Source organism: Melanotaenia boesemani, chromosome 16 (assembly GCF_017639745.1).
Source record: "Melanotaenia boesemani isolate fMelBoe1 chromosome 16, fMelBoe1.pri, whole genome shotgun sequence".
NCBI classification, from domain to species: Eukaryota; Metazoa; Chordata; class Actinopteri; order Atheriniformes; family Melanotaeniidae; genus Melanotaenia; species Melanotaenia boesemani.
In genome coordinates, this window is record NC_055697.1 from 24478770 (window position 1) to 24614610 (window position 135841).

The window sequence follows — 135841 nt, forward strand, 5'->3', positions numbered from 1 at the left end:
ATATGTGGCATGAAATGAAAAATTCTGCAAGGGGATTTAGTTCAGGAGTCAGTGAAACTAACCAGTTTATGTGCTATTAAACTGAATCTGTAATCAGATGAGATGAGGATGACAGTCATTGAATCTCATTTCTAACGTTAATGCCACCTAAAGTAGATTCTATCTTAAGGCAAATACAGTTTGAGTAATACTGTATAAGTTCTGCAAACTGAGGCAAGTTATGCTTCTGAGTGTGTGATTGTGTTAATATTTTCCTAATATCACAGTGTTGTCAAAAAAAAAATAAAAAGATTAATTTTTTCTAAACGAGCTATGCCACATTTTTTTGATGATCTTTGGACTATTTTAGTGGATTTTATCTGATCCATCACTCTTTTGTCCTTTTGTTCATATCTCAAGTGACTGTCCTCAAAACGAAGCAAACTGAGTCCAAACGGATGTTCATGGGCGGATACAGTCCACTTTGTTTAAACATTGTATAAACCCACTGGTTTATGGACACACAGAACAATCAAGCCTCGAGTGTATTGTTTTGTCTGTTGCTGTCTTGGTCTTTTGAAATCAGAAGTTACAAATGAGCGGTGGATGCAGGCTGTCGAAACTAAACACCCATTTTAGGTAAAAGCTCATCAGTCAAAACTTGGACTCAACCTACAATCTAACCTGCTAATCATATACGTTATACAAGTGAGACCATAAGCTAAACAGATTATTGAGTGCCATTACGACACATTTAGTCTTTTTGACAAGCTATTATATAACATTTTTTTGTACAAAGGACATTATACCCTGTGCCTTTACCCTAACCCTATGAGAGGTAATGTTTATGTTTCTCACAATTTACCATCTGGACTGCAGGCAAACTAGTTTAGCAGCCAGACTGTTTTAAAACAGTGCCATGCCATTGTTATACAAGCAAAATTTTATTTCTCATTGTCTCGCTAATATAAGCAAGGTCTTCACTGAATGCTGTCTGGTTGGTAGTATACAGTATTTTATGACAAAACATGCTGCACTTTGATTTCTATTAACATTTTAATTTGCTTGGTTTATACTGTTATTTGCTAAGGTTTCCTATTGATTTTATGTTCATACATAATTCCTATAATGCAGGCTTCCAAGGTTAGTATGGAAGTTAAAACAGCTCAAATTAAATGGACTTTTTGCATTAAAGCTGCACTACTAAACTTTGGCAGATTTTTACACTTTGACGCCCCCTAACAAAGGCTAATTTGGCATCTGTCTTGCATCCTGTCTCTTTGCTGAGCTCTCTCTAGCCAGTAAAAGTCAGTCCCATGTTAACATTTGCTCTGTCACTTTCTCTCTTTCTTTTTCTTACTTCTTCCGATGATGTCCACTTGTGTTTTCTTTGCTGAATCCGCCATTGTGGACGTTGAAAAACAGCTGATGTGTTAATATCTAGTTGCTGGTGCATGACCTGGTGCCATATGGAAAACAAGATTTCACATGATGTCCCAGACTGAAACACAAAGGTGTGCAGTGCAATTTCTCAGTCTCAGGATGGTGCAGGGCAACAGCGGCTTCACGAATGTGCATAGTGAATCTTAGTATGCCATCAGAACGAGTCAGAAGCAGAAGAGTTTTAAGGTCAGAAACTTATGTAGTGTTGCTTTAAGACCACACTTTGCTGAAAGTGACCTTTGTTGCTGTCAGAATGCTAATGAATAACCATTCAAATAATCATTCTTCAACTTGCTACATCCACAGAATGTAAGCATGCCTCCCAAATTTTATACACACACACACATATATATATATATATATATATATATATATGTATGTATATGTGTATATATACGTGTGTGTGTGTATATATATATATATATATATATATATATATATATACATGTATATATATATGTGTGTGTATATATGTGTGTGGGTGTGTATAGTTGGATTTTCTCAACTGTAAAATTCTTGAAGGATTATATTAAAGCAGGATGTGGGGTTGTGTAATAGTGTCTCGATTGGATGTGGTGTTTTTAACAACTCATGGTCTATTGAGCCTGTGGGAAAAGGATTGCTGGCTCTTGGAAAAAAAAAAAAAACTGTTGCGTTTGTTTCCACAATAAGCTAATGTTAAGTGTGTCACGAGGAACACACCCCTCTAACTCTGGCTTTTCTCACGTCTTAACTTTACACAGGAGTTTTGTGCATTTACTTTTAGCCGTTGTGTAAACAATTCTTTTAAAGACTGCAATCTCCTTTATAACATAACAGCCTGACTGTGGACCACCAAGGAGATAAAACATATGAATGAAAGAAGAAAGCAACTTAAAAAGAGTCCTGGACATTTACAAACACATTTTCTACTTTTAGCAGGAACAAACGTCTGGGAAATAAAGACTAAAAATAGATCATTATAAAAATGCACAAATGAATCAGTTAGATTAGAGCTTAGTAATTACTAAACCATGTTCAACTGAAGAAAAAGTCTGCATTTGGCAGTCAAAGGGTAAAAAGATACAATCAAAAGAACATCTTAAATGATCAGTTTCAGTTTTTAACAAACTAATGAATTTAGATTATTGAAAAGGACAAAGTACAATTTTTAAGTTAACTGACCACGACAAATAATAATGGATTTGATTCATATACTGCTTTTCTAGACACTCAGACCACTTTGCATTGACCCAATAGCTTATTCACAGACTATTGGTGGTAAGCTAAATGTGGAGCCAAAGCTGACTTGGAGTACACTGTCAGACACATGGTTGCCAATCCATTTCAATGGCCTCTCCAACCACTAAACATGAATACTTTGCCAACACTGGATTGAAGGTGGGTAAAGTGACTTGCCCAAGGACACAACAACAGATTCACTTGGATGAAGTGGGATTGGAATGTCCAACCTAACAGTTATTGGACAACCTGCTCTAGCGCATGTGCCCCTGTAGGCACAGCACCTCGTATCCGAAAACTAAATGAGAATCAAATTAATTTATAACACAAAACTATAACTGTCAACTTTAGGCTCTGTTTACATGACAACTTGACAAATCCAAAACATTTTACTGTGCGTATTTTTAAAAAAGTCGCGCTAACACTACAGCGGAATAAAAACTATCTTCGTGCTTATGGAAAATGCATATAGGACTGGAAATTATATGGTGTAAATGCCTGGCCTGTAATTGGCAGTGAGTTTTGTAATCCAGAGGTGTTTTGGTTACGCTCCACCTGTATAGAGATGCATCTTCTGGCCCATGCAATCAATGTGTCTGACAAAGGAACAGGTTTTGCTTTGAGGCCAAATAACTTGAAAAGAGTCATCAGCACAAACATGAAAAGAGGTCTGCAGCTGTTAATGGTGACATGCTGTTCTTAAACAGGGCCTGAATGCACAAGTGCAAAATTACCTAACATATGTCATCGTTTGCACGGACAGGATTCACATTGCATTTGAAGAAAATTTCTCTATTGAGCTCGTTCTCAAACCTTTGCAGTTTTGTCCACCCAAACTCAACACAAAAAAGTCAACAATACCTTTACATTTTACTGTCTCTGTGTCATCGTGTAAATGGGGCCTCATCCATTCAGTTATATCTTAAAATAACTTTGCTTTCACATGTAATTTCTCCATTTCAGTCACTGTTTCCTTCTGACTTTACTAATCTCACAATGGGGAAATTTGTATTACTACAGCTCAACTGCAGAAAAACAGTAATATAAAATGCAAATATTAAATACAAATTCAATAAAATAAAAAAAAAAACTTTATACCGCAGTAAATTGTGTTTCATGAGCTGTGGGTTGTGACCGAAAGAACAAGATCGTGAATACAAGCGGCCGAAATGAGTTTTCTCCGCAGGGTGGCCGGGCTCTCCCTTACAGATAGGGTGAGAAGCTCGGTGATCCGGGAGGGGCTCAGAGTAGAGCCGCTGAGGAGCCAGATGAGGTGGCTCGGGCATCTGGTCAGGATGCCTCCTGGATGTCTCATATTTTGCCATGAGGCCAAGTGTCTTCTCAGCACTTTGTAAAGATTTTAATCTTATTGATACAACCAGCCAATCAGCCAGTTGTGTGACAGTCTTCCAAAAATTACATTAGATTTAATGTTTGAATCAGACATTAGATAATACAGCCTGTGTTCTACACTCAGGTATCAGTCAGCAGCAGTGACAGAGGAATGGTCGGCTGCTTGCACTTTGCAGAGAAGCTATGATAACTCCCAACCAATCTTTGCTGAGCAGAAAAGCAGCTCAGACTCACAATCTGAGGCAGAGGGTCTTTATCAGTAGAGATTCTACTCCTGTTAGGAAGAACAGATATTCAAAACATTGATCTGATCTTCCTAACAGGAAGTTTAGTTTAGTAGTTTAGTTTAAATACATTCAGAATTTTGGCATCATTGTGTCTCCTCGGACCAAGCTGCTGGTGGTGGTATGTAAGGTAAGGTAAGGTAATTAAGTAAAGAATGTTTTCTTTGAAATTTCAGGCTCGTTAATACCAGCTAGTCACAGTTTCAGTGACACAGCATGTGATTAAACACATCTTTTTATGGTCCTGATCGTCTCATCTCTAGGTCACAAGGCACTTACAGTCTGAAGCTGCAAACTCCCCAGTCACCATATCTGATTCCAGTTGAAAACACAGTTGGGGTGGAGATGCTCCCAATATTTAAATTCCTGCCATCTAAAAGTAGGGGTGTTCTCAGAGCAAAAACAGTCCTTAACCTTGTGTGTGGGGTGATCCTAATAAAGAGTTTATAGGGTGTAAGCTAGCTATTTCTTATTGTTTCAAGTCCAGATGCAAAGCTTATCACTCGACGCCTCTTGCTTCAGGTCTAACAGGCAAATATGAGGGTTGGAAATGTATATTTTACAAAACAATTAGACTGAAAAAATCATTTCAGTGCAAAAGAAAAATAGAACCACAGAAATCTGATCTGTGGAACATATCACACCCTTTTTTTTCTTTTACTTACATTACCATTTCAGTTTAAAAACCAAACAGGAATCTGACATTTTTTAAAGTTATACTGAGAAATTTTATTTAAAAGTCTGTTGTGAGAGGACTTCCTGACACATCACCACATATGTACTTCTCTCTCCTCTAACGTTCATTTCTACAGGTCAAGACTCAATGAATAGCCAGCAGTTACATCACATGTGGTGCTTCTGCAGTTTGTCCTCACAGAGACGTTGTGTAAGCCCAAACAGGAAATTTCTCATTTAGCATTTATGCAGAAACTGGCTAAGAAATCATTGTGGGTTGTTTCTTTAAATAAGGATGTGTCCCAGCTGGAGAAAGTCATTATAATAATTTCTTTGAGTCTGGAGCGAGAACAATTACTGACAGAAGGCGCCACCTCCAAACATGTAGAGTAGTGAAAAGGACCCCCTTTTCCTATTAATAGTTTGTGTCTACTTTTGAGCAAGGCATCAAGAGCTAAACGAAACGAGCTGTGAGGAAGTTACCCCGCTTTTGCATCAACTTCTGCTTCTACTTCCTCTCTGTTCATGAAAATGTGCTGAATTTCCCTGACATTTTATGCATGACATCCTTTAATATATCTGCATTAAGTACCACAAGTAGGAAGATGTTACAATATGGGTCTTCTTCTTAGATGTAACTTCACCTTTATACTTTTTTATTGTGTGAATTGAAAATAGTTTTTTCTTGTTTCAGACTTACAGTAGCACAAGGGATAAAAACACAACAAACTATATCTTCATGTTATTAGCCTAGAATTAAGTAAATGATCATTTCTTTCAAATCAGGTGGTCAGTAACATCTGGAGGACCAGTTGTAGTGAAATCCCCAGTCATATTAGTCCACATGCCTTTAGGAGGTGGAAGTTTCTGTCAGTTTGGTTCTCCTGACTGAAACGAGTCAACAATAAAGAACTGGTTGTCAGATGAGTCAAAAAAATCCCATAGCCACATATAGGCCCACTAAACCCCAGTTAACAGTTAACCTGTTCCTTTTTGTTTCATTTTTAAAGGCTAACATTAAATACTATTGTTTATAGGGTCAATGTTGCACCAGTGTTTATAGAATTTTTTATCAGCAGGGTTTGGTACTGTGCCTGTGCCATCTGTGCCTGCCAAAAACCAGAATGGAGACTGGTTCGATGAGAGAAAAGCCTGATCTTAATATTTCTGTTTAAGTGGGGAATGAAAGTAAACATAAAAATTTATTTTTGAGACCATCTTTTTTTCCAGTCCATGTTGCCTACTGCATCGTTGTTTTTAAATTTCATTCTCATTCACTCTTTGAGTTTATTTATTTATTTTTATGTTTTTATTGTAAACACATTTCCTGAATCCTGGTTACAGGTATTTCACTTGAAGCAGAACTAAAGCTGCAGTTGCAATTTTGTGCTAAATAGTGACTCGGTTAAGTATTTTTAGCATGCTGATAACCTTTTTCCGCAACAGTGTATGTAAACACATGCTAGCAATGAGTCAGTCTTGGTAAAACTTTACAGGTAAAACTTGATAATTTAACTTAGACATTTCTCTTGATAACTCTTTCTTCTCCCTCCCTCTCTGTTGTGCTTCAGCTCTATCTCCAAAGCATGCATGCACAGGATTCTAATCATAGCAACTGTAGTTGTTATAAGTTAAGGTGGACTGAAACTGGCCTAAGCACTCTTTGCATGCTTGGGCCCAGAAATTACTAAAGAAGGTAATACACAAAAGCTGCAGCAGCACAGGATGACCAAAAGGGACAGCACAGATGTCATTTGTTAAAACAAACAAACAAACAAAAAAAAACCAACACCAGGAATACAGCATGTCTATCATGTACAGAGTTGTAAAGCTCCCCAATTTACCAATTAGCCCCCAGCTAAGCTGTCATTTACTTTGGTCTGTTTCACAGTAGGTCAGAAATACTAACAAGATAAAAGTGTGTGTATCACCACTTATTGTGGCCTAGAGGGACGTACACTCCTCCCAAAAAATTAAGGATATCCAACTTTTGGATGACATTTACAAAAAGTGTATAAAGTTTATGTTACATTGATATATCATGAATGTAGGGCTTTTAAGTAGAATCATGCAATGATAATTCCTTCATCTCAAACAATTTATTGAAACAAAACGTAACAACAGTGGTGGATAAACCACAACATAAAATGTAATGTCTCAATAACTTGTCACGTATTACGTATCGTCTTGGTCGGGTGATGTCTAAATATGAACAATATGATGAAGAGGGCTGTTTAGATACAAACTGTCATTGAACCAGAACATTTAGTGGTTGATTCATGGCTCAATCACTTCTTTTCTTTGCCAGTTAATGACCTTATTAGAGAACAGCATGTTATGTAATAAGTACTTAAACAGGTTTAGAATAGATCAAGTACACTGTAAAGGTGAATTTTAAGTAGCTACATTTTGACATCAAAGAAAAAGTTTTTTATCCCTAACATTTTGTGAGTAGTGTAGTGATTTCCTTACCATACTATGCTGGAACAATAATAGTGGGCCAAATATAAAAGGCCTAACTGAGCTACCTCACCTTAACTGCACATATGAACATTTGCAGATTGGAGAAATTTGCCTTTAAGCCTTTTTATTAGAAAGACATGTCTACTCATCTGCTCTTTGCGCTGAGCTTTTGGCACCAATTAAAAAGTCTTCTATGTTTTGAATATTTATTTTTACTCAAGCATTGTCCTTTCTTGCAAATCCCATCAGAAACACTGAGAAATGCTGAAGGGACCTGGTTATATTTTGTATAATCTGTGTCATGTAGGGCAAAAACTTTTTAAAACGGGTTTATATACACCCGTTGTTTAATAAAGTCAGTGAGAGGTGTGGAAAGGCATTTTAGCTCTACTAAACATGAGTTAAGTAAATCTGCAAGCTTCTTTTCGTGTGAGATGGTTCAAATGGTAACTAAAGAATTCCATTCATGGTGGAGTTTCCTCTGGTGCAACAGAGAGGGAGGACTTAGCCGGTGGGTGTGTCCAAAAATACGAAAATGTATTACCCGACAAGTCCTCCTGCAAACTCAGTATGAATGGTGGAGTCAGTCGGACCAGTCAGGTTCAGCAGTTAAGAAAGTTGGTGGAAGGGGAACTGAATGAAAGAACTGTTTGCTGTTTGTTCAGGATGAATTTTGTTCGGTGCTGCAGAAGTTTGAAAGTGAAAGAAAATATGTCAGGTCATACTGGTTCAAATGCGCGCCTCGCAAGTGATGGTTGAGTTTGAAAAGAAAGTGCAAGGACGTACAAAAGTTGCGCCTGACCGCCAGTGATGTGGGGTAAGTGTCTGTCAATTTTATTTTATGAATTAAAAGCATCAAACTCAGATAACTTCTCACTTTCACAGATGTGCGCTCTTTCAAAAGGCCAAATGAGGAAGAATCTTGTGCCTTTGAAAGCGCATCCACTGCAACTGAACTTTTGCAGCTTTGCATTTGTTTTTTTTTAAAACATTTCCATCAGAACTTGACACAGTAGTGATGATCGGTTTTTCAATTTAAAGAAGTTAGGGATGTTTAAGGGTGGCCGTGCAGCGCTCACTCATGCGTAATGGGCGGTTTGTGCAAAGATAAAAGGAAGTATGCGGTGTCAGACATAGATAGTAACCCGATCTTCCTCTTCCTTTTGAATCTCTTTTTTAAGTTATTGAATGACTTGACTTGAAACGGCTTTCTTTGACTTTCATGAACTCTGTTGTCTATGTTCTGCAGCCAAGCGTCACAAAATCTGCACCCATTTATAATGATCAGTAACCTGCAATATTCTTGTGACGTGTTGGTGAACTTTTCTGAACTTTCTGATCCGCTGAAGTTTGGGTGGCGAGCGTCACCTCCTGGAAGAGGTCTAACCAGAATGCAGAGAACGCCTCCTAAATTAGCAACTCAAAGTACTTTAATCAGGAGAGTCACAGAACATGCCGCATTCAAGGACTGTGGGAAGGATCTCATGCTTTCTAAATTCGCTTGTCCTTGAGAGTTAAACCTTAAATTAATAGTAACGACTTTGCTTTTCTTGAAGAGGTTAAATTTCTGTTGTTTATAATATACCCAACAATACTACAAGCAAAGTTTAACATATGAAAAATGGATGGAAAACTAAATGACTGAGCTATTTTTCAGAACAAATTTCACATTTCACATAAACATAGCGTTACAGTGAAGATGTTGCTCTACCTAACCATGTACAGTCTTTATTTTAACTGTAGAGCCATGACAATAGCTGATTATCTTCCCACGTGATACAACTTTACTTGACACTTAGCTGCTGTTTCTGGCACTTATAGGGCCACCATGAAAACTGTGAGATTAAAAAAAAGCTCTGCTAAAAAGAGGTATGGTTAAATGAAAGTAAAAACCATAAGACTGGATAAAAGAGCTAGTCTGATATCTTCCAGGGATGATTTAAATTTGATTTATATGGGATGCAGCAACAGATTACATGATGTGTTTTCTGAAATGCAGTAAAATCTCTTTACTTTAATATAAATCTCTTTTCTTTAATATATATATATATATATACACTACTGTTCAAAAGTTTGGGGTCACTTCCCTATTGAATCCCATGGCAAAGTGACCCCAAACTTTTGAACGGTTGTTAACAGTTCATTTCTCTGCTGTTTTGACTTATTAGAGTAAAAATGTACATTAACTTTGCACAGTGGTATGAAATGTACGTGAGTTTCATATTGAGTGAAATGGGGATTCCCTGTCCCTGTTCCTTCATTCATGTGGCTTGAGTCTGAGAGGTGTATGAGCCTTCAACCCGGATATGAGCTGAATATTGAAGTGTGTTTGAAGGAGAGAGGAAGAGAAAATGTGCATATGTGAGAATGAGCACAACGTGTGCGTGAATGTGTGTATGAGAAAGGGAAACAATAGATGGGAGTGTGTTTGCATATTTTATTTAAACAACCTTTTGTTTAAAGAGGATTGTTCTTACAGTTAATTTATTCTGATCCTGTGCTTACATGTTACAGCCAGCCAGTCATGTTTATTTTGGCATTGTGCTGCCTGTGATGATCTCTGCAGCACAAACTTCCTCTTGTCACATCCCCAGTAACTAAACTGGATGCAGAAGATAGTGGAAATGTATGTACTTGTACACTTTGATGCTTAGTATAACCATGTTGTATATTTGCTTTTGAGACTAGATGATACAATGGATGTAAAGTACTTTTCAAGAATAAAAGGAGTTATAGTCATGCTGATAGGAAGCACATTTGTAACTTATTTACTGATGTTCATTAAACACCAAGCAAATTTCATGCAAAACCTGACAACAAGCAAGGACATGCAGAGAGCAGTCCTCTATCAAAAGAAGTATTGTATCTTGATATTCATAAAAAGATCCCGTTCCATACAAAATCTTCCTTCAGTCATGCTTCACTTAACCAAATTTCATGAAATTCAGTGAAGTAGTTTTTGTATAATCCTGTCTAAAAAACAGACAGGAACAATATTGAAGGTGTAATTTAAGTTTTAGGGCCCTTTTTTCTGCCGGAGGTTGTTATCTGCCAGGGGCCAGAATCACTCCAAGGTAACATGCTGCCTAAATCAATATTTGATGTGCTCTCACATGATATTAATCACAATGGCTGTTGTTGTGGAGCTGTTATATAATTCATACAGCTGTGAGAAATTAACCTTTAAATATTTTTTAGGGAAACATTTAGGGCAATCTGTTGGTAGTGAGGTAATATAATATTCATTACTATTGTTTGTACACTATCTGCTTACGACCATGTGAAAATAAGAACTGCAGTTTTTATCACCGTAGAACAATCAGATTGTACCAAAGACTCTGCACATTTAGCTTCCTGCTCCCCTGCTGTGTTACTACAGCTGCCCAGAAGGGACAAAGAATTTAGTCTTTAATGTTTTGTTTTGGCCATTGTAATATTATTTTGAGGTAAGGATTGTTTAGTTGGTTGCAATATCCAATTTATGTCACTAGATGTCACTACATCCTACAAACCTAAACCCTTACTCGTAGATGCTTAACCTACTTTCACTTATTTTTCTTAACTGGAACCTTCATAGACTGCATACAACACACTAACTAGATCATAAAGTAGGACCTATGAAACTGAACTATTACTGACACTTTTGTGACCAGTACAAATGTCCTTCAGATGAATGCATTGATGAAGGTTTGCCATTTTGGTAGCCCATGTTGTTCATTTTGTCTCATTACGAACTTTACTCAAACTATGACGACATTTTTAGAAAATGTATCTCTAATATTCTAATTATACTTAAATCTATTGACTTATACTTAAATCAGATGTTTCTTAAAACTTACTGCAGTGGCCAATGTCATCACTGTATATTAAAATGATTATTGACTTGATCTTTTTTTTTTTTATCATGCAGTAAATAAATATCTTTTAATCATAGACTGAAGATTTGTTGGTGTATGGTTTCCACCTCACTATTTCCTTTCTTTTTATTTGGTAAATACCAATAATGGTCTTACTGTATATGTTTAAATGTGCGTATAAAATAAAGGCTGAGGCGCTGTAATTATTAACTTGACATGTTGAAGGCACATGCTTGTTTTAGCCATGGTAACGGTATATCGTGTCCTCTCCTGTGTTGATGTATTTCTTCAACCTTTGTGTTTTGAGTTGGTCAACATAGTAACACAGTCAAAGCCAGAACTGAATGATTATACATTGCTGTGTGTGTGTGCAGTGCCTCCATATAGACACATTAGAGGAAATGTAAATGCCAGTTGTTGCTATGGAAATGCAGGCGGAAGAAGAAAGAGGTGATTGTCAAAGTTGTGAAGGACATTCAAAGTTCAGCTTACTCTGTCCATTCAATATAAGATTGGCAATGGCAATTCCAGAACAGTGTATTAAAAAGTTGTATGAGACTTGTAAGTATTTAGTATGTTTCATAGTAAAACCCAATATCACACCAGAGAAAACCCAAATTGAAACAAACAAGATTTTCTTGAACAGCGACTTCCAGCCAGTTCAGTGGCTGCCAAAAATATACTTCAATGTACTTAGATCTACATATGATGAGAAAAAAAGATGACTGAGGTGAATATGAATAAATGAATATTAACAATAAGGTCTGATCTGCACCAACAACCTTGTCATTAAAGTGGAAATTGTCCAGCAGATGACAAACTATCTAAGTGCACTCTCATTGTATCAACACTCAGTTTAAATTTCTGTAAAATGAGTCTGTATTGGACAGCAACAAAAAGAGAAGAAAATATTCATATGAATTTATATGCATGAAGAAATCACGTTTTTTTTTCAGTATAAAAATGGATATGAATGATTTCATAGCTTGGAAATGATACACACTGGCTTACTTTACTCAGCTTGGTTGTCATCTGGGTTGCTGTGATATTCTGTTTAAACCAAACCATCAACATTAATTTAAACTGAATTATATTAAATTTAGCCTTTTTTTGTATAGCTCTACTTCACAACAGTCATCTCACAGCACTTTTGAAGCTACATTTCAATTCAATTCATTGTAATCCCTTTATAATCCAATTAAAACAACTTAATTATGTGATCCACATCAGTCCAATTTATGAATGAAAAAATGAAAGAAATGAAAAATACTTTATTAATCCCTTTGCAGGGAAATTCATGTTTTCAGTACAACCCATCCAAGACTAGACAAAACAACATATGATGACACAAACAGAACAGGCATACTGACGGAGCAGCCATTTCTACAGCGCTCCTTGTCTTAGATATAGGTGAAAGGTAACATTAGGGGGAGTAAGATGTAGCTAGAGAGGATAAAAAAGGCATCTCCACACTGGGCCTAAGGGCCCATTATTGAGATACAAAAACACTCCTCAGTACATACAGACATAACTCAGACAATCACAACATCAGAAACACATGGCGGGGAGGGGAGGGGGGGTCTCCCATCGCAGCAAGTGCAGACGCAGCTGCATTCTCAGAGCGCGTCCAATCACCCACTGCCCGGGAGTGGAAGGAGGTGGAAGGACAGCAAGGCAGTGAATAACGGGGAGGTGTATCTGTAGTGGTGTACTTGAGTGTGGTGCATGTATGTGTGTGCGTAGAAGAGAGCATATGAACTTTGCCCCAGTTCTCCCTCACAGTCTCTGCCACCTGATGATAGTGGGGCATCCTTGAGGGCTGATCCAGGTTGAAGTCCATCGCCCGTGAAGAGGGTGATGGGAGGGTGGGGGACTGAGCGTCCATCAACAAAACATTCCAGGGAGCTTTCAGCCAGCCATTCAAGGCCAGCACAGGGAGCCAAATTTGATAACAGCATTTGTTTTGGTTCAGGCCAGAGCTGTTTCGTCTGCCTTAAGTCTCTCAGTGGTCCCACTGGCGACTCCCAATGATCCGAATTTGGGTCAATTTCCATCCAGCCGAGCTGACAACTTCTCCAAGTTGGTGACCACCTCACGTACAAGCCCAGAAAGCGCAACCAGTTTGCCATCCAGAACTGGAATAGCCTCCAGTTTACGATTCAGCTCCTGTACCGCCACAGCCTGATTGTTCGTAGCTCGGCACACACCCGCACAGAAATCGGGCAGCTTGCCAGTGACTGCCGACAGTGTCCGAATTTTGCGATATGCCAGGAAACCGCCCGCTCCAAACAGCAGAAACCCAGTTATCATGAAACCGAATGTATAGATGTCCTCAGCGTCCTCAACAGAAAGAATCGACAGACACATGACTTTCCACGCTCCCCAGGAATCCATCACATATCCAGCCGAAAACGTTCCGCCAGGGCAAGCAGGCTCCCCCACGCCTGTTTTCCGGTTCGAATAAATTTGGTCGATTGCATTTAGGGACCAGCTGATCAAATCCATATCCAAGATTTAGTTTTGGAAGGAGATGCAGAGAGAGGCTCAGAGATGACAGGACAGTAGCAGCAGGGCAGAGTGAGAGGGAGGGAGAAGAAAAAGCGTCTGCCTCGGTTGAGAGCCGGAAGTGAAGATGATTATGATAACTCAGTTCATTTAATAATAATAATAATAAAACAAAAGCCAAGCTAAGGAAATGAACAGGAAGGAAAACTTCCAGCAGAAGACAGGGGAGAGGGGTCAGCAAGCACCAAAACTCAGAGACGCCTCCTGAGAAAGAAAAGGTGAAACACAAATTAATGACAATAAAAAGGCTCCTTTCTGGTTCCATAAGACAGGATCCTGATAGCTAAAGTCACTGCCTCCCTTTTACTTTTTGAGACTCAAGGAACCACAAGTAGACCTGGAGTCTGAGGGTGACATGTTCTGTTGGAAAATACTTAAAGATTCCTAATAGAGATATATTGATCAAATCCAATATAGATGTATGAATTTTAGGGGAAAACCTAGAAAACAGTATGGCTGGGATGGAGTCTAATATCACAAGGTGATGGTTAGGATGAAACTATAATTCTTGTTAGCTCAGAGAGCTCAACATGACAACCAGTCCAAACATAAATCAGGGTCTACAGACACCAGTAAAGCTGCTGTACTTGATGAGACTCCATCAATAGTGGGAAGAATGTCATGGATTTTCTTTCTAATAGAAACAATTTTATTTATGAAGAAACTGGTAAAGGCATCACAAATAAGAGTTAAAAGAATACAAGGCTCTGACTCTTTGGACTCTATAGTCAGCTTGGCTACAGTGGTGAGAAGAAACCTGGGGATGTTCTTTTCTTCTCTTTCAATGATAAATAAGAAGCAGTTAAATTTTTGTGAAGGGCTTTCTTATATACTAAACCTCTGGGCAATCTAACTCAAACTTGTGGTTCTTCTACTATGTTAACGAAACATTGAACTTTTCTTAACTTGGATTATGTTTTGGTACATTGTTTTTAGTAAATACAGGCATGGCTGTTGCTTCAGTGAAATATTAGTAAGTTGTGAAACAAAATTAGTTGTGTGTCAGTTTCTGATCTGTTTCTTTCCCTTCTTCACCACCCATGTCATCCAAACTATCTGACTGACAGGGCTGAATTCAAGGAAGGGAAAACCTTTGACAGTATAAGGGAACCCCCTATAAAAATATTTGTGAGTTATGACTGCCAGGGCTGAATTCAAGGAAGGGAAAACCTTTGACAGTATAAAGGGAACCCCCTATAAAAATATTTGTGAGTTACTTTATATTGTACACCTGCAATTAGTTTAGACTCGTGTTCTGAGTGGGTGAGTCAGGTTTCTGGGCTTGTTATAGAAAAGCTGATGGTCACTGAAATGTCATGAAAGTTTTGTGGTTCTGCATTCTTCTATTATACTGTAGTTACTCTGGATTCATTTTAATTATCCTCATGTTAGACTAGCTAAACACCCTTTTCTAAAGGGTTGCTGGCTTTATTGATGCAGGGTAAGAATAGTGCGATGCATTTATGGCAAAATAAAACAAAAAGATTTTCACAGAGAAATTACACCTGCTGTCACAGCTTATTTTACAAGAAGCTGGTTGATATGGATATAAGTGACTCCTGATGACACCGAGGAGTGGATGCATCTGAGTCCCGGATACACACAGCACAACGTGACCCCTGCATACTCCTTCAGGTAGGAAAGTGCTTATGTGGTGCGCGTGTGCAAGTGATTTGAGTGTTTATAGGTTACTGCTTCCTGGTTTGACTGAAAACAGCTTTTGAAGAGCTGTTAAGAATAAAACCAATCGATTAAATTGCAGCATTAAAACTTAAGCAATAAGCTGAAAGATGCTTATACATACTAAATATTAGAGATAAATTGCTGAGTCATCTGAAAATTCTCTATAAATGTATGTGCAACCATTTGATGAATTGTTCTGGTTAAATATCTTAGTAATGTCATAGCAGCAAATAAAAAAAAGAAAACAGTGAAAGTCAAGAAACGTCTTATAAAGGCAGCTGAACTTTCAGGATATTAGAAAGCTTAATTGTTGACTCTTATGACTCGGCTACAGTGGTTGCTTCATATACAGTAGGTGAGCATGCAGTCAGCAGATGTCTTCAGAGGCTACTTCTGCTCGTAGTGTTGCAGAGAGAAATGCAAACCACAATTGGCTCATTCAAATGAAAGTAAACCTTGTGTCTATTTGTGCACTGACAAAGCAAATGAGTAGGCAGCTTTTACGTCACACAAGCTAAAATTTCACTAGCCCTCCCAGTGTCAAAATTTTACTTATTTATTATACTTATATGGTTTAATTTCCTTCAGCTATGAGAAAAGTTTAGGGCTCATTCCATGGTCTAAGAACAGAAAATATTAGTGTCAAAGCCTTGCAGGTGCACTCTCATTTTTGTATTCTCACTTCACTTAGAGTAGTATCTTGTTCCCTTGTGTCTTCCTCTTCCTTTACTTCATTTAGTCTTTACACCTTTTCCTAACCTCGTGGATTTGGGCACAGATGCAAAGTGGCTTATTTTAATACTTTAACAGTGTTTTTTTTTTCCCCTAAGCAGCAAATTTCTGAACTTTAGTGAGATCCAAAATCGATAAGCAAAGCTAAACTAGTCTCATCTTAGACTTCTCAGTGCTTTTGACATGGTAAAGACATCCTATAATCTGTGATCTCCCTGTTGGGTATCTCAGGCTCAGTACACTTATTGTTGGAATTGTATTTCAATAGGTATTTTTTTTAATTAAAAGGACAAAAGTTAGCATCCCATTACCTTTCTACTGGAGTGGCCCAAAGTTTGGTATTGGGACCCTTATCTTTGCAACTTACAGTTTACCACATGGTTTTTTGTATACTGCTAAGCAGATGATTTATGATTGTCTCTCAGTCACAGTTTTTGAAAACTACACTATAAGGAAATTGGGTTCAATATCTCACCCATCTCTTGGTAATGACTGATCTCAACTACCTACTTGCCTCATCTACAGTAAGACTGTTCTAGCAAGTCTTACTGCTTACACAGTGAAACCCCTACAGGTGGTCCAGAACAGAGCATGGCTGGTGTTGGATAATCCAGACAAAGATGCATGTTACTCCATTACTCAGTGCACCTTCAGTATGTTCCTCTCAGGAACATCATTTGGTACCACCAAGCCTGTGTACAAGACTTTTTCAGCCCAGACTGCTGTCATTTGTGGTTCCCCTATGCTGAATTGATCTGCACTTCTTTACCTTCAAGAATATCTTTAAAGCATCTTCTCTTTTAAGAACACATTCTTTCCTAACACCCCAATTCTCCTAACCTGGAGTCACGTGCACTTCTGTATCTGTTCTACTTATACTCTGCCACTTAAGTAGATTTAGACTGAATTGGCCTTTAATTTAGAGACCAAGTTTTTTTTTTATGCTCTAAACCTTGATTGTGTTGTCCCTTTATAAAAATGTGTCTGCTAAATGTCTAAACACATACAAGTGTAGTATTAAATGATCAGTTATCTTTAAGGGAGAGGAAGCTACAGGGGCAGCTGTAGCTCAGGAGGAAGAGCAGTCGTCTTCCAACCGGAAGGTAGGTGGTTCTATTCTAGGCTTCCACTGACTACATGTTGAAGTGCCCTTGGGCAAGACACTTAACCCCACGTTGCCTCCCGATGTGCCTGTTGGGGTATGAGTATGTGTGTAAATAGGTGAATGTGATATGTAGTAAAGCACTTTGAGGGGTCAAACTGACTGGAAAAGTGCTATATAAGTAAAAGTCCATTTACCAAGATGGTGCCCCATTGTGACTAAGGGCTACCTGGGAGGCATTAGGCCTTTCATTTTATGTCAAATACATCTACTTTCAGTTGTCATTTTCATTTGTGAGATGAAATGAGTGTGGCTACTTTTTTCTGCAACGTTTCTTTCTTTTTGCCAGTTGCAACAACTTAGATGTGTGAGTTTGTCTTATTTTTTAAATGGGAAAAATGGAAATGGAATTAAAACTTGGGGCATCCCATTTGATCTCTGACGCTTCATGTCATTGAGTGCCTCTCCAACAGAAGTGTTGTAGATGTATGTCTACAATATACTCTGGTCCTCGGGAATGGCCTTGCTATATGATTAGTTTGCTGTAAAACACATGCCATACAGAAGAGTACAGCTTGTGTAGTGTTTGTGCATCACCTCTGTGCCTGTCAATGCAAACAAGTGCATCATTCACAGCACAGACACAATAACACTTCCTCTTCTGTCAAGACCAGTTCTCAGTTTTGACATAATGGCCCTGTCAGTAGAAAAAAAAAACTCTCCAGTAGCCTATCTAAACTTTTCAGGAACTAATGACACCTGTCTTGTTTGTACAACAGGTGTTATAACTTTCATATCACCCAATTTGTTTTGAGCCTGAAGGTTAGTGAGAGACCTGTTCTTTCTATTGAGGATAACACTAGAAAAAGCAATGTTTATTTAATGAGACTTTCACATGGGAAAATCATTGCTTCAGTGGGGACTTTGCATGATAAAGTGTAGAAGAACTATTATGTATCTATTCACTGACTTGTGTATAAAACTGTGCAGGCTTGTGTTTGTGCACAATATATGAGTGAGTGGGTGCAGTGAGTTTGTATGCATACCTGTTGCTAAGCTTCAATCATTTTTGTTCTGCAGCTCAAAGTGAAAGTGCAGTTGGCTGAGAGGCAGCTATTCTGTAGCAATTGATGCTTTTCAACTTTATCAGTTAATAACCTGCAGAACATGGCTTATTTGAGTGGTTGTCTAAGAACTGCTGCATGCTAAAAGCTGTTTCTATTCTCATCTTTTTCTCAAAGGGTTTCCCATTTGGCTGCACAGTGCTCCTTCAGTGCAAGAAACCACCTTGCAAGTTTCAGTGTGTGACATCAAGGAATTCAACCACTGGCTATTTGATCAGTTTAGTACTAGCATCCTGCATTTCTAGATACTATGTTTGTTAGCATATGAGGTGGTTCAGGCTGAACATTGACTTCCCACTCACTGAATGCAGAAAGCATCCTTGGTTTTTAAATCACATTGATGTGTTTTTGCAACCATGACTTTTGGATTCATGTATGTTATATTTTATATTTCAAATCGTATAATGTGCAGTGCATCGGTATTGCACATATTTCAGTGTGAAAGTGACTCAGAAATCTTAAAAGTGCCAAGACAGTAGTGCACACCTGTACAATAACTGGAGAGGTTTGATGTTCATGTCTCAGCAGAAAATACTCATGAATCTGATCAGTCCTTGAACTTTGACACAAATTATCTGCATAAACTGACAAAAATTACTTTTGTCAGATATGTAGTAAGAATGTTTCAGTCACACCCACCCCCACACCCAACATTTAGAGGCCACAATGGTTTACAGTTAAGTCACTGGTTTCCAGTAAGAAGCTTTAATGGGATGGAGGATGTGTGAGAGTTCTTGTATAAACACCACTGAGGGGTTAACTGTCTTACTCTGTAACTAACGGCTGCCACAAATGCACCGTACACTACTCCTGTGGTGTTTTTAGTCAGAGCTACTGGTTTCCAGTAAAGATCTGCACCCAGTGGCTTTACAACAGAGGAAGTGGTGGCGCCTGAAACTATGTTCAGAAAAAGCTTTTATGTGTAAATTGCATCCCTTTCATGCAAAAAGTTTTCTTTCTTAGCATGTTGCAATTAAGAGGACAAGCGTGACTGAGTTACTGCATCTCTAGCTTTAGCAGTTATAATTCAGTCCTAAAGACAGAACTCTCATATTTCTCAACTGAGAGACTTTAAAGACTGACAGAGGACAGGTCAACCCCTATGATCTAAAAGACATAAATTGAAATAAAAGTTTCCTAAAATAGTCTTAGTTTTTTTTATTTTGTCAAGGTTTTTTTGCACCACGATTTGCTTAATGGATGGAAGTGGACTGCTGTCACTAGCTGTGCTATACACAGATTTACACTGCCATCTAGTGGAAAAGTACATACATTACATCTAATTTAGACATTTTTTACCTGCTTACTGTTTGTTTCTGCAACAAAGCTCCCTGTCTTTACAAAAACCAAAAAGTTAATAAAATAATCTTGTAATATGTGTATAAAGTAGTATATTTATTTAGAGCTATATATTCACACATCAGAAATGCTGACAAGTGGCCTTTATCGAAGAAAGGAGATTAATCACTTCTTTAATATTTATCAATTTATCTGGTTTGATATTAATAATTTGAGTAACAAACAATATCAGTATATTACTGTTTTTCCGTTGTTGTTAATATGGCATCGGCAAAATTCATTAAAATATTTTAAGGGTGAAAAAAATTGTCGATGAAGGTGGTGAGTCTCATGATTTTCAGGATCAACATAACTTCCAGCCTTAGACCTGCAGCACCACTTTGTCTCCATCTGCTGTCTGAGTTGGAAAACTGATGAACTCGATTGATTTTACCCTTCTTTGAAGTTAAAACTCAGCTTTCAATCCACATTTTATGTTTTTTTTTTTTAATTTTATCCTATTATATCAACAGTAAAGCATTCAATCATTCAAGCTAAGTTTATCTCTGATTAGTCTTCTAAATCAAAGTGTTTGTATGGTCCTGTGCCCTCTTTCAGTTCTTGTGCGTTAGATTTTAGAAAATAATAAGAATTATTATTTTTTATTACCAGGTCTTGAAATGACTAGGTCTGAATACCACCACAAATGAACACAATCATATTACACTGTCAACATATTTATTCAACAAAAACTGATCTAAATTGCTAAAGCAGTGTGTGAAGTAAACTGAATCCCCCCTCACTGCTTCCATAGGATTTAAGAAAATAAGTAACCACCTAATCAAATACACTTAATTAGTCATCAGAAAATTGGAGTGCATCTACAAGAGCAGGAAATCTGGTAGTTTACTGGCATTCAGATGTGTGTTAACGCAATACCAAGAAGGAAAGACACCGGCATTTATAATAGAGAAGAAACTGTTGCTTCTCATCAATCTGATGTGAAGCAACATCAGACTGAATGTTTCTAAATGTTTCATCAATTTTAAAACACTTAGTTGAAAACATTCAAGTCAATCTTTTCTGGGTTGGATTTCCCAGCAGGTTCACCATGCAATGCTCAGAGAAACTGCAAAAACCCCAAGAGCTACATCTCAGACTGTATGTTAGACGGTAAAGTCTATAACTACATCTAGCATGTAAACAGCGTATGTATGGCTTGTTTCAAAGATTTGCCAGAAGAAACCGTCTTCTTGTTATAAACAATGTGGAGGCACAGTTTTGGGTTGCAAAGTTGCATCTGAAAAAACCCCAAGAGTTGTGGAACACTGTCCTATGGATAGATGAGACCAACGTGGAGGTGTTTGGTCATAACACACATCATTTTTAGTGAAATCTAAGCACAGCATATTACCACTAACATTTCATACCAGTTGTCAACCATGATAGTGGAGGGCTGATGATTTGGGCTTGTATTGCAGCTACAAGACCTAGAACTTTGAAGTAGTTGAGTGGACCATGAACTCCTTTGTATACCAAAGTATCTTAGGGTCACATGTGAGGTCATCTGCCTGAAAGCTATGCAGCAGTACAATTATCCTAAACAAAGCAGCAAATCTTCAATGAAATGGCAGAAATAGAAAAGAATCAAGATGTTGTAATGGTCAAGTTCAGACTTCAATCAGGTTAAAATGCTGTAACAGGATCTTAAGAGAGCTGTGCATAAAGAAATGTCACCAAACCTTCATGAACTGAAGCAACTGTTAAAGAGTCAACCACCATGATGTGAGATCCCAGTGGGATCATACAGAATATTATTTCTTAAAGTCATTGCTGTTAAAGCTGGTTCTACAAGTTGTTAAATCATGAAGTGTATTTTTACTTTCTCACACACGGCTTCTGGATTTTGGCTTTGAATGGTTAAATAATGACATGGTGAAATACATCATGTGTTGCTGGAAATTTGAAGTATTTATCCAATCTTAAGACCTGATAAGGTCCTGATATTCTGTTTTTTCCTTTTTTTCTTCTTTTCTTTTGTATCTATACACAAAAGCCTGCCTCACAGCAAGAAGGTCGCAGGTTCGAGCCTCGGCTGGGATGGAGGTTCTAACCTGGGGGGCCTTTCTGTGTGGAATTTGCATGTTCTTCTCGTGTATGCGTGGGTTCTCTCCTGGTACTCTGGCTTCCTCCAACCGTCCAAACACATGCATGTTAGGTTGACTGGTAACTCTAAATTCTCCCTTGGAGTGAGTGTGAGCGGGAATAGTTGTTTGTCTCTATCTGTGTTGGCCCTGCGGTGGACTGGTGAGCTGTCCAGGGTGTACCCTGCCTCTTACCTGCTAAAATGCTGGGATAGGCTCCAGCTTCCCCCGACCCGTAATAGACAAAGCAGTACAGATAATGAATGAATGACACAATAACCTAGATTTGAAAGAGGGTATACCTACTTTTTACCAGGACTGCATTTCAGTCTGGGTTTGTATTCTACATTGACAATAATTCTATGTGTGATTTATTGCCAGTGCAGGTTTGTGTTATACATGGTATAAATATGATAAGTTAATACTTCAGGTGGTGCATGCAACACCACAACTGAGGCTCAGCTGATGTTTTCTAATGTCATTGTAGAAGGTACATTTTCATAATGAACAAAAACAATAAAATCTGTTCTGAAATTGAGTGCAGCTGTGTTGTTTGGAACCATGAAGACAAAGAGTGGCCAGTACATGTAGGAAAGGCTCTCAGCCAGAATCAAACCATTATGGCATTTACTGTTATTACTCCAGATATGTCTTTTTAAGTGACCTACATGCCATGACTAAACTAAGAATAAAAAACATACAAGTCTGAGTTTTTAGGTTATTTTGTGGACATGAAAGTGTCAAGGAGCTAAATTTTTTTAACAGATGGAAAGTTGGACTGCACAGAGAAAAACTTACTAGCCCACAGACAAAAGGAACAGCTTTTTCAAATAAAAAAGAAAAGGAAAAAAGACAAAATCCTGCATTCAGATCTGGATCTGGATCCAGACATAAAGAAACGCCACTTTTAAAATGAGTCATGCTTTACTCCTGTCACCGCCATATTTCAGATGACCAAACCAAAACACAAAAAACAGAGCTGTCTTCATGGAGGCAAAAGTGACTGTCCTCAGTGCAAGTCTTCATAACTGGCAGAAGAGGGCATTGTTTTCCTACATCCTCTCATTCGCTGTGCATCTCTGAACTGGACTTCAGCGTTTGTGCCCTCCAGCACACAGTCAGTGGATTCTTTGAACCTCTGTCATTTCCAGAGGGCGAACAGTTGCAACTCTGCCCCCTGGGGAATGATGGGTATTGACTGGTTGGTGGGTGTCAGCTGGCTTTATTGATTGGTGTACTTAGAAACAACAATGGATGAGAGCAGTGAGAAGAAGTCAGGTTTTGGTTCACACAGCAAGTCAACCCAGTGAAGGCATCTGTGGCAATACATTAGGCTAATTCTGTGTGTGTGCATGTGTGTGCATTGCTTAGTGAATATTGATTGAGCTGAAGTTTTTCCACTGATGGGACATAAAGGGCAGCTGCAGGTATTTAGTTCTGTGCTAAAGTTTGGAATATACACTACAAAGGAATATTCCACCAAAAATCTATCCTTGAGGGTGTCAAACTCATATCCTCTGCAGGGTTTAGAGATGCATCTTGCATTCATGCCAGCTAGAAATTGATTCCAACAGCTTTTCACAATAAAAAAATCTGTTATCAAAGTTGTTGCAAAGCTTCACTAGTGAACCCCCACAGACAGAATCATTATCATGTCTATGGTGGAAGTCATTTGATGTAGAACCTCTAAGGGCAAATATTTGGGTTTGTAATGCATTTATTCAAATAAGAAAAATGAATTTGATTTGACTTTGTTTAGTTTTAATATGTCTGCTGTATTATTGTGCAAGCTATTACAATAAACAGAGAACAAGTTTTGATACATTCATTCTTTTCATTTGGACAATAACATTAAGATTAGTTTTTTATTTTTATTTTTTAAAATAAACGGTTGAGATAACAGTTAATATAAAAGTAACAATAGTAAAATCAAAAATTGAAATGGTAATGGCATATCAAACACTTACTTTTGGCATTACATACCCCCCAAAAGTGGCAAAGATAGCTCAGGCAGGTTTATTACCACAGATTTTTAATAAGGTTTATTAAAGTCACTGAAAATGTTGCTCTACCAAACAGTAGAGTTGGCAGTTAAAGGGTTAAAAACTACTTTAAGCTGACTGACCGAATGCAAAGTTGTAGTCATAACAATGATTTCAACAAATTTTGGTTTTGGCTGGCTGTGTTGTCCGGCTCTGCAGATTTTCTACCTAGAGTATAGCTTGCATTGTTTTCTCCCTGTACGTGTGTGTTGTGTGTTTTCTGAGTGTGTTTCATGGATCATCACTGTTATCCCTAAAATCCATTTCAATTTGCTCAGGCTGTCAACACATGTCACTAAAAATCAACTCAATGATCACACTAGTTGTAATGTTTTGCACAATGCTGACATCACTTGCTGCATATTTGCTCATTTGTTTATATTTGACATTATTATCAATGATTTTTCTTGCTTTTTTGCAGCATACTGAAATGTATCTCTTCAATTAAACTGTTTTTTAAAGTGACCTATTTAAAAGACATTCTCTCGAAATGAGTCCATGTTTGAAAGATGCAGTTTTTCTGTTTTTTCTTTTTTTTTTGAACCAGCAGCTGCTATTTCCATTTGACCTCCCACGCTGCAACGAAGTCTGTATTTGGTGTCTTTTGGTTTGTCTGGACTGTAATTGTGAGCCACTGCCTGAGTGAAAGTTTTACTTTTTGTGAGAGAAATGCGAAAGTCAGATACATTGACCTGGAAACTTTGGCTTTCAATTGTTTCCAACCAGAAAATGGAACTCATACGCCTCTTCCAGGCTGGTCTGGATGGTTGCGCTCATTAATATGCATGCGTGGATGGAACTTGTGAAATGCAGCTGCTTCGTGTTTGCAGAATAAGACTGAACCGACAGAAATCTGAACCGACTCAGGTTTTTTATGGTTCTAAATACTGAAATAAATCAGAACTAGACACCGAACAGAACTTTAAAGTTCTGTTGCAGGTGCAACACTCAGAAGAATCTTTCTGTTGAGATACAATTGTAAACTTGTGGAATTATTACTTTTGTTTAATTTGGAACAAATCATTTTCATGCAAAAATGACACACCTCATCTTCTATCAATCTGCCATGTTGCCGCACCATATGGAGGCCAGACAGGACAAAATGACTCTATAGGGCTGTTCACTTTATTTCACAGCTACCATAGATGATTTTTATCAGCTTTTTCCACTTTTTCTCACTAGTACAGTGCCAACACATATATAATAAGGCTTTGGTAAGTCTATAATATACATATTCCAACAAGTAATTATTCCTTTTCAGAAGTAAATCAATACACATTTGTTTTTGTGTCATATTAACTTGAAAAAATCCCAAAGATTAGTAAGTGCTGAAAGTGATCTGCTCAATTAAGTTTGATGAGGTCTGTGCTTGCTGCAGATCCAGTACTGTGCCCCTTTTAAAGTCTTTAAGAATGAATCAATAATGGACTCTTTGTGTGGACAAAGACTGCCTTGGTGGTCTTATTTAGGCATTATTCATTATAGGCATATCACACATGGTTTCCTTCTGCCACACAACCCACTGGACCACACACATACACACACAAATCTATAGATACACTCATTTCTTCCATGACTGATAAGCACAATTACAAGATGTGGACAGTGGGAACTACTTTTTCAAACTTCCTCCAGGAAACATACAGTGTTTGTATAGTACGTCTCACTGCCCCCCACTCTTCTGTTTGCTCATATGTCTGACTGATCAGAAGCACAATAGCATCTCAGTGTACCACCTGCATGGGAACTGTCATGGTTAAACTGCACAGGAGGTGACTCAGACCTCTCCTCTGACTCATAATCCGTCTGTCCCGACTCTCCCAGTCTGGGAGGGTTGCAGGAGAGCAAAGCAGTAACCAGGAGAGAATGTCTCCTCACACAAGGCGATTTATTGTACAAGGCAAAAAAAAACGAAGCCAAAATAGAACATAAGCTTGAACTAGTGATACATTTTTCTCCATTTTAAGGGTTTTAAGTGGTTTGTGTTTCTAAGAAAAATTCTGTTTTTTTTCCCCCACCAGATGCCAAGCGACCACAGTTTCAGTTTGATAAAGTGGCTTCCCCTCATACTGTTGGATCACTTTACATTTTTTTTTTGCTGAGTCTTGTCACTCAGCAGCTGTAGACTCATTTCCATTTGCAAAATAATGTAAATCACAAGTGACAATCACCAAAGCTGATATCCACATTTTCATCATGTGACTTGTTAAGATATATGCGTCATACCAAGAAGCTGCATAAAGTCTGAGTGAACATTACAAAAGGCTGATATAAATTAGAGATGCCATAAATGGATATGTGGGTGCTGGTCTATTCCCACTCGTAAACTCTCTGAGTGGCTGTGCTTACAAGTGTTTCCATAGTTAAACATCACCAGACAAATAATTCCACTTACGCCAACACAGCAACTGCAGCAGCCAATAATGGCTAATTCATAGTTGAGGTGGGTGATGATTTCATGGAAAGGTTTTTCCAATATGGAATGTCTGACCCAATCAAATAGGGTGTTGTTTAAGAAGAGGGCATGCTGCATTTGCTAAATTAGTAGCATATAAGTCATATCACACCCTCATGCCCTGAGTGAGCAGGAAGTGACAGGAAGATTTACTGAATCTTCCTGTCACCCTGAAAACTTTCCAGTCATAACATAGCAAGTGTGCCCAGGTTTGGCTGGCCTGTTGGGATCTTACATTTGGGCTACCTTTACTTTGCAGGTCTGAATGTTTCATTCCGACTTTTGCTGGAATCTGATTTTTTTTTGCTTGGTCATCTAAATGCAACTGCTATCAGACTCCAATGTGAACAGCTACAGCCCTGAAGTGAACTAAATGCACAGGAGACGATATGAAATTACATGTGTTTATGAAAGAAAAATACAGATGCGGCACATGCCAGTGTGTATATATTGATTATGTCCAGGATCTCACTGTCATGATTGTTTACATTCGATCTTGCCACGTTGCATCTCAGTCAGATAAAAAGTCATATAAAATGTGTCATGACTGTTTAGACTGAGGTTGCTTTGAAAAACATCAGATATGCGTCTGATTTAAAACTGCATATGAAAGTGGCCTGGCTTTGATGAGAAACAACTGAGTTTGTCGTAACAACATCAGATATGGATCACATATTTAGAAAACAGTGCTGTTGTCCTGCTATCATACACTGTAATCCAGCATACAGCAATGTATGGTTACAGTTCACTACAAAATACTGTAGATATTCTGAAAACAGTGAAAGGTGCTTCTTTGCTGTCTGAATGCTAAATTGAAATGTTGTCTACCAAACAGTAGAGTTGGCAGTTAAAGGGTTAAAGGGCTATATGAAGTAGCTTTTAACTGAAATTCTGTAGTGAAGAGTTGTCCTCTTGCAAGCTTTTAGCTCATTATTACATATATCATTTTCTTTTTGGAAAATATTTGTGCTAGCCTACTGTCTTTAGTCTTTTACTGTGTATATGTTGTATCATGACAGCAACTTAACTACGAGCTGACAATAGCAAACATGTAAACATGTAATGATAGTCACTATCTGCACTGCTTAGAACCACACTTCGTCACACAGTTATCAAAGAAGCTTTTAAAAATTGCATATGCATGTGGATTATGTTATAAAGGGGAAGAAGTACAGCATTAACCATGAACAACAGTTACAAAGCGTATTTGCTTACTTTTGAACTTAAGTAGATGGAGTATAACAGGACACTAAAATTTAAGCCTCTCAAAACAAAGTAACATTAGTTGACATCCAACAAGATGTGCAGCTGCTGACTTAACTGCACTGTTATCTGCTTAGAATTAGTCAAACATTCATCAAAAGGAGATTTATTAAGTTTGAGTAAAATTAAGCTTTAGGATGATATAATACTGGGTCATATTTAAAGATGCCTATTTGCAGCCAACAACAACTGCAACTTGCGTCTTCAAAATAATCAAGATTTAATCTGCAGCTCTGGTTTCATGTGCTGCAAGCTCACTCAACCACTGGCACCAGATAGTAAGTTAAAAATACTAAAGCAAACAGAAAAGAGTACCCACCGATGAAGCAGACTACTGACAAGAAAAGCTGAATGCTTTTTCTTTTTTAAGTTTATCATTTCTTTTATGTCATGGGGACACTTCAGGTGATCTAAAAAAATGATCATGTTAACAGCTGTTGTTTAAATCAACCTGTCGACTGGAAAATACAGTCCTGTTGCTTCATTTTGCAGCATTTCTTTTTACTGTATTTCTGTATTTCTTTCAGGAAACTTCTCTATATCACCTAAATGCCACTTGAACTGTTTTTTATAGATCCAAAAATCCTATTTATTAATGGATGATGAAGCTAAATATATTTATTGTTTTACATTCATTGATACATACAAACCAAATGCACAAAAACATTCTAGTATACTACAACACCAGATATCCCATAACAACAACTGAACAAGTGTTTCCCCCACGGACACTATAGATAGACTGCTGGGGTATTCATTCTGATATAAAGTGTGATGGGTTACTTTGACTCATCTGTAGACTCAATCTCCCACAATGCTCCCACAATGAGCACTCTGCTGAGCCAGCATTTTTCAAAGTCTTGCTTTCTCTCTGTGATCTAAGTTGCATTGCTGCATGTCGGCGAGATAGATGAGCTGTGCGGCATCTAAAAATAAATTTTCAAGTTGCCTGATGCAAATTCTTACCACAGAAATCTTCATGCTGCATAAGAAATTCATATTATGTGTCCCTGAATGTCAATGCTCTTGAGTTCAATTTTGCATTCTTTATACATGATTGAAGATGTTTTATTAGGACCTGCCAGATTTTTATTGTACCTTAGCTGCATTGAGGGCATTTTTCAAACTGTGTGAGTAGGGCTGTCAGTTTTTTTTTTTTTTTTTTTGATAAAGAAACTCTCTTCAAAAACCAGATAAAATTTCAGTTTCTGTTGAGTGTTGGGTTTTCTTTGCAGGCTGATCTATGATAGCTGCTTGTACCAACTACAGTTAATTCTTACTTAGTTATTCTAAAAGACAAAATGTATATATTACTGTGAATTTATCCCTGGAAAGAAGCACAAAAAAGTTGTTTTATAAGGTCAACTCAGTTAAGATGGACAAAATTTATGTGAATAGTAAAATGAGTAAAAGATCAAATGATTTGTAAAAGGAATTATCCTATGATAAACACTGAGCTTTTGTTACATACAATATATTGTAGACTTAAAAAAATAAAGTATCATGCAAAGGTAGTACTTTCACCAACACCTTTATCAGATTTTTAGAGCTATGGCTTGTTCACAACTAACTATATAAATTGCATAAGGTTGTTGCCTTGTTAGACTTTTCTGGAGCCAAAAAAATGGTCATATCTGTCATTTGTTCACACCCTAACTATAGCTTATAATAGTGAAGTACCTACATGCCCCTAAAAGCAGCTTGTTATAATAAGTATTTCCACAGTGGAGCAGCTGCCATGCAATTTAGTGGTCCACTTTTGAGCGGTGGACTCTTGAAACATGAGATTGAGACCAACATTCGTAACACAACAATTTACTAAAACACTTTCCTTACTTCCTGGTTGGGTTGATTAAAAGCATTACTTTGGTAGACTTGGGGAACAATCATGGTTAGAGCAAAAATATGCTATTTTTTATATCTTTATACCTTTATGGAAGCCATTTTTACAGGTTGAAATGGTTACATTGCAATACAGTATAATAAAACTTTCCCATTTCCTGATTGTCTTTAGGTTGAATCACTTGGCTAGAATTAGAAAATGACCAGAGTTAGAGCTGAAATGTTTTTTGTTGTGCAACCATCACCATCTAAGATTTGAGGAAGACAATGGAGGTGTATAGCCATTCTTGAACAATGGGCAGAAAGCTTTTTAAAGACTTATAAAATTATTTTAAGACCACCAGCACATTAATCAAAAATTGAATCAAACAAACAGGACTTGCGAGAAACACTTGGCTGACTTTGTAAGAAATGATTCTGAGCCTAATCATATTTGCATCAACTTCACACCTGACTCACAATCATCATCAGGAAAGAGCGGATGCAGGGCAGCAATGCAGTGTTTGTTTTGAAAGTGTATTTAGTATGCAATGTTTTCTCCTAATATATTAAATCTTTACAAAGCAAAAGATAACTGTATTTTGTACCTTGACTGATCTGTAGTAGCATTCGGTGTGATGATCAGTATGTGCTCTCCATTTTAGTTCCTGCCAGTATGACAACTCAAAATTCGTGTCTGTACTTGTACGTAACTATGCACATTTGTCTGCTTCTTACCATGTGAAAAGCGTGGGAACTGCAGAGGAAGATGTGCATACTCAAGACGTTGTCTGAGTTCTTGTGATTTTCTCCAGATATGAGAATCTGTTGGACAAGATGGGAGCTCATTTGTATCATCCAGTGGCTGTTCAATTTATAACTGTTACAGAGTGCACAGGGTTAAGGTTACATGTGACTGTATGAGAGCCATGAGTATCATAAGACTTATAACAAGATGATACACTCTCAGGATGATGCAAACATGTTGATTTCATTTTATCTGTCTCACTATTGCTGTGTCAGTATGTGTAACAGTGGGCAAGATGACGCGTTTGTAAATGTCACTGAAAGTGCTGGTCAGGGTACGGTTGCAGATGTTTTAAGGGCTCTGATTTCCCCCCAAAAAAGGCAAGAGGTGACTTAAAACGAAACCATTTCTACCAAAGCCAGGTGATTTATCAGAAATCACAGCCCCAGTGGCCCAAGTGTGAAGCCTTGTGAGGTTCAGATGAATAATTGAAGACATATTTATCATGATTAATTGCTCATTAGAGGCTGCCAAATTGTAGTCCCAGTGTCCCAGAAGTGTTGGCATGACACTTTCAACAATATCCATTTATTTCTAGTTTTGATCTTGGAGTTATACCGATCAAGCTTATGCTCCACACAACTTTAACACTGGTGCCACATACACCAAAAACCCCTATATCACATGACACATCAAGTCAGATGTGTCATGCTGCTGCCAGATGTGCAGGAAAAAACAGCTGGCTTGTTTTAGAGTGAAGATGTGCTAAAACCCAACTTAACATAAGAACTTTGATCTAGGGGAAATTTGGTCTGGCTCTCTCCAAAATGAAAGAAACTGGTCTAACAACTTAAACATTGCTTGTTGACTCAACTAAGTAATAAATTCTGTTGGTTTGACAAATACATACAAATGTGACAGACTGGTTTCTATGGGGTCTAAGCTGGCTCGTGTTATTTTGGCCACACAGCATCCCAACAAAGAAACACATCTTCTTGTCACATTGTAGTTAAGACATGCCAAGACTAGCTGTAGCCATTCATTTAGCAAAGCTATGGCAAAAATGTCACGAGTCTAGTTTTTTAGTTTAATCTAAGCTGTTTTGCTGAATAGGGCCAGTGTGGCTTTAAGTAACAATTAGAGAGCTGTGGGAAATGTTGAAAAATGCTAAATGTTATGTGGAACAGTGGGGGAGAAATGTAGAATCAGTCCTGTATCTCAGCAATGTTAGAAATTTGGAATCTGCAACATAATATAGCTGTAGCAGACTTCAGCACTTCAGCTGTAGAAGTCACATTAGGCTGTATTTAAAAGATAGATGTGGCCTCGTAGTCTAAAAACTGAGCTAAGAAGCAGAAGCAGTGCCTTAAAGCAGAACTTGGTAACTCAAGTAAAAATAACTTATTATAGCTGGGCAATAAAGCAGGAGACAGCCCATGCAAAAATATATATAAAATAAGTTTCCTCTGGTTCTGCCTAGTGTATCTTGAGTTGTGTTCTCATTGTGTACTGTTTATTCTATCAGAGGTTTCAGAGTAGCAGTGCCATTTTTACTGCTGTTTTACATCAACACAACTTTTTGTTTCTTCTGTGAGTTTATCGAGGTAAAGATGTTTCTCTTCATATTTAGATATGTTTTCAACAAAGTATACTAGTGAGAAACTGGAAAGTGTTTCCCTGGGTTCCCCCAAAATGGCTGATAGAGCCTGATTGATGTGGGCATTCTTTCTCTTTGTCCACATTTTTCCTAAGGTTATAAAGTTATGATTTTAAACCTGCATTTTTTTCTTATCGCCAACAGGGAAAAGCAGTCGTTACAAACTCAAGTCTCATTTATTCATTGGTGTGTGAGCAAAATTTACCTTAATTTCAGTAAACAATTTTCCAACAGGTCTGTAGCCTTAATAAGTGATAATAAAAGTGATAAGATGCCAATAGAAACATAGTTTTTAGTAATATAATGCAATTTCCTTTAATACACTGCTTGGCCAAAAAAAAAAAAAAAAAGTTACAAGCCTCCTATTGGATAATTACTGTATGGGCGATTATTTTTCACAGGTTATTTAACCCCAACTGATGCAATAAATACCTTCTCATTTCTTAAATAATTTAAATAATCACTGACATCAAGCAAAGACAACATCTAAGGAGATTTCAGAAACTACTAAAACTGGGTTAAGAACTATCCAGTGCATTATTATAAACTGGAAGGATAGTGTTGAACCATATTCTTCCAGGAAGAAATGTGGTCAGAAATAAATCCTGAACGATGGTGATTGGTGAACACTTAAACGTTTGGTGAAATCACCAAAGAGGGAAGAAAAACAACAGTAGAAATCAGGGCTATGTTTTAAAGTGAACCTAAGAGCCTTTCCACACTTACAATGTGAAGGGAACTCAAGGGATTGAGACTGAACAGCTGTGTAGTCATATGAAAACCGCTAATCAATGAGGCTAACTGGAGAAAAAGGATTTAATTTGCCAGGGAGTACAAAGATTAGACTGTGAAGCCTTAGAAGGACATGTGGTCTGATTGGATTAGTCCAGATTTATCCTGTTCCAGAGTGATGGGAGCATCAGGATAAAAACAGAGACAGATCGAGTGATTCAACCACCATAACTAGTGCTTACTGTACAAGCCTGTGGAGGCAGCCTATGATCTGGGGTTGCTGCAATTGGTCAGGTTCAGCAACATTGTGTACACGAAGAATGAATCAGCTGATACCTGAATATACTGAATGAGCAGGTTATTCCATCAATGGATTTTTTTCTTCCCTGATGGCACGGCTATATTTTAAGATGATAATGCCAGATTTTATTAGGTTCAAATAGTGAAAGAGTGGTTCAGGGAGCATGAGACATCATTTTTACACATGGACTGGCCACCACAGAATCCAGACCTGAACCCCATTGAGAATCTTTGGGATGTGCTGAAGAAGGCTTTACGCAGCGACTGTCCCCACCATCGTTACAAGATCTTGGTGAAAAATGAATGCAACACTGGATGAAAATAAATAATGTGACATTGCAGAATCTTATCAAACAATACCACAGCAAATGCTTCTGTAACCACAGCTAAAGGTGTTCCAGCGAAATATTGAGTGTATGACCTTTCTCTTTTTTTTTTTTTTTTTGGTGCCAACTTTTTATTTGGCCAGGCAGTGCATATCCTGTTCTTATATCATGTGGCCTTTCTGTGTAGAGTTTGCATGTTAGGCTAAATGGTAACTAAATTCTCTCTAGGAGTGTGTGTGAATGGTTGTTTGTCTCTTTCTGTGTTGGCCCTGCGATGGACAGGTGACCTGTCCAGGGTGTACCCTGCCTCTCACCTGATAAAATGCTGGGATAGGCTCCAGCTTCCCCTGCGATCCATAATGGACCAAGCGGTACAGAGAATGAATGAGTAGCAGAAAACAGTAAAATCAGTGTGTCATTGTCTCTGTGGATGGATATGTCCAAATAGTTTAGAAAAAGCCCCAACCCAAAAAATTATCTGGCTGTAAAACTAGTGACTTCAAACTTTAACTTTAATAGTCAGCAGGTTTTTTTTCTTTTTATTGCAAATAAAGTCAGTTTTTAATTTGTTAAAGACAAAATCTCCCTTTTCTTTTCTATGTCCAGCAAGGCTTTTAACCTAATTTTCCCATCCGTGGTTTTGATGTGAGCATCTGTATAAGTATAGAAGTAATGCCCATGGGAGTGGTGGGAAAACGGAAAACCATTTATTTCTGAGTAGCTGCAGTTTCTCATGACACATACACAGTGAGGTCAGTTCTCTGAGAGAGTCCTTCTCAGGCTTTCTCTAAAACATACATGTCCATATCGTGAGGACATCCTATTGTGAGTTCCTTATTGTAAACAACTAAATGCCTAACCCCAACTAAAATCTTCCTGTCAAGTTAGAAGCCTCTATCGGGATGGGTAAAATACTCTCCCTTTCCACATAAAACACTCACTTTCAAAGTCTATGATTCATAGACCTCACAAATAGAAGACACACAGATCTACTTTAAGGGAAAAGAGTTTGAGCAGTGTAAAACTGAAAGTAGGAGATTCTTTGTGTGTGTGTGTGTTGCTTCAGAAGTTGGCGAGTCATTAGTAGAGCTCTTAGAGCGCTGGAGGAAGTGGTTGTTACCGATGACTCAGCCAAGCCATACATTTCATTCTTGCTCTCTCCGGTTTCTGTGTGCTCACCTCCCCCTGTCAGTTACTGCTCTCTCTACATTCTATTCATTCCTCTTTTCTATTCTGGATCATTATTTTCTGTTTTACTGTCATTCTCTCATTCACCGCCCCCTTCCTTCCATCTTTTCAATATTCCTGTGATTCATTTTGACCTTCTGGAGGTATCTGTGAGTGTGTGTTTTGTAGTTTGTGTGGTGTGTGTGTATGTGATTTTGATACTGAGCAATGTGAGTGGGAAGATAGCTGGCTTCCTTCAGAGTGATTAAAACCTTTCTTTCCTCTTCTGTTTCCCCTCTCCTCTTTATTTTTGCCCTTCTTAGTGCTAAATGAAGACTTTCTGATGAAGAGGAGGATGAAAAGAGACAAAATGGTAAGTGGCAACAAACTGGACATCAGTTTTAATTCAGTGTTGACTCGTATTTATCAAGCAAAGAAGGAATGCAGTGCAAGGAAATCCTCGGTTTTGATATTTTAAAGACTCCAACATTCATAGTTTGCCCGTTTACTCTAAAAGGTTTATCAAGATGATAACAAGAAGGGTTTTAGGGTGTTTATTTGTACGACTTTGGAATTATATGGTTCAAGAAAAGTAAAAAGTCAAGCTCTAGATGGAAAATTTTAGATGTTTTCCAAAATATGAAGTGTAGCATGACTTTTTCAGTTCAGTTCTTTTAATTTATCTTTTAGTCTTAAAAAACCAGTCAATGACTCATCTTTTATTGTAAATCGATCGCACTGAATTTTCCAAAATAAATAATAAAACATCCAAAACACAAGCCTGACTTTAGCAGCAACGAGTTAAATATAGGAACTGCAATTTAAAATCTGACAAGATAGTTACAGATGCTGAATTTTACTGTGAGGACAACTGTTTTCAGCTGGTTGGCAGTCTGTCTATGTTGTGGCAAATATTGGCTATATTTGGCACTTGGCTCGCAACCTGCTACTCCAAACTTAGTCATGGTAATCATAGTGTGACGCACTGACCGCACCTCTGAAGGACTTAAGTGAAAGCGGCGGTGCCATATCTCCTGGAGATATTACAGCAGCTGTCCTCACATGGACCAAGGCGATTGAAGAGGTTGATCTGACGAGTATTTTAATTGCCTCACTCAGTCTGTGTACAGGAATTAATCTTTTGGTGACGTTAGTAATAGTTTCGCAATCTACACTGACGTGCGTCTTATCAGTGTATAAGGGATGAGGAACACATACTGCACATTATCAATCAAAAGAAAAGCCTATTTTGAGTGAGCTTGGTATTAATGATGACTGCACATTCACATATTGCATGCTATAGTGCAGTTTTGCAATAATGTGCCACATATGTGGCAATGAATAGATATTGAAGCATTTGTAATTGAAAGATAACTTATTTTTGTGAAATTACAAATTGTTATGCACATTTCTGTATAATTGAACTACTGGCTTAGCTGTACAATTGGTGGTTAAGACAGCCAGTGTCTGTTTCTATCCTTAGACTTGTCACCTCCCCAACATCCATTACATTAGTTTGACTACAAAGGCTTACCTTTTGTGGTATTTTGTCTTTATTTTGAGGTTGTTTTAAAGTTTGCTCTCAAAGCTGGTTGTTCAAATGGCTGAGCTAATGTTAGCTCGTGTTGTTAGCACCAACCTCACATTCTTTGGATTTTTGTGGAAGGGAAGCTGAGAAAAAGTCACTTTTTTCTTCTTTTAAGTTACACCGTTGTGGTATGTGGGAAAAAAGCTAGTTCACATAAGTGGATATACTTTGGGTTGCCATATTTAGTTGATCCAAAAGTGGGACAGAAATATTTTAATAGATATTATCTGCTGCTTGGCATAAGGATCGGTTTGAAATTAGTATCTTTTAACCTTATGCCTTAACCAAAACAAAACATACAATGCAGGCAAGCAAGTCATGTACTTACTTTTTTGGAAAAACTAATGTGATGCATCAGAGGAGTTTCATTAATGGATGTACTAACTGATCACTAAACTAAGTAGTGACATTCTGAATAAGCCCATTTTCAGACATGCACTGCATTCAGTTAATCCAGCATCATATCTAAATGTGGGTCCTGGTGTTATTTTGTAATATTTTGTGATGGCAATGTGGTTAACTATAACTCTGTTTGTTGTTTTTTATCAGTCTTACCTGATGCAGACCCATTTATGGGTAGTTTTCAGAAGAATCCAGCTGATTTTTTTTGCTGCACCTTCTGCTTTTTTACTATTTTGCAATATTTTTAACTACTTCCATACTCCTGTACTTTGTTTGACACAGTTCAGAGTTCTAGATGGGCTTAGAAATGAAAAATAAGAAAATACTCATGTTGAGGTTTATGTGGCTGCGTGAATAAAGAATGTATGCTTGTCTAAACGTGGTTCATAACAGCAATTTTTGTTTGAGCAGAATCGTGCCATAATTGAAGACAACATGAATATTTGCAACTTTAACACACTTTTAGTTGGAAATTAAACAAAGTTAGGAACACTGAGAAATTAACAGTCAAATGCTTTCTATGCTCCCTGATCAAGTGTATTCCCGTGTTGGGAGCAGCTGCTGTTAATGCAATAATCAGTTTCAGCAAAGGACAAAATGGATTTGTTAATGTAACAGTTGTGGCTTGACCTAGCTAGGATTGACCTGATGTGATCCCATTAGCATGTTTCCTTTGCTACACATGCACAGTCTTGGAATGACTGAAATCTTACTGTGATTTGCCTCCTCATTAGGTCACTCTCAAGCACTGTGGTTCCACTAGCTGCTGCATAGTGCAGACATGTGAGAAAGATTTTTTTGCGGTCCTTCTGTAGCCTTTAACCACAATATTTATAGGAGTAGTCTGAGTGTTTTTGAACTTGCTGGAGAAGTGAGCCCTTTTCAGCTTGAAACAGAAAAAGACTTTTTTCATAAGTCAGTGAGAACAAATGTGAAAAATGACCAATCCACAGTGAACAAGTAAAGATATTATTATATAAAAAAATGTGAAGCAATAATTTTTGAATTAGAAAAGAAAGAAAAGTGTGTTTTGAATTATATATTTCAGTTTGGTCTGACAAAAGCTGTTTGTTTTTATTTTTTGCACCATTTGTAAATGAAACAGATGCTTCAGTCTGAAACCAAGATGACAGGTGAAGTAACTAAACCACTAATTAACACATTACAAAGTGAAGCGCTTTGCAACCTAAACAAACAGCGCAGACACTGTTATGTTAGGACAAAAAGAGACAAAAAATTCCTCTCTTAAGGTCTTCTTAAGGTGACACTTTAAAGCCAGACAGCCACTAATGTTTAATAATTAAGACTCATTTGAGGCATATGTTAACTTTGATTGTTACTCCATGGACTATAATCTGAGCAAAAAAAAAAAAAACAAGAAAGAAAAAAAAAAGGATTTATAGATTTGACTTAATAGATATATAAATAAATCTTGAATCAACATACTGCAACATCAGCTAAGCTAGTCAGAAGAATACACACATTAGTGTTGTCAGTGATACACAAAACACACACATCTCTTGGTCTCTTTCTTCTTCTTTGCTCCTTTCATTTTACACACTTTTTGTAAATTATGACAAGTGGTATCAGTTTCTTTTAACTGTCATAACAAGGTTAACTCACACATGCATTACACATACAAAATACACACACCAACCTATGCCAGCTTTGGCTCCTCCCCCAGGTTTACGGTAACTGTGTGTTTTTGTCATCTGTGGGCCTGGATGAAGTGATGCAGTTAGTTTTGGTATCATGTCCGTGGCCTTGCATCTCCACCGCCTAGAGACCGAGAACAGTGCAGCGTGGGCAGGCGTGGGAGGGCTGTGACAGAGATGACTAAGCTCTCTGTTGCTGGGTAGAGAAGCATTGAAGACTCGCCCACCCCTCACACATTATAGAAAACACTGAATTAAACAAATCTGCCATTTAATACTGATCTAATTATGTAGATACCGTGTGTGTACGTTATGTATTAAAATGTTTAAACCAGACACAAAACTATGCTACACAGTAAAATCTTGACTAAATGATGTGACCTGTTAATTTGAAGGCTAAATGAGGAGGTTTGCATAACTAATTTCTACTAGATTTCAGTTTGAAAGCACTGACCCACCCCTCATTTCTTTATGTTTTGCCAGAAAATGATTGTTCCTGGGTTTGTCACTTGAGTTACAGTAGTTTTTTTTTTTTTTTTTTTTTTTTTTTTGTCTGAATGGTTAAAAAAAAAACAAGACATCTCCTGAAAATGGTCAGGTACAAGGAGTGGATTTAACAGTCAATTTCCAAAGAGAAACATTGAAAAACCTTCAAAATGACCAGGGAACAAATGTTGAAGACCACTTTAAAGTAGCAATGTGAAAATTTCTGACCTTAAAAATGTGTGTTTCTGACTAATTTTGCTGGCAGAATAACATTTATTAACATTCCTGGAGTCGTTGTTGTCCAGCAGGATCCTGATGTTGAGAAGTTGCACTTCACAACTTTATTTTGGCGGGTACATTTCACTTAACGGCACCATTTCACATGCCTCGATTGATTATTCAAAGAAAGGCAAGAGGACATTATCAGAAGAGGAGAGGAAAAGAAAGAGAGAAAGGGGCAGAGGAAGATAAGACAAGAGTTGACATTGGACTGACTTTTACTGGCTTGAGAGAGCTCAGAGTAGAAGTGGGGTGCAAGATGGATGCCAGGTTAGCCATTGTTAGGGACACCCCTCTGAGAGTTCAGAAGTACGGTTTAAAGAGGACATGAAAGTCTGGCTGTTTGGAAGCAAAATATACACGTGAATGTTGACTCAAGGCATTAGCACCGTACCCTACATTTAAATACTGTAGTTTTCACAGCCAATCAATCTGAAAAGTATTTTTTTTTAATGCAGCAGTAACTTAAAAAGCAGCATTTTCAGAAACCAATCTTTTTCTTTGCCTTCCCCAAACAAGTTTAACGTGATAGTTTGTAAACACTTGACCTTTGTGTCTTGTTTCAGTTCTTTAGGACAAAGCTTTATTTCCAGTTTGTGAAATCTGTTTCCAGACAACATCAGTCTGCATGCAAACGGCATAGACATCACAACTAGCGATGCTATTGACAATCTTTTGGGGATGGAAGGTTTCTTTCAGCTTTGCTTGTACTGACAAGTTTTTCCAAAAGTTTCAGGTAGGGATGAAAGTTAACTTATTGAAATTATAGATTTTTTTCTTTGTGTGTGCTTCCTTGTATTTTTGATTATCCTATATTACTTTTATGTAAGCATGTCTATTTATGCTGTTATATGGTTCCATTAACTTGTTAAAAAAAAGGCCTTTCAGCAGTGGTAGCAGACAGTCAGATTAAAACATAAAAACACTGTCACCGTCACAGAATCCAATAAGAACATGGTTCAGCTGAGCAGGTGTGCAGGCAGGCAGGGCTGAATGAGCTATACAGCACTAACGGTGGAGAGCAGAATTGAGTGGATATATGTAGAGCTAATGAGTTCAGAGGGTTACTACCACAGCAACATAGTGAGACAGATAAGGGAGGAACAGGACATGCACACATACACAAACATACATGTAGAAACGTGTAGAAATTCAGTCTAAATCCAGTGTGATCGTATGACAAACTGTAAAATACCTGTCCTGGTCCAAGGAAAAAAATGGATCATTTTAGCACAATAGAGTTTAAAACATTTTAAAGTACCTGTGTTTTGCTTCATTTGCACACTTTGATGTTCACTGTGTCATGACATCTACAGTTCCCACTCTTACATGTGAACCAGCATTAATCCCCAACCTTTAAGTGAGAGATACTGGTTTAAACCCCATCCGTTAAAAATGCACGATTAGGGTTATTAAGATAAGGAATTTTATACTCATTGGGCTCAGTTCCCATCACTGTGGAATTTATTACCCAAAGATGAGTGGTGATGTATGTACAAATGTGTAATAAAAATCATGTTTTATTATTAATATGGTTATTGTAAAATTAATACAGTTAGGTGACGAAGTGTACACTAATGTACATTTTTATAGTAAATGTGTGTGTTTCCATCAAATAATTTAGAATATTTTACATAAGTGGTGTAACTTATTGTAAATAAGACGATTAGCAGCTGTAGCTAATAATAAACAACAATAAAAGAAAACATGATGTTGCTTTATTCATCAAAACAGGCCAAAACAACATTTCTAATGTTAAAATCTGAATGATGAACTATCATGTGGAGTACATTTGGATACTTTTTGTGTGCCCATCATCCACCTTAATAAACTTTCTATGACTTTACTGAATACCCCCCAAAAAAAATACTAGAATTTGAGTATGCAATTATTCATTTTAAGGTTAACTTTATAAGTAAAATGTGGTAAACCTAAACAACATATAAAATGACTGCACATATCCTCAAACAAGTTTTAATCAACAATATAAAGAAACTACTACTTTAACTTAGGAAGTCTTCATTTAAATGTAATTTTTCTTGGGAATTATTTGGTATTTAGAATGATTTTGTCAAACATTTTCCTCCCTTCAAGGTTTAACAGTTTTCCAAGCGTCATTTATGCTGAGCTGACATTCACTATAAATAAAGGGTTAAATTTTCTTGCTGACTCAAGTTTGTTAGACTAATGAGAAAAATCAAATGTGTGTATTCTAGATTTGACAATAAAGTGACACATAAAATCAACACTCAAATTTAGCATCCCTTTGCAGAAAAATTGAAGTTGAAAGAGGTTTCAGTTGAATGGGACTTACATTTCACACAACAAAGAAGCTTGAGAATGATGCTGCACTTTGTAACCAGGGCAGCTGGACATGTTTTCAGGTTAAATTTATATATTTGAAGTTTTTTTGCTCAGCAGATGGGAGCTTCAGAAGAAGTGAAAATTAACTCATTGTCATCCTGAGAGTTAAAGCAGAAACAAGAGTAAGACTCTTTTCCCCCACGTCTCCCTCGAGGTACGCATGATCAGCAGCTTCTTTCAGTTTGAGACATTCCACTGGGAGTGCTGAGACAAACCAGTACGTGCAGCATATTGTAGTAGAATTTATTAGTCAAAATGGAGTGTACAGTTAAGTCACAGTAAGTTGAACAAAGGCCTGCCAATATAGACCATAACATGACATACCAGCACATTTATTTCCCCACTTACAATCAGATTGATTAGCATTGGCTCCTAGTCTTCCTCATTTGACAGTGTTTGGGGTTAATATAACATATTCCTCTTTTCTGAGCACTTTCAGGACTTTTTAATATGTCTTATATGAAGAACTCTTTCATTTATAAAGATAGAAGCTGGCAAAACTATCTAGCAACAAAGTTATTAGTCATTTTAGAGCAGAAGAAAACTGAAAACAGCTGCTAAATGGACCTCAGTTTAAAGGTTCCTCAGACTAAAAAGGAGGTCTCAGTCCTCTCACTTAGAGAATTTTGGAATAAAACTGAATGTATATGTTATATACGGAGTATATACAATGTGATTATGAATCTAAATTAGTAGCAATGGTCGAAAATGGGTTTTAAATAACTTAAAAATGTGGACAAAAATTTGTATGCGACTGTAGCTTCTGGCAAATGTATGTTCAAAGCTGTACACAAATGCCAAGCAATATAAACACATAAAACAACATCATACATGTGCCCTTTGTAAGCTTAACCAATATTATTTGCATTAACCTATATATTTTAAGCTCAGTCTCACAGATGCGATCATCTTCACCCTTGAAAAGCTTCCTATGAGTTCAAATTGGTTAATATATGTGCTCATATAGTCTGAATCTCACAAATCAGGTTGCATTTGCACACAGATGTGCATCTATGTTGAGTTTTGAGACTATTCATGCTCATGTCCTTAAACAAATATATGCCATGTTTAAGAAGCTGGTGGAAAACTGGACCATTTCAGATTCATGAAAGTACTTAATATTACCTTGTATTGCATCTAACCAAAAGTGCACACAGATGTCTTTACACGTTTTTAATCTTGCAATGCATGTTTATGAACATTGAGACTAATTTGTCTCCATATATGGTGAGCTCTGCAGAGACACACAGCTGCAGCAGAAACAGTGTGAAATCACAGAGCAGTTTTGACTCAGCTTCACTTCAACATTTATTTTTAATCCTGTTTTACAGTCAGTGAAGAACACAAGAAGAGATGAAAACAAGACGCTATAAAACAAAGAAGAAAAACAACAAAAGCTGAGCAGGCAAATGAAGCCAGAATTAGCTTTTGTGTGTCTATGTGTGTGTGTGTGTGAGAGTTTAGTATTTGTTTAAATCAAAGCAGTGTTGCTTTGTCTGAGTGAGAAACCACAAAATGATCCTCGAAAAGGCCTTTTTCATTTTGAAAATTCACGAATCAGCAACATGAAGTTTCTCAGCCATGTGCTCAAAGTGCCACATATTAAATGGACTGTAGTGGACGAACTGTAATACAGCATCATTTCTCATGATTGGATGTGACCTCCCTATTTAACCTTGTATTATCATTATACACTTGTGTGTGTACTTTTTTTCCTCTGTGTTGCAGGCCCAGTTGTGAGATTTATGTGCCCTCAAATGACATTAAACCTTTCAGACCTCTCTTGATTGGAGAAAGACTGTGCGTACGTTCTCATGAGTCAGGGTGAAGATCGATAAATGTCAAAACTCAGAATCCGTGGAGGTGAAAACAGTAGTAGGTCACCAGATTGTAGGCGTGTGTGGGTGTGTGTGTTCTGTTGCACCTTTACTCATCACCAATTACGCTGTGAGATACAGTAAATGACTAAGAGCACTACAAACATCCCTCCACTCATTACCCAGAGGGTTGTAAAAAGGAGTCACAAATGACAAAGATGTTTTCAGAAGCTCATATTCTACAGTTACCCATCTCATTCGTTGAGTAAAACCTATTCAGTTAGTAACTGTTTTATTTCACTCCTTTGCAATATGACTAGTGCCCTGCTGTCAGAAAAGTCATTTCCTGGTTCTGTTTGTGAAATACAGAGGTGACAGGGTTCAAATAATATCTGTAAAATCAACTTGATGTTGGCGCCCGCCTCTGGGTGCTTTTTGATGCGCTTCAGTTATCCTATGGCCACATTCAGATAAAACATCAGTACAGCTGTTGTAAGGAAGCATTTCTGAGAGCTGTCAGCCTCTAGTGGTCTCTGTTAGTTTTCTTTTACATTATTATATTTCTCTGTCATGTCTGTCTCATGTCTGTGGATTACTTAGACTTTTTACAATCTGTGGGACATTTCACATTCATTTCATTCAGAAAAACATGTTACGAGAAAATGAAAAGCAAATAGAAAACTACAAAGATGTAAATACAATTAAGAATTTAAGTTTAGATGTCTAGATACTAAGCTTTTATCAATATGCTAAAAAAAAAAGTACATTTAAATGTATTACTTTCTTCATTTAGTACATTAGACCTTTAGACTCTTGGTAAATCAAAATAAAAAAAAAGAAATATATAAATATGTATTAAAATGACATATTACTAAATATACATAGTTAACTAATTTAGTCCATAAAGAACACTTCGCTTAAAACTTTATGAGATAATGGCATAAATAACTTAATGTAAGGCATTGTTTGGAGAAAACTCCAGTGTTATTAGGCCAAACTTTAATTTTTGTTTCTTGTAAATCCCTTTTGTTGATATATTTTACGTTTCTTGGTATGAAGCATCAGAAATAACTTTACAGCCTTTAAAATCTTCCTCTGCCTCCTGGCTCTAACCACATGTCAGATTAAGTGTGAGATGACTGTTTTCCGCTCTTTCCATTGTTCTCCTTGATCTGCCGAACAAAGAGAGGGGAGGGAAGGCCATTGGATAAAGAAGCAGGAATTTTGTGAAAGTCCAGTTAATGTTTTATGGAAATCATTTGCAAAGTTACCCCCACTGGTTAGACAGTCATTCTCAGCATTGGTTTATTAATACTTACTATTTTTAGAGATCTGGATGGAAATCAGTCTGCAGATGGAGGATGTTTATAAGAATCGGTCAAAATGAAACTACGAGCATGGAGTAAATTATGTAGATTAAGCAAGGTTTTCACATGAGAACAGAGGAAAGGAGATTTGTTTTCTGTTCAACAAGATATTTATCACACATTTAAAAATAATCACAGCTTTCAGGTGGACAGAGAAAAGTCAACATGCCAATCACAGACTGAAAGTCTGATTTAACACGCTTTACTCGCTGCTAAATTTCTATCTTTCTTTGAAGTTTTCAAACAAGATCTTATAGAGATCAGACAACTTCACACAGCTGCTGTGGTAGAGACTTCAAGGAAAAGAAAGCAGGTTCACATGAAAGCCTGCTGGGGTTTTCAGACAGATTTAAGGAGCTTTTAGATGAAGACAAAAAGCACAGCTTGGATCCTCCACACTGAATCTTGAAGAACTGTTTCTTTACTAATTGCTTGGATATTAAAGCTAAAATTCTGGTAACACTGGCAGAAATGTATTGTCTTTCATTAAAGGCATGCTTTCTGATATTCTCATGGCACCCTGTCAATGTCCCTCTCACTTTGAGTGCAGCAACTTTATAAAAAGCACTTAAACTCATTTTGAGTCAATTAAAAAAATCAGAGAAGCTTTATAGTTCTAGTACGCTTAGTTCCCATTGTTTAATCTGTAATTAAAAATGCATTAGCACATAAATTATATTTCAATGGGAGTACTGCATGTCCATGTTGTGGTTATGCAGCCTTAAAAAGGCCTCCAGGGTTTTCATTGCTTTGATCGTAGTGGGTCATCAGCTTTCCAGGAAACTCAGTTTGTCTCTTTCCACTTCATCGCAGCCATCATGTGTCATCAAGAACATTTACCTGAGGGGTAGCGGCTCTCTTTGTATGAGTGTTTAAGAAACTGAGAGCAGGCAAGGTGACTGACAGTATGAGGTCATGACATGCCCTGCAAATGTCACGCTGTATGTGCACATACTACAAAATAAGGACACACAGAAAGAAATACTGCAGCAAAAAGAGAGGCAGAGATTAGTGTAAGGCAATTAGCTGTCCACTAGAGGGCGACTCCGTCCCACAGAAAACAGCTTGCTCCTTCGTTTGTGTTTTTCTCTGCTCGTGTTTTGTCGTCTTACTTCCATCTAAATCACTTTATGGTTTATTTGAATGAGGAGTTTTGACGCCTTTTCTGTTAAATTTTGATCGAGCACCTACAAAAACCTTTACTGGGTATTAGTCACGTATTTAGTCATCTTAAAAACTGGTCCAAAGTCTGTGTTACATAACACAGCATTACAATCGGACAAAATGACGCTTTAAACCTAAATAAACGCTTTAAAATACCAAAAATATCGTCATGGTTTGTCAGGACAGCTGTGACACTTAGATTGCTGCTGACTTTAGAGCTATTTACATTTATTTATAGCAATTTGCACGTTTTTATTTGTGCTATTTTATTGTTTACATGGAATATGTTGTTTAGTCTTGACAAACACCAAACCGCAGCATATTTATGTCTTTGCTTGTCATTTTATTCTAGTTAATTTATTTAATAAAACTCAATCAATGTAAGGTACATTACTTGCTTTTACAAAACACACATTTTACCATGAAATAACTCGCAAAGGGCCACCTTGTGTCCTATTTCTGACAATAATAATTTCTCATATTAACGGAAAAATCCTAAAATGTTGTCACTTGCATTTCCAGGATTTAAGGAATACCACATTTAAAATCATGTGCCTTTAAAACGAATAAAAAAGTAACGACCTGCGTGTAGCACATATAGATTTTAGATAAATATATCCCCACTAAAAAAAAAAAAAAAATCCAGTCTTTAAAATGACTTTTTGTGTGTGGATAATTATTTACCTACATGGTTGTGCTGATAATATGCTTTATTAAATGACTGTATTTCTTCTACAGATACACCTAAATGTTCTTGGAGACACTGCTTCTTTTGCAGAAAATGACTCCTCATGTTTTGGCAGCAGGAATGATTAGTGTTTTCTTCCTCTGCTTTTGGAAATAAGGAAATAATTCGGTATTAGACGAGGAATACGTATTATTAGTGCCCCATGTCAATTAAACTGCATTTTCCCCCCAAACTAACTGTGTCTATTTTCTTCTAATTTATGGATTAGCATCGGGAAACGGACGCAGTTTCTGCTGAGACTCGATGGGCCTAAAAGTTCAGATACTAAGCGCTTTTGGGGTGGAACATGAAAGGGAAAAAGGAGCAAAAAATAGAGGATTGGGTCTTAATTTGTAAAAGTTGAGCCCTTTGTGGTCGGTTTGACTCACGCGCTTCGACGTTTAAAAGATGACGCAGTGGAAATTCTGCGGCGGGATTTCGCTTTGAAAGATGAACAAACTCCATATTCCCGTATAATTTATTAGAGCAAGTCCATTCTGAAAGCTGGCGAGCGAAACACAATAAAACTTCACTGTCTGCAGGAAATCGTTCATCTAAAAGATGCGTCTTATATATCTTATAGATGAGTCATCCTGGATAAAGTGAGTCGTTATTTAAAATGCATTTTAGATTTTTTTTTCCATATATAAAAACATAACATTTACTTATACAAAGAAATTATTTGATCAGTAAACCCTCACAGCGATTTCCTTATTAGCACACAAATATCCACCTCGACATATTTGACAGTATCATTTGTTTGCACCCTGTAAACACAAAAACAACAAAACCAGATAATCAAAATGTCACAGCCTGATGAGCTTCCTGTGTGATGAGAAAAGATACGTTGACATTTTGGGTTTGTTTTGCCTTCTGTCACTTTCACACACTCACTCGTGCACACACAAGGAAATTCAGTTTCACAAAAGTAACTATAATAATGATACAAAACTAAACATTTTAATTATAGAATATTTTTAATGAAATCGTCCATAATAATAACAATACAAATAACACTTTAAATTAATGTGTTAATATATATATATATATATATATATATATATATATATATATATATATATATATATAGCTGAAGTTAAATTCTCCATGTTCAATAACTGAGTCATGCCTTGTAATGTTAGAGAAAAATGGCTATAGCAGGAAAAAAATTACAAATCAGATCTGAAGAAACCTAAATAAGCACCCAGCTGTGAAATCAACTTCAGAGTTTGAATTTCATTTTCTTTGAACTTAGAATATATAAAGTTTCACATCTTTATTCTCTTATGTGTGTGTGTGTTTGTGTTTCTGAGTCACCTGCGGTTGTGAGGAAGATAATATTCACCCTACTGATATCTCTCACTTTAAGTCAGCGTAACATGGATATTAGAAAAGCTAAAGGTTGAGTTGTAGCTGACTGTCAGGCGGGTGAAATGGTAAACTGTGTGTGTAGGAGTTAGACTATTATTGCTTTTTTGTTTTTAGAGAGGGAGGAAGAGCACAGCCTACACTAACATCGGCCTCATTTGAGATTCAGACAACATACTGTAGATGAATGTGTGTGTAGTGGAAAATTAAGGAGGATGTACTACATTCCCAAATTAGCTGAGAATCATTTTAGTAAAGCATAAATTTACACTTTGACTCTGCAGAATATATTAATCGAGTAGTGAAGATTAATTTAAGAGTAAGTCAAATTTTTAGGGTTTTCTTTTTGTAAAATGGAAGCAAAAGCAACTGGATTTTCTATAAAATTCTAGCTGTAATTACATGTGTAAAGTCTCCAAATTTGCCATTTAAATAGTGTGAATGTAATTTAGATTGTGAAAAATGTCTCTGTTGTAATTTAATTTTCCTGAAGCAATAGAGGCCTTTGAGGTGTTTTTAGTCTCTGATAAATTAGTGTTGTAAAATAGAGAAGCTAGTTTTTAAACCTGGTTGATATAATTTACTTAGCTGTGATCTGCACGGGTCAAGTTTCCTTTTGACATTTAGGTATAAGTAACATTTTGGGCCGGAGATTAACTCCCACAGTTTCATGCCACAAGAACATGCTCGTACAGACACGTTCAAACTGATCAGCTTCAGCCAAAAAACACACACACATTCTGTAAAGGTTTTCTCCAGGTGATATGTTCTACTAGAATGGAGACTTGAAGAGATAATTTATTATTTATTGTTATTTGCTAAAATATCCGTTGAAACACTAAATGGTTTCATTTCATTAGTTCCTATGAAAGTCAGCTTGCAGTCTTCTATTTTTTTCTCCACATCAGTCTCATGAGTTTAAAACGCTTTTCCCCCATACTGAAATTCATGCATGTTTCAAATGAAACTGCACAATAAGTTTGGTGCTTTCAGTCAAACTGAACTAGTCTGATTAGTGAGGGAAACGTGACGCCTCCATTTGCACATTGTCGTGGGCATCAAAGAAAAACTTTTCCTGTTCTTGTTATGAGCTGTTCTGTGTTGTGTTTCTGTAGGAGTGACTCTTCAGTTTTGGACCTCTGGGGGACTCCTGTCATCTGTGTGTATTTCTGTCTTTAATACATTAAATAAGGCTTATATTGTCAGAGTTTGAAGCTCTAATTCTGTGCTGATTGTTTTTACCCACATGGGCTTGAAGTTTCATCCTCTTTACATCAAAAGCACAATTTCTATTTGCATGTGTGAAATCACCTCTTTTAATTGATTATGAGATGAGTTCAGATAAAATTCAATATTTTATGCTTTTGTTTTAAGGGACATCATTAAAAACAAAATGACATGGAACCTAAATGAAAGAGAATAAAGGTTGTTTTTATCTGATTTTGTTTTTAAGAAATATCTCTAAAATGTGGGACCTGTTTTTGCTAACTTTACACACACATTCAAATAAATGCAAGCTGTTTCTCCCAAACCAGCAACATAAAAGGAAAGATGTAAAGAAAAACTGGCATTCTACACTACAAACCATTTTATTAAATATAAGTACCCAAACAACCTAATACATGTGGATAAAGAACAATTGTTTTGTGCAGCACACTGTCTACTAAATAATAATAATAATAATGATAATAATATTAATGATAATGCATTTTATTTACGAGCACCTTTCAAGACTCTCAAGGATACTTTTCAACACCAGGAAATGCTAACAGAGATACAGCTTTAATCCATTAAGAAATAGGAATTTGATGCACATGTAGTGAAAGGCATATTTACAGGTGTCCAAATGGATCTATTTTCCTCATATAACAAGTTTTCAATACCAAAAAGCATTTTTTTCCCTTCTGGCAACAGTGTGGTATTACAAAAATAACAAAAGTGCAGCAGAAAACAAAAACTATTCAACGGAGAAAGGGAAAGACAGCTGGATGAAGCTCACTTTCTTTCTGTGTGTACACTGTTTTCTCATGAGCACGGTAGTATGGGCAATGCCTTCACCAGCCTTTTTATATTTTACTTGTTGAAAAGGTAAAGAAGAATAATTCTCCATGATGATGACTTCTTTACTTTGGGAAACATTCTTCCTCATAAGAAGAAGAGTTGTTCAACAACAAGGGGTGTAAATGATCTGAGAACCAACTGTGGATAAAAGAGTCTATACCTGAGGTAGTTGCTCTGGTTCTCATCTATCAGAATTGGTCTGTTGTAGAAGGTGTCCAGGATTGTTTTAGACAAAAATGTTCACAAAAAGTGTAAAGCCCAAAAGTAAATTTCAGTTTGATATACTTGGTAAATGAATCGACTACAAGTCGTTAAGGAAAGATAAATCTGTGTGTGTGTGTGTGTGTCCACATGTCCAAAAGTTTTCAAAATACTGTAAAGGAGCAGAAATTGTGATATGGCTTTGTTGATCATTGTGTATAGTTTTGTAATTACTCAGCTTACATGATTCCAACCTGCACCCATGCATTTATTAACATTTAAGTCTGAACATGTGCTTCTTATTGCTATGGCCTTATTTTTAGTATTACATACTTTTTTAAAATTTTTAAATTTATCCCTTGGCAGCAGCGACTAAAAGGGAAATGGAAATGTGAAAAGTTGTTGGTAAATATTAGGTTAGTTAGAACTTGAACTTGCTTCTCTTTCTGTGGTGTAACAGTTGCATCCGCAACCCTCATACCTTCTTATAAACATGCAGTTATGCTATATTAAATTTGTGATAGTTTCATATCATGCAAAACATAAGCATGATGGAATTAGCAAAAGACTGAAAAAACTGCAGAACGACATGATTCTTATTTATTCTTGCAAAGACACAAAGAAGCTGAGAGGGAAAGCCACACTGTACCATCACCCTGGATTTTAGTGATCACAGAACTCATAGTGATTTGTGTCTTATATGTTTGACCAAATCATTACCTCTTTGGATTTTGTTTGAGAAAAAAAAAAATCATATTGAATGTTTTATGTCAGTTCGGAGGAACGTTTTCAGCTAAAAATAAAGCACGAATCCAGAGTAAGCTAGTTTGTGTAAAGTGTAGAGGCTTGGCACTACGTGGTGTGTATGCTGTCATGATGGGATACAGGTTATATAAGGCCTCCATGAGAGATGATGTTGAATCAATAGCAGCATTAAAAACACACATCACTGTCCCATTATTTACACCTCCAATGATGTGCTAAATAATGAGGTCACTTAGCAGAGTACATGCCAACAACCAGCAAGGTCTTAGTTTAATTTATAATTTGTATGTGTATTACTTGTATATAATAAATAATATACAGTATTATTTGTTCTTTTAAAGGAGAAGTCGGTGCGGAATGAAACCTGATGTTTGGGTGAGCTGAGGGCTCATAAGGAAATCCAGCAGGGGTCCTGCTCTGAAGCAAGACCAGCTAAAGGGAAATGAGAGATAGTTATCGTTTAGTCATCCTGTGCCAAACACACTTGCACACCCTCAGCTGCTAACACCCTCATGCTGTCTCACACAGGTAAACACTCCCACACCTACTCACTTTCTCTAACACACACATTTAACCTATCCATCCACACACTCTTTCTCATGGAGATCTCATAATAATGTTTGCCAGGTCTGTAGAGGCCTTTGGCACAGCAGGAACTAAATGGGTCACCTTGGCGGATGTTGTGAGTCTGCTGCGATTTAGCTGCAGCGACTTGTGTTTTGCCTCCCACTTCACATAGAAACTTCAGATCACATGTGGAACTTTTGCAAGGTCTTCAAAAGCCAAACAAACATTTGATATTTTAGTACTTTTTAAAAAAAAAAAAAGATTAAAAGGAAGGAATCTTGCTACAGAAAAGAAGGCAGAGATTTTTTTCCTTTTTGCTTTAATAGTTTTTGTGAAACATTAGTGGCTGCAAAGGAAAATCCTTCGATTTTTGTTTTAGGCCTTAAATTTCAGACGTAAAATGCATTCACAAATATAGTCCAGGTGTTCACCGGTTTGATTGCACATGTTTGAGGCATTTTGGATTAGATATGGACCTTCTGTGGATATTGGCTCAAATTTTCCATCATGCTAAGCTGCACATGTCCTTGCAGGTTCAGAAACTATTATTTAAACAGGCTATTGACATACGATGTTGCGGGTAAAACTGGCTGCAAATAAACACTTGATTGGTCAAGTAATGTAGCTCAATATGGCTATTTTTACCTAATCAGACAATACATATTTTTGAACAAAGAAGCCTCATTATTTCTGCACACTAGGGCACCTTAATGGGATGGTTCCTACTGTTTTTTCCCACCATGACATGTGAAAAAGGGTTTATTGTTATTTGAACATGTACCCCTGGCTGTTTTAGCTCGATCAGCTAATGTTTGTTTTCCAATACTACCTATTGGCTGTAGTAGTCTCTGGATGATGCAGCATTTTTAAAAACACGTCCAAAGTCTGCTCTCGACCAAGATTTAAGCTTTTTAACAGCTAAACATCTTTCAGTTCCCTCAGCAGATCAGGATTGTTTTCAGGACTGAAGTTGTAGTAGTTTTTTTGTGCATTTAACAAGATCATCTATGTGGTTTTTGATTATATATACATTTACATCACCAATTAGACATTAAATTTGATGTATAAATGAAGCAGCACATAGTTGCACATGATAAAATCATGAAAAGTTGCAAGTTTATTCAAAGGTAGATAATTTAAGAGTAATGATGATTTTTTTAGAGGATTATTCTTATGTCATTAAGGCAAAATCTTCGGCACCCATCAGAAGTGGCAAAGGAGATCTGCTTTAAACTCCAACAGCTGCCTTTAGGCTGTTTTTCAGTAGATACTCGTACAGTACACGAAAGAGGATTTGTGTATTTGCAACCACATGCAGTTGTGTGAGCAGATTTTTTTTCTTGCCAGTCATGCAGTAAATTGAGTAAAATATTAACCACCTGGCTCAACTCTCGTGTTAGAAATGTCACTTTCCTCCCTGCAGTTTGGTGCATTTCCTGACGTTCCACACATTGTGAGCATGGCATTTAGAGCAAATGAGTGTGACCTTTGAACATTAACATTGAGAGAAAACTAATTTGAATCTTGCACACAGCTGTAAATAGCAGGTACATCACTCTGTTACTGTGGCGTATGTGCCAAGGCATAAAAATATGCAGAAATCAACAGGACTCCACCTCACAGAATAGCAGACAGAACTAAATTCAGCACTGTGTGTGCTTTGACTGTTTTTATGATTGCAACTAATACATCTGTAAACTTTTACTTGCATAAATAATTACTAAGAATAAAACAGAAAGCGGTTTTAAATAGTTCTCAATGTGAACTTATGCTGTCTTTTAGGACTGTTTGACCTGTTCAAATATAATCTTTAAGGTGACAACATGACCTAAACAACACTGTTGTTTTGTAGAGATGATTCAAAAGAAATCTGTGTTGTTTGTTTTATAAAATAACAGAATATGTGCAAAAAAGCAGCAAATATTTACAATTGAAATCAGAGCTTTGGCTTAAACCATGTGAATCCTGGCTCAGAATGCATTTTCATAACCACTAGATTATCAGATTATGCTTGAGTTCAATGTCCTTTAACTGACTAGATGTCTTGATATGAATATTGATAAATATTGTCAACAGACATGAAACTTTCATATGTGCTTTATATTTAAGAAATCTTTAAGAAAAGGGAGACATAGACAGATGAAAGAGAGTGAAAATGAAGGAGATAAGTGTTGAGGGTTCAGGTTAGAGGAGTGTGTGGGCTTTATTTGGTGTCACAGATGGCACACACACTCTCACACAAAGATAAAATTCTAAATGTCAGCATGCTGCAACTTTGCCTCCTGTCAAACACCTCTCCCTGAATAGTAAAGACTTGTCTGAAACCCACAAACCTTTTTTTCAGTTTTGTTTTTCAGAAGAAAAGAAAAAAAAAACAAACCAAAAACCAAAAGCTGTTAGTTCACCTTAAACACTAAATTTGTTTTGAGCAAATTTATGTTCACATTCCTGGAACACTTCAAGTATCTTTTCCACGTCAGTTCACCTGCTTATTTATCAGAAACAGTTGGTTACAGATGGATTCCCCTTTTGCAGCTTGTCTGCCAGTCACACCGTGTTGTGTGAGGAAACAATCCACTAATTTTAGGAGATCATGTGCCGAGTGATCACAGGCAATCTGCTTACCGCTTGTCTCTTATCTGATTATTTTTTTCACCGATCTCAGTCTGTGTCATTATTAAAGCAGAACTCTGACTCATCTGCCTGAACTGGACTTTCCCATTGCTATGTATCCCTCATTAATTCTGACCAAAATCTTCTCAGGTGCAAAACCACTAAGTTATACTTCTCAGTTGAGATGTTGACATTATCTTACCGTACACAGACATCTCTCAATGGAAAGCAAGTAAATTTGTGCTTCCAGTGTTTTAAGTTAAACTGTCTTTTGTGCCATTTCTGAAATTTTTAGTTTACACATCTTTTTGAGTATTGTTATAAATTGGCTGATAAGTAAAAGAAAAATTGTAGGAATGCAGTATTTAAAGTAGTTTGAATATATATGTAATATACTCTGTTTTAAAGTGAATTTTTGCATTGAGAACTAGACTCACATAGTGCAGCAAAAAAGCAGGTGAGGCAGGAAGTGGCGTGGGTGATGTTTACAATAGCAGCAGCCCTTAAAGCTGTAAATTTCATGCATTTTATTGGATATTTTATTATCAAAATACTTTCTTAATCCTTCTGTTCTCACTGAAGCCAACAGTTTATTCTCTGACTTTATTTTATTGTCTTGGTTTCTACAACGGACATAAACACTTCTTTCAAACTGGCTACAGCCTCATGAACTGGGGAGAGATTCATGATTTCTTTAAGCTGTACTGAAGGTGGGGCAGCTTGTGGGTTTGATTTACAGTTGATCTTGCTAGACCACCTAGAAACAGACAATAATAAGTAAACAAACCTGAGCCGCAGGACATGTACAGACGAAGATGATGGTGTTGTGTTAACAGTGTACTGAAGAGAAAGGAAGACACCATTTGACATTTGCACTTATCAATTTGTCCTTTACACCCAGCTTAAAGAATGACAGGCTAATGCAGTAAATCCTTCCTTTATCAATACAAAATGTTGTCTTTGTTGGACAAAACAATAGAAATGCATCTCACAGTTTAACACTGGGTGCCACAGCCTCTAAAATTACCACACATTTAGGTTAGTACAGGGCTCACCATCAGCATTTATTTAGTCTCACAATCTTTTTCACAAGTTATTTCCAGCTGAGGGGCTGCTGCAATTTTAAATATTTGCATTGCTAAACCAAGATTTTGATTCTGTATCATTAACCAACAAGTAAGATCATTTTTACATCCCAACACTAATGTTTCCAACATGATCTTATTGCATTGTATATAAATAGCAGGCATCTTAACAAACACCTCACACATCACTTCTATGCATTTAAAGGTTTTTGTGTCTTTTTAGGGTGTTAACACAACCTGCAAAAGTTTAGAGTGATGCAGTTAAAAAATGCATCCATCCACACATACTTACATACATATTCTACACTTGTTTATTCCAACACAGGGCCATGGGAGGGTTGGAGCCTATCCCACTGGCTATGGCCAGAGTTGAGGACACATTTAAGTGTATTTGAGTTTATTCTATAAATAAAATTATTAACAATGCATATCCATCCAAGAATCTGGTAAAGTTTGCAGGGTCGGTCAATTAAAGATGTTAGAAGTTAATAAACACATGCAGTGCAACTTTATTGTTTTTTTTTTTTTTTAATTTTGCCCCCCCCCTTTCTTGCTAAAATATAAAGTTCAGTTCCTTTTAATACCAGTTACACATTTGTCATTCAGTCCCAACTTGTTCACTGGAGTTGCCAGAGCTACATGTTTAGCTTTGACTGTCTGCTATTGTTGATTCTACAGAATGACATTTCTGAGGTAAAAATTTGTATTTAAGCAACTCCTTTTTTATGAGTTGCTTCGGCAAGGGCTGTCAAGCTTTGCATTTTTTATAAATCAAGCTCTGTCTGGCTCTGCTGTTTGTGTCCTCAATATTTTTAATATTTTTGTAAATTAATTTGGCAAATTAATTTATTTATTGAGCTATTTTTTTAATATTTCTGTATTTATTTTTTATTTTGGCACTCCCGGTCCACCATAGTCCTACATGATCCAGGAAATCAGTGTTTTCCATGCTGCATTCCCAAGTGTCTGTTCATGTAATTGGCCTTTTGTTTATGTCTTAAACCTTCAACAAACCCACCACGGTTTAGGTTTTCATGTTTTAACTTCAAGTGTAGAATAGATGAGGAAGAGTCTACATGCGTTAAGGCAGTAAACCTATTTTGGAAACCTGTACTGCTTAAACTCAAGCATTGTTAGTGGTCAGTAGCTCTGTAAGAATCAAGCATTATGTGCTGGATGTTCCAATTTATCAGAATTCTGCAGTACTGACATTGTATAATCAGAAATCTGTTTGAATTGTTTAATACATCCCACTTTCACTTTTGACTTATCACACTGAACATGTCAGGAAGAAGAGCGGTCGTCGGCCAACCTGAAAGTCAGAGGATTGATTCCAGGCTTCCCGTGACTATATGTTGAAGTGACCTCGGGCTAGACACTGAACCCCACGTTTCCTTCTGATGTGTCGGGTGGTATGAATGTGTGTGATAGAGTATGTAACAGCAGAGGTGTTGTATGAGTGTATGCATGAATGGGTGAATGTGACATGGTGTAAAGCCCTTTGAGTGGTCAACATGACTAGAAAAGTGCTATATAAATACAATCCATTAACTATTTAGCATGTACAGTGCGGGTTAGCCAGAATTTAGGCATATTTATCACAGCTGATCTCTACTGATCTCAGTTAGTAAAAAAATAAATGTGGCTGTTGTTGTAGTTGTTGCTGTTTGTCTGAGCTATCAAGTTCAATTTTAGGGGTGTCATCTGAAATTATTAATAATTTGTACCTAATCTCTAAGCATTTATATATTTAAGGCAGTACTTATAAGATAAAAAACAAAAAGATAGCAAGCAACATTCCCAGTTCTCCTGATTGTGATCATTTTCCTGCTCTGGGAAATTAGTATGTCAAATTATTCAGTGTTGATTTTCAGCTGAATCTTGTCTTTTTACACTGCTCACCACCCTTTTTGATAACTCTGTACTCAGACTCTGTACTTATCACTTCTTTTTTTTTTACTGTATGCTGTTATGTATTTAGACATCTGCTTTTACTTAAATCGTGCTTATTGTCACCCTAAAACCAACACAAGGAGATTTCTTTTGGTGCAGTTTCATATCAAACATGGGTTATCTACAAGTACTGGAGTCTAGTTCTGTATTAGCTACTTTGCTTAATGTAAACCTTGTTGCTTGGTTAGCAAAACTCAACATAACATGATTTTGAAAAAGTACATTTCTGAACCTTTAGCATTCTTGGCAAGTTCATAGGAATACAGGTCTTCTGTCAGAGTGAGAAGGGCTTTTTATGCAAAATAACATATTTAATTTATTCTTTTTTGTTTTAAATCATCTTTCCTGACATTATTATGCTATTACCTTGATTTGTGTAACTGTCAGATCAATGAGACTATTTCTCCTTATCTCTTGTGGACAACAACTCATGATTAGCTGGGCATAAAAAAAAAGAAAAAAAAAAAAAGAGTAGGCCTACTCACTGTCTTATCAGTTGTTTTAACAACAGCATGTCTTTATTTTGTGGGGTGAGTGAGACCGTTACCAGTTGTGGTTGTCTTGCCTCCTAGACCGTGGGAGGCCTGGAGTCTTTCACATCGGGGCAGTTAGACATGAATACGCCACCAACACACAGCTTCACAGGCGAACACACACTGTTCTGTGATGTAGAGGCTGATATGAGAGCATTTATTTTCTGAAGAGAAAGGAAGAAGCTCAAGGCTGAGTAAACATTGTAAGCCAATCTATCACCTTACTTAAAACCTTGCCTGATAAAAATCCACTCTTTACTTTTAAAAGATGCAGCATACTGTGAAGATGTTTAAAAACAGAAGCTTTTTAATGGTGCAGAGATTTACAGAGTCAGCAGGACCTTGTTTTTTTTTTTTAGTGCCATCGTTCTGTAAGAAGTGGACTATGATAAATAAGTCCTGCTGGAGGGATACTCATTGTTTGATAAGAACACACATGATGCCACACTAAAGGTTATGGGTATGATTTTTAAAACCTCTCTGATGTGGTTACAGCAAGCTTAAGTCTTTTGTTGTTGACTGTCTTGGATAAAACAGCTGCTGAAGTGAATATGTAACACGAACCAGAAAATATAAAGGTCTTTTAAGGTGTTAATACTAAACTTTGGCAGATTTTCACACTTTGGCAGCCCTAACAAAGGCTAATTTGGCATCCATATTGCATTCCAGTTTCATGGGGCACATCCATAACAGCCAGTGTGTTGATATCCAGCTACTGCTGTGTGATGTGGTAAAGCAAAACGCAGTTGTCGTGTGATGTTTCAGGCTGGAGTTCTGAAGTGCGGTTTCTCAGCCTTGGGATGCTGCAGGACAACAGTCCTGGGAATGTGCAAAATGAATGTCAGTGTGCCATTAAAATGAGTCGTAAGCACAGAGTTTTAAGGTTGGAAGCTAGTATAGTATTTATTTAAAGCAATACTTGTAGCAGACTTATGTGTTCTCAAATGTGTACGAGTCTGAAAAAAAAGCTCCAACATTATTGTTTAGGGATAATGTTAGACATGTTTATGATCATAGTTTATCAAAATAGCATGCTAACATTTGCTAATAAACACAAACATAAAGCCTACAGCTGAGGTTGATGTAAATGTGGTTAGCTGGTAAAATATTACAATGTCCCGTATGTGCCGTAGCTATATGAGCCAAATGAGCATGCTGCTTTGACAGACATATAGACACCCTGGTGACGGTGTCTGCCCATTGCTGCTATATAGTCAATGTGCCCTCTATATTGGCCATGTCGAGATAGGGCATTAAATTAATACAAGTGAAAAGGGAGTTGCAATTTCACAGGACAAGAAGCAGAGCTGGCTTGAGCCTTTATGGGACCCCAAGCAGAATTTGATTTGGGGAGCCCCCTCCCAGACTATGATTTGCACTTTTTAATATACAGCATGATGTATGCATGTGGCATATCAAATTTTTTTGAATTTCAAAGTAAGAGAAAACATCAGCAGACTGAAACACAAAACAAGACACATTCAGAGTAAACAAATTTGCCAGTTTAATTGTTTTTAAAATTTGGAACAGTAGTACAAAGTGTGCAAAAATCCAGTACTGTGTATTGTTTCAACACTACATGTCATTATACTATATATACTATACTATACTATACTTTATGCTTTATTAAACCTACATTCACTGCTGTTTTTTTGTTATTAAGTGTTTTTTTTTATTGTAACTCTTAAATTTGCCCCTTGGGAGCTCATTAAAGATGCGTTTCCCTGTAACTTCCAGTAAGTTTCCACAGCCAATATGGTGGCTCAGTTGGCATATGATCAAGCAGCCAGTGTGATGTTTATGTATATATGTGTATGATTGCACATCATTCAGCTTGTTGCGGTGATGGTACCTTCCTGTTGACAATACGTGGTGAGCAAATATCCAACGATCTCAGCTGTGTTGTGAATTTTTTTTGTTTTTGAAAGATCCAGGATTTCAGAAATGATATACAGGAATCATATTTCAAACTCAAGTTCTGTCTAAACAGTAAACATGTTAGCTGTAAGTTGTAAGCTTGCTTTTGGAATATTTAACAATTTTTTAACTTACATGTTTGAGCAAAGTTGTTTTGCCCTGAACAGTGTGGTTTCAGTTTGTTGTTGACATCATGGCTCCATTTTTTTTTATTTCTTTTCCTGTCACCACCCCAGTTTGGTGAAGGTCAAGCAATTAAACTATTAAACAGACTGAGAAACACTGCGATGATATGCACTGATGTCTCTTGCCTCTGTGAAGGCAGAGGATATGTTTTCAGTGACGTTGGTCTGTCTATCTGCATAGCTCAAAAAGTTTGGGATGAATTTTGATTAAATTTCAGGAAATGTAAGAAATGGAAAAAAAAGTGAGGCTATATGCTGTTTATTTTACTTTAGCTTTATGGAATGACAGGACTCGAGCAGAATACATTATTTATGGTGAGAATATCACTTTTGAAAGCATAAATCCAAGCATGGTTTCAACACAGGGTGCAGCAAAGATCTATGGCTTTTCAGGTTTTGCATGAAGGGGGTCCTCAAGGAAAATAGGTTGTGGACCACTTTACTGTGGTATATATGCTAAGTGCTTTTTCTTATCACATTCCTTTTTCATAAAATATCCCCGATAGACACATCGGGAGGCAACATGGGATTCATTGTCTTGCCCAAGGAAACTTCGGCTTGTGGTCAGGGAAAACCTGACCACCAACTTTCCTGCTGGCAGACGACTGCTCTTCCTCCTGAGCTACAGCCACCACAAGTTAAGAGAGACATACAAGCTCGCTAAGACTTAAAGTTAGTTTTTGTTTGGGTAATATCTTGTTTGGTTGCAAAATCTTTGATGAATTTGAGGTTTAGTTTGAGAAACACTATTTTGGCAGGTGGCATTGAGGCAAATTTTATGTAGGCTGCATTGTTTCAGGATCCTTCACAATTTACATAAGAGAATGGGAGTCGGTGGTGCACACTTCGGTAAGCTCTATTGCACTTAGAAAAAGCAGGTAGTTTTGTTTTCTGTTGGATTATTTTATGTTATAACATTTAAATAAATAAAAAATGATCAGAAAATCAGATAATTCATCTGCTCTTCCTGTCCATCTGTTATTTCTTTCATGACCTGGCAATAGCACAAGCAAAACAGGAAATTACTTGCAGTCCTGATGACATAGTCAGCACACAATTGAACAGAAAATTTGTTCTGCTAATTGTGTCTCATTGTTGCCTGTTGCTGGGCAACATCCAGTAAAATGAACAGTGATGCAAAAAATCGGCTGTAAGTTGAGCAGGTAGGTTGTGCAGGTTACCGTTAATTTCCTGGTACAAACAGAAAAACCACGGCAGAGTGCTGAAAGTTTAGCATCCTTGAAAATTCCCCTGAATGCTGAGTTGCTTTCTTGACAGTGGTTTAATGAACTCTAATCAACTTCCTCTAACTAACTTCCCCTTTGGGATTTTAAGTGATGTTGCACAACTTGCTTGGACCCATCACTAACAAATGGGGGGATATCCTATCAAAACCGCATTAGTCTCCCCTCGCTTCACCTAAAGAATAGAAAATATGACAATCAATAAGACAATAAATCATCAAAGCAGTAATAAATAGTTCTTTATGCTTCACTTTTTTTTCAAATAACTCTAAACATGACTTACGGGTTGCTAAATCTCCTGCTGCCGTGGGACCTCTCAACTGCGAGTGGCTCCTGTAAAGAGGTGAGGGGAAGTCCAGGAGTACATTTTACATGAACATTTTCTGAACATCAACACAGCAACAGCAGGAATCATGAGATTTAAATGCATGTTGCTGATTGCTGTCTGAAATTTGTATTTTTTATGTCTTTTTCACAGAAAACATTGCCTCGTATGTAAAAATTATATCAAATAATTGAATTGGAGATGCTCCTTAGTGTTTAAGACCACTAAAAAAAGGACAGAATCATGTCACTCATATTAAAAATGTGTCTTTTTACATAGATCATAATAATAATAATAAAAATCTCACTGTCTTTGTTTAGCATTCATTAATAGAGGATAACAGCATGCATGACTCAGCGACTTTAAATAATAACTCGGGTTCCAGGCTGAATCAAATACTGGTACTCATTTATTTAGAGCTATAACATTTATTGTGGACAAGTGTTTGCCAAGTAGCATTCATATGTAGTGTATAAGCATTTAGCCCACATTTAAGCCAAATAATAATGTTAAATGTATTATTATTATGCACCAAATAACCAAATGCCAGGACCAAAGTGCAAGATGATATTTGGGTTTTCTGAACAAATAAATTGTTGGTCACCTGTTGCCTGGCTAGTAAATAATGTCAAATTACAGACCAGTGCTTTTGTGTATTAGCTTAAACTAATAAGATCATACCATGACAGGCAGCTCACCTCAAGTGTTTGTAAAAGTAGGAAATGAGCTTTAATAAAATAATATAATGACGATTTATTTTTTACTTGTTAACTTTTCTGTTTACTTGCTGCTGAGAGATGAGCTAAAAGACTGACTTTGGACCCTGTTATTACTATAATGGCTAACCCTTTCTGATTAGAACTGGTGCTTTAACCCATAAAAAGGGTTTACAAGGAATTATGTGAACTGCATCAAGAAATATATCTGTTTACAGCTAGATTATAGTGTTATAAAACATTTATTACATGCTTACATAATGTTAATGAGTGCTAATGGGGATTACAGTAAAGTGTTGCCAATACTTGCTGTAAACACTTCTATTAACACATTTATAATTCCCCAAACAGTAAGATTTTCATTTTAAACTCCACAGTATAAATAAAGACTTTTTTATTTATGCTGCCAGTAAAGCAAAGTGTGAGATTTCAACTAGCTATACTAGAGTACTTAAACTATGTAATCTGCAATTTTTATCTACTGAGGGAATTTTGAGATTATTAACATTTTATACAAAAACATGACTAGAATTCAAAGTTTTTTTCTCACAAGTCTACCTATATTATGACTTTATAAAGCAGCTACACCTTAACCCATGGATGGCTGATGGTCTTATTGGGCTTAAAAAAAAAATTAGACAACTTTTGTTTGGCATCCTTATTTATACAAAGAAATTTGATAAAAGTCAAGTGCAATATTTTTTGTTTGATTTGTTTAACTGAGATCTCTTGATCCCTAACCCTAATCTAATAGAGACTTATGTTATATTAAACCACTGTAGTACGTCACCCAACACATGATGGCATGGCTGATCAAGGCCCTGGAAGCAAGTAATGTCAGGTAAAATTTGTCTCCCAGGGTAACCACAGACCACTTTCTTTAAAACATATGGAGCATCTGAGTTTTTGTCTAGTGTCATTACTATGGTATTTTTCTCTATTTTTTTTTTTTTTATGTTTTTGAGGTGGAGAAGAGTGTTACTCATTCACTTTCTCCACATAGTTTTCCGGGCTCTCTTCTCTACGTCTTATTGTACGCCTGCTGCAAGCAGGCCGGTTGTGTTATTAGTCATGATGAGTAAAGTTTAAACCACTTGATTTAATCCGTAACACCACATGAGCTGGAGCTCACACAGGTCACTGAGTGCATATTTATGATATAAATAAATTTACAGAGTTCACAAAGAAACGCTGCAACAAGGTTTGGGATTTGGCAGAAAAACTCACGCTGTAGACGTGAGGCATGCAATCATGAAGATGGAAGTTGTCTTAAAAACATATTCAGTTAGTGTGAAGGTGTACAAGACCAAGTAATTTTGGTAGACTCGTCACCACTTCATTTTTTCAACAGATGGCGGTGTTGTTTTCATGTCACTTCAAAACGAAGGCTGCTGTTTTTAGGCCACAGCTCTCCCAGGGACTTTTGTTCTGTGTCTGTGCAGCCTCCTACATATCCCTGCTCTGTCAGGTCTACACTCACCGCACTTTAACCAACGTGTTTCTCATTTTTCTCTTTCTCTGTCTTTTTTTTTTTTTCTTTCTTTTTTAGGAGTCTCTTTTTACATTTTTTTTGTTCTACTTCTCTCTCATTTCTGGTGCATAACACAAAAAGAGAAAAGTAGATTTTCTACTCTTCTGCTCGCACTGAAACCGAATCAAAAAAAGAGAACTGCTTTGATCGATGAGGCATTAAAGGTGACACGATTCTGACTGAACCCACTTTAAGAAACTAATGCTTCATAGTGAAATATAAACTATGACTATAGCACATAATGCAGAATGACAATGATAATTTTTTTTCTAAATATAAAAATCAAAGGCTTCCCACATTTTGTTTCAGTGGAGTTTCACATTTTTTAAAAAGCAGACTCATTCATGTTGTTTACTTTTTGCTCCTTTATTTTTCTTTATCCTCTTATTATGTAAAATATAAATAACACAAAAATGGAAGGAAGTAAATTTATGCTCACATTCTCAAATTCATTCTAAGTCAGAATTATAATTTTTATATCTGTTTTTATTTGTTTAAACAAAAAACAAATAGATTCTTTAATGTTCTTATTTATTTTGACTCTTCATTATGGTTTTTATTAATTCTCTCTGTCCTTCCTACTTCTTACTGGTAATGTTCTCTCATTTTCTCCCCTTTTATAACTTCAAAACATCAACGGCAGAGAAAGAGGAAAAGGATTTTATACTCTACCCACCGTGTTCTCATCTTCTCAGCTTCCTTTTCACTTTTTGAAACACATGCTGCGCCTGATCGCATCAAAGCCCAGCCTCTGCGTCGTCTTTTCTGCTCTCTGACTAATTTTGATAGTAAAAGACGCCGAGTAAAGCTGCTCCTGTGTCCATTTTATATTTTTAGGTGACACAGTCATGCTGGATTATGTCATGTTTTCGAGTTTGCTTTGTGAAATAGGTCGGTGGGACGGTCGTCTCCAGCGACAACTGTTTACATCCCACAGAGATGAACCCTATCTGGGCTGTCTGGGGAAAAATTGTCCACCTCGGTTTTGATTTGACTTTGTGTTCATTGTTTTTGTCTGATGCTAGAAAATTGTAGTCGGAGGCTGGCTGCTTTTTCTAAAAATGTTGTTTTAGTTACAGGCCCCAGGACGTTCCTCCGGTTACCCAAGTGTGAAACACAAAGCTAAACTATTGAAGTTGATGTAGAAAAGAATGCTTAGTAATTATATGAGTCTGGATTTGAGCACAAAGCTTCGTTGCTTTGCTTTGGGTTTGTGTTTTTTAATAAATAAAACTACCAGTAATAGTGAAACTGTGAATCAGAATGAGAATTTCTTTGATCGCTAATCTTTTAAAGGTGACATATAAATTCTTGAGTAGTGGGTGGAGTGCTGTTAAATGTTTGCAAAAGGTTATTTACTTTTTAAGGTTTAATCTACATTTCTGAAAGTGTGCTGCTTCATAATGACATTTTATGTATTCTGCACAAACATTTATTATCTGTAAGAATATTTTTATGCTACTAACTGATTCTACTCTGAGATTAAAATTATATTTAGTAAACAAATTTACAATATAGATTGTATATCATGACCACTGTCACTTTTTAAAAAAAATCAAGTTGGAATGAATATTTGGTGTAAATAAAATAGTGTCTCATACTGAAAATGAAGCAGGTATCGTGACTTTATTTATGCTCAACTACAAGTGGCAGTTTGAAAACATGCTGGTCAAACTGACATGTAAGCTGTAACATGTGACCATTTTATGATAATTGGTGTCAGACTTGTTTTCTTTGTATAAATAAATCCATAAGTCATTCTGAAACTATGATGCTTTGGAGTGATAATATTACCAGAGCACCAGGGGAAATTTGCCTTGTGAAATGTTCGGTTCTCTGACAACCCACTCAGTTTCGACTGGAAAAAAAAAAAAAAAAAAAAAAAAAAAAAACTTTTAACCTTTTCAGCAACAACAAATGCATGCTTAAAAAATAAGAGGAAGAGGAAAAAAAAAACTTGCCAATTTCACTGCTGACAACTATTTCAATGTAAAAATCCTGCCATGGGCTGTAAAGAGTTAAAATTTCAGCAGATCACCGAGTCATCTGAATACACAGTTTGACTCATTAGTTTTCTTTTGACTTTGTTTTTCCCTTTCTTTCTTTTTGTTTTAATCTCCTGTTAATTTCTTTCTGGTTTATGACAGAGACCAGCAGCTTAAAGATGGTTTCACAGCTCATAATTTATCAGCATATGTTTAATTTTACAGGAGACCTAGCCTCAGTTTGACATCTTCATTTGAAATATCTTGCTATAAAATTGAACTTTTTCTTTTTTAAACTTTTAAAAAGGTATTTAGATTAAAAAACAAACAAACAAACAAACAAAAAAAAAACGGCTGCTTAAGTTAATTGTTTCTCTGTGTTAGTATTAATGACATCTGCTGCTGGGGAATCAGTTGTCTTTGCTGTTTTAATCTCTAATCCTAATTACTGCCATGAAGGCTCAAAGGAAGTTTTCTGAAGATGCTCGTACATGGTGGTTGGTTTTAGATATTAAATGTCACCAACTGTACACTGAGTCTCCCTGACCTAAAATGAGACAATAAGTAAATATAAACATGTTTATGGTTTCAGAAAGGCAGTGTTTTGTGTGTGTGTGGGTGGCATCACTTTGTTGCCATCAGTGACAGTTTGACTGATTGTCTCGCTGGCTTGTTCTGTATGTTTGTGTGTGTGTTTGCACAACTACAGTATTTTTATTTTTGTATTTATTCATATAAGTATCTGAGTTTTTGCATATTGTTTACACACATTTGGTACGCTATTATTATTAGTGTATCTGAACAGATGTGTGTTTGCATTGTGTATTTGTGCATTTGTCATTATTTTGTGGTGGGATTCTGTAAATTTTTGTGCTCCTCATTTTGTATGTTTCTTCTTATTTTTATGTGCAAGGTTTGAGTTTGTGTGTATTTTTTGCTTCTGTTTACACGTTTTTCAGCTTTGTCTTTATACAGTATATCTGTTAATCCACTGACCAATTGCATACATATTAGCGTTGTATATGTGTGTACATGTACGCAATTGATAATTATGTAATTTAACACCATTAATTTGCTTAAAAGATGTGTGTTTTCACATATAAAGTGCAAATATGTACCTTCATTATATGCTAAACTTTGTATATAATGTTGTGTGTGTATGAGTGTGTGTGTCCCTATTTAAATACCTTTTACACAGGTCATATTAATATGTGTAACACAACAGTGTGTAAATCTGCGTATCCTTGTGAATGGGCATTTTCTGTCTTAGTGTGGTTGCTGTTATGAGTGTACCTCTCCAGTTTTATGTCAGTATTTACATTCAGTATGTGTGTGAAGCATGTGAGTATGCAGTTTTGTTACGTGCTGCATGTGCATATATGTTTCTTTATGTGTATTATGTATTTGTGTGTGTATGTATTTGTTTTTTAATCAAATATAGGACTGGTAGTATTCATATTCCTATTTTGTGTGAGTGTGTGGTATATAGACTGCAGCATTTAGGTAAATATAATTTCCCAGGTACCATACAACATGCCAATAAATACATACACTGTGGCACACATACATACTCAAGCTACAGCACATATTAGCACATTGTATAGACACTTAAATTAACATGCATGCAAGTGCTCACACTTTAACTACAGCATTTGGGTTAATTTAATTTTCCAGGGGATCATGCATTACTAGTAGTGTCTTCATGAATGCCCACATGTATGTGCTTACTGCAATACACATTCTGATTGCAGTGATCAGAGATGCAACTTCTTGTGTGCATTCTGTTTAAATGTGTGGGTGTACATACACTATTTGTTTGCACTGGGTACAGTGTGCATCTACAGAGTTAAATGTGTGTGTTATGTCTGTGTGAAAGCATGTTCACTTGTGTATCTGTTTATGAAAATGCACATTCATCTCTAGCTGTGGAGGGCTCTGTGAGTCTGTAGCCTGGCAGTACTGTGCATGTTTGTGTGCATACCTATTGTCAGGATATGTGTTAATATTGCATGTTTCAAATGAATTTAGTGCCAGTATTGTTATTCTTTACTATTCATTAAGTCAGCAACATGTAAGTTTAAGGTAGATTATGACAGTTATCACCATGCTGAATGCAAATTGTTTCTTTTCAGTAATTTAAGATCACTAATTATTTACAACCCACGTGAGCACTTCCACTACCATCATAAATGATGTTATATCTTCATAGACATTGGTTTTCAGATCTGCAGCAGACAATCAGACACGCTGAGCTTTGCTCCTGTGGCCTGATGTAGCTTGACAAGTCCAAATCCAAAAATCCAAAAGTCAAAGTGTGAGTACTAGCATGCATGTGGGTTTAGCTAATACTGACTGTAGCCTGTGTGTTTATGTGTGGCACTGTGTATGTATTTATTTGCATGCACATTAACGTGTGAAAGAGTTTGTTCCTACTTCTCACTGCCCATCATCTTTCCCGCCTGACTTTTACACACTGAAATCAGAGACTGTTTACGCCTTGTTTGAGGCACATGACAAGATTTCATGCTTTGTTTAAGATAATCACCGGCATTGCTGTATGCACACTCTTCTTACTGTAAGACACTAAGCACAGATGTTGACATTCAGTTAAAACCTCACATCTGCTAGAGGTCAGCTTTTAAGGAACTAAGAAACAGACTTGTTTTTAACTTAACCACCATGTTGTTTTTTAATTTGTTTGTTTTTTTTCTACTTTTTTCTCTATTAAAATTGAATTTATCCTTTTATATCATATCTATTTCTGTGGATGCATTTATTCTATTTGAGTCTTGGACACAAATAGAATTAACACTGCAAATACAAACTGGTTAATGCTGATGAAAAATCTGCTTTACATTTCTTTATCACCTTCATACAATGTGTAGAATGTGGCTAAGGGAGGAGTTGCCACACTAGCACATTTTGAGTTTTGATAAGGTCAGACAAACATGAAAGCAACAGGGAGGTCTGCAGGACCCCAAACAAAGAGGAAATAACTGTCAGCAAAACACAAGGGTTACACAACCCTTTGAGTTAAAAATGGCCCTTTAAATTGCCTTACAAAACTGAACATAGCCATTTTGGTTTTGGCATTCTTTAACACTTTTAAATTAAATTATTTATATATATATATATATATATATATATATATATATATATATATATATATATATATATATATATATATATATATATGTGTATGTATGTATGTGTATGTATGTATGTATGTATATATATATATATATATATATGTAAAGAATGTTTATCTTTTTTTCATGGTAGCAACTTCCATGACCTCAATGATAGGAGCTGGAGAAGTAGCCTGTTCTTTAAATTACTAGTGTGTAACTCACAACTAGTTTCCTTTGTCCTCTTGGGCCCTTCTACGAGATAATGACCCTTGAATGAACTTTTTTTTTTTTTTTTTTAAGAAAAACACTAGGTTAACGCTAGAAAGATGGAAACACTGACCTCAGACTTTCTGCCACGCGTGTGAAAGCATTACTTATCATTCTGCATCGTGCACATTAATAATGCTCTCCATGAAGCCTTCAAACATTTTAATACTGAAAAATTAGTTATAAAACAGATTTTTTTTGTCAGTTTAATCAGTTTAATTTCTGTTTCTGTGCTCTCTGTGTCATAACAACAACACTTTAAATCCTGATGGAAACATTGCAGCAAAGATGGGTGTTTGTACATTCAACACTGTCTGATCTTTATTACTGATTTCAGTTGCTTGAATTGTCCTCAGCAGGACACATTTATTATTTTATTATCATGATTTGATTTTGATCTTGTAGTCACTGTGGTTTCAACAGTGTTTATTTAAAAGTCTGGATTTTATTTTATTTATTTTGAAACTGAAAATCAAATTACACTCATATGCAGATATCTGTCATGTTTTCATGTGTGGATTTCACCTCCTGTTTACAATATTATGGTCTCTGTGTGTGTTGCAGTTATAAGTTAGCCGTGTGCTCAGTTCTGTGTTTGGATGACTGCACTGATATTAATGCTGGTAGCTGCTCTGCTTGTCAGAGCTTTCAAACATTAAGGCATTGCCTCTAAAGTACTTCTGACAGTACCCCCATCACTTCATGGTTTTGCTTGAGTTTGGTTGAGTCTGTTGAAGCGTGGTGAAGGTGTTCTAAGTAGAGCATGTTAAATACTTACCATATCCTGCTTATATAAGGTAACTGCAAAAACCTCATATTTATGCATTGTCAGAATTAAAATTTTTTTTTTTTTTTGCTTGTGGGAGTTCTGAGTCTTACATCACTAAACACTTGATTTAGTCTGAGTTGACTGAGCATGGCTTCAATTCCATGTTTTTTTTGCTCAAATTAATTCTAAAGTTGCTTGGCTGACAGAGAATTAAGCCACTGATTTTCTATACCAAGGGCAACAACACTACCACTACACGGAGGCTATGACAGTAAGATCTGCAATCTGCAAGAGCATCGATCGCGGCCACACAGGAACAGACACCAAGCACAAAAACAGTAGAAGCTGGGACGAGGATTCTACGCTTCTTAGACACACCAATGCATAGTGGCACTGGAGTAGTGTACAGAAACATCCAATTCAAGGCTGGGTTGCTAGTCCCAAAGCCTAGATGGGAGATGCCGCTAAAGTTGGTTTTGAATGACAAAGCTAGATCTGTGGCGGTACTATGCAATCTGTGACTCTGGTAACCTTGTGATGTTAACAAACAGCCCTGGTAACTAGAAAAATTAAATGGGACATCTAGATTCCAGGAAACTGGTGATGGCTAACCAGCTTGACACTGGTGTGATTAACAAACTAGCGAAGACCAAAACTTATCGAAAGCTGAAAGAGGAAGTTGAAAATATTTAGATGGTGAAGACAATAACAGTGGCAGTTGTAAATGGAATACTTGGGGTCATGGCCTCCAAACTGGAAAAGTGTTTGTTTTTTTTTCTGACAGTGTTATTATTTAGTAAACTGCCACTTATGGTTGTACTTGTGTTTTTGTTTCATAAAGTAGTAGTAGTAGTAGTAGTTATACAGTTCAGATTAAGCATACTGAAATACAATACTTTGTAGCCTGATTCAGTATCTTGACTGTTGGCATTTGTCTTTGTTTGGCTTCTTATTTCATGAATACTTCAACTCTCCTTCTGCTCTTTGTGTTGTACCACTTAGTGACACATAGTGACATTCCTGTACAATTTCCCACTGGTCACCTCACCACTTCCAGTGGCAACTTCTTCCTGGGCTTAGTACCAAAAAACAAAACAAACAAACAAAAACTTAGTTTGTTTTTCCAACTAGACCAGCATAATGCGTCGGTACACTAACACTAAAACTGCAGCATTTACACAACACTCATGAAATTGAGCTTGAACACCATGAGTGTGCTGTTGAAACAGTCTCTTCAGGAAGAACATCACTCATGCCTTCAAAAACCTCAAGTTTTCTGTGTTCAGGTGCGGAAGCTATTTTGTTATTCTGGTGGGAGAGAAAGAGGAAGGAAGGTGACGTCACAGAGTGACAAAGTCAACTTGGAAATATCATGGTGGATGGATGATGTAGCAAAACATTAGATGCACCTGTTGGTTTTCCATTTGACCATGATCGTTTCCCTTATTGAAGATGTACTTGTACCCATGGTGAAGCATGGACAACAAAATGTTCTTGGTGCACGGGAAGCTGGATCAGAAAAGGATTTTGCTTTTGTATCTTGAGAAGTAGACATAATGATGTGAACTTACACATCATTTCCAGGTATGTTTGTCCCACTATTTGACCATTGTTGATCATTGTTGTTGTGAAGCTTTTGTTGTCTGTTACTCTTAACATTTGGGAACTGTACACAAAGTTCATATTAAATGTAAACATACCACAGAAAGATGTATACTGAGAACCGTAACATATTGATTCTGGATTTTCCCTGTGCTGCACTGCCTCAGCTACTCACTGATATTAAACCTCTCACTTCCTTTTTGACTACACTTTGTTTACCAGCCAACTTGCTATTTTTACAGGAGGCCTCTGCTCGCTCACAGACTCAGTTTACCGTTAAAAGGATGTGCTCTCTTCTGCACGTGTCTGCTTTGAAACAACACAATAATAATCACTGTGTAGTTATTTGTTATGTCAACAGTCTAGTTACATTGCAGGCTAATATTTTAATGCAAAATGTGCTCATGCTAAAAAGTAGGCAAATACCACCCAAATTACAGTCTATATTTACATTGACTTTATTTTGTTTCACTTGACTTTTATTAAAATAACAAATTTGAGTACTTTTTGTACATGAGTTCATTCTGAATGCACTTTCCCTCTTTGATTCCATCAGACAATAAAACACTGCAAATATGTGAAGCAGAACTCTGTAGTTACTCAGTTTCATTGCTTGTTTTGCTTTTTGTGCAGCTCTTGAAATGCTCTGATTACAATACATCTAATCTTTATATATTAATGTACAGTGTAAATGTTTTATAAACAAAAACAAAAGACATTTTTGGATGATTTTATATGTGGCAAACAATGCAGAAAAGTAACTCAAATTCACAGCTACAAAGTTTTTGCATAAAAGTTCCAATACTGTTTACAACTGTTAGATCTGACTTTTTTTTCTCTTTGTTTTTTCTGCCTTAGTAATTTGTTGGTTTGGACCCAGTTTCATTAGACACCTTAATGTCAACTTAAACTTTGTTTTTACATTCATTTTACTGACTTTGTGCAGGTTGCAACACAACCAGCACAAGATCAGTTTAACATTTTTGTACACATATAAAACATCAGGCTGATAAAGTTAGCATCACCACTGTCTTTTCCATGTCTGTTGTTCTTATTTCAACAAAAGCTGCCACTTACTTTCTAAACATTGCTGCACCTGATAAAATTAGCCAGTTGAACCCATTCCCTCTGTCTGTAGTAGCAGGTATATCATCTTTGGCCTAAAACTTTAACCAGAGAACAGGTGTGTAACTATGACAACAAGAGGGGATGGCATTACATTATGTCCAACATGTTATTTCAAATAATCCCAGCTCTAACCGAAACATGATCAGGTTAGTTTACTACTTTTGCCTACCCAACACAGTGGGGCAGAGACCTACCTTCTAATTTTTAATCAATCTCATGTCATTTTGTTCCTTGTGTCAGCCTCAGAGCCTCTCTGTTAAACTTTATGTTTAGCAGACATGTGTTCTGCCACGAAAAAGCTTTTTGTTGCCTGGTGGGTCTTGTGTTCTGACTAAAGCCAAACTGTACGGACTAACCTGTGTATATTGTACACGGAGGTGAACGGCAATTAAATACTTTATGATTGCACCCAAGAGCCATATGCTGCCAGGTGTTAGCAGGTGTTTAATCAAGCGTGAAAAAGGTTTAAGTTTCTGAATATCTTCATCATTGATTATGTTTTCCAAAAATATTTGTTTTATGGGACCAAAATTTGTTTGTGTATGGGTGATGAGTCAAAGCATATAGAAAAACTACATTTGTAAAAATGTTTATGTAGAAAAAGCCTGTGGAAAGAAGAAAAAAAAAAAAAAAAAGTAGTAAAACCAGTGGCCTTGTGGACCAAATGTAACTACTATCTGTTAAAAAGAGTCACCTGGGGAACAACCAGCTATGTAGTGGCAGCAGCTGTGAGCTGGGAATACGTACCAGCTTTCTGAGCATTTTGCATGTACTGTAAATACAGCCAAAATAAACTGTACTCCATTCTGTATTTTAGACCTTAACTATTACCTGATAGCAAAAGCAGAAACATATGTAAATGAGAATGGTGTCATACTAAGCTGTTTTAAAATACAGTTTACGGGAGATAAATGAATATTACTCATCTTAAGTGAAATATTGTGGAATATAAATAAGTTTTGCTGCTCTCAATGTACTTAGAAGAGGGTGTTTTTCAGTTTTCATTTGATCAAGCCATCTCTGTTCTCCAAACAATGGTTTGCTTTTTTTTTCTTTGTTTTTTTTTATCTTCCAATCATGAGTCGCCCTCCAGCTCTGCTAAGAAACACAACAGTTCCCACCTGTAAATAGGAGCTATAGTCCAAAGTTGGCTTACACCATCTCCAAAAGAACCAAATGATTATGACTTGCACAGTTCTGTGTAGGCTTGTTGTTGCAGGCTAAATATGGGGTAAGGACTTGAGTTGCTGGTTTTTAACCGTTAAAGCGTAGGCTGGGAGGCCCTCATTAGAATAGTGAAGATGTGCATTGTGTTCAGATGCAGATGCTGACCCCCAGGCAGAGCTGTTGTTTAATTGTATGAGAGAGAGAGAGAGAAAAAAAAAACTTGGAAAAAAGAAAATTTGATATAAAAAGAGATAACTATTAACATTCAGTTTACTATATTTTTTTATTCATGCAAAGCATATTGTTATTTTTTTTATTTTTTTATATTTCAATCACATTTTATTTATTTAAGTGGACCTCATTGCAGCATCAATGATAGATAAGTTCACCGGTAGATTTAATAAAATATTGAATCACCAAATCTGCATAGGATTAAAAATCTCCTGCTGGAGATGAGACAGAAAAGGCATTTAAAGATAGAGATAACACAAAGATTGAATATGTGTTGAATTGTCTTAATAAAAAGTTAAGCAACAAGAAAGTAAAAGTTGACCACCCACATTATACTTTCTTTTGCCTTCTCTTTCTGTCACACACAGACTCTGGCTTCATGTTTAGTCAAAGAGCTGCCCACACACACACAAAAAAAAAAAAAAACTCCTAGCATCTGTCTGCTGTGTGTGGGATGACCTTTCAGACAATGCCTTATGTGTCAAACAACACACTCATGCGTATAAATATAAGGTAGAAACATTTATTAAAGGGAGAGCTTAAAAAAGTAAAATAAAACCTGAGGATTTGTTACGCAGACTCAAAATGTAGCCTGAAGCATTTAGATGAAAGGAAATTCTGCTAAACTTGTCCACTAAGTACATTTAACAATGCTTGGGTTGACAAGTTTCCCCAGAAGATGGGTAGTTAAAAAAATAAATAAATAAAAAGTTCCGTTTTCAGGGGTACTGCTGTTCCAGGAAAATGGACCAAATTTTATTAGGGGAATTTTTTTTTTTTTTTTTTTTTTTTTTGCTTTTCATTTTAATACATGTGTTCTTTGAATAGATGAAAAAATAAATACATAAATAAAAAAACACTGATACCAATCTAACTTTTCCCTTATAAAAATTAGGGCAGTATCAACGGATATGTTGGCACTTTAGAAAATGAGTTTCTTTTAATATGAAACAAGATGTAGTCATCCACAGTCTTTCAGTGGTTAACATGTGAGAGACAATTGATTACAGTGTTGAAAGTATCCTGGTACCTCTATCAAATAAATAAATATTAACACTGCATACTGTAGAAAAAAGAGAAATATTTCAGCTAAAGAGTGGATTTTTAGCAGTTTAGCAATTCACTTCATTTCATATGAAAAGTGTTTGCAGCTCTTCCCGCACAGAAAGGCATTTCTCATGAAAACGTGCTCCGTGTGTCTGTGTGTTTTTTTTTTCCTCTACACAAACTGTGTCATGCATGCAGAGACATTTATGAGTCAGCTGAAAGGAGCATGATATCATACTGCACCCAGGAAATTCATAGTATTAAAGGAAAAACTTGGAAAATGTTTTAGGATTTCTAAACACACAAACTCTATTAAAAGAATTTTTAAGAGCTACAAATCAAATTATGCTATAACTGCAATACCAGACAACAATAGATCAAACTATTCTTTTTCTTCTCTCACAGTGATTTACTTTGATGTCAGTGATCTAACAGAGTTTATCTGCTTGTTTTGAAAGATGTTGCTTCCAGGACTCCATTCTTGGTGAGATGATTGTTTAAAGGGGAAATTTTTGTCTTGTCTTTTGCAGGGCTTAGACAGGATGGAGAGGCAGTTTCACCGCAGGACTATGAGGCTGGTTTCCACCACATTCACCCATCCTAACAAGTGGTGGGGAAACCACCTTAGCAAAGCTCATCTGGTAGGAGTTTACGTCTGTCTAATGTACTTACAGTTTGATATGGCCTTGATGATATCAAACATGTTTGTCTGATGATAATCCCAAACTATGTCTGTTGTGCTGGTGTGGGTAATGTGATCTGTAATCTACATATACATATATACACACATGGACAAAAATGACGGTACCCTAAAACTTATTTTGTGGCACAACCTTTTGAGGCAACCACTGCAATCAAAAGATTCCTGTAACTGGCAATGAGACTTCTGCACCTCTCAGCAGGTATTTTGGCCCACTCCTCATAAAGCAAACTGCTCCAGTTGTCTCAGGTTTGAAGGGAGCCTTTTCCAGACGGCATGTTTCAGGTCCTTCCAAAGATGCTCAATAGGATTTAGGTCAGGGCTCATAGAAGGCCGCTTTAGAATAGTCCAGTGTTTTCCTCTTAGACATTCTTGGGTGTTTTTAGCTGTGTTTTGGGTCATTGTCCTGTTGCAAGACCCATGACCGGCAACTGAGACCAAGCTTTCTGACACTGGCCAGCACATTTCTCTCTAGAATCCCTTGATAGTCTTGAGATTTCATTGTACCTGCACAGATTCAAGACACCCTGTGTCAGATGCAGCAAAGCAGCCCCAGAACATAACAGAGACTCCTCCATGTTTCACAGTAGGGACGGTGTTCTTTTCTTCATATGCTTCGTTTTTCCTTCTGTAAACATAGAGCTAATGTGTCTTGGCAAAAAGTTCCATTTTTGTCTCATCTGTCTATAGGACATTCTCCCAGAAGCTTTGTGGCTTGTCAACATGTAGTTTGGCAAATTCCAATCTGGCTTTTGTATAATTTGTTTTCAGCAATGGTGTCCTCCTTGGTCGTTTCCCATTAAGTCCACTCTGGCTCAAACAATGACCGATGGTGCGATCTCACATTGATGTTCCTTGAGCTTGAAGTTCACCTTTAATCTCTTTTTCTGGGCTCTTTTGTTACCGTTAGTATTATCCGTCTCTTTGATTTGTCATCAATTTTTCTCCTGTGGCCACGTCCAGGGAGGTTGGCTACAGTCCAATGGATCTTAAATTTCTGAACATTATGTGCAGCTGTAGTCACAGGATCATCAACATCAACATGCTTGTCTATAATTTTCTTTCTAATCTCCTGAGACAACTCTTTCCTTTGCGTCCTCTGGTCCATGTTGAGTGTGGTACACACCATGTCACCAAACAGCAATGACTACCTGTAACCCTATATATAGGCCCACTGACTGATTACAGGATTGTAGACACCTGTGATGCCAAAATAGTGCACACACTCTGTAACTGGTCTGTTCAACACAGTTACACACAGAACACAGCCAGAAAGTGATGTTTTTCCCAAAGAAAGTGAAGTCTGTTTACCTAAAAAGGGAGCAAAAAAAAAAAAAAACAAACAAAAAAAAAACCCATAGGGTAAGAAAGTGAAGTGAGGGCTAGCAGCGTCTTTTTAAGCTGATGGAGAAGAGAGGTGAGCAGCACCACACAGTTTAAGCTGATATCAGCAGCAGTTGTCTGTAGGGAACACGATAGGATTCATTTGGGGACAACACTGACTGAAATTTATTGAAAGTTGTACCGTATAATCATTTGATTTTATGGACCATGTGTTAAAGAATATTTGTATTTTTTATTGATATTTCAGCCCTTTCCCAGCAATCAGTTATGACATATTTGCTGTAAAAGGATTCCTTGTAATTTCTGGATTGTGAAAATGTCACTGTCATTGTGTTTTCTCAAAAACCAAATGCACTAGACCCCAAAGCCTGTAATGTTGATAAAAAATGATCTACCATAATTTTTTAAATTAATAAAAAAGGACAGCATGAGAATTTTACAAGTTTAAGGCCACAATGACTGAATAATGTGTCATAGTCTGATTATTATAACCCCTACTATTGGTTTTTTGAGTCAGATTTAAAACCTTTTAAAAATATCTAACCTTAAAAAAGAGGAACAGGAATGTCTTATAATTATTACCACATTACTTCATTCAGTGCTTTAACTAGAAAATAAGGGAGTGACACAAATAAGAAAGCTGTCCAGCCTGCATGTTATAAGGTACAGAATAAAATTATGTTTACAGACATACAGGAGGTGCAATACAAGCATGACTCGTGTTTGTTGATGTAGTCTAACAAATGACTTATTGCATAGCAATCATATATATACTGAACCCTCCCAGTACCACTTTAACATTGTAACATCAGTACTAGTAAAGCTTAACATCATGAACCACATGGCTCTCAGTTTCAGACACAGCAGCAGCAGGTCTATCATCATGTCCAGATAAACACTGTAGATATGAAACAAGAGGCAGGCAGTAAAGTTTTTCAATTTGCAAATAATCATCTGCAACTGATTCAAATAATAATAATAATAATAAAAAAAAATCTTAGTAACACATCAAGTTTTATTCTATTGTGTACCATGCTATAAGCTGCTTTAGATAATCTTGTATCTATCTTGCTTGCATGGGGTTTGTCCTCCTTGTGGTAGAGAGTGAGATATACCTGTAGAAGATGCAAGTGAAGAAATTAGAGCTGACGTTTGCAATAAAGGTAGCGAGGAGGTTAAGGAGGGGAAAGCAGAGGAACAGGAAGACAGTGAGCGGCTGAGCAATACAGAAAAGCCAAATTTAACCAGGACTGTGGCCAGGGAAGCCATTTTGCACTTTAGAGGTTAAACTATGATCATATTTATTACCTTGGTCTTATACCATGGGACAAGTATGCGTGAGAACTATCGATCAAGTCCACATAGGGGCCCACCAAGATGGTTTGTACATAGGTTCCAGGATTTCGTGCTAAGCCCCTGCTTTTCTGTTAACACTGTGACCAATTGAAGTAGATTTCCTACCTGTCTGCCTTTAGCCAAGTCACCAAACCTTTTTTTTTTCCATAGTCCTGCATTCAAGCTAGTACAACTGAATTGTTGTGTAACAGAGTGCTTGCGTACCTCGTTCATGCTGTTTCTAGCTGATCTTAAAGAGGTCTTGTTTAATTGTCAGATATAATAAACAGAATGCATCCTTTCAGCACGGAGAATAATATAAAAGCATACACTATAAAACCGACTGTTAATCCTTACAAACTTCTAGCTTCTATCACTCTCTTCTGATTCCTGCTGTTTATTTATTAGTTAATTCTGGTTGACAGTCAGTAGAGCTGCAGCAGCTCAGAGTAATTATCTGAAGTGGAGTCCAACCATTCATCATAGTCCAAAATATCAATAGTGTGAACGTCTCTGGAGACGCCAAAAAAAAACAAACACAAAAAAAAACAAACAACAAACAAACAAACAAAAACAACAACAACAAAAAAAAAACTGATGGACCAGATTGGGTAAATATGAGGAAAATTTTCAGTAGTGGTATATAGTGAGATATATAGTGAGATCTATTTACAACTGACTACAGCTTACCATGGAATTTTTTTTCCATGGAAATTTACCATATAGAAAAGCCAAACCGCAAAAGAATTGAAACAGTTTAAGGAAAAATTATATTGTGGATTTGCAAACAAGACAGCAATTTCTACATTTTCTCTGCAAAATAGCACTGATGTTGCAACCCAGTCCTGTGTTGGATGGACTTTGTTTAAACTGCATCAGGTTGCAAAGCAGGAGCACTGTATAAATGAACTAACCACCATGAAATCTTGATTTTTAGATGGTTAAAGTTCTCTATTTGTTGTTGTTATTCAAAGCAGCAGTTATCTTGACTCACTCATAATGAATCTTCCCTTAATGTCAAAACTATGAACACTGACCACCATGTACTGCACTGGTCAGTCAAAAACAACCGTACCAAAAAGAAAAAAAAACATTATGAGGATTAAGACTTTCCTAATGCACTAGACCTAAAAATACATAAGATTTTTATCATATGTATACATAAAGCCAAAATGAACGGGAAAAGAAACAAATCCTATAGGCCAAATTGCAGTGATCAAAACAGGCCTTATGAGTGGGAATCAAAGTGATCTGTGAAGATGACGAAGGTAGACAAGGGTTCAAGGCTTAGGGCAACATGAGTCAGCTACACTACCATTGATACATAAACTCACAAAGACACACCCAAATGCACAAAGAGAAAAACTGCATGGAAGTAAAAACAGGAAAAGGAGTGGTGTAAACCATGATGAGCAGGAGGAAGCAAGAGGAGCAAGAGGTTCAACTGTGTATTAAATGGTGTCCATATCTGTGGTGCTAAAAAAGACAAGTTCACTGAATCAGAACATAACAGCCTCAAGCTGAAGTCAAACTGACACACAAGCACAAGAAAGTTAAGTAGAGGGCTGGTTAGTAAATTAATTAAAAGTCAAAAAGCAAATAATCCTTCACACAAGAAGGAAATATCATCTAGTGCGTTTAGTTACTTACCAATATCATAAACACTGCAGACAATTTCTAAGGCCTGGTCAATTTTTGTGCCTTTAATTTCTTTAAATCAGAAGGAAAATTGAAGACAGACCTGTGAAGCTTTGGTCTGACAGAAATTCAATTTAATTAGCTGACTCTACTCTGAGCACATGCGTGAGAGCATATGCAGCAAACACTCACGCAGATGCACACATGCAGCTGTTTCTATCACTTATGATGGCATTACATAAACCCCCATTTGGCTCCTGAAAATTCACCCCCACAATCACCACCACTTCCCTCACTTGAACTAAGTTTTTACTGTAAAATTTAATTGCTTACCTTTTGGGAACCCAAAAGAGACTGGATTCCCATAATGTGACTGTGTTAAAAGACTTAAGTCCCCACAGCATCAGTAAATAAAGTGGAAAAGTACAGACATACAGCCACAGTTTCTTGACTTGTTTTAACAGCTGTGTCTGTGTAAGCAAGTCTAAGAAAATATTGCAATTTATTTTTAATGTCCCAACTCTCCGGTAAGTCGACCTCAGCCATATTGTCTCCATATCATCTCACTCCAGTCAGCAAGCAAACTCTCTCTTCCTTGAAGGAAAACAGAAAAAAAGTTGATTTAAAGATTCAGTCTGACTCAGTTTTGCAGTCCTCAAATAGTACATGTTAGAGTTAATGTAGGAGCGAATGAAGAGATTTTATTTGTTTTACATGTGTGAAACTCAAAACCACAAAACAACAAAAGCTTACACTGGATTCACATTAGGTGGGTTCAGAATGAAAATGGTGACGAACAAGGAAAGATTTTTATTTTGTGTGAGCATAAAACGCTATTGCATGGGAACAATGTTTTTGCATGCTCTAGTTAATTTGTGCTCATCAGATAAGAGCTTTTACACACACAGCTCACCCGCTCTACAGTTAGAGTTGAACTTGGTTTTTTACTTATTTTTTTAACTTGTTTTGTCCAGTATAGCAAGCAGATTGATGGATGTTTATTAACTTGGTTATTCAACAGGATGGCTGTCTTTGTCCCTGCAAACATGCACAGAAAGGGACTTGAGTCATGTAGACCTATTTCAGTGTGGACCAAATTCACTAAAATATTGTGGCTTGTGGCAAATTGCTACTTCACTGAGTACCTTGGCAGCTTTGTTATAAGTGATGTAGAACTTTGGTGGTTATTCTTTGATGTCATCTGTGCAACTGCATCTACTTCCAGGCTGAAACCTTGGAGCATTTGCAGGCTTAGTCAAGTGTATATTTGAAGAAGTAAATCAATCCTTAACAACATTATCTGGGCCTGCTAGTCTGATTTTGAGAGCTGGATGAATATGGTAACCACGGTCAGATTTAAAATGCAGGACCACATAGTAAATATGGTCCCTAATACAATATTTAAACCACATTGTTGTAAATCTGCATTTCTCGACCGGCAGCAACAATATCAAGGCACTACACATTGTGGTGTCTCTTAATGTTTCTTTTTTGTCTCTGTCATCCTCTTCTGTCTCACGGTGCTCTTTCGGTCCTTTGCTCCTCAGCAGTGCTGCCTCTCTGTCTCTGCCTCTCTTCCCTCTATTTTATTTTCTCTCTTCTTGTGATAAAAAGCATGGAACTCAGTTCAGGTCAACCTGTCTAAAACCTTAAAACATCTGATATTAAATGGAAAATAAAGCAAAGTGAAAATGATTTTCTTTTCTTCCTTTTTGACAATAATGGTGAAACTGTATTTCAGTTTTGGGAGGGTGAGAGCTAAGAAGCATGTTTCGACTGCCCCCTGGTCTTCCTCCGCGCTTGTGATATAAAAGACAGAATCACCACAGTTCAACTTAACTAAAAATTAGATTTTTCTAATATTGAATGGAAAATAATACAGAAATGTGAGAGATTTGTCTTTCTCAACTAGGACAATAAAACAGTTTTATGTTGGTTGTCTTCAGCTGCAGCAGTCGCTCATCAGCTTTCCAACTCAGTCCTGTCTGCAAGTTGTCTCCCTGTCTCCGTCTTATCCTACTCTCTGCAGGTGATTTTTTTTCCACTCTTCATTGGTTGCCTCTGTGTCTTACTATGTTGGTCTAAAGATTTCCTCTTTACTCTCATTTTCACACACACACACACAGACGCACACACCTATTGTCATCATTCTCCTATCTGTCCCTTTTCTTTTTATCTGGTGAGCTCCTCTTCTCTCCAGATGACCTTAGACTTTTTCTTAGATTTCCTATTAGTAAACTCAGTCAGAATGTCATCATAGTCCAGGTTCCTAGCAAGCTGAGATTCAGTGTTCATCTGTGAAAATTATCATTCCCATTTACAGTTTGCAACCAGCAAAAACACAATAAGTGAAATTAGAGAGTGAAATTCTACTCAAATTAGGGCTGGGCGATATGACCTAAAAATAAAATCTCCGATTTTTTATAACCAAATCTGATTTCCGATTTTAATCGATTTTTTTTCTTTTCTTTTACAAAACATAAATAAACTTATTAAAAACATTTATTTGTTTATATAAATGAATGCCAGCACAAATAAAGCATATAATGTCATAGCTTTTCCACCATATAAACGACTTCATATCTTACATTGAAATATGCGACACAATGCATCCGTGATCTCTTTCCAGCTGAATCCTTATCATACAGGATCCACTGCAGAAATAATTCCCGTGATGAAGGTTGTCTCTCAACTAGGGTTTGTGTGGTTAAGTTGACTTTTGCATCTCATAGAGAGCAGCATTTATCACTGCAGTTTTACGCACAGCTAAATCCCAGGCGTGAGTGAAGGGTCACTTCACTGAAAATCTGTCAGACAAACACCGTTCTGGTGTGGAGGGAGGACTCAGTCTGCTGTTAACTAACTATGGAAAAAAAATCCTGATTTTCATAAAAATAAACCTCCAGAAATTGAAAATTCGATTTATCGATTTTATTGATTAATCGCCCAGCCCTAACTCAAATCCAATGCAAATATAAAATTCATAAGAGTAAGTTTTTTTTTTCTATTTCTCTGAACATCTTACAGGTTGGTCGACCTCAGATCTCTAGGTGAAGTATGATAAAGGAAAAATTGCTCAACATAAGCTTACGCTCTCCCATTTAGAGCCTTGAAAAATAGCAATAAATCTGTAAATATATCGTCTAACACAAAGAAAGCCAGTTGAGAGAGGTTAACACTGATGTTATATCATAATGCTTTTTTTTCCTGCTGAAAGACCAACGTCTGCGTTTTTGTTCTTACACCCTCATATAGTTTCAGCAATCCCAGTAATCTAACTAAAATGAGGGGGAGGCGCATGAGATTTTTATTTATTTAATTTTTTATATCTCTAGGAAACATTGGGCTTTGCCTTTTCATGCTTTGAGTATTTCGTAACCCATGACATAAAACAATGCGTCACATGAAAAGCACATTGTCAGTCATGTATGCAGTTTGTCTCATGTTTTCACAAAGAGCTTCAGAGCTTGGTGTTGGGTAAAACTTTGGTCTGCTGATTAAAATGTACAGAATAAAATAAAATAAAATATGTATATTAATTCATGTATATAAAGACTAAATGGCTCTTATGGACTTGCAGCAAGCATGCTGTGTGCATGATGTGTGTAACATGTACCAAGTTATGTTTAATGCTGACTATTAAGTAACCAGTTATTATAGTAACCGATTACTCACTCAATGTTGCAGTGCTATTAAAATTTACTTTTATGACTTTAAACTGATAGTCGACCCAAATACCACTAAGTAAAAAGATTTGTAACCTACTGAATCCTAAAACACATTGTTTAAAATGTAGCGAATCAAATTCAGTGCAACTTCAAGGCCCCATAATGTAAAATTCTCATGTCTTGTAATACATAGTTGGTCAACCATGCTGCTAAGCCTTTTGATGCGAGTTTTAAAACTTTGAACAGATGGTGTTAAATGCTGTGTGGTTTCTCTGTGCTGTTGTGGGAGGCTTTCTCTTCATTTGATCACAAAAGATCAGTAAGGCAGCCTGAAATGTTGATTTGTTTTGCTCTGATCAAACGGGTGTCTGAGGTCTGAGGACTAAGGTCAGAGAAGCATGTTAGCTAGTATGTTAGCAGTGACTTTTAAATATGTTTTCATGTTGTTAGTACTCCAGAAACAAATCAAGTTGTCTTGGCTCAGAGGTTAAAGAATTATACATGAACTAAAATCAATAAAAGGTTGTTTTATTTTTTCATAAGAAAACATACTGTATAGATGATTGTCAGGATGAAGACTTATCTGCTATACTTGTCCTTCAACTTCACCTTTGATCTCCAGCCAATACATTCAGATGGTGTTAAGTACTCTTAAACCTGCTTAACGCTGATGCAGGTTTTCCTTTTTATCAAAAGTGACAGCAAGACAAAACATGCAGTTATTCATCAAACTGCTACCTCTCCTCTTACCAGTGATGAATAGACTGCTTTAGTAGAGGAATCCCATAGCATTACCCCTGATCTTTAACCAGTATGCAATCTGTATTAACACTCACTGACTGCATGTGATAAATGAGTGATCCCAGATGACATAAGGTGCTGCTCCTGTGTGTGTCACCGCATGGAGCAGGAGCTACATAGTGGAAAGGTCTGCATATAATTCTAGTTAATATGTTTATGCAACATGAGTATAGAGCTGTGTTTAGTATGTTTAGAAGTTTCTGCACATAACAGAGTGAAATGTAAATATGCTCAAAATCTGTAAATGACATTTACTACTTAGATTTTAATTATGTGTTGGATTTATCTGAACAACATTTAGTGTGAACTCTGATTGGATGTTTTGAGACGCATGACGATTATGACTTTTTCTTTTGAAAATGATTAAATATTAAGTAAGTTTTAAATCTGTGTGGCTTGTTGAAATAAAGATGACTTCTCTGACATTAGATTTTGAGGTTCATGAAACTTAAAGATGCACTGCAGAAGTTTTGCTAATTTTCTTAGTGACACGCCCCCTATCAAAGGCTAATTTGGCATCCATCTTACATCCTACGTGTACTGTGAGCTCTTTCCAGCCAGTAAAAGACAGTCTTGACTCTTGTCTTGTCTTTTGCTCTGTCTCTTTCTTTTCCATTATTCCGATAATGTTTTCTTGCATTTCTTTGCTGAATCAGCCACAGTACGCATTCAATATGGCCAGTGTGTTTATATCCGCTTGCTAGCATGTGATGTGATGTATGAAGCAAAACTTCACAACATCACGCGGCATCCCGGAAGAAAAAATTGCATAGTGCGGTTTCTCAGCCTCAGGACACTGCTGGGTAGCGACAGCTCCAAAAATGTACATAATAAATGTTACTGTTCCATTAAAGGAGTCTGGTATGAGTAGTTCTAATATTGGGAAGTTACTTAATTTATTTTTAACATTCGTCTTTGTCTGTTGTACTTTGTCAATCATGGCACCTCTGCAGGATTTCTTTCAGTATGGGTGCAGCCAAATAGTGAAAACATATTACAGCCAGAGTTTGGCTACTATTGCTACTTAGGCCTGGTACAAGCTTGGTGAAAGCTACGCTGCTGCTGCCATTTCTTAACCCTGAATGGGTAGAAGCTAGGCTGCTGCTCATGGTCACCTAAGCTGGGCATAGTGGTTGCTAGACTTCTGTCCATTATCTAACCAGGTGGTGGTTGGCAGTTAGCCTTTTTCACAATGTTCCAGATGAAAAGTAGAACCTCCACGACCGTGTTGCAAATCAGTAGCCAGCCCAGAATAAAAATATCTGTCCATTCCCATTGGTAGATTCTGGTAGAATCTGATTAATTAACATGATACAAAATGTAGGAATGTTATGATATTAAAAGGCAGATGTAGACTTTCTGGTGCAAGACTGCTTGTGAAGCCTACATTTTCAGTTTACTTTTACATAAGTTTACCTTGTTACAAATGTTTAATGGCTATTTATTTATTAAGTTCTCCACAATTGTATGGATGAAAAAGATTTTTAGTGTTTGTTTTTGTTTTTTTAAATACATAAAATATAGTAAGATTTGGTTTATAATTTTTCACAGATGATAGTGTTTGTTAGAAAAAACACAACTATGAGGTTAAGAGAATTATCTGTAGATCGGAATATTACAAAACAGAGTTCTAAAGTTTGCTTTCCAGTTGCGATGAGTAATTACAGCAGACAGGGCTTCAAGCCCTCATTTAACAGGTAACAAAAAAAAACAAAAAAAAAAACAATGTTCACTATGATTGACATCCAGATACTTTGCAGAGATGGCAGGCCAGTATGGAAGAATAACAATCAACCTAAGCAGCAAAAAACAGCCCACATGCACCTAAAGAGTCAGACCAAAAACCAAAATCTCCAGCTGTTATGAAACAAGACTGAACCATTTGACTAAAGCTTTCAACAACAACAGAGGATACCAGGAACTGAGCATCCTATCATTTATGACATCTCAGTAGTCACACAAGATGATGTGGACAGGGAATGTTTTATGGTGACAGGAGCTGGGCAGCACATCCAGTGTAGGAAAAAAGATTAGTGCACAAAAATAATTAGCAATCTTGTGCAAAACCCTTAGTAAAAAAAGCTTTCTACTCCTTGAGTGACCTTCCAGGAGTCAGAACCTGAGCCCAGCAGTGCAAATTCCAGCATGTGTCAAGCTTGTAAGGCACTTTAACAAAGTGTGACATTAAATATCTGTGTTTTAGTAATATTATAACAGTTTAAGAACTTGCAAAACATGGAAAATTAGGATGAGTCTTTACACAAACAAGCTGTTTTGCTGTTAAGTTTCTAAACATAATCAGTCACAAGCTTTTAAAGCATTTTGTTGCCTTCTCTTCAATAAATGAGCTGCTTAGCGTTTACGGCATCTCTGAGAGGGCTAAAAGCAGATCCTCTTTATCAAACAGGGAAGACAAAGCACCAAGTCATCTATCAGACTGGTTAGTCTGGTCCTGTCCCATCAGCAAATTAATCATAGTTACATGTCTTTGTCCTGAGAGAAAAATATCAGTGGGCTGAATGAGCACCCCTGTTTTATGTCCTCTTTCACAGAATTGCTTACTTTTGAGGAGAAGCTGTTTGTGGTTTTGTTTCTGTGAGTGTGAGCAGTTTGAGCTTTGGGGCCTTTGCAGAAATCTTTGGTGTTTTTTTAGAGAAATTTCATGTCATGAGAACCTGACCCCATGAAGATACACTGTTGCTGATGGCTGTATTTAGCAACAAGATCATCTTTACCAAGTGAAATAGAGTCTGAAACTAAGTGACACTCCAATTAAAAAAGGAACTGGCTAATTTATCTTCCCAGCTCTTAACAGAATGATTAACAGCATCACAGAAGCAGAGAAATGTCTCTTCATCTGTGGTCCTTGCATTGGTGACAATATGAGGAGAAGGTTGGGTTATAAATGGAAGACTGTAATTCGTCTTGTTGCACTCCTTACTTATCTTCAAACAGAGTGTTCACCTTTGGTCCCTAAAGATGGCTAAAAACATTCATCCTCTGCAAAGGAGCATGTCAGTCAGGGAATAACTGGAGACATTTGTCTCAACAGTGATGGCTGTGCACAGCAATCATTGCATGAGTGAATCTGGATATTTTAAATGTGATATCGACACATTCTGGAACAAATATGCATGTAAATAAATTACTTACTGAGTTATTTTGACCTATTTTGAGTCCTTATAACACAGAGGATTGATATGAATGCTTGTTGCAATGCCAACCAATTCAAAGCTAATATCAACACTGAATGCAATCAATTTAGATGATGCTTTATTCTTGAAAATAAAAACTGTATATAAATCTGGCATTGCATGCTGCTAGTTCTTAATCAAATCAAATTTTATTTATAAAGCACTTTTCATGCATAAGTGGCACAAAGTGCTTTACATAATAAAATGCACATAATACATAATAACAATATAATCTGTCTTGACACTACTGTGGGGAAATTATATCTTGGGGATCCGTCCACACCAGGAGCCACCATGACCACAGAGGCAGGTAACCATAGGGACAGCCCAGGCAGCCCAGGGCCCACACCACAGCCATTTGGGCTGCGGTGCAGCACCCTTAGCCACCCAGACCACAGCCATTCTCATGGCAACAATCCTGCAGACCAAACAGGCAATGATCCTAGCTTGGAAGGTCCACAACAATATTCAGGAAGTAGTTTACAAACAGTGAATTAAAAATAGTAATCCAAAACAGCATGCCAAAGTGCGGAGGTTGAGGTCACAGTAACAGTTCAAAAAGATTTGATTCTCTTTGATTCTTGTCTATCATTTAAGAACAAAGCTCCACAAGCGTAATGAGATCTAAAAGTTTCTGTTCAGTCTAGAGGGCATTTCAGGCAGATGGGGCAGCAAAACTGAATCCTCTTGTCCTCAATTCAACCAGAACTCGTGGAACAGACAAATGGACAATGCCACAGGAACAAAGGCCTCACCTGGGTGATCCTCCCACATGTCAATGTGCAGGCTAAAGGAGTTTGGGTTTGAACTAATATACAGTACATATTTAGTTTTAGATGATACATATAAGTAGACAGTTATGGATCATTCTTAATATTCATGCAAAGCCAATAAAACTCAAAAGGTCATTGCTCTCTTACACAAAATAGTCAGTTGTTGTTTTTACCCCACTTTACGATTGTAATCTTTGAATGCCATTATGTTTTGGATGTGCTGAAGAAAACAAAAAAAACTTGTCACATGCTGGACTGAGCTGCTATACCTGAGACATATCTAAAATATATCTCCTCTCCTTATTTGCAGTAAATGACCAAGAAGACGAATTGGTCTGTTGTTTATTAACATAAGGATGTTTTGTGTGTGTGTGTGTGTGAGAGAGAGAGATGTCAACAGTATAAGCCATAAGGTCTGGCAGCAAAGCAGGAAGTAGCAGTGATGTTGAGCACAGAATGGCAACAATAAAGTGGCATATCTAAATTTGCTTTTAGTTTTAACTTATACTTATGTTTTATAAAGGTAATCATGTAAGTGCTCTAAAGTGTGTTTGTATTGTAATAAAATAAAAAGGCACTACTGTGCATGCATCACAGACATATTCAGCCTCATACACTGCAGAAATATCCATGAGGAAGACCCTTCCAATAAATTATTTTCTTGTACATTAAGACAATATTTATTTTTGTCATCTTTTCCAAAATGTGTTCATTTATATGCACTGTAACTTAAACTTAAAGAAGTAAGGCAACCAGCTATAAAACAATTTTAAGTAAACTCAACTTAATATGTTTTATTTACTTTAATATGTTTTATTTACTTTAACTATGCCGAAATAAATAAATAAAATAAAATAAAATAACTAGGTTGTATTAACCTAAATAAAATGGTTAAATGTTATGATAACTATTGAAGTTGAAAATGCCTTGTTCAACTAAATTTTACATCTTAGATTTAGCATTTATTGGTTAACACAGCACAGGTCTTTTTGTTTAGTTTACTCAAAATGCTTTGCAGCTGGTTACTTTACCTTTCTAAGTTTTTCAACTACTGATACTTTAGTTTGGAAGTCTGTATTCTATCCATTTTCTATACACGCTTATTCCAATGCAGGGCCATTGCTTGCAGAAAGGACCATTGGGGTCAAACTGCCATCTATTAAGGACCCGGCCCATCAACACTGTTTGACAAAGGCAAAGAGGAACATTGGGACCCATCTCACCCCCGCCACAGCCTGATCTCTCTGCTGCCTTCAGAAAGACGATACCACAGTAAGTATGTAAACCTTTATTTATATAGCACCTTTCAAGATAAATAACCACAGGATGTTTCACAATAAAACAAAATAAACATGAGATAAACATGAAAGCACAAAAGCAAGTTTAAAAAGATATGTTTTTAACTGCCATTTAAAAGAAGACTCCACATATCTCAGATCTAGAGGAAGGGACTCCCAGAGAGAAGGAGCCACTGCTCCAAAAGTTCTGTCACCTTTGGTTTATAACCAGGTATGCTGCACAGCTAGCAGACCCTTATCAGATGACCTCAGGGATCTGCTTGGGACATGGGACTTGGGACTTGGGACAAGGGCTTGATCATGCAGAGTTCTATATGTGAAACCAGAATTTTTGCAATATACTCCATAGCGGATTTGGAGCCAGTGTAGCTGAAGATTTTGAAGATTTGAAGAGTCTGAGCAGCGTTAGGAGTAGGTCACTTTGGTTCTGCAAGGGCTTCTTTCCCACTGCTATCAGACAGCGAAAAAATATAGATATGTAGACTCTGGTTTTATTGCAATATATATGCATGAAGAATCTTTTTCCTTATTTTATGGTCTTTATGGATTTATTTATTCATATTTATTTATATTTTCAATAAGCTCATTAGTTAATCTGCTTAACTGTTGTAACCTCCACAGATTCTGGTTGCTGATGGTGTTTTTATGTTGTTTTTCTATTTTTATCTATGATCCATTGTGACGTAATTTTGTTCTGCACTCTGTCCCTGGAGGGCTGTTTTGAATGACAATAAAAAAGAATCCATCATAAAGAGGCAAACATCCATTTAACACTTACTTGTAAGGAGAATTTAGAGTGACCTTTTGGACTGTGGAGTACCTGGAGAGAACTAAAGCATACACAGGGAGAACATGAAAACTCCACGCAGAAAGGCTCATTTCAAACCACCTCCGCCCCAACTGAAGACTCAAACCAGGAACCTTCTTGCTGGAGGCAACGGTCCTAACCACAACCCCACCACACCAGCGTGCAAACCAGGAAGTCTGTATTTAAGAAATGAAATACCCATTAATTCATCTTATTAGTACAATTAAACATTTTTTTGCAACATTTTACATGCTGAAGTTATAGGAATGTCCAACATATGCCCATAATCTTAATGTCAGTATATTCATACCCAGTAATGAATATATTCTTATTTATATGAATCATATACACTCAAATATACACTACTGCAGCATGTGTGTCTGAACTTTTATTTACTAGCTACTAACATGGATTTATTGTAATGTCATGAGATGATACTATTCCTAAGACTTGAACAACTATTTTATGGTGTCCTTAGTTGTATTTTGTAGCTGATTTGTAAAGTTGATATTTTGAGTTATTTCAGCTTTTTTTTTAAAAAAACTATTTGCTCACCCAACTTAGAAAGAAATGGTAAAATGACAAACTTGTAGTTTAAGTTTTTAGTGTCTGCATGCAAGCAGGTTCAGCCACCCTGAAAAAATATGCAACGTGGGTGAAAATGATGGTAATGATCATAAATGTATTCTAGTCCTAATACAATCTTTTTCTAACCCTGACCAAATAGTTTTCATTATTAATCAAAACCTAGTTATGTCACAGCCTATGGGTGACCAGGAAATAACACAGTTCCATTATTACTTGTTGTGTTTACAAGTAATAGAAAAATCCTAAAATGTGATAATCCTAAGACTATTTAAACCACACATTATTAGTTGTGCTTGAGGTCACAGCTGACTATTGTGACTCAGACATTCCTGCTTATCATCCTGTCAGTAACTACAGTGTATGCTTACTTATACACTGTTGACTCAGACACTAATGGTCTGAAATTATTTATTTTATGTAAGGTACCCATATGACAAGATCCCAATTTTTGTCTGGAAGCAATAAAATATGCGTTGCTTTGTGTGTTCTTGTTCCCTATGCTCTCCTTTCTTCCTCCATCCTAACAAAGTTTTCTCTGGTTCTTTTCCAGCTGAGATGTTGCTGAGTCAGTTTGGACCATGACATCATCATCATGAGATGAGGAGGCTGGTGACCGCAGGCAGGGGCAGAAGATGGGGTGCTGTTTGTCGTGGTTTGCAGCTGCTGGTTCTCTGTAAACTTAATTGTGCTGTGGAGTTGCTTCAGGGAATATTCAGCTCAAATGTGGAAAGAAGGAATGAAGTCTGGGGGTTTGAGGGTGCAGTAAGTAAGATTTTTATGGACACATTTCACCAGATGACCATAAAACACCTGCAGGAGGTTGTTGTTGTTGTTAATGTTCCAAGTTCTGAGGCTTTTTTCCTTCGGTATAATGAACAGCTTTCCAGTTTGTTCTTGTTTTTTTTCATTTCATGTAATGGTATTCTTGATACTTAGTTATACTTATGTTGTTAAAATAACAGCTGATGATGAAAATAGTATGTGAAAAACAGATTAAAGTGAACCTACTCTGGAGTTTTACCAGTTGTGAATGCAGTAACGTGAGAATAATTCTTCTATATCGCAACTTAGCACAGTATAGAAGGAGAAATACTTTACAGAGGAAAAGAGAGAGGAAAAAAGAAAAAGAAAAAATATGGAAATGATCAATTATTTACTTTAGTTGATTATCAAAGCATTATCACTAATATTATTATTACAGTTTAATAATAGTAATGCAATTTAATTAAGATGATGACAAAACCAATAACATAAAAAAATAAATAAACACAAATACCATTGATTTCTTTTACTGTAGCGTCCCCTTAAACTGGATTAGTACCTATGTTACACTTCCTTTCAGGACTGAAGCAGTAACATCAGGGCTAAAATACTTTGTTTTTTAAAAAGAAATTAACCATCCCCCTCATAGACTGTCTTTTGCTGGATACCTTGTATACATAAAAATACATTATGACGAAAGTATTTCACTTTCTGGTTGAATTTAGGCTTTAATCTCAATTACTGAGGAGTAAAAATTCAAAATAACTTGGTTACCGTCATGGCACCATTTTTAAGCCATAATTTACATGCACTTGCTTTTGTGACCAGTAGAGAACGCATATTCTTCAAACGTGATTACGAGATGTTTTGAGCGGGATGTACACATGTTTTCAGGAGGAAGACAGTGTAGATTGGTAATGTAGGATTGTATGTTCAAATAGTTCTCCCTTACAATTACTCAGATATTAAAATTTTCTGTGATTCTTGTGAATTCTTATATTACAAGTTTAAGTACACACACAAACATATAATACAACAGTCCATTGCAATAAAAACAACAAAAAGCAGAATAAAAAATGAAAAAAAAAAACTGCTTCTCAAGTCATTTGAAAAACAATAGCTCGTTCAATATACTAGACCATTCAATATTATCAATACTCTTTCAGTTTCATGTCTATTATTAGGCAGATACCTATTCATTAAATTTGAAAACATTTTCTATTATTTTCCAAGAACAGAAATCCTGGCAATCAATTCCATGCAACCAAGCACCATCAGTGGTGTACACTTTTAACAGTGTGCTGAAATGTAAAGTATAATAATTAAAGCCAGTTTCATGTCTTCTTGCAGAACAGTGGAAAACTAAAAACCAAATAACGAAGTGTGCTTATTTAAAAGAACAACAATTTAATTCAATGCAAAGCAGTGCTTATGTAAATTAATAATAATAAAAGAAATAATCATTTGAAAATTTCAATATCACACTGCTGAACATTTGTCATGGAAAAATAACTGCATTTAAATTCATAGTGATTATGTCTCCTTTTAATTGCTTTTTTCCAACAGTATTGCTACATTATATAAATTCATGGGTTAATTTAAAGACAAAAGTTGAATACTGGAATATATAAGCATACAAGCAAATTTTATAGCACATTTCATGTACAAGACAATTGAAAGTGCTTTAGATAAAACATTGAAGGCTGACTAATTAGGATTCCTTCTGTAAAATTAATTTAAAATGTTCTCACTTGTTGCCAGGGATAAAAGGAAGCTTCCCTAAAAAAATCTGTCTCCTACATCAACAACGTCTTTGTCAAGTTTTTCCCTTTCAAAATAAGAGTTCCGTTTTGGAATAACTTTGGTGCACTGTGTTGCTCTTTCCTACTTCCTGGTTCCTTATCCAATCATATGCGACTCCCCACAGTTGCCTAACAACAACCAGCATTTGGTATTTTATGTGGGCGAAAGAGAAGCAGCATGCAGGTATGGAATCTAGTAAAAAAAAAAGCGGACCAGAAATAGTTTCAGAAAAACCTACAAAGCCACGGCATCTTGCTAAAAAAGCAAACGATCAAAAACGGAATAACACGAGGATCAATACTGGAGAAGTCTGAGCTGGCAAAGTTTCTCCTCGACAAGTGAGCAAGTATTAGTGGAGTAAACTGGTGGCCTGTTAGTTTACAACAACAAATGTATTGATGTTTGGGCCAAGTGTATAGTGTGTTTGTCCTTATAAACTTATGAAATTACTATCAAATTATTTCATTAAGTGCGACTACGGGATAACTGCCGCTGCGTGGCATTTGTTTGATTAATGTAGCTTTTGTTTATACTCCGTTTTATTCTAACGTAAATTAGTGCATGAAATTAGCGCTAGCATTGCAAAGCATAGCAACTTACTGTATGTGTGAATCATCTTCGATCCTCATCATGATGTTTGCTGGCGCTATGTTCTCCGTCCTTCATAGACTGTCTAAAAGAGCCTTCCTCTCACGAACCAGCAACCTCCACAAAACTCTCCGAGGGGAAGTTGGGGAGGGAGGAATAAGGCTCTCCATGTTTTTCTCTTTCGACTGCAGTTCTGATTTGAAACACTAGGTGTCAATGCTACTTATTTTGTCTTTAAAGCATTACAGCAGGGTGCAGAAGAAGCATTAAAAAGTACATTTTAAACAAACTTTAAAGGCGCATTACATAACTTTCTGACCTCAAATATCCTCTTTCCAGACTCCTTTGATGGCACAGTGACATCTGTCATGTGTAGTTCTGGAGCTGTTGCTGCCCAGCAGTGTCCCAAGGCTGAGAAACCACATTATACAACTTTAACTTCCTGGACGCCACATGACCTTGCAGCTGAGTTTTGCTTTACACACCACTTAGCAAGCGGATATAAACACACCAGCCATTTTAAATGTGCACTATGGCTGATTCAGCAAGGAAACAAAAAAAAACATAGTCAGAGGAAATGAGGAAAAGAAAGAGAAGCTCTCAATACAGGTAGGATCATAGACTATATAAAAAAGATGGACGGAGCGTACGTGAGATCACTCGTAGGTTTCTGAAGAACAAAAGGGAAACACGTTGGGCGTTCCCACTGTCACCATCTCTGTAGCGTTACGCGTGTCGTTAGTCCCGGAAAATCCAAAAATGGGCAAAGACGTCGAGGCGAGAGGGGGACTGTGAATACCTGGATTGGATACCTGCCAATCCTGTGAGAAGTTATGCAGTTGATTACAAAAACTCTAACTACATTTTTTTCCATTTTTATTTAATATTTGTTTAAACATAAAATATTTGAATCCCCAAGACAACTTTACAGGCCATTTCGACCATATTCTAGATATTAGAATATTTTAATATTCAAATTTAAATATACACATGTTTTTTTTTTAAATACTTTAAATATTTTACTTTGTGCTTTAACTTATTTTTTTATGCTTGAATTGAAAAAGAAGACGTTTCAAACTGACCTGAATATTAGACTGAGCACACATCTCTCCATATGAGCCCTATATATATATATATATATATATATATATATATATATATATGTGTATATATATATATATATATATATATATATATATATATATATATATTGAAAACTAGGTAACAAGGAAAACTTTGTGCCTTAGGAGTGGAGTTTAAAAAGCAGAGCATCACACGTGCTAAAGCATGATGGCTACAGAAAAGAAGGCAGGTAAAGATCAGCAACTTGGCTTTTTGTTTGTGTAGCTGACACAGGGAGCAGATCAAGATGAGAAGAAAAGCACCTTCTACAGCAGAGCCTGTGAACGTGGGAGGGAGGAACAGAACTGCAGGGAGGAGTGCACGTGAAAGAGGGGAAGGCATATTAACATGGGGAGGGATAAGGGAGGAGAGCAGATGTATTTTGGTGCCTATAAAGCTAAGCGTGCTTCTTGTTTTGGACTTTAGCAGAAGTGAATCCTGGTTGTAAGAAACGATGACAATACAACAATAAAACATCTCAAACTGAGGAAGTTGTCTGTTTGTGTGTTTGTTAGTATGATTGAAGAAGCTGCAGTATGCAGTTCACTTTTCTTTAAACAATGGTCACATCTTGTAAGCTCTGTTCAGTTCTTTCAAACAGTGGGGTGCTCTGACAACTGGGTCTTTTTCCTCATATGGTAAAACATTTATGCTGACACAACTTCAATTGAACAGGTGGCAAACATTTACTTGTGCATGACAGTCATTATTTCCATTAGATAGGATATGCTGCTTCCTCTTACTCATCTTCACAGCTCTTCTTTTAGTGTCTAACAAATGAAGTGCAGTCACAGTTTCCACACATGCTCAGAATTATCAACTTCTTAAAGACACACATAAGTGATAGTGAATGCTCACAGCAAGTCAGCATTGATCATGAACTACTTCTTGTGTATGAACAGAATGGAAATACATTTATTTAAAATACAAAAGAATATGTGTGTTAAGATCACTAGCTTCAAGATACAAGTGAATGTAAAACATTTGTCTGCCATTTATTTACTGACAAGGAGTCAAAATAGCTCCATATCTTCATCCAGCCCCAATAAGGTATATTGTTCACTGAAATCAAACAATGGTATCAGGCTAATAACTGGTGCTTTAGCCACTCAGTCATCTGAACCTACAGGAAATCTGGTTTTCATTTCCTTGTAAAGATTTGGATCTGGAGATGTGTTATCTGTATCCACACCCTCCAGCCAGCTTGGTACTAACACAAGGGATTTACACTTTAAATATTAGGTATGAAGCTATGACTACTGCAGCAACATTTGCATCTGTAGCTTAGCTTAACAACTGCAATCAAAACGATTTCTTTGCTAGGAGCAGTAATTTTCTGCAGATTGCCTAAGAACTGTTTAAAAGCCATGCGGTAACAGGTAGATTACACGCCATGAAGAAAGCCTGTTTTTTTTTTCTTTCTATTTTTTTTTTTTTTTTTTTTTTTTTTTTTTGTTTAGAAAGATGGGCCTTTTATGATTATTTGTTGCCTTCATCCCAGCTAAGCTAACTGCTAATAGTCAAATGAGAGGAAAAATGTACTTTGCCATGTAGTTTTTGCCTGTAGTCTACTCATATTTTTGCTTATTTTCCACTGTCTGACATTCCTTCATCTCCTTCACTATCACAATCTGTAACAGGGTCATATGAGTCTGTATACTGAACTCATTACTGGATTTCCTGCACACCATGCCACACCTCCTAAACCATCATCAAGTTTGCAGATGACAGCACTGTGGTCACATGAACAGAAGGGAAAGATGAGTCTGCCTAAAAATAAGAAATCCAGAAACTGACAGAGAGCTTGATGAACAATGTTTTACTAAAAACCAGTGATTCCAAATAATTGAGCCTAGACTTTGGAACACTGGACCTCCCCATATAGAATAGAATAGAAATACTTTATTACTATGTCATATTATATTATATTATTTATTATATTATTTATTATATTTATATATATTATCCCAAATTTCCCTGAGGGCTCTCTGAAGGGATTAATAAAGTATTTCTATTCTATTCTATATTATATTATATTATATTACTATATCTTCATTAATTGGGGACAGCATACAGAAAGTATAAACCTTCAAACTTTTGGGCATTCTGTCATGAACTGCCATCTGCAGTTCATGTCAACAACAAACACCAGCAGAAATATTTAAATCCATTTGCAAACAATCAAATCAATGAGTTTGAAGTTAAAAAACATTGAAACAGGTGATTTTCTTATGTTACAGCAGAGTAATTTTGTTATTTTTTGGAATACCTGATCTGTTTCCAGGAGAAATCAATAAGGCAGAACATGAAGTTTTTAAGTGCAGTGTAGAAAACCTGTAAAAACTCACATCAGATTTTTTTTCTTTTTCAATAACCTGTTCATTAGATGCCTGCTGAGTCCCGAGTAACTGGAATCCGATTAATCCTGTACTGTTTCCTGTTTATTTAGTCAAGTCTGTTTCTAAGCTTTTTAAAGCTGTGGTGAGAACATGTGAGGTTGCTAAAAGGTCAGACCAATAAGCAGCTGGGAGGTGTTTGAGCTTTGACAACAAACGTCACTGAACTGTCACTTGTATTAAAGTTTATCTGTTGCACATTTAATTTTTTTTACTATATGTGGAGTTCTAAATGTGTGCAGTCAGTTTAAAAAGAAAATAGGAAATTGCATTACAACAGATACATGTGATGAAAGACCACCTCAGTCTCACAGCAAAGTGTAAAACAATACCCAACTACAATTTTTATTATTATTTGCGCTGATGAGGACAAAAATCTGTATGACTAATGATCGCAAAATGACTGTTGCATGACCATTTTTTGTCTTTTTAGCATGACAAGATACAAAAGTCCTTTGCTGGAAACAATCATTTTCTTGACTGGGGTTAGTGAAAAAAAACACAGACATACTTTTTAGTAGTTGTTTGCATTTATTGTTCAGTGTTTTGATAACATGTGGTATGTACATATTGAAGTCTGCAGGTTCTCAAATATCTCATGCATCTAATTGTTCTAGTATGTGTCAAAGTTTGTTCTGCATCTAAAACTGAAAACTTAAATCAGAATGCAAACATCCTTCTATTTTTTTACTAATACGGAACTCTATGAGTATAACATTGCTAATAACCATAAATGTACTAAATCACAAATGTCCCCTGCAACTCCAAAATTTACCCTAGAGTCATTTACAGTATGAGTGTAATCCAGTGGTATGACAACATTGACATAATCCAGTAAACTAGTGTTACACAAGGACTCCGGGGAGACAAGGGAACGTTAACAAGGTTTATTCAGTGACTGGTATTCGGAAGAGAAACATACAGTTACCGATACAGGGTGAGGAATCTGGGAACGTAGAGGGAGTGAGTCCATTAGGTGTGAGGTTTAAGGTCCGACAAGGAGTAACTGAGATGGTGGAGTATATAAGGACTGGAGAGTCAATGGGGAACAGGTGTGACAGGTTGGGTTAACGCGGATGAGTGGATCAGGAACTGGTGTGAAGAATCAGGGGAGTGCTGGGGGATTGGCTGACTGTAACAACTTGTTGTTCCTAAGTTCAATAATAGATGTAAAGTATTAATGGGTCACTGTACCTTTTACGAGCATTAAGAAAGGAATATATGGTCGGCAATTGAAACTATGAGACTGAACATGGCCTTTAAGTGTGACCTTTAATAACCTCCAGTCAAGGCAGCCAAATGTCATTCTAGACCTTATAAGGCTATTTGATATCCCAGCTCCAGCTTTTCTTCTCTAGTTATTTTATAGTGGGAAAATTGCTTTCAATAACAGAATAGTTTGCCCTTCTATACAGCTAGCTAGGTAGAAAAACAACAACAGTTTCTAGCTAGCTAGCTAGCTAGCTAGCTGGCTAAGAACAATTCAATTCAATTCAAAGCTTTTATTGCCATTACACATAGTAGTGCAACAAGATTGCTGGTCACTTCTGTTACATAAAACACACAAGGACAATGGTACAGAAACATTGAGTATATTTGAAATTATATGTTATTATCAATTAAAATCCATAATAATAAAATAAAAAACAAGATGAAAGTGACTAGTGCTTAAGTGACTAATGTGTTCTAATGTAGTGCAAGGGGTCATTAGTTGGTTATTTTTTGTTCAGCAAGCTAATGGCAAATGGATAAAAACTGTCTCTGAACCGCCTGTGTACTGAGATGCAATTCGTCCGGTTGCTCTTAATCTTTGCCCTGTAAAACGTCGCCCGCTGCTTCCGCTTTACAATCTCACAAGCTGGAGAAAGTAGTCTTTGTTGTTCTCTCTTGGTGACGGCAGAGAGTCCTCAAATATATGAACTTCAAGGAATTTAAAGGACTGCACTCTTTCCATGCCCACACCGTTGCGGCATAGAGGCAGAGGTAGTGCATTGCACTTCTTCTTGAAGTCCAATATCCTTTGATTTGGTGGTGTTGATGGTCAGTTATTATTTAACTATTGACACATTATGTCTATTTCTTATATAGATTCCTATTACTATAAGCATTTGTACATGCCATAAGAACCCAGAAAGGTACAATTGATGCAAATGTTAGGAAAAAGACCGAATGTCAGTAAAAAGTAATATAAAATCCAAACATTTGTAGAGGTTGATGAAGTTTCAGCTGATTCAGCAAAGAAATGTAAGAGGGCATTATCAGAAGAAGAGAGAAAAAGAGAGACACAGAGCAAGAGATAAGACCAGAGTCAAGATAAGACTGTCTTTTACTGGCTGGAGAGGGCTCCAGCGGTCAATAGGAGGCGAGTCACTGAGAAATTCTGCAAAAGTTCTGTGGTTCTTTAACATAAAGGAAAAAGTCCATAAGTCTATAACTTTCTTTTCTATTGTAAAAAAAAAACAAAACAAAAACAAACAAAAAAAAACAGCTTCCTTTAAATTTAACATTTAAATAATTGTGTAATTCTTTTTCTATTTAAACAAAACAAAGACGCTATAGTTATTGTCTGTCATAAATGTTTTAGGTATCAAGACACAAAAGGGCATCATGAAAACCAACTAACTGGTAAATTCTGGCATTTCCATCTTGTGCTATCAGAAATGCAGCCATAAATTCAACAGACTGGGGAACCCGCTGTTTTGCAGCATTGCAGACTAGACTGGAACAATATGTTTATTTGTGGTCCTGAATTTATCTGATGATCTTAACAGATAACGAGACGTGCCAGTAGGACAAAGGTAGAAACAAGGAAAGAAAGCTCTTAATTTTTACATCAATCAGATCAGGTTAGATCCCTCAATACCTCAGCTTATTATATTCTACAGCCTTTAAAATGTTTATTTCTTCTTTGACTCTCCAGGGAGACAATTATATATTTAAAAAAAACTGAATCAAAACTGAGTCAAAACATTGACAGTGTGAAAGAAATTTGAGCACAATTTGTCAGACATGTCATGGAGCTGCAAGATTACAGGCTTTATCTTGTTAAAAACACCCTGAAGCATTTTGAAAAAAAGTACTGAAAAATGCAAAATGATGTAGACCGTCAAATTTGGGGTACAAAGCTCTCAGAGCAAAAGTTTACTTCCTCAAAGTTATAATAACGCCCTTTTTTATTTCCTTTTTTGCTTCTTCTTTAGTCTTCTTTTAGTCTAGTTTTTTTTCAGCAAGTCCTCCAACTAAATAAAGCAAATATGTTGATTGATCATACTCTCAAATGCAAACTATATTGTAGTCCTGTCTACAGTATGACCTCCACGAACGGCAGGAGGAAAATATGACTATGACAGCCACAAAGTTATCATAGGGAAGAACGCGGGTGATATGTGGTGCAGTTAGTATGGAGCGCTTTCAAGTATATGCCTCCACCGGTGGGACAACTAAAGAACAAGACTAAACTTTTCTACAGTGCCACCTCAGGTATGGTATATTGTTGTCCTGGTAACACATAAGCACAATAATTTATTTTGACAAAACTGTGCAACTTTCTGTTTGGGTTTAGGCAATATCATCTTATGGAAAAGGTTAGAAATAACTAAAAAAAAAAAAAAAAAACTTGACCAAGGTTCAATAAAAACAATACGGATAGGACCTAAATACGTTATTTTTACTTTGCCATGGTTTTCTTAGTAAACTCAATTTTTAACATGCAGTTGTTGTCATAATCATGGGTAGTTTTTTCCTACATGAGCTTTGGACTTTTGTAGATTAGTGTGCAATATGTAGTAGTACAAGTTCTTCAGGTTGGCCTCTCCTCCCTGCCTGGCACTTGTAATTGAATGATTTCACCTGGCTTGGTAGTTGGTTATAAAAAGGGTAGAGCCAGGACCACAAAACCCTTTTCACAATTGCAGCACTTACAGGTTGATTTTGGCTTCAGCAAGGATTGTATTTTAAGTTTCTTTCTTATGGGTTCCTTTGTCTTGCTTTTAAGGAGATGCGTATCCTTAGTTTTTAGCTCATTCCCTAGGAAGGTGACCAAGAGGGGACTGGAATCCAAAGCAGAACTGTTAATGGAAGGTTTCTTCCCACTGTACTACTTAGTCAACCTAATGTCTAATTTTAACTTTTTGTATTGTCTTGCAGGGCAGCCTGCTACTGTTTTTTTTTTTTTTAAACTTTTATAGATATTTCTCATTTTGTTTGATCCTGTTCTGGCTTCCCTCCTCCCTCAATAGTTTAGAAGCGGCTGGTGCTGCCTCTGGAGTTTTTTTTTAGAAGCTAATTTTTTTTATTAATTGTGAGCCACTGTTGGGGATCAGCCCTTTTGTTTATTTGTGGTTATTGTTTGTTTTATCACTTGGAGCATGTGTGTGTGTGCTTGACTGTGGGGGAGCATTTGGTGATTTTTCTTTTGGTTTTTAAGTTAAAGTAGGCCCACTTCCCACCAGTAGGCTTGTTTTTTTAAGGACTTTCCTAATCTGATATTTTCTTCAGAGTATCCGGCGGTACCAGGGCTTTAGGATTGAAAATGGATCTGTTGAAATAAATCACTTGTATTGGATGCTACCCCTCTGCTCATGTTTGTTGTACTACCTCGTGTCACAAATAGATCAATGGACAAGAAATACCCTTCATGATGTTTTTAGCAGTCATGCTTTTCAGCTTCCTCTCTCTTTCTTCTTTACTATCATTTGTGAATGGTTATACAGTAAAGTCAGAATTAATGTACATGGCTATGTCTGCATGCTACTAAATGCATGGTTGGACTGATACCAAAATCTGTATAATTACAGTTTACACATTTTTGTATTCATAAATCATGATTCGTGATTTTTATTTTCTATTTTTTTTCAGTAGCCTCTATTCCATTTGTGAATCTTTAGTCTAGAACCACCTTTACGCTGATACCATAATCACTGCATCACCTTCTTACTTACTTAAAAATGGTTTTAGTAATTAATAATACCATGGCAACTTTGTCTGCTGATTGATATCTTAAAATGAGGAATTACCAGGTTAAAGTTTTTCTTGCTTTTCTGTAGAGTTCAGGTGCAGCATAAACAGTGTGACATACACACAGGTTTAGTTGTCCCATGTGGGGCAATTATAACACAATTACCTGATAGAGGTGAGTCACTGGAGTGTTCTTGCTGTGGATGTCAGCAGATAAGACAAGCATAAACAGAGCTACATTTATACGTGCTTCGTGTGCACTCTGTTACCTGGAATTCTCTGCCTGAGTGCAAATGTTTTTCTTCGCTGTGCTGACTCACTCACACTCTCTTTGTGTTACTGTTTCAGGGGAGAGCACTAAAAGTTTAATAGAAACTATAACTATGAATGACACAGTGGTCTTTCCATGACTGGATAGTACAGAAATGGTTTGTTGTGTGCTGAAGTTTCATTGTTATCTCTATAGTAGGCAAGACAAGTTTAAGCACACTTCATGTACAAAACAGTTCAAAGTGCTTTGCATAAAACATTAAAAGCATTACACTGGGGTGCAGAAGAAGCATTTAAACAAATTTAAACCACATGTTACCACGGAGAAAAATCAGATAATTACAGGAGGAGTAATAAAATTAATAATAAATAAATCTACCAAGGGGAGGCCTATGGGTAAGACTCCTCTTGATAATCTAATTCATTTATTTACTTGGAATCACAGAATCTATATAATCTTGCTGGACCTGACCGGAGGGGACAGAAAAAGATGGAAAATAGCAAAAAGAGCAAAAGGGAAAGAAGAAAGGAGACAAAAAGATCACAGACAGAAGGAAACGACCCTTCAATCCACACCATCACCAGACAACAAACTGTTAACACCTGTGCATGAACACACCAGAAAACTTCCTACAACTTTTACAAAAACAAAAACAGAAACACACACACAGAAAAAACAGAGCTGTTAGTCATTAAGAGTTTTTAAATAATAACCAAATCAAAAAGACATAACAGCGACCAGATACTAACTCATAGGAAAAATAAAAAAAAGAATTATCGCTTAGTATATAAACCCACTGGACAACTCAGTGACTGTGTCAGCATGCAGAGCATGAGGAATAAGGAGTGATTAGTGATGAAGAGTGGTAAGTGAGATTGTGCAAATGCGACCATGCCTCTACGGAGGTCAGAGGCAGACCAGGGCCAGAGACCCGGGCCCTCAGCAGCAGCCCCGGAGACCAACCCAAGCTACCCCACCATGAAGATGACTCCAGCCCCACCCGAAGGGTGGCAGAGGAGAGCCCCAGCAAGAGCCCCCCACGGTCTTGGGGCACAGGTCCCAGTGGGCCAAGATCAGCAGCCGCCAGCCCTGCCAGGGACCGGCCACCCAGGGCAGCCCAAGCAAAGGGCCCAGGGCCCCAGGAGCCCAGAGGCGGCCGCCCCACCCCCCAAAGGCAGAGAGCCTGCAACATGCCCAGGAGGACCAGGCCCCCCCCAGACAGCCACCCGGCGTTGGCCAGCACACACCCCGATGTTCCAGCCGCACACCCCGGAAACCAGGGTGCCATCGACCCCCTCCCCCCACTCCCCACCTACTCCAATCTGCATATCAAATAACCCCACACTCCCACCCTCCCCTGTGCCGTACCCACAAGCACTCACCATCACACAGTCACGTCACACATAATCCACCCACCATGCCCCGTGGGGGACACTCCAGGCGGACCAGGCGACAGCAAGCTCCAAGCACCCCCCCTTGACCCAACACCCACAGAGCCAGCAGCCCACCAGCGCAGCCACCCCAGGACCCGGCCCCAGCCCCGGCCCCGGCCCCGGCCCCGGCCCCGGGGCAACCACCTCCCCCCGCCCGCCCCCGGCCACACACAGGGGGAATAGGAGTGGGAGAGGTCCCCAATACCCTCTCTCTCCCCCCTCACCTAAGTGGCCCTGCCCGACATGCACCGCATGCCATGCCCCCCAGGTGTTGTTTGTGTGTTGTGTTTCTTGTGTTTTGGTGTCTCGGTGCAATTAAAACTGAGAGGCGAGTCGCCACGGGGTGCATCCAAGAAGACCACTCAATGGCCCCCTCCGCCCCACCCCGCATGGCTCCACGCCTCCCAACTCCCTACGTGTGTGTGTGTGTGTGTGTGTGTGTGTGAGACAGAGAGAGTGGGTCCGGGGATGTACGTCCAGAGGGAAGCAAACTTCCCTCTGGATGTTGGGCCTCTAGTGGCATTAGGCACCCCCGCTCCCCAGGAGGCCCCCCCAGGGTAAGACAGGCCAGGAGAGGCCGCCCCCCATGACCGGGCCATTCAGGGACCACAGCCAGTGAGTCGTCACCGACCCCAGAAAGTACCCACCCTCCCACATCCCTAACTTTTCCTCGTGACAGCCACCTTGGTTCACTGTAAAACAGCACAGCTCCCATCTCCTCACAGATAGCAGAGAAGACTCTTGTTTTTAGTGGTCTGGTCTTTATAAAATTGACTACACCTACAATGTCAGTCATAACCTCATTCAATTCAGAGGAAAGATGCCTTGATGCCAGTGCTTCTCGATGTAAGCAATAAACAAACAGTCTTTGTTGCTGTCAGTTTGTAAGGCAAAACGTTTGTCTTTGAGGTTATCTACCAGCTGTTCTTGAAGATCGTTAGCAATGTCATTTATATGTCTGGTGACTGTATCATTGGACAGAGGGACTGTTTTTATTTTTGCAGCACTTGCTTCATCCATCATGACAGAGACCATGTCTAATGCTGCAGGCAGTGTCAGCTCCTCTGCTATGGTGTGGGGTTTTTTGCATTGAGCAATTTGGTACGCCACCTTATATGATGGCTGGTTTAATGAAGTAGAATTCACAAAGTGAGATGATTGTTGCCAATGTTTTCACTGAAAAAACTCAAGTGACTTATCAGCATGATTGGGGTGTAAGGTTTAGGTGACGTCTTAATTTATTTGGTTTCATGCTGTCCACTGCCAACATTTTTAGACACAGTGCACTGGCCTTTCCTCGTCTCCCACTGTAGTCACAATGAAGCCAAGCGCTACATACACTTCATCATATTTCCTCGTCTTAGCTTACTGGTGACTTTCGTTTGTCTCATTATCGCCATCTCTCTCCGCCTTTCTTTTCATCCCTGTTAAATATTTTTTCATGGTGTCTCTTCGGTGCACTTCATCCCCCACTTTATTCTGCGCTTTGTGCTGTATTTGCACATTTTCGGTGCAAAAATGACAGCCCTACACCATAGAGCTAATACGCCCTGCGCACACTCTGACAATGAGAGCACCACTGCCACCTACTGTAGTGGATGTGCAATTACACTTTATTCCAATAGTATAGCAAAACAAAAGCAAGAGACAAGCCTGTTCACACCACTTACGCCCAAATAAAGTTCAAAATAGCCACAAATTGAATTTATAAATAAATAAATATAAATAAATATAGAAACAGTTTTTTTTTTTTTGTGTGTCTGTGTTTCTGTTGTTTCACATTTAATAGGCAAAAGAGTCCACATTGAGAGATTGGAGGAGCCAGAAGATTGTGCTACTCATCTGCTGCAAGTCCTTTTCTGAGCACTAGAACCTTCAAGACACTTTACATTTCAGTGTTGTTTCTGCAATCACTTTGCTTCCTCTAAGCTCTGAGAAGTCATTCCCCCCGGCCCCACAAGCTGAGCGGATCAGAATGTTTTGTCTGCCTATCCATATTTCTCAACCTGAAAGACAACAGTTTCCCTGCCACTGAGTAGACTGATACCAACTGTAGTAAGGCTTGGCTTGCTTACCAAATTTAATTTAAAGAACTAGACTGTAGTTATTAAAAAAAGATGTGTTATGTAAACTTAAAAAAATGAATAGCCTTTTAGATAATGTTTAATAACATGAGATGAGAATGAATTGCAGGTTAAACATATCTGCATAATAATAAAAAAAAAAAAACTAATGTAGCTAATGAATCAAACTCCTTCAGTAGTAGTATCATTCTTTTGTATTTAAGCTTTTCCTTTTCAATCTCAAAGTTGAAATTCGGATTTTATTATTATTTTTATTGGATAAAAGTACATACGTGCCGGCTCCCAGTTTTTTTTTTTTTTTTTTTCCTTTTACTGCGTGCTAGCTCTCAGTGCTCAGCCCCAACTCTGCCCAAGCACTGCTTTGTTTGGCTTGGCCTGCATGGCCTGCAGGCGGCCAATCACATGTGAGGATATAGGATCATATTATACACTGCAGGTGAGACAGCAGACAGCTGTGAGGACAGTGAGTGAGTGCATTGTGCCATGAAACCCTACTCACAGAGGGGGGAAACCGAATCAGCCATCCAAGATGAGGCATCTTATTTTTCTGAATGCCAACCTGCACAGAGGACAATAATGCTGCTTTCTTGTGTTTGGTTCTCATTTTGTCTTATGGATTTGTGTGCTGTTTGTTGTTCATTTGTGCAATATAAGATTTTTGTTGAAATATTAAACAAAAGTAAGTGGTTTTCTATCAGAATAAATGCACAAAAGGAGGCAATTATAAGGCTTCTCATACAAATGCTAAACACAAAAGGGTTTTCAAAACACTATTCATTCATTTTTGAGAAGCTAAGGTAAATTATGGGGCTAAAAAATATGCTAAATTAAGAGTTGTTCGGAAGCCAAAAGAGCCGGCTCTTTTTTGGAAGCCGAGCCAAAAGAGCCGGCTCTTTGAAAAGAGCCGAACATCCCATCACTCCTATGCACATCGCTGCTGTGAACGTCTGCTAAACTTGTTGCAATGTTTCAGGCCTCAATGCAGGACTGAGTGAGAATATGCCCAGGCATGTCCTCGAGCAGTTTGACACACACACACACACACATACACACACACACTTTGAAATACACACTTTACTCACATTAATGCTGCACAAATACACACACAGAGAGTTCACAAGCTTCCTTAAACACATGCACTCACAAACATGCACACGGACTGTGGTTAAAACTAGTTGCTCTGCTGGTTTACAGCCTAGATAAGACAGTCCTGAGTGAAGCTTCACTGCGACACTGCAGTGTTACAGCAAGCCCAACATTAAAATAAAATAACATTTATTTCTTTAAGTGTAAATCTGTGAAACTTCTGAAAAGCTGAACAATTTTTATATTTCTATATTAGAGGATAGGTGCACAATCAGACTACCATACAATCAAATATATTGGCTAATCAGAAGAATTACATTTTACATTACATTACACACACATACACACATACTATTTACATATTGCAGTGTACATACAATAAGCTACATTACGGTCATTGATTGTAAGTTTAGCAAAAAGTCAGATGTTTGACAACGTCAGACACACATAATTCTAGGTAAGTTAAAGGGAAGTGCCAGGAGGAGAAAAGAGAAATGAAGACAAAAAAGTGGAACATATATGAATCTCCATTTACCTTCCTTGCTAATCTTATTCATAATTAGCCAATAAGAACAAGCAGAACAATGTCTTGCTCTGACTGACACTTTGTTGGTTATTGTATGTTTTTAAATTTTTAATTACTGGTTTTAAAGATGGTTATTGTTGTATGAACTGAGGGCTGTCCAACTGAATTACCCTGCAGGGATAAATAAAGCTATCTTTGACTTTGACTTGAAATGAAAATGACTTTATTTTTTATTATTCCAGAGGGAAATTTCAATGTTATAGGAGTAAAAAATAAACAAAACAAAACAATTATAATAATAATAATAATTAATTAATAAAGACGGGGGAATGATTACGTTAATACTTAGGATGAATTAAACAAACAAACAAAAAAAGAGCATTTAAACCATGAACCTTGACCTTGAAACTTGAATGCAAATGTATTTTAGGGGCACTACTGAAACAACTGCCACCATTGTACTTATTGTGGAGGGATTTAAAACAACAGATTTCTCTGTCAGATTTAACTTCTTTATTTATTTGACATTTATGGCAGCTTTCCAGTGTCTGCCATTAATTGATTTTACCACGGTAGCCAGCAGAAACCCTTCACCTAGCAGCAGAGGTGGTGATTTCATCCACTCTGGGCAGTGGTGCATTTGTGGTTGAATTTCTGAGGAACCCTATCTGCATTATGGAGACATACCCTTACATTTTTTTCTCAACAAAGTCACAAGTAAGTATGAGTCAGTAAGGGGGGAAGAGATCAAGATTGTCTGTGGTTGTGTTGGCGTGGCCTGCGGTGGTTTTGCCTGGGGCGGTCGGACTCCGTTCCTGGGCAGGGCTGTGCTGGGGGGGTGGGTAGACCTTGGACCTTGAGCCTGCTCACTGTCACCCTGGGCTGCCTGGAGCCCCTGCCCCATCACGCCATAGAGCCCCAGTCTGGGGACTCTGGGCTAAGTGGGCCGCTGCTCTGTCTGCTTTGGCTGTCCTGGACTCGGTGCTCTGTGGACCTGATGGGCCTTTGAGGCCTCGGGCTCCCCCATCCCCTCTGATGCTTCAGGGTGCGGTGTGGTAACAGGCCCTTTGCAAGCACACATTTCCTCCTTGTTGCATGGCCACAACGTGCATGCTCACAAACGCTTCTGACTAGATGTTGCTGTTGTTTGTGTGTTGGTACGTTTCTCTGCAGGTACGCTTGATGACTATTGTACTTTTTCATATCATCATTATCCTATTTTCTGTATGCATCATGTAGTACTGTGGTACAGCCTTTATTTCCACATTTTAATCTTGTCCTTTTCTCCCTTTTCTTCTCTCTTCCTCTATCTCCCTGTAAGGTTTGGCACTGACAAATAAAAACTAAAGAAAATAAGATTACAATAAAAATAATAAAAAATTATCAAGGGCAGCCATGTATATAACATGTCTCCCCTGTAGAGCAAATCTGTCAAACAAAATATGACAGACCACTGTTCTGTATATTAGGATGCTGGACAGGACAGGGTAAATAAAGAAGAAGAAGAAAGAAAGAAAAAAAGAAAAGAATACCACAAACAGGTATACAACAAAATATATAATAAGCAATAAAAAGATGCCGTTATTTAAAGGTGGCATTGCTGCTGACAGCATTCAGAAGTCTGCAACTCGATTGGACGGACCACTGTTGAATAGTCCACGTCACTGGTCCATGACACTTCAATTTCTGTCTATAGGAAGGGAGCAGCGGAACTGAGGCGTGATCAGATTTCCCAAAAGGAGAGCAAAGGAGGGCTTAATACATGTTTGTATAAGGGGTGTAAACATGATCGAGTGTGTTCTTGCCACGTAGAACAGCTATTATGTTAGTGGTATTTCGGCAGGATTTTCCTCAGGTTGGTGCTGTTAAAATCCCCGGCTACAATAAACTCAGCCTCCAGCCATGAAGTCTCTGCCCTGTCGATAACTTCAAACTAGAGATGGGATTTATGGCACTTTGAAGGGAGCCGGATCTTAAGGAGCTGTTCCTTTCAAAGAGCCATTCAAAAGACTGACTAGTTCTGACAATATATTACAAAATTTCACAAATATATAAGAATGACAAACAATCAAAATATGTACCTATATGAAATCTACTATACAAGATTAAAAAATTATAGGAAAAACATAGATAAAAAAGGATAAACCTGAGCAGTCTGTGCAAATTGTAGTAAATGTTTTGGATAGAACTCACAGTATTTGTTTCCAAACAACACTTTCTGCCAATAGATGCTTCACATGAATGGAACGTGTTGGACATCAGACTTCCATGATGTCACAAATGTTATTTATTTTATTTTCATTTTACTCAACTGCACTACTTCTTATTTACTTATTTATTCATTTATTTATTCATTCAGTCATTTTTAGCTGGAAGGGGGGTGGGGGGATTAAACTTGGTGTGTGTGTGTATACGTGTGTGCGTGTGACCGTGAAAGATTTTATTGAGTGTTTTTATTCTTATGTTTTTAATCATGTAAAAAACTTTGGGTTGCCTATGGCATGAAAAGCGCTTTATAAATAAAGTTTGATTCGATTTGATTTGATGAAAGCAGTGTCAAATTTGTATATAAAAAGAATGGCTCACAAATGAACGGCTCACAGCTGTGAATCGGTTCTCATTGTTCATTTAAAAGAGTCGTTTAAAAGAATCGATTCGTTCATGAACGTCACATCTCTACTTCAAACAGTTCTTTCATGGCCTCATTGTATCAGCGACATACACTACTGCAATGACAACCGATGTGAACTCACGCAGAAAATAATAAGGCCGGCATCTGATCATGAGGTGCTCCAGGTCCGGAGGTCAGGCCGTAGAAATAATTCCCACATCTGAGTGCCATTTGTTGTTCACCATGAAACAGACACCACCTCCCTTGCTCTTTCAACTTGTGAGTTGAGTTGAGTTTCCTGAATGTAGTCCGGTCCAGCGATAAATGAAGAGTCCTCAGAAATAATGGTCTCGTCCAGGGTCAAGCCAAGTTTTCGTCAAAGCAAAATTTTACAGGTGTTAATATCCTGTTGAAACTCCATCCTGATCCGAAGTTCATTCAGCTTGTTGTCCAATGACTGAACATTTGCCAGAAGAATACTCATGAGAGGAGGCCAATTCCCCCGTTTCATCACCCGGACCAGGACTCCAGCTTGTGACTCTCTTTTCCTCTGCCACCTCCGCCGTTCAGGTACAACAACAGGTAGGCGCCGCCATGGAGATTCCCCACTGTAAGCTGGTGGCGGTGGTGGTGGCGATAAAAAGTTTTTTCACCACCGACCTGATGCATAGTAATTATCTTTATCATATTGTATGATAGGGCTCACTATACAGGTTGCATAACTGAGAAAAAAAATAATAATAAGAGACTCAATAGAGACTAAATAAGGAAAAAAAAAATAATGGGAGAGAGCTTGAGATGTATCAGTCATTCTCGGGGCCATCTTCAACGGTATATACAGTTCATAATATGGCATTTCATTTAAAGAGGAGATATACAACCTAATGAAAACACTTTCAAGGGATTTCATCCTGTTTCCTGTTTTCGCTCAGGAAATCTCTGTGGTCGTTCTCATTTCTAAAAGTGTTATGGAAGGCAGAATCTTCAGTCATCATACTTCCCTGTAGAACTGGATCCTGGTTTGGGTTTTTTATAGTGATGTAGCAGAAAGGGATGTTGCTAGGCATAAAGCTCTACTGGGGCACAGGCCCCCAACCACCACACACACACACACACACACACACACACACACTGTTCTGTGCCACTGCTACATTCCTATGGAAATACTAATTGAGATATTAATGGGTGTATGAACCTATTTAACAAACATGACCACTTTCAACATGGCAGCAAAAACATAAATGCCATAACAAACAATGGCAAGTCAGAACTCTCTTAATACACCTTCCACAATAATGATCATTACCTGGTTTTCAGGGTGATAGTTCAACTCATTATGAACAGTTTGTTTAATTTTTGAGCATTAAAGCTACTGCCTATTTTTCAATTGGTGATCTCCTGTGGCACTCCAGTACTGTTGACCACCTTCTCAGACACACTCTGTAGTTTCTGGCTCAGACTGTTTGTCAGGCTTGTGGAAGCATCCGCGTGTATTTTCTGGCACTTCTCACATAAGAACCCAGACTGTACTGTGTTGAGGACAGCATGGTCCTCACAGTGCTGCTTGAATTGTTCACATAAGAGTGTGCTTTCTAAAGCAGGTAGGAGACATCATCTCAATATTATTGTGTTACAAAGAATAAACTTCAGTAACAGATGCAATCATTGTGCAGGAAGCTGAACATTGAATGCCATAAGACAATAAAACACAACTCATCATAAACTAGGAATATCCTTGATACAGCTCATTTCTTTGCAAGCAGTACCCTCACATTTCCTGGTGTTAGAAAATTCTGCTTTAGTGGTGGTTTAGTTAGTTCTTTTGGACTAATCAAATCTACATTCTTTCCTTTTCTTTTCTTTGTTGACATTACTGTATAAAGGAGTGCGTAAACATCAGCTCTGCACATGGTCTCTTTGGATAAAAGGAAAACTGCATATAACCACAGTGTTTTTTATTACCATAACTCATCCACATTTTACAACTCTGCCCACCAGTTTGTTCTCTTTTCTCTTTTGAATAATGCTACAACTCTAAATGATGGCTGGTTAACAGTGAAGTGGTGAATCATGAACCAAACACACTCAGAGTGCAATTTTTACTGCATGGAATAATAAAAGCATCTGCTTCTCATTAAAAACTCATTTTGTGACTATTAGGATCACACGAGGTAAAACATTTCACTTTTCACAGAGATGCCATCTTTTGAGTGACTGAATTCCTAACATGTGGAACGAGACATGTGTGCTCACACCAAGGGCAAACAATAGTAGATAATATCTGAAATGTTTACACGGCAGTGGTGAATTTTAAATATCACATTTATTTTTCTCCCAGTTAATTAGTGTTTTACATAAAGCATATGCTCTTTGTAGCATAAAAAGTTAACTGAGGAGAGTTAAAAATGTGAATGTATAATGTGAGTTGCATATAAAAACACATCCTGTGCTAAGCTGGTCCTTAACTGCAAACAGCATCGATCACACAGTTTCACACTACAACTCCTTTTACAACCTGCCATGTAAGAGCCACTAACCGCACCCAACATTCATCGTGGTCTAAATACATCATCTTAAATGTGACTAAACAAACATCCACTTGAACATAAACTGTATTTGCTAAACATTTAGAGCATAGCAATGAGATGTGAAGGTTTTTGCTCATTTTTAAATTGTCAACACTTATTACTTGATGACATTAGATTGGTGTCACTATCATAATGTAAGTAAACTATTGAATAGTTTTATTATACTAAAAATCTGAGGTCTTACGGGTCCTTCAAACCACACTAGTGGACATTCTGAAATGTGAACACCGCACGTAGGCTGAAATAGTCACACAGTATGTGACATCATCAGGAAGTGTTGTAATTCTTGTATCCTTGGCCAAGTCATAGTGCTCTCCGTGCACGCTTTCCCTTTACTCACTTACTCAAAACTCCCAGTTAGGTCTTGAAGTGGTTTTATTTTGTTTTTGTTTTTTTCTTTTGTTTGTTTTGTTGTTGTTTTTCAACCTTATTCACTTGCAAACACTTCATAAAGCACATTTGTTAGGCAATTTTAAAAAAGGAGTTAAAACTGAAGGAGTCCATTTTGTTTTTTGTTTTTTTTTAAACCCTACTGAGGTCAAGTTTGATGCAAACCATTCGTATGAGAAAAACAAATGCACCATCTTCTTGGTGGAATTTGAAATCTAAATAGAAGATAGATCAGTAGAAGAATATAAAAACATTAAATTAATGTTTTTTATTCAGTGTTATTTTCTGTTTTTAATTGATCTGCTTATATTATTTCATGTTGTTTGTATTGTATAGTTGTTGTTTTTTTTGCCAAAGACAAATTTACATTTTGACAATGAAATAGACAATAAAGTAGTCTGATTCTGATGAAAACTGAAACACAAGACAGAAATAATATGTAACAACAGATGCCACAAATAGATTCTGCTAAATCTGAAAGAAGATGAAAGATGACCTTGCTGTCATTTACTAATTTACAGTCATGTTGGATTAGTTCAACAGAAATAGAGGATTCGCGTTTGTAACTGATGAATGGCTTTTCAGTTTCTGGCTCCAAGTCACATTTTCTGGTGAATTTATGAAGTTAAAAAAAAATAAATAAAAATCACAATCTGCCACAATGAAAACCATCTGCCTGATGATTAACTTTTTCAGTGTAGATGGTTTTAATGCGCTGCAAAATGTACATTATCTAAATTTAAGATTGTTTAAAAAAAATTGAATATTTTTCACATGAGTAAATGAGGTGCATGTAAGGGCATAGGGAACACCCTTAGTAATTGTCTTAAGTCAAGGCATGCAAAAATGGAAAAGGGACATTTGGCTAGGAAGTATGGCAGAGCCTATTACACAGAGATGAAGGATTTTGAATAAAGCTAAAAATATTTAATTGAGAAGGACAGAACAAACTGAGGTTTTGATGACTTGCCAGACTTCAAGCTAAACTTTCAAGCTGCACTAATTAATGTTCAGTGTTTCTGAATTATTTGCCTGTTTTCAATTACATTTTGGTTTGAGTCTACCAGATATATTTCTTTGTAAAATATATAAAGTTTTTACAATTCTGACTTTCAAACACATTATACACAACTTCACTTATGTGTATGTTTGTAAACCCCACAAATATTTGTGAGTACCTTCTTAAGTTAATAGAAGTCAGAATAAATAATTTTATTCAAATCCTTTAAGGTGTTATTTGCCTTTTCTAAATCTTGGATTAGTTCATAAATACATAGCTGATTCAATGCTCATTGCTTTAATTGTTACGCAAGGACCCCAAGGAGACCGATGATAGATTAACAAACTTTAATAGACCAAGAATGCAAAGAAATGGTCTTACAGATACTGCAGGAGGGACTGGAGGGACGGGAACCAGGGAGCCTGGAAAGGAGAAGGGATGAGTCCAGTATGTGCTTAGGTTATGGTCCGACAAGGAGTGACTGTGGTGCTGGTGTAGATAAGGGCTGGTGAATCAATGGGAAACAGGTGTGACAGGTTGGCTTGATTGGAGATTCCAGACGGCCTGTTAGGACGGCCGGAAGGCCAAGACGACCATCAGGATGCAGGAGGCCGGCCGTGAGGCTGCGACGACAGCAGACAGACTACAGACGGACGGCTGGGACACCAAGCAGATTTGGGCCGGGTCATGGGAGGAGGACCCGGAGGATGAGCTGACCTGGACCAGAGCTCTGGAGGCAGACCTGGACAACGAGCAGGCTGGATCTCCGGCGGCCGAGCAGGCGGATTCTCTGACGGACGGCCAGAGGGCTGCACGGGCTGGAACTGGGCCTCTGGCAGGCGTGCAGAGTGGAGCTGCTGGAGCACAAGGGGACGCGCTGACTGAATCTCTAGAGCACAGGCACAAGTTAATAATTCTGGCTGGCGACCGGGAGGTCGCACAGACATGAGCAGAGTCTCTGGCAGGCAACCAGGAGGTCGAACGGAAGGGAGCTCTTGGGAGCTCGGTAATGTCCACCTCATAGCAAGCCCAGGTGCCAGAGGTCGAAGAGGAGCAATCTTCTCAGCAGGGTGAACCACGGGCCACAGACAAGGAGCGTCTCTTGTAGAGAACCCCTTGGGGCCTGAAACCAATGGACAGGGAGGAGCCACCGGCTGCGTGGACCTAGGAGCCGACATCAGACATTGCGCCGCGCAGGACCGGGGAGCAGGCATGGGAGGCTGCAGAACCGGAGCTGACAGTAACTTTGGCGTCGGACGCTGCAAAGCCGGAGCAGACTGAGGAACTGGAGGCGACTCAGGGGACGTGGGCCTGAGAGCTGGAGACTTCTTGGGGTGTGGATCCAGGGACTGAATCTCGGTGAGAGCCACAAGGTGCACCACCCATGCCTCTGTCATCAGTTCAGCCATGAAAGTAGTGAAAAACAGTTTATTTCCAATAACTGTTGCCCAAGTAAAACACAAGTAGCATTGTCCTTTATCATTAATTAAGACAGAAACAGAAAAGTAGGGGAGAGACAGATGCAGTTGTGTGTGCATGTAAAGACAATCCACATGAAATGCATTACTATTATTCTTATTCTTATTCTTCTTCTTCTTCTTCTTCTTCTTCTTCTTATTATTATTATTATTATTATTATTATCAAAAGGAAACAACAAACTTTTTAAACTGCTTTATTTTCTATTTAATATAACAACTGGGTTTTAAAGTCTGAGATAAAAATGAAGACTTTGGCACTTGAGTGCAATATGTGTTTATGTTCCTGTTTAAAAACAAACAAACAAACAAAACTCTTTATTCAGATTAAGAATGTATTTTTTTCTATGTCTATTCAATATATTGTGACTACTAAAAGGAAAATTACAGTTATAAACTCAAACCCAAATTTACTATGTTTATAGGGTAAAAATTCTTAATACAAAAACAACAATATCAACAATTTGAAAAACTGAAAATCTGCACAGACTGACACTTTATCTGATCATCTGCAATCATCAGCTTAGCTGACTACCTGCTCAACTTCTAATGGGCAGGTAGGCAACTGGTTTGTCAATTCATAATAAGGCTCTGCTGTGTCATTTGTGTATGTGGTATCTCCCCAGAACAGTTATGATAAAATCAATGTGCTCACTCCAGTTTCAGGGGAAAAATCCCACAGGCAGCACAAGGAAGCTTTATATATATATATATATAACAACAGAATCAAGGACCAGGAATAGGTGATAACTGCTGTACCACGTGGCAGTGTTTAAAGCAGGGGAAATCAAGACAAGACAAAAGAATTATATAACAGATGTGCAGCTTACTTATGCATGCTTAAAACACTTACTGTAACTGACTGTGATTTGTTTAAAAAAAGTCTACCAAGATTCTAAAGCATGAGTCACTATCAACAAAACCCTCAGTCTTCTCTGAATCATAAACAACATATCTATATTGCTAAAAAACATGTGATGCATGATGAAAATTACAGCCTTTAGTGATAATATACGGGAATGTATTTTGTGCATATTTCCCCACGCTGGTTTCCTTATCAGAAAACTCTTTGTAATACATGAAGGAAGTACTTCCTGTAAGGCTTGAAAAATTGAATCAGACAACATTGCCTAATAACAAACCATTTGGGTAAGCTGTTCTGTTGTGTAGGATGAGTGTTTTTATGCCATATTACATACCTGAGACACCACTGAGACTCTGTTACGGAAGCAACTTTTGTTGCACCTTTCATACTCCTGAATTGGGTCGTAACACTCTATGAGGTAGTCTGGACCTGATTGACAGATATGGACTTTGTAGGATGGCCAGACGAGCGATGACACCCTTTGGGTTACAAAGTGAGGACCCATCTTTCCTTGATGTTTTACACCTCCAGAAGGTTCAGCAGTGAATCCCAGCTTCCCAAGATCAACCTCTAGGTGCAATCAGCTCACCTGACAGCCCAGTTGGCGTCCTTTCTTACTACCCTTAGCTACTAACTCCCTTTATCAGCTGCTGAGAAGAAATCTTTGACTGCTTGCCATTCTTCTCTCCTTTTCTCGCAGACTTACCTTTACGCACTTCTACTCCTCAGATAAGCTCGAAATGGGCAGATCTAGAATCCCCGTTTAGCTGTATAAAACAAGATCCTCAAAAACCCAACATAAGGCTTTTTTCTCTTTTATCAATGGACTCACATAGTGATGCTTGTTACTGTTATTTATGGAAGTTGTTCATTCACCATGCGCCAAATTATGAGGAACCCACTATACTGATCATTATTTTTAGTTTACCTTTTAAACATTACCACTACTCCCACTACATGTTGTCTTTTCATTCATGTTGTGGTAAAATTTGCAAATGACTACAGCAAGAAAACTAGATATTTTCTATTTTCCACCAGACTAGAAATTCAGCCAGTCTCTAACTGTAACATTCAGCAAGACAAAGCACCTTGTCTTTCATAACAATCAGAACATTAAGCAACCCTCGATATGGTATACTTAGTACAGCAGGGAATCTGGGGGGAGTTTAGACCCGTTAGACGGGAGATGAAGAAGTGTGGGTTTGTTCATGCATGCTTTTACATGTTTAGAAAACTGTTTGTCCCTCTTGTTCTATTCAAAATCTGTTGAATTGCCAGGTGCTTTCAGATGTTGCAGAAATTTACCTGACTGCACAAAAACAATCAAATAGAAAACAATGAACCAACAGCAGAGTCACACAGAATGAAGTTTGTAAAGGTTTTAAAAGAATCAGCACCACTTTCTGTTAATAAGCCCATTTGTTCAAGAGTTTGTAAAAGGTTTATCAACAGCAATAAAGGCTTAATTAGTAATTTGCTAAGGCTTAGTGATGATCTATCATTTTAGGGATGTCTCTGGCACCATACTTTCTTTCAGTAGTCACCAAGTCAATTTTCTCAATGAAGTCACTAGTCATAGTACGTGCTTCTGACAAATTTAGATAAACAACAAAGCAGATTATCTCAGTACTTTAAATTAATGCCAGACACTGCTGCCACAGCAGTGTTAACGGGCATTTGCAACCTTACAACAGGGTCAGATGCATAAACAATATGTATTACATACACGCACAAAACATTAAACTACTTTTCTTCACCAATACGATTCATAAAGAAAGAAAGAATGGTGAGCAGGGTTCGAATTACGAGGGAGCTAAGGAGAGCTCAGCTCCCCTGAAAGGCACAGGAGCTCCCCCTAAAAACATTCAGTTGATACTTTGAGGGGGAGCCATAAAAATAGTTCACTTTCAGGTTACATTTAATTTTTCAGAAAGGTTCCTGATGTGTAGTTTTGAGCTTTGTGTTTTTTTTTATTTATTTTATTTATATAATTAAATCCTCCAAATGTGATCCGTTCTGTTTCCTTCAGCACAGTGGACAGCAGCATTCTTTGTTTGTAGCATGCTGTGAGCGTCCATACAAAAAGAACTTTATATGCTTTCTTTTGTGGTTGTTAAAAGAACTTTCCATCCCTGTTTTTGATTTAATAAGCTGCATACAGTAGTAGGAGATGTTTGTTTTTCTTTTTTGTAGTAACCATATTTTTGACCGTGCTACGTGCACTAATATATATGCACATGCACATGAAGTCAAGGTCCACGCCCAACAAAGGCTCCCCCAAAAGCTCCAGTGTAATTCGAGCCCTGATGCTGAGCACGTACGTGTATCTAAAGCAATTTAAACCTCAAATAAGGTAGAAATGGAAAAAGAAGCAACATCATTTAATATATAACAAAAATTTTGTAGAGACTGATCAATATGGCAGGGATTTTTGTCATGCTTTTGTTTCTTATCATCAAATTTTACAACATAGTCTAGTTAAATTGTGGAGCTGTAAATAAATGCAACCAAGTATCACAGTCGAGTATAATTGGTGTGCAAAGATGATAATAGGAGTTAAAAAGAGAACAAGTACTGAAAGTACAGGAGTGTCATGAAATGTGCCATGACACTACTCTGATTTTTTTGACAGAAGATTGACTAATTCCCTGCAATAAATTTCCAAGTTGCTTAAGAAGACAGCCAGAATAGCAATGATCTGTTTTTAGCCACCTGATCATCCCCATGTTGCAGATTAAATAAATGCACATTTTCTCTTGTTTGTAATCTGATTCAACAGAGTTGATCTCTTTTACTTTTTTCTTATCAACAGTTCTTGTTTTAGTCATGACTGAAAAACCAAAACCACAAATCCATCCATTCATCCCTTTTCTTATCCATTCATCCATTGTTCCTTAGCCACTTAATCCAGTTCGTGGTCACAGAGGGCTGAGCATATTCCTAACTGGGACGAGGCCGAGCACATCCTGGGTACGTTGCCAGTCCATCGCAGGGGCAAATAAAAAAGCAACTATTCACATGCATTCACTCCTACACATAGTATAGAATCATGAAAAAAATATCATGCATGTTTTTTTTATGTTTTAGGAAGAAAGGTACGCTGAGAACATGAAATTTGTAAAAGAGAACAATTTCTGGCAAAAAGAATACTCATTTCCCTCTTTATATATAGATGCAGTGCTGATCGTGAAAATACCCGCAGTTTTATGCATCAGACCTCAGATGCATAAAACGCTCAAACAGGTTTCACTAAAAGATAAAAGGACACTTTTACAAGCAATACTTTAGTTTCAGTTTTCTCCTCTACAGGGCGGGGACTTAAAGTGGGCCTAATGGAATATTTCTGACTGCATAAGAAAACCCAAAAATGCTTTGTGTGTTTTTTTTTTTTAAGTTTTTTGTGTAGTTTTTGTAGAGGAAAAAATAGCTGAAAAGTGTATTAAAGGGGAGAAGTATGTTTTTATTATTTTGATGTTCTAAAAAAATCAACTCCCTAAAAACCTGCAAACATTTATTCTTCTGTTATAATTTCATTCATAATTAAGTTCTGTTTTGTAATATGATAATATTTCCATTAAAGTCTTAGGATCTTTTGAATGCTTAACTAAACAGTAAAAAAAAAATAAATAAATAAAATCATGGGATCATGAAAAATGATTGATATTTAGCATAATGAGGATGCATTTAAAAGAAAAGACAAACAGAAAAGGAAATAAAAAAAGAATAGTTTTGGTATCAGTTTCTGTATTGGTCATACTTGGCACTGCATCAATTTTAACAGCAAATTTCATTCAGTTTAACAGAAAATCACATTCATCATGACACTGATAGGCAGTGAAGGTGGCTCACTCCCTTCTTAAAAGGCATATGTGAGAAATCTCACTTATTTGTTTGCAGTGGGACTAAACCATGTCAGGAAAGTACCCTCATGGAGCAACCAGGTTCCCAAATGGGGGTCAAAGGTTTAGATTTTTCCTTTATATAACACCAGCAAACCTCATCTGCCTGCTGTCTTTGCTAATATATGTAATTTGTTGAGTTGACTCAATAGGGTGGAAGAAACCAACAAAAATGTCTCCTAAATAAGTCATGGGGATTGTTCCTGAAAATTACCACTCATGCAGATATGCCTGCCCCCCTGGTATTTCAGCTTCGTGACTGAAATGAGTCATTGTTAGTTCATTACCGACACCACCATGTATAAAACGCCCTGTTGCAACAGACATCTACCAGTCAAATCAGGTACTGTTTAATAAACAATTTTTAACCAGATTTGAACATTAATAATGCCATATATATAAATGATTTCTTTCTTTGCTCAACAAATGATCCCTAATGATGCTTTTCATTAAATTTTTTTTTTTTTTTTTTTTTTTTTTTGAATATTCAAATATTCTTTAAACAAATGTCTGAAAGTTAGAGGGGGATCTTCTTAAAAACCATTCACACCAAGTTGCCCTCCCATCTGAGATCACAGATGAACCTCAGGTTACAGAAAATAAAAAATAAAAAAAAAAAAAAAGAAGAAGGAGGGGAAGAAGGAAAAAAAAACTCTCTGATTGCTGATTGGCTCTTTGAGAACCTATAGGGGTGGGACTTTAAGCGTGGTGTGATTTCTGCAAATAGGGACTGATCCTAATGGAAAGTACCTGAGATTTTCAACAGGCCACGAGTTAACACAAGGTCAAGTGTGTATGTGTGTGGCTGTAATGCTGCAGAGACATAAATCTGTTTCACTATGTCTCTTGACTACAATTTTTGGGGACAAAAAGTAAATCTTTCAAACATAAAATAATAAAATCATTGGAGACAGATTTATTAAAGGTTATGTAATGGATCTGTGACAAAAGCTTATGGCTGTTGTAAATCTGGAGGAAACAACAGTGAATGAATGTAATTTCCTCCAAAAGGTATTTAAATGATGACTCGTTGTGTTCTGCGGTGATTTCCAGTAAACATTTAAATAACCTGGTAACTATTCAACAAATACTGAAAATACTTTATTCAAATATTTCAATTTCAAATTTGAACCTGACTGAGTAATTATGAGGTTATTCCTCACTGGTATTTTTACTTAATTATGTTATTATTTGAGCAGCACAGCTGCAACTGTTCTTTTCATTCCACAGGAAAACTGAATATTTAGTTTTAATCAGATGGTTATGGACCAATTGAAAAATGGATCAAAGGTGGAGGAAAAGCAGAAAAAACATGGTACAGTTTGTATAAACAAATGTAAAGATACTTAGACATATGTTTTCAGGTAAGTGCAGTGACACATCTATCCCGTGGGGCCCAGGCAGGCCTTTAGATGTGGTTGTCTTTTGACTGCGTGACGGCTACATGACAATGACAAAACATCTCCAAGGAATGCAGTCACAGCCACCATAATGACTCGTCTTCAGCTGAAATGATTTTTATTGACCTTTGCTTAAATGTGGAATGAAGAAGATGAAGTTGCTGCAAATGATTTATGATACAATATTTGAAGCATTCTGCAGTCTTGACAAATTAAATGTAAATACACTCTTACATTATTCCTACAGTATCTCCATGGATGACGCTGGTTCCTTTATGATTCATTGGCTCAAGGAAGCTCAACAAGACATCTGTTTCAGTTTCAAGAATAAGCCGGCGCCAGCCGGTATTTGCAGTGCTGCAATGATCAGTATGTTAAAGATAAAACTGTGAATTTTTCTTTTGTCTTAGTAATGAAGTCAGTTTGCTATATTACAATGGGCCTTTACACTTAATAGTTACAACAGTTTATGCATTGCAGAGTAACACATACCACCACTTTCTTAGTCCCCCTGTTATATTATACTTTGATTTCTTTAGTAAGGTTAGGGAATCAAACTACAAGCTTAGGTTTAAGACATTAATGCCACGTGCTAGGCAATTTCACCAGTTTTAAAATTTGAAAACTGATCTTAAATGTTTTTGTCTGTATTGAATTGTGATTCTGAGGTCAAAATGATAGTTAATGTGGTAACATGAACATTTAACTTGAGCTACATATTGAATTTGATCTGGCCATTTAATGGGACCACTGTTTTAGTGAGGATTTAATACTGATTTGGCTTAATTGGATCACAATAAATTGGCTTGAACTGATTATGTCTGTAAAATGCCCTGAGATGACTTTGACTGTGCAAATAAATAAACCTGAAATACGTGCTGCACTCTTGATATGGTCACTGGCTCTCAGAACTTGTTGATTCTGGGAAGAAATGGTTTAACTTTTTCCTTGTTTATAGTTAGTGCTTACTGACTTGAGTCAGTGACATCTCCCCCTTAACTTATCTTATGCTGGATTAGTTGAGCATTGGTAAGGTTAGCCTGCTGCTCCCACATGTAAACACATTTTTATTAATGGTTACTCATTATAACATGTCAATAATACTTTATTAATCCCATTTGGGAAACTGTTTTTTGTACATTTAACCCAGGGGTGTCCAAAGTCAGCCCTTGAGGGCTGCTGTCCTGCAGGTTTTCAATGTTTCCTGCTTCAACACACTTTACTCAAAATAAATAGATCCAACAGCCTATTAAGTTTTGCACAATGACTCATTCATTTGAGTCAGGCGGTTTTGGAGCAGGGACACATCAAGAACCTGCAGGATTGTGGCCCCCGAGGACCGAAGCTGGACACCCCTGACCCATCCTACACTAGGAGGAGTGGGCCTCCATATTATGACACCAGGGAGCAGAGTCTACCTCCTTAAACACAAGGCCACTTCTTCCCCTTACTTACCAGATTTACCAGCACAGCACCTAAACCAGTGTAGTAAATTGTTGTTAAAAAAATAGTGATCGCAAAAAATAAATAAATGATCTACAGCAACAAGCAATCAGTATGGGTATAAATAGTTTTTATTTTAAAATCAAAACACACTTTGTCCTCTAGATTTTGCAATCAGCACATTTAAACAGTGGCTAACAACAGGTGTCAAGAAACTGTGGCTGCCTGTTGCATCCCTTTTACTGTAATCTTTGCTGCTTTTACTTTGTACCACAGTTTTCTCAGAAATATTTGCACAAGCAGCCCAGTTACCTGAGTCTGTGGCTTATGTGAGTCATGAATAGAATTCTGATACGAGATTGCACCAAGTCAGTGTTAAACACCACTTCCTCGTATCACCATCTTTGCTTCCATTTCTGGGAAACCTAGGTATCTCAAAGTGTAGGACAAGATATAACATGGCTTTTTTTTTTTTTACTTTAGTCAAAGTACTTTTTTTTGATAATTTCAATTTTCTCTGAAGATTTCCAGTGTGCTTGTGCATGTAGTTTCACATGTTGTGATCTGCCAACTAAAGTTAAATCCTCCCAATTCTTGTTAATTGTCCTGTTTGATACAAATCTTCTCTGAACTTTTGACTGCTTTTGTCATAGGAGACAAAATACATATATTCCCCTGAAACAGGAAACAGCATTTCACAACACTTTTCAGAAAATGCCGCATTTCGGTAAGCAGCAGCAAAACAATGGCATTTAAACAAACAATATTTCAGTCAACTGGAAACAGCATTTTAGATGGGAATGTTTCAGAAAACAACACATTTCAAACAACAAACCCAGAATTAAAATGAAGTTGCAAAAAACAAAATTAAATAGAAACATGTTGTTTAATTAAAAAAAAAAACAACTGTCAAAAATACCTAAATATTGCGTTTTCCAGCTTTTTTTTTAGTTTTACAAAATGCTGTCATGTTTTTGGTTTTGTTGCTGTATTTTGTCCAAAGTATCGATGTTTTGTTGTTAATTAAAACCAAGTCAGACAAATCACTGCTGCAGAAATAAAAAAGGTTTTATGTTCTTACTTAAACTGGAACTCTCAAAAAGTTTGAATATTTGTGATCCATGTGATTTACTCAGGTGCAGATCTGGACCATGAACACAATTTTGCCTTAGCAATTTTCACGTGGATTGTCTTTAATTTCTTTATTTTGTGCACTGCTATATAAAGCAATTAAAAACATGCATCAGCAAAATGCTAAGCTGTACATCAGTCCGGTTTTAACAGAAACGGGTACACCCCTTTACCTTCTACTTGAGCAATTTTCTTAAAAGTCCCATTGTATTACATCATATCATTACTCACTTCTTTAAAGGAAGACTGAGTAAAATACATATTTATTTGTCATTTCCTGCTCACGGGACATGGGGAATCAAAGGGTTAAATAGTGTTTGGATGTCACTGTGGGATTTCCAATGCATCAAGTTAACATTAGAGCTGGACAGTAGGTGCAGTAAAAGACAATAGAAATAGTCTCAATCCAGGCTTTATTTCTCCTAATTGCTTTACTTTGACTCAACTTTGACTTTTAAAGTTAGCAGTACAATTAAAATAAACATTCCCTGAAAATGTTTCCTATGTTTACTGTTCATGGGCATCAGGTTTTCTATAATAAATCCCTGAATCAGTACTGTAGAAGTAGTACATCCTGTTTTATATGTGTAAGTGTATTTATTACCCCTGTTTTATCTGGATGACTGACAGTCATCAAGTCAGTGATTCAGAGCTACAGTACATCTTTAAAAATGCATACTGCATTTGGCAATTGCATTTTTAAAGATTTTAAACGAGATGTAGTATTGAATTTCAAGAAAGGTGTAAGGCAGGTAGATATAAAAGTAGGAGAGTGGGTGTTGATATTTTATATTTGATGAGAAGGTAACACCCCAAAGACCATATATTCTGCTGTAGATGCAGATAATGCAAGCCAGAGGGGTTCTTTAGCCTCCACTCATGGTCCACATTATTTTTCTGAGTGCTAACTTTTGTGAATTTTTAATAACAATACAACAGACTGTAATGTAACACAACCTGATGCAATGGAATACAAAAAAACAAGACAACAACAAAAAGAAACACAATGCAAGGTAACCCCCTGCAGCAATATCTAACTGTGCATCTAGAATAAATAAAAGCAGTGAATAAAAATCGTATCAAGGATGTTGCACAAGCCTTTCAACTTTTCACTTAAAAGTGCAGCTCACATCATTTTCCCCTGAGTTCAGTCTGAAATATCAACCTCAGAAGCAAATGGTTGTTTAGTTGCCTGAGGTGATTGAGAAGCTTTGATATCTTTGTTTTTGAAGATGTCAAATCTTTTGATTCTGAAACCTGTGGTATAGTTTCAGCAACAACACTTCATGTTTTTTTTTTTCTTTAACCAAATGGGATTAAAAAGTTCTTTTGCTTGCTTCAGAGATTAGATGTGTTTGTCTAGCTGCTTGTTTGGTAGCTTTACAGTGAGTCAAATGGCTGATGCAATATTAAGGTGGTGTAATGAGGCATGGTACATGTGAGGAGGAAAAAAAAAAAAAATATATATATATATGTATATATATATATATATATATATATATATATATATATATATATGCAAGCCTTTAACTGTATGCTACTTAAAATCACAAAACTGTGTGTTGAAACAGTGAGCTCAACAGATACTGATCTCAGTATCTTTTGAACTTTTGTCTCTATATAAGGTCCACAAGAACGTGCAGCCTTCAGATTCCTGTTAACATTTAAACAAACTGCTGTCTAGCAAGCAATGATCATATGTTTTACATTTTCTTCAGTGTCATGAATTAAAAGTAACTGAGCAAAACTGAACCCTCTATAAACATCATTTAGTGTTTTTTTAATGAAGAGTAAATAGCAGCTTTGTCTGGAGGGGTTTACTGTGAGACAAAATCTTGCTCAGAATCACTGAATGAAGCCTTTGCTCTACTAACTGGCAGCAATTATATATTTTGTTTGAGACAAACCGGTTATCAACCCTGAGGGCTTGAGAGCAGCTTGGACTGAGCAGTCAAATTCAGGTGAGCAAAGTCAAAACTGTTAATTTGGATATCCAATACTTTCCTCATGGGAAGACATCAGAATTTGAAAATATTTATATGTGTTGCTTTTTGTTTTAAGTTTGACTTTCTGCACATCACAAGCTCACATGACATTAGTGACATCTGCATGACACATTTCCTGAGAAAAGTGCCACAGGATATGTAGTAAGAAAGGAAGGCAAAACATAGTTTTGACTGTATGAACCAACCCAAACTATGTAATAGCATCTACATTCTATTTTCCAATTTACTAAATAAAGCATTACTATAATTCCAGCTTACAAATAAAATATGTCAATCACATTGAGGTGCACTTTATTTCAAAATGAAGTGAAAGAAAGCTGCACAGATTTTAATTAGTTCAAGTCCATCCAAACCTGAACAAGAAGCACAATGTGATGTAAGATCTTCTGCAACTACAAACCTCTTTATATTAACAAATATGACCTAAAGTCAACTAATGACGTAAAACAACTACAGCAACTTCCAACTGTATGTTTGTGGTCCTGTAGTTGTAAAATACTAGCATGCTAATTCTTCGTTTTGTGCCTTTCTGTTGAAAAATGATCCTGTACAGGGCTTTGAAATGTTTCATTATTGTTGTTTTCAGTCAGGCTCATTTCAGTGGAAGAAACAGAACATCTGTCAGCAAACATAGGACAAGTATGCAAGTCATAGTGAGCAAGAAACAATAAATGCAAAAAACAGGAATAATTTCTTACCAATTTTGCTTAAAGAGTCACACTTTTGTCCAAGAATCTTTCACTAGACTGAAGTTTCTCATATCTTAACTTTTTTAAATGACCAAACTTCTCATTTCAAGAATATTACATGAAAATTCAACAAGCCACAAATTACGACACACCAGCATAGTTTGGACAGTCTAGTCATTGTTCGCCTTTTCACATAAGCATTGGCATAACTACACTTCTCGTGGACTTCACTGTAAAGCAGAAATGAGATTACAATATATTGAGTCATTCACATGCATTCAGCCGGCTGCAGACCTGTGTGATGGCCTGTGTGTAGCATTTCCTATATTAGAGGAGACACAGCTTTGTGGGATGTTACAACTGTAAACAGGAAGTTAAGCTGTGCATGAGAACCAGCACAGGCAGGATATCAGTAAGACACTATTTATCATTTCCAGTAATTTATGTCAGATCCCGACCTTTAATGGTTAGCTACAAATGTCTAGATACCAACAACTGCACAAAAATAGATGTTATAGACACAATGTTTTTAGTGTTGATAGCTTGAGCATAAGCATTATCTAAATGGCTGCTATAACAGCCCAGGAGTCTTCAGCTGACATAACTCATATTACTACACACTGACACAAAATTAACATTTTTGTGGGACTTTACAGAAGCACGTTTGTCTGTGTAGGACTAAATAAAATATAGTGGCCATTTTCATTTTAGAAAAGAGAAATAATTTAAACCAAAGTTCGAGTTTTTTAACTGTTAATGAAAATAATCTGTGACAAAAACAGAAAATAGCCTGCTCATTTCAAATACATAACATCCAGCCACTAAATGTACCAGGCAAACATGTATGTATCTCTTGTACTGATAACTGCATGGAGGATAAACATGATACTGTCACTGTTGAGTGAAAGGATTTTGTTATCTGCATCTTAAAAGCCTCTCCCAAATATGTTATGTTTTGAGTAATTTGCTTTGCATCCACCAAAGAAAAATAGGTTTACTTGTGGTTCTTAGTGTCTCTAAGACTAGAAAGGGAGGCAGAGTCTTCAGCCATTAGGCTCCTCTCTTTTGGAACCAACTCCCAATTTGGATTTGGGAGGCAGACACCAAAGATGGGGACTCCAGTCTGGGACCTGGACTCGAGTTGCACTTATGTCACATTTCCAGTGACTTGAAACTCAAGAAAGGTCTTTTATTTTTTTGTTTTTGTTCTTTTTTTAAAAATAGTCTCTGTGTCTGATCTCCTGTCTGCTGTCTGTGTTGTGTGCTGTCATTTCTGAAAGATGTGACACTGATGTAATGTCACACAAAACAATGGCAGCACTGGTGAATCATCTGTTGCTGCACCACATGTTGCTGTAACTGTAAAACCTAGGGATACCTAACAGATCAGCAAACTGCAGCATCTGTGACATAAAAATCCAGGACGCTGGATCCACCACATCCATGCCCCTCCACCTTAAAACACAGGTGAAGAGGTTAGTCACTATAATATGAAAGCTAATGTTAGCATCTATGTTAGCAACAAGCTTAAAGCCACAGTGGCGGTAACGTTAGCTTGTTACTACCTTTGTACAAACATCATGCTAACCCAGATTAGCTTCAAAGAATCTGTTCAGAAGAAGAATAAGATTTTTACTAAACACAATTTCCATAAACTAAAATCAGGTTTTTACATGTTTATCTGCTGCAATACACTTGAGTCAAATTAATGATGGGTCATTTAGAGGCTTGTGCAGAACTTGACAACCAGTTGTCATTTGGATCAGGTGTGTTGCAGCAGGGAAATGTCTAAAATCTGCAGGACAGTTGGTGATCCTGCACTAAGGTGTAGGATATTGGCCCTTCTCTCTACATTTAGGACAAAAAAATGCAACGAATTAGCAGTGTTAATTTAGAAAATATCTCTGAATGAGTCTAGATGGATTTTTTAACACATTAAAACCTCTTGGATAAGATATGTTAGCGTATCTGCTAATCTAACTAAATTTCCATGTTCATCTCCAGGTTTTAAAAATTCAGTGAAGCAAAGACATTTTCCAAAAGAGAGAGACAAAGCATTTGTCAGATAAAACTATGATGAAAATGAAAGTTTTTGATGTTGAATATAAACCAGAGTTTAGAATTACAGTAAAATTACTTGTCTAATTTTATATTGTGGCATCACAGATTGGCAGCCGTATTAGAATCCACAAGTTTCTATGAACTATGACATTATCAAATCTTAGTTTCCGAAATACTCAGTTGTCTCATCAAACTGTCTGATCTACCTATGATGCACTTCCTCATTTTTTAAATACACCCAGCCATCATCACTATTTATATTGCTATTTGGACTTATGCTGCTTCCACAGATTTTTCAGTACGTTTTCAACCCCTGACTACGTCCAGAAACTCTCCTAAACACTGACATTTTGCCTCCCTGACCTCAGTTAGGTGAAGCCTCAGAGATGTCATCACCCACATGTGAAAGCTCAGGTACAATGTTATTATGGCTGAATGCACCGTGATTTTCAACAAAAACATCACTTTCACTGTTGCTAGATGACCATCATCATCCAGGAGGCAGTTATTCCCCTCCAGAATCCGAGATGGCTGAGATGATGCTTTGAGATGATTTTGTTGTCAATAAACAAATAAAGCTGCATTAAACTGAATTTAATTGAATTAAACTGAACTGAATTGAATTGAATTAAATTGAATTGAATTGGACTTAATTGAACTAAATTGAATTGAATTGAATTGAATTAAATTGAGTTTAACTGAGTTGTTGCTGCTAATAGAGTACAAGTGCGGCACCCAATTGAGGCCCACTTGGTTTAACATCATCATGGCGAGATGATGTATAAATGCTGTGTAATGGGCTGAGACATGGTGTTGTTGTGGGTATTTGTTGAAATAATAAATCAACTAAATGAAATGCTGATTTGTGAGGGTAATGGAATGTTCAAGGGGTTGTAAACACAGAAATGCAAGACGCTGCACAGTGGTATGGGGGTTATGGCATGGTGGTTAGCACGGCTGCTTCATAGTAAGGTCATTGCTTCGAGCCTTTGCTGGAGGGGTTCAAACAGGCGCCTTCCTGTGCAGAGTTTGCATGTTCTACCCGTGGGTTTTTCTGGGTAATCTGGCTTCCTACTACTGTCCAAATACAGGCATGTTAAGTTATTTGGTCACTTTAAATTCTCCATAGGAGTGAGTGTGGGCATGAATGGTCGTTTGTCTCTCTGTGTTGGCCCTGCACTGGACTGGTGACCTGTCCAGAATGTACCCTGCCTCTCACCTGTTAATTTCTGGGATAGGCTCCAGCTTTCCTGCCACCCCTTAATTGGAATAAGCGGTATAGAAAATCAATGAATGAAGTGAAAAAATGAAAACAGGAGTTAGAAAACAAATCAGCAATTCCTTCCACTTTGCCTCTCATCATCTGAAGGAACATTTGTCCCTTCTTCAACGTTCTTAAAAGTATTTGTGGCTAAATGAAGACTAGCAATATGTGTTAAGTGGATATCATTAGGTAGAAAAATGTATGAAGCAGCATGATGGTGTGCTGAGGAATCGAAACTGAATGTGTATCATTCCAGGAAAGAGTATAAAGAAAACATCAGAGATGGAGTTGGTCTCCAACAGCTATATGAACTAAGAAGCTTCCTGTAATCCTAAAATATTCTAAAAATGTCTGATGAGCATTTTAAACAGCAAAGCAAAACAAAATAAACAATTAAAAAAGAAAAAAGAAAAAAAAAACTGCTCAAGTTTAGGTTGACAACTTTTAAAATCCCTCAAACACAGGGATAAGGTGAAAATGATTTAGTTGGAGGTATGCAAATACAACCGATCTGTCTAGGCTCAACACAGATTTGTTTCACACAGAATTTTAGAGAACGAACGACATTAGTTAATTTTAATGCAAAATGCTATGCTAGGAAAGCACAATGCAGGGTGAACAATGGTAAATGATGGAAATGATGAAATACACTTGTGAGAATAAATATTCCAGGTTGATAGTCTGGGGAATCTTTTGTGTAACAAGGTATTTAGAAAAGCACTTCTTTTTTCCTCCTCTTTATGTTTGTTTGTTTGTGTTTCCTGTGTTTGATTTGGCTTTATTATTTGGATCCTGTTAAGTCAGTATCGCAAGGGATATTTTGTGGTTTGGTTTACTCTGACATGTTTTGTCTGGACCTCATTAACTAAGGACTCTTGTACAGTAATTAGTTTCATGCTTGTGTCTGTCTACTTTCCTACATGTTATTGTTTTCATTTGTTGTGTGTTGCTTTTACTTCCTTTAGTTTGGTTCACTGGTGGCTTGTCCCCTTTTTAGCATGGATTTGCTCGCCCAAGTCTGGCTTAAAATTTCCTCAACAAGTCTGATGGTATATGTTGGACTTAGCAGCTCCAGAGCTGCATATCTGCTTCAGTGAAGCTGATGCAACACTGAGCCAAATAGCTGCAACAGTACGCCTGACACTGCAGTGCTGCTCTAAAATACGATGCTTTGATACAACTCAAAAACAGGCTCATGTACTGTATGTGCACAGATTTCTACGCTTACACAGACTTTCTCAGAAAGCCACATCAGTCTGAAGAGATACGAAACCTTTTTGACTGCACTTATCAAAGGGATATCATTTATAATAGGAAGCATTCCACATTTTAATGAGGGAACATGAATAAACCCTTTAAAAAGGAACAACCAGGGTCATATGATGCAAGCCTGTATGAAAGGAGACATGTCATACATAAAGTACTGCTGGGAAGTGCAAATGGCAGCTCCTCGTACTAAAAGCTCAAATTATTATTTATTTATTTATTTTTTGACAGTACTTTGTCACAGGTATATTCAAGACCGGTCAGTGAGGCCCAAAAGGACAGGCTCTTTGAAAATGGATTTGCTGCCTTTTATTTATTTTTATTTTCCTGATGCCAGACGTACAGTCTGACTGCATGTCTGCCAATGTAATGGCAGTTTCCGATCATGCCTTTATACAAAATCATTGATGCTAAACTGAAGTCATGATACCATAATACAGTCCAAGATGTCTTACTTGTTTCACATAAATCACACTCAGAGGTGGACACTAAATCATGTAAATAGCAGTTGAAATCAAGATTACAGAACTTAGGTTTATAGCCTGCACAAGACTGATAGATCGTCAATGTCTTTGTAAAACACCAAAGATGAAGAAGTACTGCAGTTACATGAAGTTGATTTAAGACACTGGAAGAAGTGATTACATTAAGTTAACAAAAAAAGCTTGGCTGGGGCTTTGGGATGGATGTTGACCTGCGTTGGATGGCTGTCTGAGGTGGCCTGGTCCTCCTGGGTGTCAGACAGGGCTTTTGACTGGTTGGGTGGGTGGATCTTGGGCTCATCGGACCATGGGGCCAGCTGTGGAATGGCTGTGATTTGTGCTCTGTAGTGGCATCTGGCTGCCCGGGTCTTGGGGTCCTCCTTGTTTGCTTCTGATCATTGGAGCATTTGCACAATAATTCTTATCAGTGAACACTTTTTGCACTTATATTCACTAATGCACATGCTTATACACACACTTCTTTTTAATCTCTGCTCTCTCTCCCCTTTGCTTTATTTGTGCTTGTCAGGTCCCCTTTAGACACAAATCTCAACAATAGTTAAAATAAAGAACAATACTCAAGCATCAAGAGTGCTTTAAATCCACAAAGCTTTATTTACATTATGTACATCAAAATGCCCTTGGCAGAGCTCATTTGTTCATTACAACACAGCAGCCAGACCAACATTGTGCTTGATAGGATGCTGGGCATGTTTTAAAAAACATCCCAAATTATTATTATTTTATATCACATTACTCAATGCAATGTATATCAGTGCTGCCAATAAATTTAGTAAGCCAATATCAATAAAAAAATTAATCAAACTTTGCTTCAGGCAAGCAGTTTTACATGTATATTAAATTTGCATGTGAACCAAAACCAAAAATATATTTTGCATTTGCATACATAATCGTTTCATCTGTTTTTAATATGTGTGTAATGTCATCTTTACAAAAAGGTTTTGCACTGCAGCCTTCTTGTGCAAAACACATCCAACCCATCACATCCAATCCTTTTTAAAAGTCTTTTACCTTTTTTAAGTTGCAGTCACAAGAGACCCCAATTGGAAATGTCTTTCTGTCCTGTTATCTAAAACCCTTCTTCCATGTTTTTTTGTACCTTGGAACACCTGAGGTGTGCAGTTCAGGATGCATTAATAACACTGGAGATATTCTATTTAGCTTTCCTGTATTGTTTAGAATGCAGGTCTGCAGATAATTTTGTTGAGAAATTCCTTAATGGCCTTAGTTGTAGACATTACTATGAGGTGAGAAAGGCTTTTAGTTGCTCCGAAGTTACCCTAGGTTTGTGATCACACATATTATACACTTCTTCCTTGGAGGAATCTTTAAAGGTCAGCTTCAGGGAATGTAATTGGGCTTAAATTTATTTATTTTGTACTTGATGTCATTAAGATCAGACATTGATAAAATCTTGTGATTGTCATCCTGTAAACTGAGCAAAGCCTGACATTAATTTGACCCTCAGCTTTGGAAAGCAGGACTTTTTATATAAATGGTTTACTTGCATTGTGGTTTTTCAATACAATCTTACAATTACATGACATGAATAGTTTTTCCTCTGGCTCACACTTTGCACGCTTAACCCTGAATAGAGGAAGAGAATAGATTGGAGGTCTCTGACCACAGTATCCTGAATATGTGTCATCTTTGCCCAAACATTGTTAAGCCACAGCAACCTGATATGTGTGTGAGAGAGACACTGAAAAGTCTCGAATGAAAAGTAGGAGCAAGGAAACTATGTGCACACCTGGTTCCTGCTGTGTTTTCTGCAGTAAGTAGTGGTAGTTTGGAGGAGACAGATGTTGGTTCCGATCAAACCAGTGAAAAAACCACAAAGTGCAACCATGTTCAAAAGTACTTCCTATATAATCACAGTGTTGCCCTGCTTAAGAGCTGCTGCTACCAAAAGATCTTCATCAAAATTCACTTTAAATGCAGACACAATTTTATAGCTCAATGGCTCCTCATGACATGTTTCAGCCATTTCCTTTAACCCATGATTTTGTGCAGCCAAACAGGAAAAAAAAATCACTGACTTCAGATTCAGATTCATAACACAGATAGAGATACAGAATCAGGGATTTCTGAACATGATATTTCTTATCTAGAGATGCATGCATGTCAACAAACTGCCTGCAGATTTTGTGTAAGTTCACCACAACCAGCAGTTACACGGAAACAAACCTCAACGCAGTGAATGGTTTGTGTTTTGTTGCTAACAGGTTGTTTATTTGGTGGCACCACAAACAGCATGAGCTCGTATATGGACATAAGAAAATTCAATTTCACAAAAAAAGATGGCACCCTTTGGAAAACAGAAAGTAATAACCATATCAAATAAAAAAAAAAAAAAATACAAAGAGAATATATTATATATCATATGGCATAGCTAAGATTTGTATCAATTTTAAAAAATACTTGGTCATTTATTTTGGACATGGACATTATTCTGTTTATTACTTTTCATCATCATTTTTAATGTCATTTAATGAAATAACCAAGAGAAAAGGGCCTCATTTACATCAGCTAATGTTAAAGTTATAAAGCAAAAACTCATGTTTTATATGCCAGGAGGATATATTGTATACAGTATGTATGGATTTATGTTTGTATTTCTTTCTTTGGCAAATGAGGCCACAATACAATCTTATATATTTATAAAAAAAAAAAAAAATGGCAGTGTGATGTAATTTGGCTGCGGTCAAGCTCTTTCTAAGAGAGCATAACTTTTTAGCAATTATGACACAGCGAGTTCTGAATTACAACAACACATTTTGAATAAAAACATCTGGAACTGAAGATGTGAATGAGGAAATGTCTCTGAACTGAATCATTACAGACAGTGGATCATGCAGTAAAATGTCATGTTATGCATGTAACTACTGCTCCCTGAAGGAGAGGAAAGAGTTACAACACACATAGTATAGGATATCACACTCTCGCGTTTCCTGGCTGAAGACACCTCTAATCCCTCCTTGAGGTAAACGACGTGTGACGCACTTATATACCATTTATATATAGTTTGACAGCTGCTCTTCACCAAGCCCAGCTGGGAGGTGTTGTACCTCATTCCTCTCATTCAGGGACCAGTAATGATCTGTACATGACATTACACTCCCTTTCAGTCGATTCACTCAGTACAACACAAACATAATGGAACAAGCCCCGCAGAGCAGCCACCAAACCTCGGTCAGGGAATTTATGTATTTATTTTTATGCCAACACTTTGTCAGAGGTGCATCCAAGACCTGTCAGTGAGGCCCAAATGTGTGTGGCCATGCCCAACTGGCCACGCCCCAGACATCACCCACAGGAACTCCCCTAAACAAATCCCATGATGCAGCTACAGCTCTGGTTGGTTGAGCTCTAAAAACATGAGGTTGGAGGAGACCCTTCTGCTCTTACGGAAATAGCCTCC

At 37.1% G+C, this 135841-nt stretch overlaps 1 protein-coding gene and 1 long non-coding RNA gene across 6 annotated transcripts; one reads left to right on the top strand and one right to left on the bottom strand.

Moving 5' to 3' along the window:
- The first annotated feature begins 8001 nt into the window (after positions 1–8001).
- On the top strand, positions 8002–98263 carry LOC121655904. Of its 5 annotated transcripts, XR_006013329.1 has the most exons (7): positions 8002–8235; positions 34738–34787; positions 51000–51186; positions 75185–75295; positions 89222–89379; positions 91352–95117; positions 98253–98263. It is a non-coding gene; the product is annotated as an uncharacterized LOC121655904 (long non-coding RNA). The 5 variants fall into 5 exon arrangements; XR_006013328.1 differs by lacking the exon at positions 51000–51186 and having other exon boundaries at positions 89222–89383; XR_006013327.1 differs by lacking the exon at positions 51000–51186.
- A 16750-nt stretch (positions 98264–115013) lies between these two features.
- LOC121656133 (proline-rich extensin-like protein EPR1) lies at positions 115014–115826 on the bottom strand. The gene has a single exon (XM_042011187.1). The coding sequence runs from the start codon at positions 115824–115826 to the stop codon at positions 115014–115016; it is 813 nt and encodes a 270-aa protein (XP_041867121.1).
- Positions 115827–135841: the final 20015 nt, after the last annotated feature.

Coding starts and splice junctions, on each gene's coding strand:
- LOC121656133 (XM_042011187.1), bottom strand. CDS start 115,826: ATGGCTGAACTGATGACAGAGGCATGGGTGGTGCACCTTGTGGCTCTC.